The following is a 144179-nucleotide window of genomic DNA, read 5'->3' as shown; positions in this document are numbered from 1 at the left end:
AAAACCATCTGTATTTCTCATTAAAGGTAATTTAGCTGTCAAAGAAATCGCTGTTAGTTAAAAAATGAAGGTTTAGCAGAGCTTAGTATATACATGTCCAAGAAACTCAAAATACAACAGATCTGGAAAATTAATTCTGTAGTGTATCACTGAAATGGATCATAAGGACAACAGACAGTGCAGATGTGTGCATTAGGAAACAATTGGTATATAACTGAAAATAAGTAGTCCATATTTTGCAAGAGGAGGACAATATTAGTCAAATTTCAGTATTAATTTTATGAAGTACATACTTCATTTGAGTCAATTAATTAGCTGAATGATGAACACATGGATAATCAATAAGTATTTAGTCCAGTGACCTGAGTGACAATAAAACTTCATAACTGGCACATTGTTTACTGCCCAAGACTGTGATACAGTATTTTTTAAAGACAAAAGAGCATAAAAAATTGAAATGACTAATCACAAAAAAAAAAAGACATATATAAACTTTCCCATTCATAGACATCTATATATAGAAATGTCTCATTTATCTACAACCCCGTACAATTTCCAGGTGTGATGCAGTAGGAAAAGTTGCATCAACCATCTCACTCAGTGAATCCATATTTAAAACAACTTGCTTCTTAGAGCTGTAAACGTTTGACAATATTGACAAAAAATTTAAATGCACTCAACACACACACTTTATTAGAATGAAATCCACTGCACCATATAGCTCCTTGCTCAAACTCTGTGTGATTACTTTAAGATAGACGTTAGCAATGGATTTCTCTTTCTTTTTACAGGCAAGCAGTTCAGAAGTAATGAATTCCTTTGTTGGCTTAAGAATTCCTCCACTGGCTTAACATATATCAGGTTTCCATTTTTATAAAGATGGAACATTAATTCTGCAGTACAATATATTAGAATTGTCTAAAGTGAGCAGTCAATACAGCAAACTCATGGTGTTTAAAAAGGATACCTCAAAATGAGAGATTAGTTCAGAGGCAAAGAGTGCTGTGGAGTACATATAACTTAAATTTGGTCTGCTGTTTTACAGTAAAAATACAAACCCTATATATTGTGTTCTCTGCAAAGAATTTTATACTCTAAAAATATCAAGGGATCATTAATACCCCTTATTTAAAGGTTACATTTATGTTGTATTTGCATAACATAAAAGCATGGCATAGAACAACAACAAAACAGGAGCACAAACTGGCTTAACTTTAAGCAGGCTAACTATGCTTTCATCTAAATGAGGTTTCTGTAAGACTGCATTTGCCTGTAGTTGCACTTATGGTCCTGGAAAGTGTCTTAGAGGAAGAACAAAAACATCCCTGTTGATTGAAACACAGAAGACATGTCAGTATTAACTGTATGCAATAGTGGAAAAATGAGTAGCATTACAGTAAAATAAATCATGATGCCCTAAGGGACACCATACCCACTATATCAATAAATGAAAAGTAACTCTGAATTTATAAAGTTCTAGTCTAAATTTCCAGCAAAGTTCTTTTCATTAGAAACAGATATGAATTTACCAATTTTCACCTACTTAGCAAAAGTGGCTGTTATTTTTGATTTTCATTTAATCTCAGTATGCAAAATTAATCAAAATGGTTTACATAAAAATTCTTGTTCTTTCTCCAACATAACTCATTATAGCTTCTAAAACTTGGTGAATGTCATCAATAGTTCAAATCAAAATAAGCCTATTACACCGAATATAATTTAGTATTTTTTCAGTCAGACATATTTGCAGGAAATACAAATGCAGAATCAATATGACAGCAGAACTTTCTATAAAACTTCAAACTCACAGTATGTCTTTAAGCTTAAAATTAAAAAAAAAGAAAACTAATTTTTGTTTGAAGACAAAATTTGGCAGTGGGCAGTACTTGGCACAAGAAAGCAACAGTTGTATACAAGCTTAGTGTACCTTTATTCCTCTTTCTCATGCCCTAAGAGCCTGATCATCTCTAGAATGTTTTAAAGAAAGGAAATCTGCCTCTGTTGTGAAAAGTCAAAAGATGGATGAAATGAATCAGAAAATAACTGACTTTTCAATGTTTTTCTCAAATTTTTGCTACCTTCTGACTGCAGATAGTGAGAAAAGCCTTTGCTTTCATACAAAAAGCAGGAGTCTGGGCTGAGAGGGACTTGTTCTCTGCTCTAGTAGGCTGCTTTACTTGGTCTATTAGACCTATGCATGTGGGCCATGGACTACATAAGCCTGAAAGACCACTGCAGCATTGAGGACTGTACTATTTATTCCTTCTGTGGGTCTTAGCTTGTTGTTTATAGTCCTTCTGAGCATTCTCAATGCCTTGAACGTGATCATAACACTTAACAGCTCTGCCTTAGGACGCTGACTCTAATTAAATCCATTTCCCAAATGCCCAACTGGCTAAAATTTGGTCTCTGTTTAACATACCATTTCACCTGCTGCATTCTAGATAAGTGCTTTGGTTGGGTATTTGGGTCAAAATTAAAACTTAATGATTTACAGTGTCCCAAAGATCAGGCTAGAAGAGATAATGCCATCATCTGACCTAAAACTCTACAAAAATATGAACCATTTAAGTTACTTCTTACCTGAAATGAATACCTTCCTTCCTTCCCTTCCCCATATGGAAAAACAATTGAATTAGAGCAGCTTAAAGAAAGAAACAAGAAACATTCAAAAAATTCTCCACAGCCATTCAAGGAGAAAATACCTATCATGTAATCCCTAGAAAGTTTTTTGAGGGATAAGGGGGAAGGTTAATATTAGTTTCTAAGGCGAGTAAAGTACAATCCCAATAGCATTACAGTTTGTATTTATTTGTCCTGTAAGGTCACTTGTGTACATCTTTTCATACAATGCTTCTTCCAAAATATCTGCAAGTTAATTCATCCATGTCCTACTTAAATGTTTAACTACCTTGTTATCCACACTGGAAAAGAAAGAGCCTTAATAATGACCTAAAAAAACTATTAAAAAAAAAACCACAATGAGTTTAGGAAAAAAAAATTAATAGAGATAAAATATTCCTTTTTTTAAAGTTGGTTATCAGTAATATATTTAATCAATCCCTTACTAATGTTTACATTTAAACTGCCTTAACTACTCTCACAAAATAACTGTGAACCTGCCTTTTCATTATCTTGAAGAGCGTGGTCAGAATGCTGCTGATGTCATTCATCTTCTGAACTCTAATACTATTTTTTTTACATACCTCTCAAATGCACCTTCATTTATGAGATGTCATTAATTCAGCTAACTACAGCTGTACATTGATGTCAGACTTTATAACTACTTGTCTCAGAAACAGTGAAATGCAACTGAGTTATAAACAACTCAGAGAAGTGTTTTTCTAGCATCTTAAGTTTTCTGAATGTTTTTTTCTGTATGTCCCACCTCTGCATGCCAGCAAACGGGAACTGGGTTTTACAGCTCTCACCCTGCACAGAGCCCATTCAACAGTGCAAAAACCGCACTGTAATGTCAGCAATGACATGCTTACACTTTTGATGCACCGCATGTGTAAGAGTCTGGTGTTACACTGTTGTTACTTGTTGTTACACTTTTGCAAAGGGATTCAAACCTCTTGCAAATATATGACAAAATTTCCTAGTAGACTTAAGTCAGTAATAATTTGTAAATCTAGTGTAAAATTGAACATGGTCACACAGAGTAGGTAAAATTACAAATACTGGAAATAAAAACAAAGTATTAGAATAAAAGAAAAAGAAACACTACTTTTCTGTGAAAAAAAGAAAAAACTCACAAATATTTTATTTTGACTGTTCAGCCATTTCCGTAGCAAAAAATGTTGTGGCTAGAGAGAAACAGCTAAAATTGCAAAAAGAGTTAATAATCTCAAAATAATGTCATCTGTATTTTCAACAAGAAATGTAATTTAGTAGTAGAAGACATAAAATGTCCAAATTTGGGAAGCTGTTTCATGTTCTTCATATACTATATCATCTTTATCCTTAGCAACTTCATACAGCCTGCAGGATATTTACTGGGAAAATTTGTATTTATATATTGTGAAATAATATTTTTGTTATCAAATAAGCAGATAAAAAACATGTCATTAAAAAAAATAACAGACACAAGGACTGTCTGCACAGTCTGTCCCTATGCTGACTAATACATAAAATACGTGACCAAAACAAAAAACACTCATATTACTTCCCTCTTCTGCTTTTATTCACAAAGGAAGTCCCCTGTCCGTGACCTTCTGGTACACTGGCACATCACCAAGAACTTTGCATGACATTTTGTCAGTCCGTCATGCTCACATATCACAATATCAGAACCGAATGTTCTTCAAGGTTTGCTGAGTTTATTTGTTTACCATAGCCTCTTTTCTTTACCACTAGATATTGATCTTGCTTGATCACTGGATCTTGCATTTCTAGCTCCATGTTAATACAAGTCTATTTGAATCTCATTCAACTTGTATGCAAAGAGATGTTTGTGTAAGAAAAAAAAAGACGGGTTCCATGGACATGGTATTCCAGACGTGGTCTAATGAATGGTGAGTTAAGAGGAATAATCACTTCCCTTGATCTACAGTGGATGCTGATAAAATGCAGGAAATTGTTTGTCTTCATTGCTGCCAAAATGCACGTCTGAGTTGGTTTGGTCTGCTGTCCACCAGGTCTTTTCCAGTAGAGCTCCTACCTAGCCAGTCAGTTATTAGCAGCACAGAGTTTCACAGTTTCCATTTTGACACTTACATGCACATACAGACATACGTAGTGCCTGCCAGAAAGCTGCCCCAACAGTCTCGTGGTCAAACAAAAAAGAAGTGCTATATTTTATGGCCCTGACTTAGGACACTTTCTAACTAATTATTTAAGAGGAATATATTTTTTAAATTATTACTGTAGTATAATTTAATGACTATATCACAAATCATATCTGGTGTTTCTTGTCAAATTAAGATTATAAAACAGAAAGGAAAAAAAGCATTTTTTTATAAGTAAGACCACTTGTAGGAAGAGAACATTCCAACATTACATCCAAGGATGATAACTACTGGAGAAGGCTAATATGCATTTTACTGAAAACCAAAATGGGCCAGACACAGATACAATTAATACGACGGCAGGCCACGTGCAGTCATATTGGCATCAGTCTGATCAGACTGTATCTGAAGGTTGTATGTCAACATTTACAAAACTTTTAAGCAAGTCACTCCTTCTGGTTTCCCAAAATGCAAAAGTATTTGTTTTTCAGACTTTTTTGCAGAAATTGCATTTGTGTTTGTGCTTTCCTTAATTGAGCAGTTTGAGGAAAGATCAGAAATACAGAAATTTTAATAGTTTAGGATTCATTTTGATCTCAGTCCCTACTAATAAAACAGCTTCCTTGAAAGAGGGTACATGGGTGTTCCTCAGTCAGTACTTTTTTGTAGTTTTTTTAAGGATTCCTGGTATTCCAGTTCTTAATACTTTGTTGCTATTTCATTTTTGCTTTAGCTCCCCCTAACAGCTGTGCTTACTTAATTCTTTGCTTTCAGAAACAGAAACACATTGCAGATAAACTGTAAATGGAAATACAATTAACACATTCATTTATTACTTCTAAAGCATTGCCACTGAGTGCTGTTAAACTGCTGATGGATTAATGGTATACATTTTTACATCCTTATTCTCATCTGATTTCAACCTTAGTCATCTTACCTGATATATTGTGAGGAAAAAGAAATTTGGTGCACAATACAATCAATAGACAGGTAAAAGACTGATATATTCTCAAATATTGGCCAACAAGATTTCTAGAAAGTAGGTTTTACCAGGCAAATCTGATTTCATATTTTGATGGGATTACAAATTCTTGTGATAAAGATGAAGAAAGCGGATGTGAGATACATGGATTTTGTAAAGCTCTTTGACTTAATGCCACATAGTATTTGGATTAAAAATTATCACCAAAGAAACAATTAAGTAAATAATAATGAATATCCTAAATAGTTGAATAAATCTCAACAGAACCCCAAAATTAGGCAGCAAAGCGAAATGGAGAGCAAATGTAATATTTTTAGTGGGACTGGTGGAGTAGAAAATACAAATCAACGTTTTTATTCAGAGGTCACAGTGTGAGTATAAATAGTCCTCCTGGTAAACTTTCTAGATAACATAGAGTAGTAAATCAGCAAACAATGTGTGAAGCAGGTTAAATATACAAATTTTTGTTGTTGTTGACTTGATGAATCAGACTATCTAAAAAAATGTATTTTAGAGCAGCTAAATGGGAGATCTTAAAAAAAGAACGCACTTCCAACTCTATCTAAAGTTTTCTTGGCTGTCAAAAGTAAGAAAACCCATATTTAATGGTCTCTTTGGGAGGGTAGGACATTTTCAAATGTCTAAAGAAGGATCTTGTCTACACCTACAGCTGGAATGCTACCTAGACCTTACAGGAAGCATTTTCCCTTGGCCTTTAATATGAATAGGACCAATGTCCAAGTGCAAGGTCCTGCGCCTGGGTTGGGACAACCCCTGTTATCAGTACAGGCTGGGGGATGAAATGACTGAGAGCAGCCCTGCGGAGAAGGACTTGGGGGTACTGCTGGACGAAAAGCTGGACATGAGCAAGCAATGTGCACTTGCAGCCCAGAAAGCCAGCCATATGCCTGGCTGCATCAAAAGAAGTGTGGCCAGCAGGTCGAGGGAGGTGATTCTGCCCCTCTACTCCACTCTGGTGAGACATCACCTGGAGTACTGCATCCAGCTCTGGAGTCCTCAGCAGAGGAAAGACATGGGCCTGTTGGAGCGGGTCCAGAGGAGGGCCACAAAAATGATCAGAGGGATGGAACACCTCTCCTATGAGGAAAGACTGAGAGAGTTGGGGTTGTTCAGCCTGGAGAAGAGAAGGCTTCAGAGAGACCTTATTGCGGCCTTTCGTTACATAAAGTGGGCTTATAAGAAAGATGGGGACAAACTTTTTAGTAGGGCCTGTTGCATTAGGACAAGGTGTAATGGTTTTAAACTAAAAAAGGGTAGATTCAGACTAGGTATAAGGAAGAAATTTTTTACAATGAGGGTGGTGAAACACTGGAACACATTGCCCAGAGAGGTGGTAGATGCCCCATCCCTGGAAACATTCAAGGTCAGGTTGGACGGGGCTCTGAGCAACCTGATCTAGTTGAAGATGTCCCTGCTCATTGCAGTGGGGTTGGACTAGATGACCTTTAAAGGTGCCTTCCAACCCAAACTATTCTATGATTCTATGAATGTTGAGGACTTCGCTGTGTTTTTTACATACAGAAATGAATTTTACATACAGAAGGGAATAAAGAAATTAATGTTTGTTTATTTTGATTGAGGCATTTTCTTTTTCTTCTTCCAACTGCAGAGACCCATACTATAAGGGAAGTTTATAAAATCAATTTTACCAAAATCTGGCAGATGTTCTGTGTGAGTGAAAATGCAACAGGGAGTAGTCGTCATCTACTGAATGCAGATTAGAGGAAATCCTCTCCCAAGTGTGGGATAGGACTAGAACTCTTAATGTTATAACAAAGAGAAAATTGCGTCATTCAGCCCTCCCAGAGATATCAGCACTGACGCTGGCAAACAGGGAGAGATGCTGACAAAAGCTTTCCCCCGGATGGTATAAATTTACAGAACGTTGAGTTATTTTTGGAGTGTTCCCAAAAACATTGCTTAGGCATGTTGTGACTTGTCAAATGCATACCTTGTTTCTTCTCTGTTTTTCCATGGTGTTCAACGCAGCAGATGACTGCACTGGAATAAATTAGAGTTCATTAAATAATGCTTGTTGGTCTGTTTGATTGGGGAAATCATATTGTGATTTACAGTTAGGACCAGTATTCTGACCCTAAAAAAGAATGACTCAAGAACTTAGTCTCTCATTGGGATAAATATTAATACCTCTGCAATTAGCAGCAAATTGCCCAGATTTAAGTCTTGATCTGAGTTTAGAAAATGGCTGTTGCTTGCTCCTCCAGTTAATCTTTACAGACCTTTATTTCCCTACCAATGTTTTAAATTCTGTCCTTTCCTGGTTATAAATATAGTATTTTGTATATAGCACTGTGGATTTTGAGATTGGAATCTGGATTTTCTACTGCTTTATAGGATTTTTGGAAAGAGGTACTCTATAGTACATAAAATGTTTGGAAGAAAAAGACCTTCATAATAAATGTAAAAAAAGAAATAAAAAGTGCAATAAAAATTAGTTTCCCAGGAAAACTAGGCAGTACTCATCTTTATTTTCCAAAAGGCTGGTTCTTTGTTTGGATGCAAAAGCAGACATGTAGAAATTAAAAACTGGATTTGAAATATTCAGAATAGATACCTTTACCTAAAACACATTTAAAGTTTGTAATTAAGTATGGATCCTATTTATCTAAGACAGAAAGAAAAAAAGCAATGGTTGACATTTGTCTATTAAATGGTTAACATTTACCTATTATTAGACAGGTTTTGCATTTATCGTATGAGGTCAAAACAGGAGACTCTTGTCTAGTTTCATGGTATGTAAAGTGGTTGATACCTGAGGAAGATTAAGAAGGGGAAAAAACAGAACATGACAAAAAATTCTTAGTGTACCTGATCAGCAGTGTAGTTATTTTATAGATCTTGTTCTGAATAAATGGGGCATGTCATATCTAATTTACAGAACCAATTTTGGCTGGAAATTATTTTCCTCCTATGTAAACTGTCACTGACTCTATAAAGAGTAAAAGTATCAGTGTCAGTAGTATTTAATCTTATTTTTTTCTAACTTAATCTACACTGAGACTTTTCAGACTTTTTTGTGTTCTGCAGGTTTTCATTTTAGAAAAGTAGAGAGGCAAAATCTTGGATTTTTTGTAGAAAAGGAAGAAAAAAAGACACTGGAAATTCTTGTATAAAATGATCACTGCCTGCCTGACTTTTAGTTTGTTTCAAAGAATAACTGATAATATTTAAACACACAAATTGCATGAAAAAAGACAGATAATTCTTTGTTAAACACTTAGCAACTTAATTAATAATGCTAGATGAAGGATTAGCATCTTGAAGATAAAGGGTTTAATATACCAATTGCAAAAGAGACAACAAAAATAGAAATGCAAAAAGGGCAAGGAAGAGATTCAGAACTAACCAATATTACAGAAAATCTTCCCAATTTCATTATAGTTGGTCTTTAAGGGATACTTCCAAATAAATGTTCTCCAAACTTTCACTTATTTCCAATTCTATAAGACATTTAAATACGAATGATAAAATTACGCAAAGAAATAAGTGTTTGTATTCATACTGAACTTCTTTGACAAGCATGCCTGAGAGTTCATTTTCGTTTTTTAAAATAAGGAAATATGAAGTGCAAAAGGAAAATCAGTTCTATCTGTACAGTTCTGTCACTTAGCTATGATACGTGCGCAACCGTTGCTGATGCCTTGAAGTATGAACTAAAATGCATCAGCTGTAAAATGTCATTTGCACTTTCTTCTTTCAATAAATAAATAAATGACATATTTGTTCCATAGCTTGAACTATTTTTTTTTTTAGAATGGCAAGAAGAAAGCACGTTGAGAAAGTGGTTAAATAAGTAAGTTGAAATAAAGAGGTCTATTTTTAAAGCTTATCTAATAAAAGCAGGTTTGGAATAGTAAGTAATTGACAAGAAGTAATTCTCTGTGTCAACATAAAAAAATGCTAACATATAAAAAAAAAAATGCGATATAAAGTTAATCCATGACTTAAACGCACATAAAAGTAGGCACACCAGTTTGTGACACATTAAATTTGTAGAAATATAAAGCCTTACACAGCAAACATTTTCCTGTAAGGCTTATAGCCTTATGTATTCCTTATATTGAAAATGAGGAAGTGGATGGATTTAGGTTGGGCAAACCAATCTAGAAATTTTTTAAATACCTCTTCCAAAGACTGCTGATTTCTTTGAAATCAGCTTAGTCTTCTCCTTTATTTTCTAAGATAGTGACTGAAATTTCAAAATTGGGCAATGCAAAAACAATAACATAACAAAATGTAATGTCTTTTTCCTCTGTTTCTCAATATTTTGCCAATTTCTCACAATTTCATTGAAAATATTTAAATATATTAAAATGCTTTTTAAAAAAATAGACAAGGATATAAATCATAAGCTGATCGAAATCAGAATGCATAGTGGAAAAGCATAATTTACTGTCTATTGGAGAAAAAAAAGAATTATTTCATACCTTCTGTTTCACAACAAAATCAGTATTCTTTGTTTTGGTTTTATTATTATGATTCATGCAGATATTCATATGCCTACACTTATTTGTTTTCAGATATCTTGTCAGTAAGTGATTATCTCATCACTTAAATGACTTGAGAATTGAACTTTTAAAAAAAAAATCAATATGCATTTTTTTTAATCAGATTTATATCGAAAATAAAAATAGAAATTTAAAAAAGGTCTGGTTTTCGACTATTTCTTAGTCACTTTACAGTTCCTAACCCTTGAACTAATGCACATTCAATTCCAATGCAATTTCGTTTTATATGCTTTACATTTTTTTCAGAGAAAAATGTGACTATGCTATTTCTGATATTTTTTTCATTAACAAAACAATTAATCCATACTCAAGAAGAAATCCATCAATCAAATTAAATTCAATAAAAGTGAAATGCAGAATAGTTTGTGCTCTTAAATTGTACTTGCTGGAGATTCAAGAATACTGAAAAATAGAAGTGTGGATTCTAGCTGTACTCAAGGTCTTTCTTTTCAAACAACAACTGCCCATCTGGAATGTTATATACACTGTTCTTCTCAATAGAAAGTTCTGGATTTTTTTCCCATGTATGTTTTGTTACTTGCTACTATGTACCAACACTTTCTCTAGAAAGCTAATATGTAAGTGCATATTTACCTTTGATCATAGACGGAAAATTTTCTGGAACAGATACAAAGTTATGCTAGCAGTTTGTAAAACTCAGCATTATTCCATACATTGTTCTATTAGGAGAAACAAATGGGCACATTATTCTAAAAATACTATATACAAGTTAAGATTAACTCCTTACCAATATGAAAATTTTGGAAAAAGATAATTTTTTTTAGAAGAAATCAGTATGATTTCTTTCCTTCTGTCACAGTTATAATTTAGTTTAATGTCTATAAATCTGTTTTTCCAGTCCCCAGAGTGACATCTTAGAACACAATAATTTATTTTGTTTTATTGCAGTTAGCTATGACAAAATCTCTCTTCCTCCAGCTTTTATTTGAATCTCTATCTGTTTGTTATACAGGATGGGAAATTTATTAAAAAAAAAAAAGGGACAACTCGTGGTAAACACTTGGCTGGAGATTCCCCACAGGATTGTTGTTTTCATCACATTTACCCAGCTGAATTTGCTCCATGCTTTTTCTTTCTGTAAGCCCATAGAAGTCTGGAAGCCCATTGAAACTATACTTTGTTTAAACAAGTTTATTTAAAACTTAGTCCTGTACATCTTTGTTGACTTTGATTTCTCAGTGTACCTGCGTTGGAATTTTTAGGATTGAGTTCACTTTTATATGGACAACAAATCAGTTCCTGTGTTTTGAGATGAGTAGACTATTGACATGGATGATATAGTATTTGATAAACAAGATAAAATGCATTATTAGGGAAATAAGAGGCAACATGGGATTTTTTGTTATAAGAAAGATACATAAAGAAAGAATTAATGTTGAATTTGTCATCTAAACTCTTTTTCTGAGAATTCTGAGCAATTACTATGTAACTTTAAGAGTTTCTCTACATTTCAAATGTTTTGAGAGAGATGTTTTTATAGCTTGTTTTTGGTTTTGGGAGGAGGGATGAAGAAACAAGGCTCAAAGGTGGGTTTTTTTTTTCTCTCCCTGGTAATTAAACTCATATAGTTGATGGCTGTGTGATAATGATAAAACTTTAGACTAGAAAAAGAGCAACTAGTATGTTCTTCAACCAAGTCATCTTTAGTATTTTCGGTAACAATGTACTACCCAAATAATATCATAGTTGTTCCAATATCATATAAAATCAGATTTACAACACTTCAGTTTTTGAGTAAGTCTTTAAGTGAATTTTTAAAAATTTCTTTTCTTTAATTAGGGAGTATGAATTAGCCTCAATAATGGAGATATTTGTTTTGCCTTGTAATATAATCCATATAAGTAAGCATAAAAGATGTCTATTCTTTTGGCAGGATGGTCCCATAGCTAAAAGGTATAATGACTACAGGAACCTAACCACCCCCACCCCCACCCCCAAAATACCACAAACCCCCCCCAGTGGCAGCCTCAAAAAAAAATGCTTTTACACTTACTTTCAAGAACATGAGATCAGTACTCAGAAACCCAGACTTGGATTTTCAAGAGTGCACTCCATCCCTGGGAAAGACCAGATTGTCAGAGGACTTCCACTTTTCTTCCAACATTTTTATATGCACCTTGCAGAAAAGAAATTCACCAAATGCTGGCCTTTTGCAGGGAGCATAATAAGTATATGTCTATTCCCTTCAAGATTTAAAACAACTGCTTTTTAGAGGAATTCATTCATTAATATATAGCAATATTAGTCACAAAAAAATGCAAAACCCCAAAGATATCATTGAACTAACAGAACGATAAGGATCATAAAGATGAAAATCAGGAAAAAAAGATAATGTAATTCATTCGTAGTTGCTCTTGCTTCTTAAAGATATCCTCCATATGATGATGCAGAATTGCAGTACATATCCTTCATCACTTGTTGCAATGCAAACTATTGCTTATATTCTGGTATAAATAGAAGGACCGTGTGATTTTTATCCCTCCTTTTAATTTTATATTCTCAAACTGTATTTCCATGTAAGTAGGAGATATAAAATACAATACTTCTTTTTATGTTTGTTTATTATTATTATTATTACTATTAGCCTCAGAACTGATTTATGCCAATACTTTTCTTTAGGTTTTGCTAAGCTTCTACTGAAACAAATTAAATGCAGTGAAAAGACTCAGAGCAGAAAGAGCTGTCCTTGAAGGAAGGCCATTTCAAATTTACCTAACCTTGATAACTACATTTAAAATAAATTGACATCTGCTTTTTATTCTTTCTGTAAGCCTGATAACAGCTTTGGGTGATTAAAAAATAAGAGAAAGCATAGGCTTCAGTTAACTGCTAAGTATTTCTATATGAGGATTATATGTGGTTTCAGAAATTTACTGCACTCATTAAAATCATGCTTCCTGAAGTTCAAGAGGAACACAAATTGCTTTCAACACATTTTAAATTGTGATGGCCCAAACCAACTGTACCGTTTGATTTTAATAATGATACAGTTCAAGAAAGAAGTGCAGAGGTAATATCAGCTATATAAGCCTCTACTCCCTTTCCTTCATCCAAGCCCATGAATGATTAGAGCTTAGTTTCAATACTTGCTGTTAACTTCTTACTGCAGGGTCAAAGTTAGATGCATGGTTGAAGGATGTCCTTCTTGAAGACTGGAGAGTTTTGGAATGTCCCAGGGTGATCATCAATCAAAATTTCCACCAAAGGGCTCAAACAGTCTTTAACTTTAAGCACTTGCATATCTGCTCAGCTGAAAGTAATAGACATAAACATGTGTCTATTATATTCAGCATGTTTAGACAAAAATCTGATAAAATAACTAATAATAAGGTAAGTAATAAAATACTGATAATTTTAAAAATCCAGCAACTGAATCAGTATAAAAAGTACCATGTTGATACCTCTGATCATGTGTTTTGCATTTTTACACTACTGCAGCACAGAGTGTTTGATGAAATTCAATTTCAAAGAAATGAACAATCCCAAAGAAACAGACAAATGCTTATAGTATAAGGAAGAGAAGATTGTCTCTATCATACAATTCACCATGTTGTCACATGCTGTTCATATTGGCTGTATGTATGTCAGTGTGGCATGAGGAAGGATTCCTTCACTTTTTATACTGTTGCAAGTGAATTACTAATAGAATTCACAGTGTTTTCAGAGAAGGTAGAATGCAGAAAAACTGCATAAAAAACAGAATAAGAAGCTACAGTAATATTAGAAAAAGATTCATTAAATTATTATTTTAGGTCTATTTATATCACACTAGTTACCCAAGGAAACTGGAAATCGTGTTACATGCTGATTTCTGCTCTCTACATTTACCAAGCTATCTGTTCTTCAAACAGCAGAAAATTCGGCAGTAACTTAGAAAGTTTCTCATTAACATCTTAGTTTAGGATATATGCAAGTAATATTTACTGTGGTTTTAATTACAATTTACCTCTGACTTGCAAGAATAGGTAGAAAATCATCATCATAAGCATCTTTCTAAATGGATACATGTAGGATTTTCTAATTGTGTTATAAAACTGTCAGCCTCTTTTTGACTGAAAGACACAGTAATAAAAACTTCACAGCAGATTTACTAATAATATTACGTGTTTGAGGCAAATTTAGGCGAGAATGAATGGCATTTTCTGTCAGTATGAGGGCATCATAACCAATGGGGTTGAGCATGGCAGAAACTGAAAGACACTGAAAATACCCAGAGCTTACAAAAGACACTCACAGTTTTGTCTCATAGTATGTTTGCAAAGAGTTTGCAGCACTAGATCCTTTTTTAAATGTACCTTGGGATTCACCCTGTGCCCTGTAATGACCTATAAGCTTTGCCGGCTTTTCCTTATAAGAGCTGCACTGTTTAGTAATTGGCCTCTTTTCTCTGTGTAGATTTTCTGTGCTTGATGGTATAAATTATAAACATAACCTGAACTTCACTAGTCAAAAGTTCACGTTTACTTGAAAATTGTGTTAGCCTGCCAACTTTCTTGCTCAGCTTAATGTGGCATTTTTCACCATGGTTTGAAGGATCTCTCTGTGCAATTATTCTTGTTTAGCACTGCCCCTTTACAGTGGAGAAAACTGAGGTACAGAGCTTTGTAGCTGGGATGGGCTGGGGCGTGGAGGGCATCTTGACAAGAACACATCCAGCTATCTTTCTGTTTTATGTCAAAATAATTTATGTAAAAAGATGTCTGAAAATTAGGCCAGCATGCTAGAAAAAGCAAAGGACCCAAAAATTAAGGTTAAAATTCAAAAGAAGTGGAAATGAGCTGGCAAACTACATTAACTTTTTAGCTGCTGACTTATTTCTTAATTGTTGGATCTTTTTTGCAAAACCACCAAAATAATGATAAAACTGTGTCAGTAAAAATAATATTAAAGAAAAGTAATTTGACTATCAGAGAATGAACTTAAGTAGTTTCAACCTTAAGAAGGTATTTTGATTGATAAGTTCATATTTATTTTTAGTATGATAAACAAATAGTAAGCATGTTCAATATAGAAACTGCAGTTTATTGCTTTGCATCTTAAATTCATGCCACTCTATCAAATATACCAATTGCAATCAAAATAGCCCAGCCTAATTCTCAAAGTTCACAATTTCTGCAGCCATAGTATACTATCCCTCAAATTATCTACCAGCTGCTTACTAATATATAGATCTGAAGGATAATCCCCTGTGCTTTTCTGACAGGCTGATAGATTAAAACGATAAGCATACCTGAAATGTGTCTTTTGTTAGCAGAAGCTCCAAGACATACGGATTTTTGTGAAAAGTCACTCAGTGATTTCAGCTAATAAATATTTATCCTTTTTTTATGATAAAATAGAGCATATAATGAGCTAACTATCATATTCTACTTTGGGAGGCACCAAAATAGATGTTGATGGTAGAGATTGCCTGTACAGAAAAGGAGCTGATGGTGCACATCTGTGAGATGAAAAAATGCAACAATAAAAATTGGGATTCACTTTACCTAAGGTAATGAACCTAATCAAAGGTAGACATCTAAAGTGTGCTAGCCAAATCATGAGGTAATATGGTAAAGAAGTTTTGGGATGTAAAGATGAAGATTAATTTTTTTGTTCAGTGATTCCAATTTTAAAAAATTATATCATTCTACAACAGCAGGGTTAGTCTATCCTTTTGTCATCTGATACGTAAATGCTTTGGCAGAGGATATAAAATTCCATAGTTTATTTTCCCAGAATTGTGCCTAAAATAACCTATGGTACAAAGACAAGAACTGAATTCCCTTTTTGCTGGCTTTAGATCACAGCCCAATATTAAAACAGACGTAGCCCAGCAAGAGGAAAGAAGAATTAGAGAGTAAGCAATCAAAACATCTTTGAAGAAAATATATAAATTTATAATGCTACACTGGATGCCATTTCTCCTCTCTCCGAATCTCTTATTCCATCACAGTGTAATAGATTCATTACCATACTTTAAGGCATTACATACATGTTTCAATTTGCTCTCAATGCTCAGGGGAAAGCAAGTTGAAAGGAACTCCTAAGTGTGTAATATTTCTTTCAGCTATGTATATGAACCTAAAATCACGAAGATGGTATATTCCTCTTTGAAAACTTTGAAAACTAAATAACTAAATGTTTTTTTCTTCAACAGTAAAACAAGTGCACAGGGCAAGGCTTGAGTAAAAATAATTCTAAAGAAAAATAAAGCTTCCTTTGTTTAATGGTGGTTAATGGGGAAAATAAATGATTTACAAAAGCCAAGTGCAGAAAGAAACTGTGACTGGGGAACAGCCTGGAAGTATTCATCTCAGTCCTCTCCCTTAGCCAAACTGTTAGGGCTCTCTGTGTTAGGTGATACCTTTCGCAAAAGAAGGGCCAGTGGCCAGTATTTAGGTATTGTACACCTAACCATACTAAAAGGAAACCTCAAGCTTAATGTAAAATTGATAAATTATCAAAGGAATCCCTTTAGAAGATTAAAAAATGAATCCAGGTTATATGATGCTGACATTTCTAGTGAAAGAAATGCAATACCTATAGGGAAATATATTTTGACTGTTCTGTCTGGTATCTTGCCCAAAGCAACCAAGCAATTGTAGTCAGGCGATACAAACACTTTATTGAAGACTCTTAAAACTGTTAGGTAGTGTAGATTAGGAAGCCAATCCTACATCTAACTACCGGTGGAATAGAAAGAATTTCACTGAATTCATGAGTGAAGAGCAAATTAGAAAACTACCAAAAAGGCAAGCATTGCTTTATTTTAAACTCATTAATTTAGCTTAGAAAGCATAAGCCATCTTTATACATTTATTATTTTAAACCACTTTTCGAAAGCTAAGCAACAATTGAGGTATCAAGTTTTTCTAAAACTTTCCTTAAAAATATTATCTGTAACATAAGATTATTACATATTTATACAAATCCAGGAAGCTGATTATTTTGTACAATATGGCAAAACAGTGCTTTATGTAGTAATGCTCATTGTGATGAAACAGTTAATGGAATTAGGTAGTCATCATTATCATTTAGTCATTAAAATATATTATCTAGGAATTCATAGATAAATACACTAGCATCTGCACTAGAATGACACTTCTTAATGCAGACAGCACTTTATCACCAAGCGTCTATTTAGGAACATTTATTATATAGAATATTCCAGAATTATTTCAACATGAAATGGAAAAGAAAAAATTTCTCTGTATACGTATACATTATTTAAATCCCGAATAATTCTACAGCTGGGAAGACTAAGAAGTATTCTACATTTGAAGAGCTGTTTGGTGAAGAAAATTCATTGATGTATTTAGGTGAGAGTGGCATTCCCTAAAGCTCTTTGGCTCAGTGCACTGTATGTGCACTTTCTGCACAAACATAGATGTTAGGCAGGCAAAAATATAAAATGCATATTTGCATGCTTTTAAAGGAACATGTGGGTTTTCCTTTGGTTTATAATTGACATGATCTTTAAAGTGTTGAGCCAAAACCAGCTCCCACAAAAAACAATTCACAGGTATCCAGATACATATCTGGATGCCCAATAAAAGACATTACTTTTGAAAAAATTTAATCAAAGAGCCCAATGACCAACTCAAATAAAATTGGTTGTTTATATGCTATATATTCAAAAATCACTTGTGGAACTCAAGCAGCACGCATATATATTATAGAACCACATCTATATCAATAAGTCTTCAGCCTTGCAAGATATGTGAATTGAATTGCATGGCCCTCCTTTAGTTTACTTCGGTAGTTCTCTGTTATCTCTGAGTGTTTAAAAATCCCAGCTTGATCAATGAGATCAAATAAAGTTTATCTGTACAAAACTCAAAGCCTAAGCAATCAGAACTACCAACTGCAGCCATAGCCTGATTAAAAATAAATACACAAATATTTGACCTAAACCTCATTTAGGCTTATTGAATAGCTACAGCAAACAAACAAAAACAGACTTCTCTTTAAAACTGGCAACACTCTAAATCATTAAAAAATCCGGGTGAAAGTAATATTATTTTACTTTTTGCACATTCCTCAAAAGTCAGATATTGGTAAAAATATGCTTTTATTATAAAACACAAGTCTTAAGAACTCAAAAATCATGCTATTAAAAATTTATGATTAAAAATTAATTCCAAAACATTCATTATCTCAGAAAATATAGGATCTCAAAAAAAGACAATCAATTTTTTACAGCCATAGGACGGGAAAAGCACAATGGTAAAACTAGTTTGCTAAGCTTTTCTGGCTTAAAGAGAGTGAGAAAATTTACAGTCTCACTGAAAGCTCTATAATAGTAGTAAAAAAAAAAAAATTAAAAAGAAAGAAAAAGAAAAAAAAGGAGTAATCACTCAGGCAAAAGTGGAGCCTCCAACACAATTTTCCTTTGACCTGTCTCCCAGTCTTAGAGCTCTCACAGGATTTCCAGGCAGTTCTAAATCTCAGTCCCTAATTAGAAGAAACAAGATGATTTAGACCCACAATATGTAAAAGACTACCTGCTTCTCCAAAATTAAGACCAATTATACTCAGAACTGATGATCCCCTAGACAAAGTGAGTGGCAGACTAATGGAGCAACTTTTCTAGCACAGCTTTCTAGCACAAATTTTGTTTTCTATGGTGGCTAGCTGCATGAATCTATGAAAGCAAAAGAACAAACTCACTCAGTCTTTCAAGTCTCACAGGGAAGGTGTAGGTATTTTGAGTTACACACATCTTAAAAAGCTGAACATGCAAAACGTTAGAGACAAGTTCAAAATTGACATATTTTAAGAGTCAGTTTTCAGAGCACAACTGCATTCAAAGGAGAAGGAGTTAATTTTGTTCATGGGCTGTTCCATGTACTCATTTGTACCACAGGCAGCAGTTATTGCTGTTGGTGTGGCCATACCGTCCCTTGCTATTCATGCTGGTGAAATTCATTCCAGCACACAGGCTCCCCACAAGGACACATACACCATTTGAAGCACTATGTAAGACTTTAGTTTGTGGTTTAGAAGGACGAGAGAGCCTTTGTGGGCCCCATGATGAATTTCATCCTGGATGGTAAACACATTTTTGAACCGAAAGCATCTGCATTTTATACTGAGCTAGTAACAGGGTTTCTGCTAACTGCTTGGAAGGATATAACTGACATTGTCAGGCAAAATATGGAAGCCATAATGAAAACTGGGTATATTTGCAAAAGATAGAAATAATTCCAAATGCAAGTAATAGCTGTTCCACATTATCAACATCTAGCACTGATTAATAGTTACACCCCCCACCCAACCTACAGATGTTTAAATTATCTTCAAGCTAACAGAAAACTTCTCTGCATGAACGGTACATCCATCAAGGAGGAAAAAGATCCACAGTAAGTCTGCACAGATCATAGGATTTTTTTACTAAGTACATTTTTGACAGATTGAAGATACCAAGTAAATGAACTAGAGCACTTGATGATGTCATTCTTACACTGTATATTAGTTCATTTAGTGCATTCACAGAAATTAAGACAGAAAATGCATTACAAGCTAATATTTTATGCTGCAAGATATCATGACTATGCAGGAAATTACAAATGATACTGTAAGGTACAGACTCAGGGTAAACTACTGTTACAATCTTTTTCCAAAATAATTTGCTAATGCCAAGACAGTGTTTTCTTTTAGCTATGATGAAGAGAAGGGTGATTTGAAATCAGAGAACACAATGATTTTTCAGTTCTTATATGCCTTCATATCAGCAAATTAAAAAACATAGTAGGACATTCAGCTTAGAGGAAGGCAAGATTAGCCATATTGTAACACCATAGTCTCAGTAGCAGGGAGGTTGTCTGTTTGTGTTCCTCATATTTATAGCCACCAAATCATAAAAGTCAATGTTAGCAGTAAATTCTTTGTCTTAAACCATACAAATTTCCCCAAGTTTTTGGCATTTACTAGCTTTCAGTTGCACAGCATGAACTCAGGAACAATGTACCACCAGCTTACTAGGGGGACAGGCAGTTCTAATAGTGAAGCACATCATATTCCAGTTCTCATGTGAAACAATGTATTAGATTTTGTTGAGAATTTCCCGGTTTATGGAAAATGTGAATATATGGGAAAAGGGAATATTTTATGGCTTCTGTCCAAAAGAACTACAGAAATTACCTGAAATGGTTTACATTTCAGCAGAAGTCTCAAAAAGAACTTAGTTCTGAAGAAAATATTTGATGCCAAGAATTTAACAGGAGTGAAAATGGAATTGGACATTTATATAGAAGTTAGAATATACAAAGTTGTCATAAAAACAAATACTTTGCAGAAGATATTAAACTTTGAGGTTTAATTAAGCTTTAACAATTGGAAACAAAATGATAATCTACTGAGGGCAAAAGTATCTTATATCTTCCTGCTGGATGATTTTTGCATCTTCTGGTTCTGTCTACTGAGAGACACTTGTTCTGGACAGATTTTGGTGTTAATCTATGTGGCAGTTCATACATTTCTAAGAAAATAGAAATTTATTTTAAAATTTAAATGAAATGTCTTTGAAGAAATTTAAAGGCATGCAAGAAAAACATATAGAAGGTGTTTTGCTATTGTGACGCTGGAGATAAAATAATTCTGTCTTTCAGCAACATGTATTTAAAGACCATATTAATCTGAATTTAAGTTCTTAAAAAGTAACTAGGTTATCTCATATTGTTCATTCATACATTTGTTTTAAATCTGAGAACTCAGGAGAGCAAGTTTGTATTTCAAACACAACAGAAGACAAATCCTGGGTTGTAAACCCCCTCCCTTTTCACTTGTTCTGTAACCCATCAAAGCAAAACAAAACATAAGCTTTCGTAAGTTCTGTGTTAATGTACTGACTTCAGGGGAGAGAATCTTGGTCCTAAGCTTTGTGCTGAAGTGGTTCAAACATTTAATGGCCATAAACTACTAGCTGGTACAATGTATGTCGCTCACACTTATCTATTATTCCTGGGCAAGTGGTCCAAAATGAATCTTGCATCAGATGCATCACTGAACAATGTTTCCAGGAGTACGTTAAATAGTGTATCTGCAAAATAAAATCTGCCAGTTCAGTATCCAAGCATATGTTAGTAGTTCTTAGTTTGAGGATCATTTATAGATGAATAATCATGACTATCCAGTGGCTGAGTCTAAGGTGTACATCACCTCTCCACAGCAGCTGAAAACTTGACCTCAAGAACTACCCTGCTAGTCTTCTGAAAATTTCACACTCTCTATTATACAAATTGTGTACGTGTATCTATTTAGAGAGTAAAGTGATATAAAGCTGTGGAATTGTCAAATTCCACATTTGTTGCACACAATTAGCTAAACCTAGTGGAGACTCAGTGAGATAAGGCTGGTGCCCTTTTCTCGTATAAGGAACTAAACCACACTAATAGTCAGGTTGTACATGACACTTTGCTCATTTTCATGTGACAAGGAAGACTCTCCTTATCATCAGTGAGACCATTCACTGGACCTACATAAAGTCACAAGGACTGCAGTTCCCTCAGTTCCTGTATGGAGCAGGGCACCAGTCTTTAAAGAGGAAATCACAGAGCATCTCCTAATAGTTGCAACAGTAATCACTTTATAATATGTTTTGTATTTCTGTTAGCACCAGACAATTTCAGAAAAATGATGAGTCTGGAAATTATGGAAAACTAATATTTCCCAATATTTCACAATAACTTACATTCCTAGGATAAATAATTTTTTACTCATATGGGAAAAATTAAAATGTTTTGTCTTAAGTTTTTTTTTTAATTAGTTTAGAAGGAATTTTCCAAATATGAAATGTTCTAGCAGGATTTATTATGAACGAAGCACATGTACATATATAGAAAGAAAGTGGTAGGTTGACATAATCACTATTTTAAAAAACCAAAATTACTAATTTTGATACCTCCATTGTCAATTGTTTAGCTTGTGATGCCTAAATAAGGTCTCCTTATCAGATCTTAAAAAAATTTGTGCCAAAACAGACTTTTAAGCAAGCCAATTAAAATCAGTGCTATGTTTTAGACATTAGTTCATCATATCAATATTTTATTTCCAGAGATAACCCAGAAATATAAAATTGAGATTCAGAACTGCTTTCATTAGAGTTCGAAGCAAGACCTGGATTTTAATCTAACCCATTACCGACATACTGTAAGGATTAACCACAAATTTCAGACTCTATCACTCCCCTTTCAATATTGGTGTGTGTGACTCTCTTCCATTAGAATTCCATTGGAATTATCTGGTAATTTTGGTGCTGTTAAAGCTTACAGGCAAAGTCATTAACCTTGAGTTATACAATGTGTAGGGAAAGTTTAGGGATTTAGCTTCTCTCAGATCCTACAGATGAAAATGACACTATGATAGTATTTGTATGAAAAATTATAATGCTGAATAGATGCAGAGGATTTTTGGTCAAAAAAGAATAAATATGAATGAAACAAGACTAAATTATGACCAAAATGTTATATAAGGAAAGGAAAAATGAAATTATGGAATGGGGTAAAATTAGCACATGCTAAGTCTTAAATTAACATACGAATAAAGTGAAATAAATAAGGATTGTTCCAAAAATCTTCTTCTAATTCTTTACCAAAGCCTTACATTGTGTCACACTGAGGTTCTGAGAAGCACAGACACCTTTAATACTGATTCTCAATACTTCACAATAAGGCAACTTAAAACTTCTGTGAATTAACTCAAAGAATTAGGCCTTTTCAATGATCTATGTAGCTTGCAGGAGCAGTCTCAGCTCAACTTCAGGCACTCTAGTTGACAGAAATTCAGTCTCAAAACCCCTTGAATACCTTTCCAGCACTTTTAACAGAAACGTCTACAAGCCAACATTTATAAAAATGGCAAGTTGTCAGTATGTAGGTATTCCTTAAGGAACAAAGCATACAAGGTTCTTCATCTGCTGTGCTAGTATAGAGAAGTGGAGATCCAGCTTAATTGTAAACTCCACCTAAGCCACTGCTGCTGTGAAATTCATGTACCGCTGCCTTTAGCAATTCTCACTATCACTGCGATTTCTTTTCTTTTTTTAATCTTATATTCAGAGTCTCTCACTATTAAGATTTCAAACTACAATTTTCTGAGCTGGAATCAGGGCTTGGAAACAGTCAAGCAATTGGGAAAAGGCATGCTTTGCTTCCAAGTCCATAAACTATGTTTTGCCTATTTCGCTTTCCTTTAAATTTGGCATAACACTCAAAATTCACTGCATGTTTTCTGACTAAAAAATATTAGCGGTAAAATTAGTACATATACTGATGATTTTGGAACCAAGTGAGAAAGACTAAGAAATAATTTTTCAGTAAAAAATGACATTTTATAACCTCTTCTTTTTTTTTTTTTTATATCACAAGATCAGGAAATACTGCTTTGCTTTTCCTGATTGAAAGAGAGGGAGAGATACCACCAAAAGCTATAAGGATTGCAGGGTTCAACCATTTCTAAGGTGAATGGTTGCCTTTTAAGGCATTGTCAGATCAACAAATATCTCAGCTTACCCTCTGAGACTGGATGTTATATAAACTAAAAAGAGATTCTGTGCCTAATATATCTGAATGTACCACAGATACATGAATATATCACAAGAGTGAAGGCCTGAGAATGCAGTATGTTGAATAAAATCATACTAACTCCACAAAGGAAGAATTAACAGCTTGAATGTAAGACCCTATATCTCAGTTAATCCATGCAAAGTACAGTACCATGTGTATAGGAACTTGAAATATTGTCCTTCTCTTTTTACAAATCGTGAAACCAACTGCATGGAGCTGGCAAATGGCAGCATTTACAAGTCTGATACTAAGAAGTTAGACAATGAAAAACCTAAATTACCATGGATGAAGAGCTTCCTAACATCACCTTGAATAAACTTGCCTATTGTTCCCCATTCTTTCTCCTTCACATGTATACACCCTTCCCCGAACCCTATTTGAAACCTTAGTCATCTGATTTCATATCAATCTATATGATCTGTATGAGCTTAAACTTCAGGCTCCTTATGTAACAATTCAACCTAGCTACCCATGGATATGACTTTTGCTTAAGTAGCTCTTGAAAAAATCCACAGAAAAGCCTTGCAATAATGGAAGAACAGTTCTCGGTCTTCTTGATTTTCTCCAAACAAACATGAGTTAGGGCAATGCCTCACATGAACAGGCATTAAAATACAGTTGTTCAGGAAAGCAGAATTCCTTTATGATGTACATAGACAGTACTTACTAGTAAGTGGTTTGTAGTCCTCCTTGTTCTAACCTCTGCACAGACATAAATTTCTATGAGAACACTAATAACTGTGAACAGTGACTAAGATTTGAGAATCACATCATTATAGGTATGGCAAGTGATACATGGCAAGAAATTGCTACCAAGACCCAGGCAACATGTGCTGATAGTTTTATTTGCTGATTTTTAAATAACTGTTCTAGTTACAAGTGTCCAATAATTTGCCCATCTGTCTTGAAATTAGGACTATAAATATTACAAAAAAGAAGGGGGAAGGAAAAAGGTAATTCTGTCTTGCTTCATAACCTTCTGTAAACCTCTGCTTGTAAATGGCACTATTTGTAATTTACACTAAAATCACAGAACTTGGAAATTACTATGTTCTCAGCTACTGATTCTGAGGCTTATCCTTGAACAATAGTGTTCCACATAACAAATCACTCTCAACATCTCATCAACATGCTGCTACCTTCAGAAAAGTATGGCGAATATTGGAGCCTTGGGCACCCACTCCCACCTTTACACTTACACGTGCATACACACATACATTCCTCCTCTACTGAGCCCCACCTGAAACCAAGGGGATCTCATCTACAAGTCAATTTCTACATGGTAGTCCATGACCTTCAACAATGCATAGACCAAAGCTTCTATTTGAAATCTGTTCAGGTCACAAAACTATTTTTAAAATGCTATAAAATGTACAGCCCAATAGAAAGCCATTTCATCAAGTGTATAGGTTCTAGTAAGCTACAATAATTGACTAAATGGATCCAAATCTAACTGCTGACTTCATCTTAGATTTATATTTCCAGACTTTGGGGTTTGTTACTTTCAGAGTGTGTGCTGATTTAGAACAGATGTATTTGTAGACAGTGTGAAGACAGTTCATTATGAATGGCAGAAAGGTAAAAAGTGTACTCTAAAACTCAGATAGACACTAATTTTTTTGTGTGTTGTTTATATTCAGAGAGGCTAAAGACATATGGAGTTAATTGTCACCAACAATAACTGAGTTTAATCGGTGTATGGCACTTGCACTATTTTAAAATTTCATGTAACTTCTGCAGAATATTCTTTCTTTCAGTCAGATTTTGGTAGATGAAACCTCCCACCAGTCTTAATTTAATTCTTTTAAGGCCACAAAGGTGACAAAATATATTTTCTCATTAAACCACAATGGTCTTTCATAGCAAAATAACTTGGCAGTTATTTAAAGAATCCAGAAAGGATTTTTTGACAGATTTTTCAGTTCCATTCAGAAGTTATAGCTTTTGTCTTTCTCCACTGATAACAGCATAGAAATAGTTGTCTCTTTTCTCAGTAATGTTATGACTTACCTTTTCAATAACAAATTATGCTTTCAACATATGGCCCATATGAAGGTGCCATTTAAGGATGTACTAGGCCAACTGAGGCTTTTCAGCAATATACGGACAAGGAAATACTATCTGATTAGTTCTGCTAATTGGCACTTCAAGGTTACTTTTTCTTCCCTAAGCCATCAATAGATTTGTTTTCTGTCCCTCCATAGCTCAGACAGGAGGCACATTTGCCAGCACTCACATGAACCCAAATAGCAGTGTTGTGACAGTGGCTCTGATCAGGGCTCACTCTTAAACAAAGTACAGAGGTGATGAAACCATCCTTCCTGCCTTCTTGAATTGCTGTAAGCAAAAGCACATTTTGCACATAAAAAATTGTAAAATATCTACTTTACATTTCAGTGCAATACAAACTAGCAAGCTTTTCCTCTTTTTAACACAGTGTACATATAATTAAACATAAAAACATCTGTCCCACCTCAGACTCAGGTCCACTTAGCATGATAATGTCTAATTGCTGAAGAAGATCCCACAGCTCTAGCTCTAGACCCAGGCTCCTGTGATTTGTGGCTCTGACTTTTCCCAAACTAGAGATGATGTGTTTGTAATTAATAATTGGAATAAATATCCCTCCAACTCTATTTGTTTGAAAGTTTTCTGAATCTCTGGCAACTTCTGGCATTTAAAACAGTCTGGCAAAGAATTCCACAACTTAAATATGCATTTCTTCTGTTTCGAGGATGCCACCTGCTGCTTTGATTGAAGAGTCTCTAGTTCTTGTACAAGAAGAGAAAATGAACAGCTGTCCCTATTACCTTCTCTACGTTTCTCTTTATTTTATAGACCTTTAGCATAGCCCCAGTCAGCTGTCTGTTGTTATAGACTGAAAAACTTCAGGCTATTTCTTTTTTCATTTCTTGTAAAGGACACATTCCATGGCTTTGATTTTCCTTGATGTCTTTTTCTGTACTGTTTCCACAGATGGAAAGATGGAGACCAGAAGTATTCCTGCAGTATTCAAAGAGCAAATGCAGCATGAATTTATACTATGGCATACTACTGCATTTCTATTTTGTTCTTTTCTAGCAATTACTATCAGTTGATTGGGGGGGGAGTCAGAGTTAATGGAAATAGGGCTGTCATATAAGCTTCAGCCTCAAAGTTTCTATCACAAATCATAACAGCCAACTCATACTGCATCCTTGGAGTAAGTTCAAAACTGAGATAACCTTAGTTTACGTTTGTCCATATTAAACTTTTCTCTATTTTATGATGCAATTGCTAAACATTGTGTTATCTTTCTGTAATGGTTGTTAAGTGCCTTTTGGAATGCCAGTTAGACTCTTAATGGGATGTTCTCTGCCCATGAGCGCATAGCGCGCTTTGAAATAACACATTATTTGTGAGATACTGCTTCCTTTGCTGATTTTTCTGACTAATGTAATATTCCTGGTTTTTTTTAATTAACAATAAATCACATACTAGTATAAACTTCAGCTTCCTTTAGAAGAGTTTCTAATGCTGCCTGGATGTCAGACTTACGGATTTGCAACTTCCAACACTTTCCTTCACCACCCTTTAAAAACTGTCATTACATTTTGCTACATTCTACTCCTTTGGTACTGAGGATATTTTTGTTTCAGCTCTTGCTTGCCTCGTTTCCCTTTACAACTCTTGAGTCTCCTCTTCATTTGTAATTTTGTTCTATAAACGCCTCTGCCTCACTTGTGATTTGAATCTGATCTCCAATATATCCCATATTAAGATTAGATCCAATGATGGAATCTTCCAAGCTTCTTTATAAAGAACATAGATACAAAATAGTTATTTACTTTTTTCGTCCCTGATGGTTTCCTGTTATTCTGTAGGTCCTGTCAACTTTTCTCTTCCTAATATGTTTGAAAAGAATGTATTGTTTGTTTTTCCTGCCTGTTGCAAGTACAAGGATTTAAATTCAATAAAGTGTAGTTTGGGATAGATTTCTTTTCGAAATTCCTCCCATTTGGCGCATACGGAAATATTAACTGTCTTACTTCAAATTTTTCAGTTTTGTAAGGAGAAACTCCATTGCATGAGAAAAACTATGTTTCTGTTCTCACCTAGGCATGATTTAAGTAATATCTATGTTTTCATTGTTTTGCCATAATTGTAATCTGTGCCTGTTTTTAAAAGGGGAACAAAGATATTATCAGACCCAGAAATAGCCATGATGATCAGCTAGATTCTGGATTCTAAGGTATGTCTTTCAAACAATACACTGTATGGTTTTAGAAGTGTTTTAAAGGCAAACCAAAATGCTTTTGTGTTAGTTTGACAGCCAAATATAGACACTTCAGGTAGCTGCCCAAACTTGTTAACTTGTCTTCTTCTACATCTGGCAGAAAGGAAAAGATGATTGGCATTTTACAAGGCAACAGTAGACACAACATTATAAAAACAATCATGTCATACACAAGCATGTATCAACACGTACTCATTCAACAAGGTGTGACCTAAATATTCCTTTCTTTGGGCTTTAGGCTCCATTTGCTGTTTTCTTGAGTACACACTTGAGTACATCTACCTGTGAGTACTATTTGTCTGACAGGAATGGGCAAAAAGGAGAACTCAGACCATCAAAACTGGTATCCCTCAGAAGAGATCCTGCTGGCTGACAGGCTCAGAGTAAGAACCTTTCAGTGGATTGTCCCAATAGGTCACAAATGTTTTGAAGAATATGAAACAATAAGATTTGTTTTCTTCCAGAAACTTTACTTTCTTCTTTCCTGATTTAATTTTCCCTAAATAAAAAAATTAAGAACAATCTCTACTTGTAAGTGGATTTTAGTAATGCATCAGGTAGAATAGCTTTAACTATGTGACATATTATTGAATGACAGTAAATTTATTAAGAAGTCTTACCTTAAATTTCTGTTCATAACTGTGATCTAAGTAGTTCAGACTCTGTTTAAGTATTCCCTTTTCTTCTTAGTCCACCTGTTTTTCATTTCAGGTATAATAATTATTCATTTCAGGTATGAATAATTTCAAAACATGTCCCTTGCAGACAACATGAAATCAATAAAACACTGGTCTCAAAGATCCATTTCTATGCCAAATATGGCTTTATCAAATTTTACACCGAGTATCTAAAATTTCTATAAGTGAAAATTTCTTTAAAATCTTCTCTTTGGTTTTACTCACCACAAAAATTCCTAATAACACTTTATATTAGTTTTATCCATTATACTGTTTCCAAAGAGTGTTTTTGATAACTTCTTTATAATCTCCTTTTTTTCAATACTGCAACAGAAAACATGGAAAAGGTTATAAAAATGGATTTCTTATTATTCCATCAAAATTAAGTTACTGTAGTTTGGGTTTTCTAACATCTATAGTTCATACAGTTAGATCTTTTCTATGTAAGACTGTAAGCTCCTTTGAGCAAAACCTATCCCTTTTGCATTTCTGGAAATTGTTCAGACACATCTGTAAATAAAAGAGCAATATTTTGTGGTTTAGTTCAAGCATGGCATTGTAATGGCATGATAAATACTCTCTTTAATGATTTTGTGCATTCTGTCAGTTAAAAATAATCTCTTCCACACAGATAGTGAAACAAACTCCATATATTCCACAAATATTCACTCAAAATACAAGGAGCAACACGTCCATCTGAAACTGAAACACAAAATAAAGAAAAGAAAAACTCTTTCAGGAGAAGTAAACCACTCAGAAATGGTCTTTTCTTCTGGATTTCATCACATTTTGCACTAAACTTCACGAGGCTTGGTCCTTTTGCTGAACTTTTTCTGTTTGTTTCTGGGTTGTTGTGGTTTTTTTCTTTATTTTGACACAATGTTATTTATGAAAAGTTCAGTAGCTGGAAACAGAACTAATGAGCAATTTTCAATGCAACTCCTGACTTGAAATTTTTGAATAAGTATACTCTGTGCAATAAAATATCATAAAACTGTTTCAAACAATTTTGATTATTAAGAAATTTTATTAACATTTTGTTAATGTAATGTTAAGATATTTAAAAGGGGCAAAGATCATTTTAACAGAAAATGCATATTTTGAAATTATCATAATGAAATGGTGGCTTACCTAGAATGTTTTTTGACCCTTGATACTAACCTGTGAAAATGGGACATTTCTACTTTTTGTTTCCAGTTACAATGGGAAAATAGCTGATATTCAGAATACGGCCACAGAACTAAACCTTCATTCCTTTCAGCTCTGCCATTGTACTATTTGAGGCATACGTAATCTCACTCATTTTTATCTAAGAAAATGATGTCACATACTTTGACAGAAGATTTTCACAGGCCTATTGCAACAAGATTGTGTGTTTTTTCTGGGCCATCTGCTAAGAATTGAATGTTGGAAAGTGCTAAGTAAAACAGTTTGCTACAGAGGCTGCCCTTTGAATAATACCTGATACTGACAGCATAAGATCATGTCTTATATATCTCATTAGTCTTAATTTTAGTGTTGTGGAGAGAATTGAGTGGATACTCAATACTGTTCTTTTAAGTTTAAAAAGTCTTATTTGGGTTGTACTACTAAGAACATTTCATTTGAGATATAACATCCACAGTGTAAGCAAAATGTTTTTCATACAGCATGCAATAGATATCAGAGTGGTCTGAGCTTCCCATGGAGAGACAGGTGCTTTTAAAGTCCTTTGAAATCATTCTGGATGAAAACAGCTCTATTTAATTTGAGATGTTTATCATTATTATTATGCCTTTTTGCACTATTTTATCAACAGAATCATCACAGTTAAATGCTTGTTAAACTGCACATTGGAATGATGAAAATCCAGTTATTGGAGACAGTATCACTCTGCCCTTGAAAAGTTATCATTTACTCCTTGAAGAGCAATCATTTATTAAGAATCGTGGAGCGAGCATAAAAGGATATATATTGCATTTCAGATTTGAGAGCCCTATAGAAACTAGGCCCTTTTTAGTAACGAAATTCTACCAATGTTTTTTCTGTGTGAAATATTTCCTGATAATATTCTGTAACGTGTTCATACTATGGGTGTACTTATGTCTGACTATATTCAGACATCTAAACTTATGTCTGAAGTTACCTTGCTGTCTGCTGTGCTTTTGGTTTGGATTGATGCCTATGCCCTTTTCCATCACAGTTGGATTCATTATAGGATAAGATCAGAATGCTGTTAATCTTCACTTTATGATCAGAATTCTAAATGCTTACACTTCAAGCAGCATACTTGGGTCTCTTTCCTCCTTTTCTTTTGGTAAAACTTTGGAAAAGCAGTTGTTTGCCAAGTAGGAAAATAACAAAATAACTATACTTCCGCTACAGTCCCTATACACACACAAACCTCCCTGGAAAAAGTGACAATCCATTTTTAAAAACAGAATTACATCCAACTTCAGAAATTGTGATTGTTGTTTGTGTTACTGTAGATTTTGTCACAACTAGCCAGAAGACATTAATATCAGATTGTGATAAGCAATTATAGCCCGTTCACATCGCTTCCTTAACTCATGAGCATTATACCTCATGAGCATTGTTCCTCATTTGAAGAACAAAAGTTGTCCAGTGTAAAACTTGTTACTGAATGATTCTGGCCTAAACATTAGTCCTGAGAGAAAAGTCCCAGGCAAATATTTTTATTCAGGTGCAAAGCATCTAAGGCATACAGTTTTCCTTGCAGCCTGCATTTAAGATTTTAGGATGATGAAAAATTGGCTATCATCATTTAAGTCAGGTTGAGAATCACAGAATCACAGAATCACAGAATGGCTGAGGTCGGAAGGGACCTCTGGACGTCATCTGGTCCAACCAGGTGGACTTAGACCAACAATGTAAGTTTTGTTGTTTGTGGTGTTTATGTTGTTCCAAGCAGGTTTCAAGTTTCAGGAAAACTCTTGGCAAACAATCTGCTCAGACCATCCACAAATTCACTTATCAGAGGATTTAAGGAAAAAAAAATGGCCAGTTTTCTACATGTCAAATAACTGTTGTATATTGGTCATTTACAAAAAAAAAAAAAACACAACAGGAAAAAGTAATCAAATCTACCTAACATTCTATTCCTACTCCTTCTAACTACAATTTAATTGTCAACTAGGGCTAGTTAAATATTGCTGATGAAATTGTTTTCTGCTGCAGTTAATGGTTTTCTTAGAAAACAGTGCTCTAAAGAATTTTTGGCAGAAATGCTTCATTTTCATTTGCATTTTAATTAGTTTCATTTAACTGCACGCTGAATAAATTATATTAAATAATGTATATAAAGATATTATATGTATGTGTACACTATATACATGTAAACATATATAAGGTTTCCAAATTAAAGCACGCTGATGTTTCTTAATGAAAAAATATTGGAATTTTTCATTATGGTAAAAGAAAATGGGGAGAGTGGGGAGAATGTTCCAACCTGGAGCAGAAATATATTTAAAAATTTCTCAGGAACCAAGCAACTGAATTTTATTTGAATATCTTGACAAATGGCACATTCCAATATTTGGGACGTGAGCTCTCGGTGATACTTCAGGGATTCTTTAACTTGTAAATAGAGCCTGCAGATTAGTCAGTGGAAACATAAAAAACTGAATACCTGAAACACTCCTAGAGCAGTCGAAAACTCATTAAACTATTTTATATAATTGTAGATCAGCAATATTACAAGACAGAATGTTTCCTTTAGTTACCTTTTGTTCCTAACCTTTTCATCATCTTGATATAAGTTGATCGGTGTGCTGAATTGTCTGCCAGGCTTGTAGTATCTTAAGACCTTCATGAAAACTGCAGAAATTATAAAGAATTTGCTGCCTTGAGTTGCCAGAAATCATCACTTTATCACATATACATCACAGGTTATTTTAAAAATATGGCATCTTTCAAGCTGGTTATTGCTACTTTCACTTCACTTTTCTTCAGGGTGGCCAGCCCTGTCATCCAATCTTTTTCAAAGGCCTGATTCCTCCTCACGCTTTACAAACCTATGCTCTATCTGGATTTAGGACTGCGTGCATTGTCATTAGAAAGATCATCATCAAAGTGTACAATATTGTCTCAAAACGTTTTTTAATAATGTGCCTGTAATGAAAGTGTTTGACCACAAACATAATTCTGCACTGCTGAAAGAGCATACCTCGTAGCTTTGTAGATATTTGTTTCCACAAGTCCAAGAGCGTTCCCCTCTGTGTTTTGAGATTAGACTGTCCTTCAAAATTGTGTTGCACATAACTACCAGTTATTTTCTTCCCCTTGGCAAACAGAATAACCAGCATTTTTTTTTATGTTTGGGCTTTGTTTTATTTGGTGTTTTTCAGAACTCATGATTCATTTGAAATCTTACAGCATTCAACTCTAAACCATATTAGGTATGCTTCCAAAGCAGTGACTAGCAAAACCAGATATGCTCCAAAGCACTGCCTGTATTTATCACAGCTCACTTTCACAATGCCTTGATTATTGCCAGGCTGCAGCTTCACATAACAAGTCTCTCACTGAAACACTCAGCCATGGAGTATCTTGTACAAGGAATGAGCTTCATGATCCTCTGTAACTTTTTTCATTACTCTTATTCCTGCGGGAGTTTCACATAGCCTATAGTTTCCACTTCGTAGTCTTCCATCGTTAACCTTACCAAGGCAGAAGCCTTATTTGATAATAATATGCACACTTTCCATATAAGATAGAATTCATACTTTTAAAAAAAAAAAAAAAAAGAGTTAAGGAAAAGACAATGTGGCCTACAGAGTGGGGCAGATATGTGCAACTTCTTTTACTAGTGGCATTAAAATCAGATAGCAATATATTTTACCTAAAGAACATTGCATGTATCTGTAACTAGTGACATTATAGTAGTGGTGTATTTCAGACTAAAGAGAACCACAAATTGTTAGCAAGAATTCAAGCATAAAACATCAAGATCAACTTGTATTTGACCTTTTCTCAGCATGAACTTTATGCATGAATGTGTTCCTCTGTTCCAAATCTGCGTGGGCAGGAGAGGAGATTGCAAGGTTAGTTCTTCCCTCAGCTCTCGTTAACATGAGGTCCAGAGCTCTTCTAGTGTTCTGAGGGAAAGCCAGCTGGTTGGCCTTTCCAAGATCTTTGAGCATCAGCAACTATTTTGGTAGCAACATGGAGAAAATACAGCTGTTTGTTTGTTTGTTCATTTTTTAAACAGCACAAAATGTAATAAAATATGGAGCTGCCACTTTCCTCTTCTCATGTCTTTCAGAAGAACAAGTCCTACATGTTCCTCTTTATGCATCCTAACTTTTAGGGACTTTATGTTCATGTTATGATGCTGCAACACATCAGGCTAATACAAAGTTTATTCCTAACAATGGCACCAAGCACTATTCCATTTCCATCACTTTGTAATGCCTAGCATACACAAAAGCAAAATTTTGCTGTTTGGTGTAAAATGTATATAAATTCTACCAAAAGAACTTAAATATTTTAAGGACTCTGCTTTCATGTTGTCGCAGAGGCAACTGAAGGGACAACTCAATACTCAGGAATTTGGATGGGATCCTTAGCTTTACAGATTTCATAATGTTCTTCACAAAACTTTGCTACCTTAACAAGAAGTCCAGAAGCAAGAGGCATGTTTAACTGAGGTACTATGAAAGATGCTAGAGATTTGATGTAAGTAGCATCAAAATATACTGCTTTAATGGATTGGAAACATTGGTTCGGACAAGGAAATCTCATTGCTATCAGTATTTATATAATTTTCAAGGAAACAGGGAAAGAAAATGACACTCTTAAATCTGACAAATAAAATGCACAAGTGGTACAGAAAAAAATCTGTCTCAGGGTTTTATTTATAGGTAATTATAAATTCTGGATCTTCCATTAAGGCATTGAAAGCATACATTGTTGGGAATGGTAGTCAGAGTTCCATCTAGTGCAATTCAAAAGAGAAATGCAAGGTAAAATAAGTTTATAAAGGAAATACCAGTGAAAACAGCACTTTCAACCTATGCAATAGCCTTTGTAGCTACTATGAACTTTTCTAAATATCTTTTAATGGACTTGCGATCTCTATACAAACAATTACCTGTGCTTTAAATTATACATTGTTTAATGTCTCTCCGTTGAAATGTCACTTTAATCTGAAGGCTGGTCTTAATGGACAGTTTGAAGGCAAGGTTCACAAATGACAAATGTGGCTAGCTGCTATTTCTAGGTTACCAGCCTAAACATAATTTATAACAAGTCAGTAACAATTCTGATTTTTCTGGTACAAATTTGTAAGCAGCTATGATTATTGTAATCAACACGGTTTCAGTAAACTTAAAGTAGCACAATTTTATATGCAGAAAACTTGTTCTAGCTTGTGGGGCATGCCTTGCATATGTCCAGAAGAGCAGCTAGTTTCATAAGCAGCAAAATAAACAAAGTCTGGATTCCTAGGGATTTTTTCCTACTGTATCTCCTTAGATTTCATGTCCCTTGCAATATTGTCAAATCTAACCAAAGTCCATATAGACTTTCTTCCTTCCCAGTACATCATCCAATCTACCAGGACTAACCTCGTCTTCTCCTCACCCTTCATACACACAAAATACCCTCTTTACAGAAGACAGTCTGAAAATCGGCTGACCTCACAACTGTATACCAGCCAGCTCTACCAACCAGGCACCATGTTATAAAACTGGACTAGAGTATCTTCAATGTAGTTTTAATATTTGCCTTTATTTTGTCCTGCGTGGACACATATTCAATGCCTAGAGCAAAGCTTACACTGGAATTGATTTAGCTGTAACTATTGCAAGAGTTCTTTCCCCAGATCATACAGCATGTTTACATTCTCTCCCATCTTGATTCAGTGAAGCTAATGATTAAACTTTTTTGGAGGTTGTTCGAGCCAGGTTAGACCTAACATTATGCTTTGCATTATTTAATTATTTCATCCATAAAAGCACAGGACAAGGTTTAACATTGACAGGACTTTCAGTTTTAATCATCTCTTGCTCTCTGTCCAGATATTTATATGGTGTCTCTAATCCCTAGTAATTATAGAGTTAAACAGATTAAGACAATCTAATGATTCTTTCCAGATTTACTCTGCTATGGGGACCACCCACAGGAAAGAAAAAGTAAAAAGAAAATAGTAGAGGTTTTAAACTGATAAAGACCTCCACATGTGTGTGAATGAGCTGAAATTATCTTAAGAGTAGAGCAAAGAACCACAGCTGTGTTAGAATGATATTGCAATACAAATTAGACTCAGTTCTGATCTTGGAAGACTTTCAGCACACATATGAAAAGGAAAAAAAAAAGAAAAAAGTCTCAATTGAATTCTACTGTAGAAGTATTGACAGTTGGAGAGAGGCTCATGGACATCTTTGAGATTGACGCACTTTGTCACTAATACACATATAAATTATATGTATGTGTGAGCGTGTGGATGTTTGTTTATATATATATAGGTAGACATACGTAATCAACACATAAATAATAGAATCATAGAATATCTCCAGTTGGAAGGGACCCATAAGGATCATTGAGTCCAACTCCCTGCTCCTCAAAGGACTACCTAAAACTAAACCATATGACTAAGAGTGTCATTCAGATGCTTCTTGAACTCTGACAGGCTTGATGCCATGATCACTTCCCAGGGGAGCTTGTTCCAGTGACTAACCACCCTCTCAGAGAAGAATCTTTTCCTAATGTCCAGTCTGAACTTTCCCTGATGCAGCTTCTTTCCATTTCCTCGTGTCCTATCGCTGGTCACCAGAGAGAGGAGATCAGCACCTCCCCCTCCACTGCCCCCCTTGAGGAAGTTGTAGGCTGCGATGAGGTCACCCCTCAGCCTTCTCTTCTCTAAGTTGAACAGACCAAGTGACCTCAGCCACTCCTCATAAGTCTTGCCCTCAAGACCTTTCACCATCTTGGTCATCCCCCTCTGGACACACTGTAGTAGTTTGATGTCCTTCTTATATTGAGGCACCCAAAACTGCATACCGTACTCGAGGTGGGGCTGCATCAGTGCGGTGTAGAGTGGGACAATCACCTCCCTCAACCAGCTAGCTATGCTATGCTTGATGCACCCCAGGACATGGTTGGCCCTTTTGGCTGCCAAGTAACATTGTTGACTCATATTCAACTTGCCATCAACCCAAACCCCCAGATCTCTTTCTGCAGGGCTGCTCTCCAGCCTCTCGTCCCCCAGTTTGTATGTATAACCAGGATTACGCCATCCCAGGTGGAGAATCCGGCACTTGCTCTTGTTAAATTTCATATGGTTGGTGATTGATTGCCCAGCTCTCTAGTCTATCTGGATCTCTCTGTAAGGCCTCCCTACCATTGAGGGAATCCACAGCTCCTCCTAGTTTAGTATCATCGGCAGACTTACTTAATGTACATTTGATTCCTGCGTCCAGATCATTTATAGAAACATTAAAGAGCACTGGCCCTAAAATTGAGCCCTGGGGAACCCCACTGGTGACTGGCCGCCATCCTGATGTAGCCCCACTTACTATAACTCTTTAAGCCTGACCTGTCAGCCAATTGCTCACCCAACGTATTATGGATTTGTCTAGCTGTATGCTGGACATTTTTTCCAGAAGGATACTGTGAGAGACAGTATCAAAACCTTTGCTAAAATCCAAACCCACCACGTCTACTGGCTTCCCCTGGTCAACTAGATGGGTGACCTTGTCATAAAAGGAAATTAAGATGGTTAAGCAGGACTTTCCCCTTGTGAACCCATGCTGGCTATGACCAATGACTGCGCTGTCTCTCAGGCGTTTTTCAATAACTCCCAGAACAACCTTCTCCATAATTTTACCTGGCACTGAAGTGAGACTGACAGGCCTGTAATTACCAGGGTCTTCCTTCTTACCCTTCTTGAAAATTGGGACACCATTAGCCAGCTTCCAGTCTACTGGGACCTCTCCAGACTCCCAAAAGCATTGAAAAATAATGGAGAGAGGTCCTGCGATGACATTGGCCAGCTCTTTTAGTACCCCGGATTAATTCCATCAGGCCCCATAGACTCATATGCATCCAGCTGAAGCAGCAAGTCTTGAACAAGTTCAGATTCAGCTGGGAGTTTATCATCCCCCCTGTTATGGTCTTCCAACACAGGGCTCTGGGGGTCCCAGGGCCCATCATCAGTATTGAAGACAAAGAAGGCATAAATGTGTCCACTTTGTCTACATCCCTATTTGTGAGGGGACTGACCTTGTCAAGCAATGGACCAATGTTATCTCTGATCCTTCTTTTGCTGTTAAGATATTTAGAAAAGCCCTTTTTTTGTCCTTCACTCTGCTGGCCAGCTGGAAATCTAAACGAGCTTTGGCTGCACAAATTTTCTCCCTACAGTGGTGAACAGCATCTCTGTAGTCCTCCCATGTTGCCTGTCTTTGATTCCGATGTCCATAAAATTTTCTTTTCCACCTAAGTTCTAGAAGAAGATCCCTGCTCAGCCAAGCCAGCCTTCTGTCCCGCTTGCTTGACTTCTGACACTTTGGAATTGCCTACTCCTGTGCTCTTAAGAGATGGCTCTTAAAAAGGGACCAGCATTCATGGACCTCAATACCTTCAAAAGCAGATTCCTGGGGGACCTGAATAACTAACTCCTTCAGCAGCCCGAAATCTGCTCTCCCCATATCCAGGGTTGAAGTTTTGCTGGCAGTTTTTATCCTGTTACCAATGATTTGAAACTCAACTACTTTGTGGTCACTGTGACCAAGACAAGGTGCAGGTACCATATGCACATAAATATATGTATATATGCAGATATACAGACATATGCAACACAAACTATTTAATTTACATTAAAGAAATTACTAATTCTTGTTCTGAAGTACAACTACTCTCAGGAAGACATGCTTCCTTTTAAAATGGGTGAGGTGTTTGGGCTGAACAAAATGGGAAATCTACTTTGACAGATGCTATGTCTTATAGATAAGACAGGGCTGCACTTCATAGCACCCTTAGTATGTCATTCAATTAATTCACCCATAGATTTCTGTAGTTATTCCTTTGAATAAGTTCTTACACATTTCAGGCTAGCTGCAAGAACTTCAACAGAATTGAGAAGTCAAAATATTAAAAAAAAAAATCTAAAACCTACTTTAGTGAGCAGTCATATTTATTGTGTATGTCCTTATATGGTTTTAGAATATTCTAGACATCTGCCTAATCTTAACTAGAAGCTTTTTTTGCTTCTGCCAAGACGGCAGACTATGTCACGCTTACTGAGGTGCTGCTCTCAATAAGTCCCATGAGAGCACACTGAACCAATACTACAGGCCATTGTTGTTATTTGTAGGAAGCCACTTGCTTTTAAAATGTTCTGCAGAAGAGGAGGAGAAGGTAGTACTTCTCTTTTCCACTGTAGATATGAATACATACCTGTACTTCTCCAGAACGCTCCAGCCAACAAGTACTTAATTAAATTCCTTAGTTGTGTATATATTTGTGTAGAGCATTATGACTAGATTTCTGGAGTGTTATTACTACCTTAACCTTTGGAGAAAAAAACACCACTAAGCAGAATAAAGCAAGCAAACTCCCCCTCCTCCTAAAATTCCATTCTATTACTTGGACTTTTTAAAAAGAACTTCAGAAAAAAGTCAGAGTGGCTCTCTGCCTTATCACTGTGACCAAAGACAACTGTTTTGTTTTTCAAGGACAGGCAGTGATGTTAGGTGGGAATTCTTGGAAAAGAGATTGAATCCACTGTTGTTCAATGACTAGTGAATTGTAGCATAAATAAAATGAGTCACCCTTAACACCCTGACTATTTCTTCTGCAACAGAATATCGACTTGCAAGACTCTAACATATAGTGCCTTTGGTCAGAGAGGCAGGAAAGATTGCAAACTGATCCCTGTTCCTCTGTATTTATACACACAGCAGCCCAAATTTGTGGGCAAAGAAATTTCAACCTACATATTAGTAAGCAGTTGCTTGCTTAAATTATTTGTGATACGTCTCTGGTTATTTATGCACTACAATATAGTGAAATTTTGCCAACAACAGAACTGCAAACAGGAAAGAGTAAATAACAAAAAGAAAATAAGTAGCAAATTTCATGCAGGAATCCACGTATTAGTTTTCCAGGAAGAAGAGTAAAACGTCTAGAAAAACAAAAGCAAGTTTGCATGAAAGTTCATCAAAAGAGAATTTGGGAAGACATGAACAAGGTCAGAAGTGGATTACCTGGAAAATTTATAAATGGTTGTAAAGTATTTTTCCAGTATTCAGAACAGTAGTCATATTTTAATGTTGGTAATTTTCCTGGAGGCTGAAATATCTTGTAGCTTTTCATCAGAAAGCAGCCTAGTTGTCTTAACCAAGAACACATACAACCACAAACAATACGATAGATTATGCATAAATAAGGGAGAGAATAAACCAGTTCTGCAAGCTAGAGAAAATAGTACAGAATAGTCATTTATAACACTGCAGTGAAGCAGACACTTGTAATAAACCTCTTCAAACCAAAATGTCTCTTTGGAAAAATCCTACAATTTTGACCAAAAATGAACTAAAAGCTTTCCTAATTTTCACTTACTTAGGAGTCCCAAAAGGAACTGAATATCAAAGAGAAAATAAATAAAACTAAAATTAATGGGACAAATTTTGATACTGTTTTCCAATGGTAATTCTACAGATTTTAAACTGTGGGTTACACAGCAAATACTTGACCCTTAATAAGGATACTATTGTATTGAACTAAAGGGAATATTAAGAGAACATTTTAATTATATCCACGTATGAAAACTTTATCGTTTACTGACCATTTATAGTAATAAATAGAAATCATGAAACAATATGACACAATAAAAAGCTAAACATCACTAAGTTGGATTTATATTGGGTTTTTGTTTTCTCCTTTTCACTCTTTTGTTACCAATAGTGATTTTTATTACTAGAAGGCTGTGAATAATATACGAAGTCAGCATAGACATGGTATAATAATATCATGTGTTGTTTTAAAAGAATAAAAATATGTTTGACGTATTGGCTCTGTGAAAATGAATACAAATCTGTTGTGTATCTAAGAATAGTGAACTTTGAAGAATTAGTGTATTTACAATCTTGGAAGCAGAAGGGGAAGAAAAATACAGATTCACAGGGCTTAGAAGCTTTTTTCCAGTTGGCAGTTCTCTCTTTCACATTTTTTCTGTTCAAAAGCAATCTTGTTATATTTTTTATTATTATTTTAACTGCAGTCTCTGTTCCAGATTAACTGAATCACAACAAACCCTAAGAATTAGGCTCTAGGGTCACAGTAGAGAAGCTGATAAAATTTTGACTTAAGCAGCTTTTTTTTTATAATCTCAAGTCCATCAATGCAAAATTCTGCAGTAAGAATCAAGAGAGAGCTACAGTAGAAAAATCCACCTGAAGTTTTTATTCTTTAATAGTTTTTTCTGTGAAAATTTTCAGACTACTATGCCTATGTGGATCTTTCACTTAATGTCCCTGAAAAGGTGTATTCATCTTATCATTTACACACTGGTGTATGTGCCTCCGTACGTTTCCTGGGTCTTTTAATACACTATTTACTTTCAAAGTTTCAAAGAATTCATTCCTATGGCACTGTTTAGACTCTAAACTGCTACACCAAGACCATCAAGATATAAATATATGCTGACTGCAGTGTCCATGTTCCTCATAGATTGAAGACTATTGGTGATAGTGGTGAGGCAATCTTTAAAGCCACAGCAAGGTCTTTGCACACATTTATCATCCTTTACTCGGTTAGAAGATATTTAGATTCTAAGTCAACTATCTAGACTCTTCCAAAGGATCAAGAAGGATGCTCAACAGCAGGAAAAAAAAGGTAATCTAAAATCAGATTGTCTGAATACTTTTACTTCCTTGAAAACAAGGAGTCCAATGTGTACCGTGTGCAAAGAATTACTCATCTTTACAGTTAACTGTTAGACTAAAAGGTTAATTCACTTTCATAAATTCTACCCTTCAGAACTCTCCCCCATTTTTCCTTTGTAATTCCTAGCAGTTCAGTGAGCACTGAAATATTTTAACAGATGAAAGAAGAGCAGGTATTGTGACAAACAAGACTATTGTCAAGTACTTTCTTTCTTGTATATGTCTGTGTTTTACTTGAATTATTTGTGATAGTGTACACACAAACCCAAAATGCACATATATGTACACACACACACAATTTTCTTCTATTCACTCAACACTTTTTCAAAATACATTGTACTTCTCATAGCTGTAATGCTAGACAAATAATTTTTTATATGAAGAATCTGTTTGCAAAGGGAACAGGAGATCTTTCGTATACAGGAATGGCAAAGGAGAAGTATTAGACACTATATAACAAAAAAATAGGTCTTGGTTTTGATACTTAAAGTGGCATAAACTAAAAATAATTGCTTAAAGACATTTATAAGATATTTCTGAGAACAGAAGAATGTTCTGGAGTACTGCTGTAATGTAGAGACGTACCAAAAAAAAGAAGCAAATTGACAAGATCCTTCACATTTCTTAGCTGTCCCATGGGATTTTAAGCTGAGAGAAAGTATTAAGATGTGCCTTCAAAAAAATTTCAGATTAATTTTAACTTTCAGATTTCGGATAAGTCTTCACTTGAATATTTTAAAGCAAGTATAAAAATAGACTATTATAGCACTAGTGAATGAAGTATGAATTATAAGTTATAATTTAAGGGTGAAAACATAATTAGAAACTGTTTGGAAGAAATCTGCAAGACCTTGCAGATCTACCAAGCCAGGGCTAGGGAAACAACAGCTCTTTTTCTACCTCTTCTATCTTAGATACACTATAATTAGATGTGATTGTTACAGAATAATTTAGCTCAGTCATATTTGCAATTAAGTTAAAGTACAATATAGGAATGTTAAGACTGTTTAATTATATTTAATCCATTTTAACCATACTGTATGTCAGCTACTAACCTCTCATTTCTGAGACTTTGGAGGTCTGAGACTGGTCTGAATGGCCAACCTTGAATCAGTGAGACTAATTCTACAAGAGTTTCCATTGTGGGGCCCTATATTTGTCTTTATAATACAATAGAGAACTACAATAGCAATCCCAAACTATGTAAATAATATTTCAAATACCACTTCTGTGAATAAAGTTCCTTATGTTTTTAAGTGCAATCTGGGGCCTTACTTTTAGATCTGCAGTAAGGTACAGGGCTAAAATAACAAGCACATAATAATCAAATGGTAACCTAAAGTTTCATAAGAAGTCAAAAGTATTTCTGTAAATAACAAGACAGCTAAACAAAGATTTGGTAATTGTTGCATTGGGAATTAACAAATATGTTCAAACATCAGAGCATTCAGGTTTTTCTAAAATGTTAACTTATAATGTTTGCCTCTGGATATTCACATCCTTTTTGGCATGGAAAGGCCAAATTGGTATGCAGATAAATTGCAAAACCAAAACATAGCTTCTTCTCCAGTCAACTCATAGTGAAAATTTTGCAAAACCCAGTACATTTCTGTTGATTCAAATCTGAATTGAAAGTAAAGTATTTAGATCCTTTCTCTTCAAGGATGCTAAACATGTATAGCTTCAACATACTACACTGTTTACCATAAGAATACTGTATAAAAGTTTATGGATTGAAACTTGACCACTTCATTAAGTGAAGACTACAAATCTTTACAATCAGTTTATTACCACCGTTTCTTTCAAGGGGTTGAAAACTGATTTGTATGTCAAAATAGTGTCACTAACCTATCACGGCCGGTTCTTAAATACATTGAGCGATACTTTGTTACTAACACCTTATATTTCATTTTTTCTCCACTCTGAACACCAGTGTTCTCTTACACCATACTCAGAGGAAAAGAGTCTGAAGCATAATGTTTAAACTGCATGGCAGATAGGTTACTGCCATTATTATGTCAGCAGATTGGACACGACTCCTATCATAGACACAAACTCGTTACGTGTTTCTGTTTAATAACACATTAATTTTTCCACATCAAAGTAAAAGGCAGACTAAAAGGCCTAAGTATGAGGCAGTACAACATTTTTGCAGAAACTTTTTCCAGGGAGTGAATTTGCATGATTCCTGACTTCTTAAAATAAACCGTTTATTCTATAATGTGTCATGACAGAGAAAGTAACCAAGCGTATTTTCAAAGACAAAAAGGAGAAAACATACTACCACTGACAATAGTTACAGGAGTTGAGGACCCAGTATTTTGAATAAGTCTCTCAGATTTGGGGTTGTGGGTTTTTTTAAATCTCATGTGAAAATACCTCTGTCAGCAATCACCAGCTGATTCTGTTAGGCTTGGTTTTATGTATTGCTATTAACACATAAAATAGAGAAATGTTTTGGTTTTGTGATGTAATTTTTTTTTTAAAGAAGCTGCAGCAGACAGACTAGAATTTGTTGCTTACCTTTGTCATCTTCATATGGAAAGAAGTTCTGAAGCCTCAAATCAAAGCAGGTATTTCTAAGAAAAGGAAGTCATTCTCTGCCTGCTATTTATCAACACTAATGTTCAAAGTTTAAGGGATATAACACAAAATAAACAAATTGCAGTAAGGAAAGATAGAAAAAACTTGCCTCCCCAGTCTCTCTCTCTTTCTTATTAGGGAAATAATCTGCATAACTCAATAAGTTGCCATCATTCCAAAAAAGGTGACAATTGTGAGCCCATGAGACATGATGCCCATTCTTTAAACATCTACAGAAAAAGAGACATTAAAAGAAGCACTGTAGCATAAGTAAACTACATATTTTATGTAATTGTTTTTTATACAGCCAAGACCTTCTCTGAGGATAGAGATTTATAAAAATAACTAAAATGGTCTGCATTTGCAAGTGAGTGCCCTTAAGTTAAACAGCCCTGAATGTCAGATGCTAGAACGTGGATCTCTTTGGTTTGTGAAGAAGAGGAGTTGTGAAATCAATGTAAAGGTTAAAAAAAACCCCCAAACTCAAGAAACTCAGAGCTTTGGCATGCATAATAAAGAGTAAGGCCCATACTTTATTATAAAACCAGAGATTGTATTTGTACTTACTAGCAGATTTAAACATATATAAGGGGTGGTTTGGGGATGAAGTGTTTGATCGGTGACTCATTACAAGTCTAAAAGTCATCTATAATATGCTGGCATGTAGAGTAGTCTGGTGCACTGTTCTGGATGATTCCTGAAGACATCAGTCATGCTTCTTGTACAGGTGGGCCTGCTTCTACCCGGGCAAAGTCAGCAGGATTTGTTACTGTTTCAGTAGAAGCATAACTGTACCCTTCCTCTGGTATAATGCAGTTTTTCCCATGGGGACTCCAGCAGCTTACAGATTCCTCCTACAGCTTCTTATACTCAAGGTAATTTGAAGAAAAAAATAGTTTGGCAGTACTTTTTGCATTTCTACTTCCACAAAAAACCCACACTGTAGAAAAATCAATGCATTTCTGAACATCAAGAAAGCTATAATTCCAGATTTATGAAAATATTCAGAAAAAATTTCCTGTGCCATCTTATACTATGCATGCCCAAAGTGCTGGGGTTTTTTATATGGCATTACACCTCCCAGACAATAGAAAATTTTAAGATGAGAACAAAATACTTTGATAGTAACTTTGATAGCTCTTGATGTGTTAATCGCATAATCGGTGTTCCAAGCTCATGTGCATCGATGTTCCCTGTGTCACTCTGCTCCTTTGTTGGTTTTCAGAGAACAGACTGGAACTAGAGCAGTTCTTGGCCTGGCTATGGCTCAGGCCTTTACCCCCTTTGGATCCTGTATCAAACTACCGCTAATTTGGTGAAGGGGTTGAGTGCATCCATCACACTCCACTCTGTGACTACAGTCAATCCACTTTATCGACTCATAAAGTGATAGCACAGTTACCTCTTGCCTCTACGTCATAAATATGTGGCGTATTGCAGATGAGTGGTAAGAGTCCAATTATTTGATAAGCTGTTTAGTTTGTCACAATTAATGCTAGTTATATAGCATTTCACATACAGAATCCTTTGATTGTGTACATTTTACATGTTGGATTAACATAATTTGTTTCATCTTTTGCCAAACTTTGATATACAGAATGATTATAAGCAGTAAACATAATAAGGTTAAAACTAACAAAACTACAATTGGATGCAGGATCAAATTCAAAATTCCAGTTGCTGTTGGTGACCATCCAAAAAGAGTTTCCCACCAGTGATGTTCTTCGTCTTTCTTCACTCTTTCTAGGACATGGTGTATCTTCTCTGCATCATGATGGATGGTAATCAGAGTTCTTTTTGTGTTGTTCCAAATTCATTTTAGCAATTGACTCAGGTCATCATGTTGCAAGTTTTCTTACCAATGTGAGATTCATTCCAACAGGGGTTAGATTGTAGCAATTGGTGGGTTGTGACAGGAGCTGAACAGTTAAAGTCGCATCCCATAATTTTGGTAAAATTACAAATACAGATATTTGAGTGATTATTTGTCTCTACAGTGGTGTTGTCTATAAATACAGAATCACAAAGGGTTCTTATACAAACACTCCCATTTCCAACATATACAAGTACAGTTTCAGGGGTTTCATCAGGATTATTTCAAAATGACAATCATTTTGTTCAGTGTTAAGACAAATGTCTTGGGCTTTAACAGTATTACTTTCACAAATAAATCCCTGTTGTTCCCATACCACACATTCATCAACATGAATAGTTTGCCATTTGTTCCCATTTTGTTGGGCCCATACATACTCTATGTTCTAATGGATAGAGGACAGTCCCATTGTAATTTAATCCCAGTACAATGATTTGGGTATATGGTGTATATCAAAGCATCGCATATCATCAAAACAAAAGCTGTGGCTTTACTGTTGGTGGGGTCATAAGTGAAATTAACTAAATACCACCAAGATTTGAAATATTTTTTGAATTGAGTCACATTATCCCAAATTACCTTTCAAATCTCAGTGGGCAAGGTGCCTTCATTGCCTTCCCTTATAATTGCTGTTATAGTAGATTGCACCCACAACTAAGAAACATGTATGCTGCAGAATGTACTACAATTACGATGTTGATTAGCATAAATAAAAGAAGTGAGGGTCTCCACCCTGTGGGTCAGGCTTGTCGATGTGTGAACCAAATTTGGTTCATGCTGGCGATGATTACTCCCACGAGAAGGATAAGCAATTCTCTGATGGTTAATCCCATCTCCAGGGGAGGTGTGCTGGTATCATTCCCGGTATTGTTTCTGGGAAGAGAAAACAATACAAGTCTTGGCAGGGTTTTTCTGGACGGGTTACTCCTTAGTGGCTCAACTTGTTTAACTGCTCAGCCTAAAGACAAAAGTCTCTTTTCCCACTCGGAATATCTCTGTTGTGTCTCTTTAAATGCAGTTGAGCTAAACATTAAAGGCCTTTTTGGCCTGCTTGGTCCAGTCTGGAATAGATTGCAATAAGTACCATGTTCTGCAAAACCCCATTCCACTATAATAGGGTCGTGGGGGTGTACTGGGCCTTGTGACTGATATGTCTTTAATTCCTGTATTAGAGTTTTGACTGCCTCTTCATGTTCTGGCTTCCATTTCCATGGTTTTCCCTTTTGTAAAACTGAGTACTGTGGGTAAGCAATGATAGAAAATCCAGGTACATGTTTCCTTCAGTATCCTAAAGTACCCATAAGTTGTTGTAATTCTTTCCTAGATTGAGGCATCTGCAATTGTTCCATTTCACTTAGGGTCTCCGGTGGAATTGCTGCACTACCTGCAATCCATCAAGTACCTAAAAATTTTACTTCTCTACCTGGTCCCTAACATTTCTCAGGTGGAATCTCAACTTCTGCTTTATAGAGTGCTTGCCACACTGCTGCAAGTGATTTATAACTTATGATTCATAATATATAAGAAGGAAGAAAGCTATAACTAAAGCAAAGAGCTTAACATTTTTGAAAAGAGAAAGCCAAACAAAAATAATTTTGAGAGCGGCAGGCTGTTAGCTGGAGTTTTTACCATTCATGTAGTACCTCTCAAGTACTACAGCAAATTATTTGCTTCCTCTTGGATCCTTCCTATTTAACTCAGGTGCTTTTCTTCACTGTTTTTGTGTTGTTTGGGTTTTTTTAACATTTCCTACTTACATTATATGATTACTAGACATAATCCTTGAATAAATATAACAATATGGATCACCTTTCACAAAATATGGGATGACAGTTGGGCAGAATTTTCCCAAAGCAATCTTTAGACTCTGTTTTCATTCGCATAGAAAAAAGAAAATTTTACTTTTATCTCAGTACACATTCTCTCCAAATAAGGAAGAAGAACACAAAATCCCTTTTTACCTTATGTAGGAATGAGCTGGATAGAGGAATGGAGCCCTGAGCATTTTTACCCATGATTTCTAATTTACAGATCAGGTACCTGAAGATCCTGCAAAGGCAAAAGTTTAGCCTAGTCAGCACATGATCCATGCATGGAATGAAACAGGCACTGTAAAACTCCTCTGCCAGTTCTTGCTCCTGCCTTCTGCAACCTTGTGTGAAAGATGGCCCTAGTGCAACAACATCATTTGTATGCTCCGTAATTATGCCATTTTCCAGTGAGTACCTCCAACAAAGTCCCTTCTTTATTGCTACCCCTGAGACCTGAGCTGGGCAATACCTCTTTGGAAGAAACAAGCTTTTCATCCATTTGTTCTTCTCCACTGTTCTTATATTTCTCAAATCACTGTACCCAACAGTTTATAAAACTGAATATTCACCTTTAGATCCATAAGCCCACTTTGTTCTAAGGACTTTAAACTTCTTCTAACTTCTGAAATGATACACCTGGACAAGAAAGATGAGCCAACTTATGTATAAACAAACATGCGAAAACTGCAAAAGGCTTCCTTTTAAACCAAGAATTTTAGAATAGTCAACAGTAAGCAGTGCTGATGCGGTACTTCTAAAGTTATAGTGGCCCAAATGCAGGGCTCATCCTAGAACAAAAACCTAGACTGAAGGAAAAAGAAAAATCTGTACAGCAACATAAAAATTGGCAAGATATTTTCAGAAAAGTTACTTTCTTTCTAAAGAAAGTTTTCTGTAGCCTAGTGTTGCAACTCTTACTTTGATGTTGTAATTTTTAAAAACTGAAGTTGAAGGACAGAAACATTTGTGTGAAACAGGATATCTTGAAATTGTAATGAATGGTTCTCACTGAAAATAAGCAATATTTGAGTGAAAGCCACATTTCCCATAACCCAAGGTTGTAATAAAAGATGTCATTTGATGAAATGTTATTTCCTTTACTCTCAGGATGGTTTTCATAATGATGCCAAATTTCAAAATTTGGATGGTTTTTGCTGAAAGGATGATTTTTGATTCAGTAACGCATTATCATGTCCTCTGCCACTTAATGCAGATCATTGACAGCTTATTTCCTTTTACGTTCAAGGGAGAGTAGTATAACCATCGCACTTTTCTCTGTCTTTCACCTTCTCTGAGAAACTTGGTGCCACATTCAGGCATTTAATAGTGTGATTTCTAGCTTACCTGTAAGTTTGACATAGGGAAAAGAAGTATCCTCAACCTGATATCAGAAACAATTTGAAACCTCTGCCTTGCCAACCTCCTGCTGACTTCAGTTTCCTCAGCCAACTGAGACTCCATTGGCCTTACTTTTACTTTTCCCACAGAGCTGAGCTGCTGTGAGGCTGGCACTTGATGAAAAGAAAGGTCTTAAATACAGGATGGGTACATACTGTTTAAAATATTATACTTGTCTTTTAATAGAGCTCACTAGCATTAGCATGCAGTGTTTCAATACTAGCTTCCACTTGCACTTGAGTTACCAAGAATATGAAATCTGTCAATTTGGCTGCTTTGGCTAATGGAAGTTCTACGCCCCTGTGGTGGGCTGCAAATCCTTAAAACAGTACCTTCTTGGTGTTTTGCATGACCAGGCATTCATCCACCACACTCAGTAGCTACTTATTCAGGGTATAGCAGAGAAACTCAGCCAGCTGCTCCAGACACCAGTTGGGCTGACAAAAATGGAATGCTGCAACTGCAGATGAAAATAGTGCTTAATATAAGCTCTTCCCTGGCTGACAGGCAGACAAAAAACTTTGCATTACATAAAGTATTCGCAAACCTAAAGCAAGTTGCATTGGCTAAGCTCAAAACTCAACAGGGAAGAAATCAAGGTTCAGATTCTTCACATTGAAGACAAAAAAGAGCATTTTACTGTAATATGCCTGGACACTAAACAAATTCTATCTCTTCTCTAAGAAAATTTTTGATGTCTCAAAGTTTCAGAAATGTGACTTATAATGAAAAAAAACCAAAACCCCAACAGCTGAAGCAGAAGAGTCTTGTATATAAATTTGTGTTGTTTCCATGGAAAATCTGAATGAAATTCTCAGGAACTACTGTGCTTTAATGCATTAAATCCCAGGCATCTTTGTTTACTTGTAATTTTTCATGGAATTTTTGCCAGTCTATGAAGTTCTTTGTTTTTCACACCCAATACTAAGAAACTGAACTTTGGTGCTAATTCTGTGTACTTTGAAATATCTGGCATCCTTAAGAAATACATTATTCCCTATGTGAATCATAGCTAGTGTGTACAAGCAAATGATATTTTAAACAAATATGGTGTCCATAGAAATTTCCAGTCCCAAGACTAGAATGTGGGACTTACTTAGAAAGCTCATAAATTAAAAATGACAGGATGAGAGACAGTCCCCACTGTGCAAGACACCTAGACAATGCAGTAATGCTGGTTCAGAAGAGTTCAATATGCCCAAGGCTCTTATTGACCTGTTCTATATTTCTTGAGCTCAGTCTTTGAAGTTGTAACATTTAAAGGAAAATGACTTTTTCATTTCAGTGAGGGTTATAGCTTTAGACTAACCTGATGTCAACATTAATAAACATGCCCTGGGATCAGAAAGTTGTATTTAATTTCAAGCACATATTAGCCACTGATTTCAAATCAGGTACTTGGCTAATTGTTGAAATAGGTTGGAATTTAAGCACGGACATGCATTCTTTCCTGAACTTTTCTTCTAGTTCCACTTCATTTGATTTTACTCTTCTTCAGTTCTGATTAACTGTTGCTTTAAAATCTGAATACTAGTGGTAGTTGAAATGAACCCTTGATTTTATGACATGGGAGTGTTGTAAAGCTGAATTTGTAATGAATTTTGGCAGCCTTTGATAAACAGCCTAGGTTTAATTATTATTAGTGGAGATACAACATAGTATTTCATTTGTACATATAAATACACGCAAATACCTCTTTCTTTTAGTAGCAACTGACCTTCTAACAGTCATGGAGAAACTTAGGAGGACTAGCAATTCAGTGAGACTATCAAAACCACCAAAATCTTTTTTAACAAGTTAAAATAAATCTTCCCAGAGATTTCCAAGGCTTAATGGTTGTTTCTCTATAATTTTTATGTCATGTTAGCTCACTATCAGTCAGTGCAGAGTGATGTAGAACAACCCTCATGATATCAGCTATGCTCTGACTAATGTCATAAAAATGGAAGAAATACAAGACCTTGCCATTTAAATACAAGTTTACAACACCTTAAAAAAAAGGAATCAGAGGGGAGAAGAAGGTTTGGGGCTTTTTTTCTGTAAGAAAATTTAGACTTTCTTTAAATCACAGCCTCTGACCTCAAAAATCACCAAGCCATAGTCCATTAGAAGCTGAGAGAATACACAGCAAGAACTCGGTTCATCAGTTTCTCCTGTTCTTTAACGCAGATCAAAATCTGTCTTTAGCCATTGATGGAGGTAGAGCACTGAGATATAGGACCCTCATCCTACCATGCCTTTGTTTAATCTGATATCTTATTTGAGAAGCAATGTTGCAACTCATATGAAGTAATGAGCTTTAGAAGTATTTTAGTTTGGGGGAAGTGGGCATAGAGGTCTCTGTGTTTTCTGTTTATTATTTTAGGTAGCTTACCTCTTTTATCATCTTACAATAGAATCTAAGAATGGGAGTTTCTACAATACTAAGAAGTGTTCTAGAGAAAGAGCTTACCAAACTTGTAGTGAAAGTCACTAAGATAGCCTGGGTCATAGTAATGTAAACCTATAGTATTGGCTGAAGCAGGTATGATGTTGTGCCAATGTCAGATTTTGCTGTATAGACTGATGACACCAATGGTGATAATGCTGATTTTGGTAGATAAATGTTTACCTTGAGTGATTGCACAGAAAATCTGCATTGTATTGAAAAAAAGCTGGCTTACTGAGTGAGGATGGAGCTACAGATCTTAATAGATGATCTTAGGAAGAGAATTAAATGTTTCTGAAGAGAGAACAAAGAATGAGGCTGTGCATTTTTTTAGAATTTTTGAAAAAAAAATTTTGATAAGTTCTTGATTCGCAGGTAAGGATGGGTATTGTTGGAGGTTTTGTGCGTTGGTTTTTTTTTTAGTTCCTTGTAGTACATGGGATCAGAGAGTTTCCTCTTAGCCACATACAGTAGTTCCCAGTGTCCAAGACTACTTACAGTGGTTGATTAGATGTTAGGCAGCAGTCAGCCTTGTTCTCTGAGGGAAAAAGTTTTGGTGATTGTTCTCATAGTTCTACTGATTCTTATCCTGAAAAAGATTAGATGTGTTGTAATCTGTCTAGTCTGACATTTTTTCATTGTTTTTTGAGGTTGCCATAGGGGACAGGATCACTATGAACAATTTATTGGATAGAACCAATCAAAATATTCTTCTAATTTTACATATTAATACATGAAAATACAGTGCATAGTTCCTCTGGGCAGAAGCTTGACCTTTGGAGAAGAAAAAACAGTGCACACTGGGCCAGCTGTAGTTTAGATACTCATCCCAATGAAAAGCTGGGCTTTGAACAAACCATCTGCAAAAACCTACAAAAAGAACATACAATTCTTCTTGCCACTAGTCACTTAATGGTGAAACATGTATGTGAAATCATTCAATAACTCCAGCCTACAGTAGAAGAAAAATTTTCCCAGACCTTACCATCTCTGAATGTTCTTGTATTCTTGCAAGACTTATCACCAAAAGCACCCAACCTTTTAATAGACCAAATGGTACCGAAACATGTTGCAACAACAAATGTAAAATAATTATCTCTGTTATCACCATGAAAAATGTACCCCATTGCCCCCCACAACAAAACCCTGGAGATTTTTGAAGACTGTGAAGACACAGCTTTTTTCAAAACACAACAGACTTCTACAGTCATGAAACATAAACCATATCCTACTTATTGGACACCAGTATATACATCCTAGAATGCAACATTATCATCAGTGCCCTCATGGAAACTGTGTGTATGAAATCATGTTACCACCACTGGAATTATCCCAATCCATTATGAGGGGGAACACATTTTTCAACAGAATACTTCCATCTCTGTTTCAGTTCTAATACTCGAGGGGAAATAGAATTCCATAGATACTAACAATTATGGACACAATAGAAACAATGCTAACAGACCTGATGAAAGCTGATTTAAATAAAGATATTACACCCTACCTACAAAACCTATTCTCTCTCAAATTGAGACATCTGTTAGAGTCACAGCCACAATATTATTACTGTTTTAAGTAGCGAAGCGACAGATTTGAATCCTGTACATTATCCATACCAAAAAAAGACTGTTCAAACTAGTGAGTTTTACTGACTGAATGACAAGTTGACTGCAGGCCACTAGGTTTGAATATGCTTTCCCTTTTCAACAGTCTGTCTCCCTGTTCATTTTAGTTGACTTCTGCTTCCTGCTGGCTGACAAACTGTCCTTCTTTGCCTTCATGAATTTGGTGAGGTGGGAAAATAAGACCCAGCACAGTCCCTTGCTGGCTTTCCTACAGACATGAATAAAAACAAGCGTGTTTCTGTAGCAGCTGGCTACAGAATAATTCCTCCTTTCCTCATTTCACCTGTTATTGTCTAATAGCCCAGGATCACGCTCACAGAATGCCCTTATCCAGGATTTCCTAATGTGCTAATCCCATTCACAGAGAACCGCAGAGACTAAAAAGGAATATTTCCCAGTCTTGCTACAAACACAGTGGAAGCTTTCAACACCTCACCAATACTAGGACCACAACATTTTCAGAGTTTTAAGACAGGTATATGAAAGAGCTGATCCTGATAGACCCTTAGAGATGAGAAGTAGTAGAACAGCACTATGTAAGAAAGAAATGATGCTGTAAAGAATGTAAATTCATCTTAATGGCTTGAACCTTTGAGAACAATTCACAGACCAAAACAAAAAGTCAAACAAGTTTTTCTTAAATTCCGTATTTACTCAGAAGATTCAAAGAACTTTCATAGCCATTTTAAAAGATTTGCTTTTCCAGGAAGGCTCTGGGTTTGCATTCTCATCTTCAGCTGGTATAGAGGAGAAGAACTGACAGAGACTTCCACCTGTGCAACAACTGGAGGTATGACTGGCTGATGTAGAGACATACTCAATTTGACTTTAGTTTGACTGTCTCAGATAACATCAACAATGAAGCCTCATTGTTGAATGAAGCTAACATGAGATGCTCAGAATAACAACAAAAGCCTGCCAGAGAGCTGAAACGCTTTCAGCTCTGGCTAACCTACACTGAAATCCTTGGCAAAACATCTTCTCTGGCTGTGCTGTATGTTTACCTATAACACTCAATTCTCTGACGGATGCTAGTCACTAAAACACTCTATGTATCTGAAATATTCTAAGGCATCTTATTTTTCCCCTTCTCCTGTAAGAATATTTATCTTTATTACTATTGAAAAAAAGCTGAGAGAAACAAATTTTCCTTTCATTTTGATCTTTGCTCAACAAGAGGTCCATAACTGTCAAGAAAGACTTAAACCATCAGCTAGAATTGTAGAATCATAGAACAGTTTGGGTTGGAAAGGACTTTTAAAGATCATCTAGTCCAACTCCCCTGCCATGGACAGGGACATCCTTCACTAGATCAGGTTGCTCTAAGCCCCATCCAACCTGACTTTGAACCTTTCCCATGATGGAGCATCCACAACTTTTCTGGGCAACATGTTCGGTGTCTCACCACAAAAAATTTCATCCTTATATCCAATCTAAATCTACTCTCTTTCAATTTAAAGCCATTGCCCCTTGTCCTGTCACTACAGGCCTTGGTAAGAAGTCTTTCCCTGTCTTTCTTATAAGCCCCCTTTATATACCGAAAGGCCGCAATAAGGTCTCTCTAGAGCCTTCTCTTCTCCAGGCTGAACAACCCCAGCTCTCTCAGCCTTTCTTCATCGGAGAGGTGTTCCAGCCCTCTGACCATTTTCATGGTCCTCCTCTGGACCTGCTGTAACAGGTCTGTCTTTCTTGTGTGGGGGTCCCAGAGCTGGATGCAGTACTCCAGGTGGGGTTTCACAAGAACAGAGTAGGGAGGGAGAATCACCTCCCTTGACCTGCTGGCCAAGCTTCTTTTTATGCATCCTGGGATGGGATAGGCTTTCTGGGCTGCAAGCACACATTGCTGGCTCATGTCCAATTTGTCACCCACCAGTATCCCCAAGTCCTCTTCCGCAGGGCTGCTATGAATCCATTCATCCCCCAGTCTGTATTGATGTTGGAGATTGCCCCAACCCGGGTGCAGGACCTTGTACTTTGCCTTGTTGAACTTTATGAGGTTCACACGGGCCCACTTCTCAAGCCTGTCAAGGTCCCTCTGGACGGTATCCCTTCTCTCAAACAAATCAACTACACCACTTAGCATGATGTGATCCACAAACTTGCTGAGTGTGCGTTCAATCCCACTACCTATGTCATTGATGAAGATATTAAATACTATTTGTCCGAGTACAGACCCTTGCGGGACACCACTTGTTGCTGGTTTCCACTTGGACCTTGAGCTGTTGACTGTAACTCTCTGGATGCAGTCATCCACCCAATTCCTTATCCATCTAACAGTCCATCCATCAAACCCACATCTCTCCAATTTAGAGGTAAGAATAAACAAATTCCTTCTTCCCTTTCTAATACCTGTATTACAGAACAGGAAGTCAGAAGGAAGAAATTCCTTAAATTCATTGCCTTCATTTTTCAAACCACTGCAAATGCATGCTTGATTTTCACCATTTCCATGAGATTATTTTTGAATGTCTGTATAAATTAGAACCCATGTGGATAAACTGATTTGTGCAATACAATTCATAAATCAGATCTACATGGCAGTCTATAACCAACATGAAAATTAGGTTGTTTTGTGCTACAGAAAAAAGAACAAACAGAAATCCTCTTTCACCGTCCTGTGGTTCATGAACATATTTTGCAGTAAAATAAGGCATAACACTAATCCAGATGGAAGGTCAGGCTAAATCATATTACTTTAAGAAGGGAGACTTGACCAATCCAGGAAGTCCAGGTTATGACTACTTGAATGTAACACCACATTTCCAAGCAATGAGGGACCTCTGTAAGCTAACAAGAAATGCCTGCTGACTTTATTCATAGAGAGGTTAACCTGCCTATAACAACGTATACAAGGGGAAAGAAAAGTCACTGTTTCATCAGTCATTGATATCTCCTTTTCTTTTCCACGGTCTTTGTAAACTAGGTGAGTCTCCCTATTGTACTTATTTTTTTCCCCTTTTCAGGGAAACGGAGGAAGAGGAGAGTTTAGGAAGAAGGCCAAGGCAGAGGATTAAATTGCTTGCTGCCATCATCTTGTTCTTAGTGCTTCACCGCTGTACCCAGCAAACTGGAGTGAAGTATTCTCGTATGAGGGGCTATCGCTCTGTTCCTCTCTTTAGATCCCGTCAAGCTACTGCCATCATGTCTTCCATATGCCACTGCTTTGGACCTACAGATCTTCTTTGTGTGTGACACCAACACCTGCTAACTTGGCACTATCACATTTGCCTTCAGCTTGGTATTTCTGTTAGATGGACAACCACCACCAATGTGTCTTATCCCCATGTTTGGGAGAGCTCAGCTTCTCCATACTTGAATCAGTTCTGTCTAGAATTCCAAGATTGTTGGGGCTGATACCATTTATTACTTAGGGTAGGGTAATACCTCATGTGATGATATGTCATTAAGCTACACTGAAACAAATATAACCACTAACAAATCATATTTTTCACACAGAATTTAAATTGTTTTAATGAAAATTTTGTGCAGGTGGGTTTCTTTGCAAACAGGTCAGAACCAAAGACTTTTCTATTTGCTGGGATTTGTCTGTCTTAAAGTAAAAAGGGAGGAGGGAGGATCACCATAATCCTTCCTAAGCTTGGCTTCTTGTAAGGCTTCTTCCCCAGGACTTTGATAATCACACCCTAATTCTCCAGAGAGCTATTCATCCACCCCTTCTGGTTTTCTTTGATCACAACTAGACATTTTGGTATATTAAAGCACATCAGTGAGGTTTGCAGGATCAAACACATAGTTTATATCTCTTTTCCATCAGTTCAAGATCTGATGATTGAAGTAGACCATTACATTTGTAACAAAGCCAAAAGCAAAAGCATTTTGCTTTTATGAGAGGATAAAAGTATTAATTCTCTGTTGTTGACAGAGAAAGGTATGAAGTACACTTTTAAAGCCATTATGAAATATTCTGCACTTCATTGCTTCTAGATTCTCTTTTATCAATTTCCTCACAGTGCCTTGTCTTTCATACTCTATGAAAATGACGGTCTACCCAAACCCAGATAAATAATAAAAACAGGAAGAGGTAAATATTATATTATACTAGGTAAAAGTATGGTCTTCAAGCAGAGAGAAAACAAGATGAAAAATGTTTACCAAATGGCTTCTTTAAATAAAATTTGATCAAGAGAAACCCAGAGAAGAAATACAGGCTTACTCTAAGACAGCAGACTAAGACGTGTCTTTTGTTTCATATTTTCCCAACAACTTTTGATTTTTATTGCAGTTTTCAGCCTGGAAAATATAAAGAATGATTATTCTCTCAACTGTCCTTTGATTACCTTGTATATAACTCTTACTATCAGCACCTGTAGGTCCTACTACTGGGGAGACATATATTGATTTGGGTCCCAGGCGCTAACAAGATGTAACTGAAATGTTATCAATTTTGCAATATCGTGCTTATTGTAGGCAGTACTTAACTAAATATACAAGAAATAGATGTTCAAAACTAACCATCAGATTATTCAAGTAGTCTTATTATTATTAAAGTAGTAAAAACATATAAATCAGTATAATGAATTTGCATCATATCCAATTAAGATATTCAGACTGGAGGAACAATGAGCATTCAGAATTCTTCGCTTTATCTTTATTGGGTAAAAGGATTACAACTCAGTGTTAGATCTCTGCATTGCTTTTGAAACACAAATTTGCTGTTGACTGCAAACATGCATAAGTGCCCAACTAAAGTCTTCCTCAAATCCAGTGGTAATTTATCCCATCAGGAAACAATCAGCTATTGAAAAATTGTAGTGTAATCACTGTAATCACTAGTTTTATATATTTTTATCCTGTAGCCGCAAATGTTAATGATAAAGTTTTAATTTGTCTATATGTACTAAAACAGGCTGATGAAATAAAGCTTCTGGTTCCCTTTTAATGATAGGACCACAAAAAAAGAGTATCTTAAAATTTACAAACTAACAGTCTCTTGTCCTAATCTTGGGGAGGGGTGGTGGTGGAATTATCCTTGTTGCTAGTAATCCAGAGAAAGTCTCACATTAAAAGCTAGTTTCCTATGTAAACAATTATGAAAATACTAAAGTGTGATTAACACTACCACAATTTCACCCTAAAAGCCCAATCTTTTTGCTATCTCTATTCCATCTACAACCTCATTTTTTCCATGATGCACATAAGCCATATAAACAAAAATAAATGGGTTAATTCAGTCACAAGGGAGAAAATGCAAACCATCTGATGAGACAAGAACTTTAACAAAGCTGAAATGTTTTTTGGGTATACAACCTCCAAAACAAACCTACATTGTTAAAATGTGCATTGAGGAAATATTGGAAATTTCCATGTAGAACATGGAGAGATAAACTCTGAGAGAGTTTGAACAAGTCAGCCTGGGTACAAAAAACGGATTTTAATACTTCACTTACCATAATGCTCTGTCCAGACCTGTCAGCCCTCCTGAGAAGGCAGAATTCCACACTAAGATGGTTTGAGTCTTCTGGTTTTGCATAATGCTGCCTGATTCACATACAGAGTGTATGTGAAAGCACTGCAAAGCACTATACGCTTTAGTACACAGGAAAAATACACGTCTTTCTAAAGAGGAAGCTTTACAAAAAACGGCTCCAGAAAAAGAAGGGGAAAAATATCCCCTCAAAGTTTCCTGAAGGAAAAACTTCTCCCCATCAGTTCTACCAAATATTTCATACAGCCCTTCATGGTGGTTAAACATGATAATTGTTTTACAGAATTATTAATGAGTGCCTTGTTCAAAACTTATTTGTTCTCTTTCTCAGACTTTTATGGATATTATACTAGCAATTGGGCATTATTTACATCTGATTCTGAAGTACTTTGCGGGGGTCCATCTCTATCAAAGAGGTATAATCCTAGTAAGAATATCATAAGCATAATAGGTAAATTGAAATAAGAAAAATATTATCATAACATAAGAACAATCTGCTTTAAGTGAGAAATACCATGTGAATATAAATGTATGACTTCTTAAAGTACCAAAACCAGATAAACACATCTGTATTTTTATGTTACTTTCCACTAGGTACCATTTGTTTGCATCATTCATTCACACCTTAACTTAGGAGCATACTATACTTAATTGCTATGAGATTATTTTCTTCATCTGTTTCAATAATTAGGTCTCCAAGTCACAAGATGCAATTGCAAAAGTTTTAAAATTGCTGCAGGGAACTAGAATAGAAATATCTGTCATTAAAGTATGGGTAAATGTGAATGTTACGTAGTAGCTGGAAGTACAGTGGATTTTTTTTTCTGTAAACATTTAATTTCTTGTTAGCTTTCTTCTGTGGCGGGTTGACCCTGGCTGGATGCCAGGTGCCCACCAAAGCCGCTCTATCACTCCCCCTCCTCAGCTGGACAGGGGGAGAAAATAAAATGAAAGGCTCATGGGTCGAGATAAGGACAGGGAGATCACTCACCAATTACCGTCACGGGCAAAACAGACTTGACTTGGGGAAAAATTAGTTTAATTTATTGCTAGTCAAATCAGAGCAGGATAATGAGAAATAAAACCAAATCTTAAAACACCTTCCCCCCACCCCTCCCTTCTTCCCAGGCTTAACTTTACTCCTGATTTTCTCTACCTCCTCCCCCCCGAGCGGCGCAGGGGGACGGGGAAGGGGGGTTTGGGTCAGTTCATCACATGTTGTTTCTGCCGCTCCTTCCTCCTCACAGGGAGGACTCCTCACACTCTTCCCCTGCTCCAGCGTGGGGTCCCTTCCACGGGAGACAGTCCTTCACGAACTTCTCCAACGTGAGTCCTTCCCATGGGCTACAGTTCTTCACGAACTGCTCCAGTGTGGGTCCCATCCACAGGGTGCAGTCCTTCAGGAACAGACTGCTCCAGCGTGGGTCCCCCACAGGGTCACTAGTCCTGCCAGCAAACCTGCTCCAGCCTGGGCTCCTCTCTCCATGGGGCCACGGGTCCGTAGGTCCTGCCAGGAGCCTGCTCCAGCATGGGCTTCCCACGGGGTCACAGCATCCTTCAGGCATCCACCTGCTCCGGCGTGGGGTCCTCCACGGGCTGCAGGTGGATATCTGCTCCACCATGGACCTCCATGGACTGCAGGGGGACAGCCTGCCTCACCATGGTCTTCACCATGGGCTGCAGGGGAATCTCTCTCTCTGCTCCGGCGCCTGGAGCACCTCCTCCCCCTCCTTCTTCACTGACCTTGGTGTCTGCGGAGTTGTTTCTCTCACATCTTCTCACTCCACTCTCTCTGGCTGCAACTGCTACTCCCCTGTAACTTTTTTTGCTTTTCTTAAATATGTTATCACAGAGGCGCTACCACTGTTGCTGATTGGCTCGGCCTTGGCAAGCGGCGGGTCCGTCTTGGAACCCGCTAGCATTAACTTTATCAGACATAGGGGAAGCTTCTAGCAGCTTCTCACAGAAGCCACCCCTATAGGCCCCCCCTGCTACCAAAACCTTGCCATGCAAACCCAATACACTTATAAAAAAGTAAACTGCTAGTCTCTGCAAAGGAAAAACTTGTATGAAAGCTTCTGTCCAAAACATGGCCTAAATGTACATATGAAATATCTGCATTAATAATCAAATTTTGTTCTCACATTTCGTCAGCTTATGTTAACTTCCCTATTAGTCACACATCAAGGAAGGGAATATCAAGACACAATAGCCTTGCAGCACAATTATATTGCTGTTTATTTATTCTGACTTTTAAACACCCACAGAAAAGAAGGAACTGTAACCCTTTGCTCTGATTACTCCTTGGTGACCATGAAACTGGTGATTCTTATAATCACATCCTCCAAGGCAGCCAACAACAGTTTGCAGCAAAGCAAATATTTGAAACATCCTTGCTTTTCTATTCTCCTGTAGCTGGGGAAAAAAGTGAGTTTTCCACCATGCTTTGAAGACCCTTACTCTGTCCCTGTAAGAGTCAGCAAATTCCTAAAGCAGCAAGTCTTGCAAGAGAAGTTTGGACTAGCTTTGGAACCCCCTCCCAAAACTGGTCCATAGATCTGAGTCCAAAGGGAGGTGGTTAACCGGAACCCTGCTCCTCAGTGTTTCCAACTAGATAGTGTAAGTGACTGTCTGTGCAGCAAGCTGAGTTGAGTGCTTCCCTTTCCCCTGGTTCTGTGTAGGGAAACTCAGAATGGGAAAGTTTGATGGTTTCTACTACGGATTAGGCATTGCAACATCAAGGTTAAGCTCCTATATGGATCCAGTTTCAACACATGATTGACTTCTCCCTTCCAATTCTGAAGAAATACATTTAAAATAAGTAAACTTTGACATGTAGGAAAACAATATAATATGAATAAGCAATAATTTCCAGAGTAACGCAAGTGTAATTGCCAGAGAAATGACACCTGACACTGGAGGGAGCTACAGTATTTAAACCTGCATGATAACTTTTGATATATAATAAGCCATCTAAAATGGCATAAATCCCTAATAAAACAGGAATTGTTCTCTTTTATTCCAATTGTCAATTTGCTTTTTCGTAATTGTCTTTGCAAATCACAGAATCACAGCATCACAGAATGGCTGAGGTTGGATGGGATGTCTGGCAGTCGGTCCAGCCCCCCTGCTCAAGCAGGACCACCTAGAGCCGATGGCCCAGGACCTTATCCAAATGGCTTTTGAAGATCTCCAAGGAGGGAGACTCCACAACCTCCCTGGGCAATCTGTGACAGTGCTCGGTCACCCTCGCAGTTAAAAAGTGTTTCCTGATGTTCAGAGGGAATCTCCTGTGTTTCAGTTGGTGCCCACTGCCTCTGGTCCTGTCACTGGGCATAACTGAAAAAAGCCTGACTCTGTCTTCTTTGCACCCTCCCTTCAGGTATTTGTAGATCCCTCCTGAGCCTTCTCTTCTCCAGGCTTAACAGTCCCAGCTCTCTCAGCCTTTCCTCAATGGAGAGATGCTCCAGTCCCTTAATCATATACGTGGCCCTTCACTGGACTCTCTCCAGTATGTCCACGTCTCTTTTCTATGGGGGAGCCCAGTACTGGACACAATACTCCAGGCTGTGGCCTCACCAGTACTGAGTAGAGGGGAAGGATCACCTCTCTCAAACTGCTGGCAATACTTTGCCTAATGCAGCTCAGGATACCAATAGCCGCCTTTGCCACATGGGCACATTGCTGGCTCACGTTCAGCTTGGTGTCCCATGGGACCCCAGGTCCTTTTCTGCCAAGCTGCTTTCTAGCTGGGTGGCCCCCAGCATATATGGGTGCATGAAGTTGTTCCTCCCCACGTTGAAGGACTTCACACTTCCCCTTGTTGAACTTATGGCATTTCTTAACTTTTTAATTGTGGGAATCCCAAATCCCTAAAATTTTTTTCAAATATATTTTTTAAAGGATAACATTTCACCAAATTATTTTATTCTGGGAAAACAGAGTAAAAGATAAGCCAAAATCTGAAACTGTTGAGCTGGCTAGGCGGTGGAATATCCTCCTTCATAGAAACTCAGGGTGTTGCTCTGTCTAATGTGGGATGCTTGACTCACAGGATATGTAGTTTGCTCATTAAATAAGGGATTTTGTCATTCTTACCTTCACCGGATACTTTATCCTTAAAACTGGCATACAAGATAGATCTCCAGTCATTGCAAATGAACTTACATACCCTCAGTTAATAAGAGACAGAGCAGCAAATCAGTTTTGTTCCTCAAGGAACAATCATCACAGGGAAATTCCAGGAATATCCTCACTCTCTGTATTGTCATATTTTGTGTAGCAAATGAATAGTTTGGCCAACCCATGACATCTCATTGAAAGCAGGGCTTGGAAGGACTGAACATTTTTTCCTACATTAATACTGACTGCAGTAAAAGAATGCTTTGAGATCCCCTGCATTTAATCAGAATTCTTTGAATAATAAAAAAGTCTGCATGTTACTAAATGTTACTGCAAGTACCAGGGCTTCCTATTAAGTGCTAATTTTAATAATGTCTACAAGATACATCAGTCTTCAAGAACGATCCTTCTAGACTTTGGAAAAAAAAGTTATTTTTAAAGGCTACCATTGTTAACAATTAAATCCACTTGTAAAATGGAATTTTTTTAACACTCATATTATGGTTAAATGGTAAGCCAAAGTTTACCATAACACTCAAAGAGAAAATTTCACATCTTTGTTTAATTCCATACTAGTGAATAGTGTCATTTGCACCAGCTGGAGACCTGGCTCAAGCACACTGCTACTAAGTTGTGAAGTTGATTTCCCACTTTTGACCCCAACCTCCACTGCAGGGTCATTTCAAATTAACGTCACAACTTTATTTTGTATAAATATATGAGTAAATAGAGAAAAGCATTCTTTTTCTTTTTTTTTGCCTTTAAAAGCCTTTCAGTAAAAGAACAGTGGTGGAAAACCTGAGTTCTATCAATAGAAGAAGATATCTTTCATGCTAAAGAATAGAAATTGGGGAAAAAAAAAAGACCATCAATTTATCAACAAAGGTGTATTGTCTGTGCATAAATCCAACAATGGGTCAATATCTTGACAGCTGTATGCATTTCTGTCCCTACTGGCTTGAAAAATGGTAGGGAAAATTGGCACACAGTCACCTATAGAGTGCCTTCCCTAACAAGCAAAAATAAACAGACTGGGACATTCAGACTGGAAAAGAAATGACAGAGAGGAGGTGTGATAGAAGTCTATAAAATCACAACTATAGGAGACAATATTTTGGTATTTCACAATACAAGAGTTCAGACAGATCTCATTACTTTTCTGAGCAGGCAGGATCATCAGCAGCTGTACAAACAAAAGCAAGACAAAAATTCAAATACAAGAGTCAGCTGAAGGAGAATGGAGAAAAAGAAGGATCTGTGTATATTTAGTTGATGGTCAAATTTCCATGGTTTAAGGAGAGCTTGAACAAATTCATGGAAGAAAAATCTTGAACTGGATGGTGGATTTATTTATTCCATAGCCTTCAGAACATGTCCCTGACATGAAAAACACTATGGGCTGGGACAGTGCTAGCAGGAAGCATCATCAGTCTGACCTTATGATACCATTCTTACTCTGTAAACTAATCCAAAAATTTTGAAATTTTGTCTTTCTTTAGATCATAAAGTCTCGATCTCTGACCAAACTGCTGCTGTCTTGATTGTTTAAACTGGTGCACTTTGTTTCTGAAGCATAATGTTGAAAGATGAAACTATTTTCCCAAATGAGATTTAAACAGTGCTCAAGAAACCATATGTTTTTCAGGCTATTTTCCTTTCTGTGCAAGCCAGGATGCTCTTTTTGCCATAGCATAAAACTATTGATTCAGGTTAGCTTTCCATAGCTTTTCTGCAGAACTGCAACTCATGCATTTGTGAAGTGGTTAATTCCAGTTTAAGTTCAGTACTTGCAATTGTCCTTATTGATCTGCATCCTTTTCCTCCACTTCCATACAAATACTCATGATTAATAGCTCCTGAAATCAACAGCATAAATTGCAGTGGTCTGTGAAAACTATCTTTTTATTATTTTTTTCAGGTGAATGTTTGAAACCAGATGCATTTCTTCCTCCAGGAGCATTTCTTCCTCTTCCTGTGGGCATGAGCAGTACTAAAAATAAAATTCAAGTTGTTAAATTTTCTTCCAAAATTTAGGCTTAGCAGGGAATATAAATGGATCCTGTAAATTTCCCATCCTTCTCAAGGGTCCTGCAGATTGTCATGTTTTCAAACTTTTAGTCTACATATCAAACAAGCAACTGCTTAAAATGTACTACACTTTGGAAAAAAAACCCTCTCTTGTGACAACCTGGCAGCTTAGACAACCAATAGAAAATAAGGCACAGAGAGTCAAACCAAGAGGTTACAGAGGAATAAAAACAAGCTAACTGGTTTCAAAAGAAAGGGGCTAATTTCAGGACAGAGTATACAAGTAAATTTCCTGTATGTGGTTCAGCAGCACAAGTAAATCTTAAAATAACAAAGTGAATAAATAAATGATAACAACCACACATGAGAGAGATATGTAAGAATATGGGAATTCCTGGATGTCTGGAAAGTTACTAAGATTATCATCCAGCTTGCTATTTCTTCTTGATGGCCTGTACAGGGAAGCTGGGGCAAGAAGGAAGAAACACATGGAGGAAAAAACTGTAGACTCTTAAAAACACTACCAAAACATCTAAAAAGTTAATGAAGACTTCAGAGGTGTGTAAAAAAAATAGGTTGATGGAGTTCAGGAAGCTGAGAATCTTTGAACCAATGGTCTTCATACAATGACCATTGGCTATCAATCTGAATCACTTGTAGAACTTCATACCATTTCAGAAGTATCTGTGAAAATCAGGTAGTTCATTTTTGAATCTTAATATTATCTGGATAAAGAAATTGTTAATGGCCTCCTGTTTGCACTGTCCAGAAAGAATATAGGAAGCTATGAACCACTGTTCTCAAGTACAGAGAATCTTTTAACAGTACATAGAGTTAACTCCAATACAATCTGTCAGAACATTAATCTATCATCAATGTGCTGCATCATTAACTAATTTTCATTAGATAAAATTTATAAATAAAATCCAGAAAAATTAAAAAGCAATCACAGCTAACCAAAATGACTGTGTTGCAGTTTGCTTCCAGCAATATGTGATTCACCATGAATAAGCCATTACAGTATGCTGAGGTATGTCTTGTAGGTTTTACATTGAGCTACAACCAAATCTGAAAATCACCACATGAAGGAAGAGGGTTTAAGTGCTCTAAATAAGTATTTATTGCCTCTAAATCCTGGCAATAGTTGAGCCATAGTTTACTTATCTGGGTCGGTATAGTTTTATTGTTCTAAGAAGTTAGGGTATAAAGTGAAATAAAGAACCCATGGATGAAAAGCCCTTTTTGAAGTTATTATTTTACTCCTCCTACACAGGGTTAGGACAAGAAGCGAGCTAATCTGCAAGGAGGTTAGTATGTAGAAAATGGAAAAGTTAATTGAGACTGTCATATATCAGCAAAATGAAATTAGTTTCAATAAATCATACTGACTTCAGTTAGTGAAGGAACTTTAATGTTGATATTTTTACTGTGATTTTTAACATACATATGGTTTTTGTCATTTCTTTTTTATTCTCTCTGTCTTTATACAGCTCAATAAAACCCCTGGGTTTGATAGGTTTTTTGTGCTTTAACCCCACAAATTCCTGTTCATAAGTCACATTTTCTGTGGAGTTATTGACATAAAACATATCTCCCAAGTTAACTAGAAGTGTCCTTGCTTCCCCTCCCCAAGATATGCATCTGAAAATAAGCCTGAGGGTAAATCTTATCCTCTGTAACTTATTGTCTATAATTAAAAGCCTAAAGATAAAAATGAATTTTAGTAGTGTAAGAAAAATATTCTTTATTTTAAACTCAAATAGATTAATATAGATATACTTGTTTTAAATAATCAAAAACTTGTTTCTGTAACATTCCTGAAACATTACGAATTTATAGTTCCTCATCCAAAATCCACAAAACTCTTTTTCCACAGACATCGATATTTTTTATAATAGGACAATACAAACCTTATATTTTGCTTAGTAATAGATTCTCCGGGTTTGCAGTTTAATGGTTAAGTTTAATTGTTTGATTTCAGAGAAATTAATTGGTCCCTGTGTACTGAAATGAATTTCTGGGAGAAACTGTTATGTGGTCTATTTGTTTGGTGTTGTTTTTAAGCTGTATAGATTCTCAGGTGATATTCTGGCACTTTAAAAATGTGTGGTATTTATTTACAGTGGCTGCAAATTCATGGAGAGTCATAGTAGTATCACAGTACCTTGTCACTAAATTCCAAACATGATTTTGAGGGGAAATTGCTTTTTTAATTTTGTCTTTCTTTTGTGTATCATTTTCTAAGCCACAGTACTGATTCAGAGTATTTTTTACTATGCCACAAATAACTCCAATACCAAGGTAAGGTTATGACTATCTGTTAATGTAAAAACATTATAACTATATGAAGATATGCAGAACCTTCCAAACTGACTCTTGACTACGTCTTCATTTGAGAAGGCAGCAGCAGAGACAATGGGTAGTTCAATGGTTAAAGCAGTGGAAACATGCTTTCATATACTTGCTCTCACACATGCTTTCTGCCACACAGATTTTTGCTTAATCTCTTTCTGGTTCAACTCCCCAGCAGGGACAGTACTTCCTCTCATTTTTTTTTCACATGAACTGTTCTGAGGCTTTCCTTGTATGCATAAGGAGGCCATGTCAGAAGCATAAACAAACAGGTATATAGCATAGTCATATAAAAGATTAACTCTATGGGCAGACAATGCAAGTGAGTTTTCCTGTGCACAGTGTCTGCATATTGTCTAGTCCTTGTAATTGTTAAATGTATTGTTTGAGTAAAAGACTTAAATATTAATGCACACCTCCAGCTGTGTCTTTTATATCAGTTAACCTCAAAGCTGAAGAACAGTACTGGGAAGAAAAACATCAAGTTTATGGATACTAAAAAGAAGCATACCTGTTTGGCTTCTAAGAACATGCTGAATATACTTATAGATTTTTTTCCAGTTAGATGGTAAGATGATTGTTACAGCTTCTGTTCGCTTACCACAGAGGGATCCATATGGCACCTACAGCCACAAGTTCTTAAATGAATTAATACTTCTTGACTGATTTTCAATTTCCTACAGATGCAGAACAAGGTAATAAAAAAAAATAAATCACAGAAATAAACATACAAATAAACATTCCTAGTATGCTCTAATCCAATTATATGTACATGGCAATTGCTGCCAAAAGCAGTCTAAGATTTCTCTCCCTCTCACTAAAAAAGTCACAGAGAGTGGTATTTAATAAAGATGCAGAAAATGTACTGAAGGAATGGTGCTGATGAGACATAATTTATGCAGGAAACTGTAAGATTATCCGAAAAAAATTCTTGTAAGAAGGCCCTTTATCACTCTGACATCAGAAAATTCTCTATGCTATCTCACAATCTAGTGAAAGAGACATACCAGTGAAAGACACAATCCAATCTCGTTCCTCCTAAACCAAGCAAGGTGTCATCACGAAATCAGAAGTGCTATGTTTCCACAACAGAATTGGTGCACAAACCTAAACAACACCTGTTTGCAATAGGGTAACACGAGTAAAATTGCCCTTTCCTGTTCCATTACTATTAGTCAGCTAAAAAAGTCTGGGAATGGACTATACTCAAAGCGGAGAAGCAGCTGGCCATCTTAATCGAGAACATGTGACAAGCAGAAAGTATGGTCAAATAAGGCAAAAGCCTGTTATAAGCTAGCTTTCCCTTTTTAAGATCAGTTTTCCAATAGGGAAATAACTTCCAGACAAGCATTTCTACCCATTTGCACTATGTTACTAATCCAAAACACTGTACAAAACATAAACACTACTATCTCTTAATTTAGCTTTGAGGTAAGGTGGAAAAATAAGGGCAGCATCTCTGAAGTTAGCTTCAAAAAGTTCATGTACTCACATCAGCACTCTATAAAGAAAAAAACCGAACAAATCAAACCAAAACAAAACAAAAAAACATCCAAACAAACAAAAAAAAAACCCACCAAAAAGTGCAATAAACCTCACTTAACAGTTCTTACTGTGGAGATTTTGGATGGTGAGTCTGAGTGCCTTCACCACTATAATGTTTGAAAATGGAATAAAAAGAAATATTCAGAGGGATTATCTAAGGCAAAATCTTATTGCTTAGACAGGCCCACTATGCAGAGCATGTTTCACAACTAGAAGAAGGCTGCAATTTGAGACCAGATTCTGGCAGTAAAGAAACACAACCACAGGGGCCTAAAGAGGTGTTAGAAAAGGTGGAGGAATAAATTCAAAAGATGGAAATAACTATTTACAGTGGTTTGTATGTGAAAAGCACATGGGAAAGAAATTTTTGAAAACATGTAATTTAGTGAAAGTGAAAGGCAAGATGCTAACTTCCTTCACTCAGTATAAACTTATCTATGGAACTAAATGCCACAAAGTAACATAGCAATACAAGCAGCACATGAAAGACATAGAAAGTACAGTCCACTGTGTGAGCGGTGTACCTGTAGGTATTCCCTGAGGCAATCACGTAGACATGATTATATACTTGCAGCTGTAATTTTTCTCTTCCTCATCCATGCAATTTATGATTTATTCTTCTAAGCTTTTGTAATCCTGGTGTCTTTTCAAGTCTTTCCCACTTATTCTTCATACTTTCACCAACAATAACACCAGGTTCATAAAAACAAAACTAGAGAACTGATAATACATATGCAAAAAACTTTTAGTATTCATTCTTTTATATATTTACTGAATCTTTATTCTGATTGTGAAAATGAGAAAACTGTCAGAGGACTGAAATTGGTAGAACATCCTGTTCCCCAAGAACTTTAGCCTACAATTCATTTCCTGATGTAATAATCAGTTTTCATTTAATTACTGTGTGGTTCCCAGGAAAACAACGCAGTAAAATGCAGCATCAGGGGGGTCTCATTTATTGCCTAGAAAAGACATCTATATCCAACTTGTTTCACTTACAAACAAAATGATGTTTGTTCCAAAAGATGATGTGCATACTCAAGCACTGAGTTTAATGGCAAATTACAAAGTGAAAGGTTGGATTTTTTTGGGTTTTGGCTTATACACCATCATCAAGAATACAAATGCTGCAGCAAAAAATGTAGACCACAGACTCCTACTTCATATAGTAGGGTTACATGAGACCTGCTGACCAGGCTAAGGAAAATTTGAGATGTTTTGATATGATCATAGAATCATAGAATCATAGAATCATAGAAAGGTTTGGGTTGGAAGGGACCTTTAAAGGTCATTTAGTCCAACCCCTTTTGCAATGAGCAGGGTCATCTTCAACTAGATCAGATTGCTCAGAGCCCCGTCCAACCTGACCTTGAATGTTTCCAGGGATGGGGCATCTTCCACCTCTCTGGGCAACCTGTTCCAGTGTTTCACCACCCTCATTGTAAAAAATTTCTTCTTTATATCTAGTCTGAATCTACCCTCTTTTCGTTTAAAACCATGACCCCTTGTCCTATCGCAACAGGCCCTACTAAAAAGTCTGCCCCAATCTTTCTTATAAGCCCCCTTTAAGTATTCACGCACTAAGCTTGTAAGCAGGTCTCTCAGGACAGGGAAAGGTGAGACAACTTCTCCTTCTGCAATGTCCTAACATGAAATCTTCCCTTTTTACTTCACCAGTTCATCCCTCACTTTTTTTCAGGAAAAAAAAAATTCCCAAAGGGAATGATGAATTATCAAAGACAGATAATGAGATCTGTTCAAAGGGATTTATATTGCATGCACCGGTTCAGACGGGGATGTTCTGTTTAGTGGGAAGTTCTGATCTTTCAACAAAAGTTCCATCCAAACTTCTTCCAGTGGAAATTTTTTTTTTTTTTAATGTTGACTTGGGGGTGAGGAGAGAAGATTTTTACCAAAACAAAAGAGACCAATCACTTGCCCTTACAACAGATAGGCAGCCTTGGGAGTCTCTGGGAGAATCAAAGCCAGTTGGGGTGCAGTGACTTCTCAACCCATCAATGGTCTTGGCTCAAGCAACAGGACTGCAGTGGTTTCTGTGGTGGAGTCAGAAGCTCAGACTCTGTCACTACATCTATGCTGCAATGAAAATGGAGTAAGCTTGAGCACAAGACTGCTGAAAATCCATAGGCCCATCAGTGCACTCCTGGGCACAGTTTTGACCATGTCGAATAGTCGTTCCCAGGGCAGGGCCTAGTCACAATTCATAGCACATACCAACAACCACTCCCCTTAGGCAATATGGACAAGACACAGCAATCCTGCAGTCTCTCCAGTGCCAGTCCAAGAAGTTTTTACAACTATAAATAGCCCTCATTCCACATCCTAGAGTATGCAAAAAACCCCACTCAGTTTCATGCTATGAAAATACCACTCTGTTAGACTAGGTCACAGTCCTTACATTATTTCAGACACCTAGAAGGGCAAAATAAATTTCCCCCATCTCTCACACTCAGATATGCTTTCACTGAGACCACTGAGAAGTAACACAGGTTTAAGGCCAAGTGCCACGCAATACAGATGTACCACTCTGTCGCTGTTCTCAGAACCCAAAACTGTTCCTGAGTTGTTTTTGTTTAGCAGATTAGACATAGTCTGGAGACCATACTGAGTCAAGGATGTTCATCCTAACATAATGGGGCTGCCCCAGAGCTGCACTCTGGAGACCTGGCCTCCTGCAGACTCCCACCAACCATCCTGGTGGTAACAGAGCACACTTCCACATATTTTTTCTTTGTTTCAAACAGAAAGAACAGGATTCAGTTGTCTAAATAGAAATATCTCTCTTTGACAGCCAAAGGACTTTCCTAGGTTATCAGAAACATACAAATAGAGCTAAAACAGACATTACACAGACCTACAGGAGACTATGCTCTTCTGGAACTAGAGCTCAAGCCCAAGCAGGATCATATAACTCATTCTACATGATTCCCAACCTTCACTGTTAAGCAGATGGAAAAGCCCTAAGGTTCCATGCAATATTTTGATTTTGAAAAACTAGTGGTTGTTTTGTGGTTGAGTTTTTTTCAAACAGAAAACAGTTAATAAGAAAATTTCCAACCTGAGAACGCTTCTTTGAAATGCAATGTGAGAAATATCACGTTTTCATATTACTTCTATTTAGGTCTCACCTTCAAAAGGTGTTATTTATTCCTGGAATAAATAACCCCACAGTGTTTTTGCTAATAATAAGTATACTGAAGGTTATGAACATGAAAAATTCTTCCAAGTAAAACAAGTGGTAGACTTTGACACCATCAAAATCTATTTGTGCCAGATTGTCAGAATATGTTGTGAAATACAGTAACATGTGTACCATATAAAAATGAACTCACCTAATTTGAAAACATATACTGAAAATCGTGTGCCAAAGAGATATATTTGTATGAATACTCTTAATTCTTCCTACCCTTCAACAAAGATTTTGTTGAAGATTTTCTCCTGCACTATACATATTCTCTAACCACTGCAGACCTCCAGCTGGTGATGTATATGACCACAAATCCAGACTAATTGGTTAATTTAGGCATGCATGTTATCACTAGAGTTATCACTAGAGTTAAAGGATCCATGGAATGCTTACAGCTGTGGTTTTTTGTCATACATACCAGTGTGTCTACAACACTTTGCCATGATGTGGCAACCATACCATAGAAAGTGATTCCAGTTGTACCTCTGATCTTACACTCTGAAATAATAAAAGCCAGTTTACTTTTTCTATGAAAGCTGTAGAAGGATGATGACAAACGCTTGCATAAGGTTAAGAGAAAACATTCTGTAACTGTAGGAAGACAATACAGTTTCACACAGAAGTCTCTTTATCCTTTTAGACATGAATCTGACAGTATTCTCAGATTTTTTCAGTTACTTCTATATATTCAATTCTAAAGTTTTTAGATCTTTCAGATCCTATCAACTCTGGGTGATACATTCAAAGCAAACAAGTTTAATAGTAAGGGAAAACTGTTTTCTTTCTGATATTTGTTTCTTACCCTACCCTGAGCAGAATTTCTTTTCATATCTTATCACGTAGGCTGTATTTGCATAAAAACTGATACTCGCACTGATATTCACACAGCAGTGAATAAGACAAACAGGCATTAAAACCCAGCCTCATTTAGAGGTAAATCTTCCTTTGAAGAGAAAAAAGGAAGACATAATTAAGATACTTCCAATAATTTGGTTGACTCGTAATTAAATTACCCTATGAACTGTTTTGAGTTACTTTACTTTTGTAGGTGTTCATTGGCTTTTTTAACTGAACATGCCAGTACTTGAACAGTGATGCTTGCAGAATTTGTTTCTCGTATTTCTTTGACAATAAAAGCTACACTGAAAGGTATGATAACCTCATTTCACACTGATTAAGAACACACAGAATGTCCCACTGTGGTATTTCACACTCTAAACAAACAAGAAAGCACAGGGAGTACACACAGAACCTTACTATGAACTTAAATAACAGGCAGTTTTACAGGAACACCATCACAGTGATCATGAACAGAAGTATAAAAATATTTCAAACATAATTCTCTGTTCAATGTTTCATAGGGAAAGGCCAGAAGGAAGCTAGATCCAGGCCACAGACCTTTGTTGATCTGTTTGTAGCAATAGAGCAGAAAATACAAAGAACAAAGATCATTGGTTAAACAAAAAAAGAAAAAAATAAGATGTCCAGATTTATAAAAACAGTAGGATGCAATTTCAGAATGCCAACCTTGTAATAATGCACCATATAAATAACATACTTTGGGTTAGTACTGAGTAACTGAGCAACTTTTACTCATTTACGTGTGAACAGTTGGATACTCAACATTTTACTATAAAACAAAAAAGACCAAAAAATCAACAGGAGTTTCAAAAGTTATTACTGATTGTGGGCACATCTTTAAACAGCTCTACCGGATTTTCAGAGAGCAGGTGCCTTCTGTAGGAAAAAGGAGAAAAGGGGAGGAAAAGATAAGCAATCTGAATATACCTACTTGAATTCCCAAATGTTAAAGTGCCTTTATTCTTGGTTGTTTTCCAACCTAAGGATGACTTCCTGGCATTTTTATTCTTTTTAAAGGCTGTTGAAGGAAACTTTCTTAATTTTTATATTGGAATAGAAACAAATTGGGTTTTGGCTGGTAAAGTAACACATAACTAGAAGTTCCCAGGAGAGAAATGTTCAGATTCTGTGGGTCCATACTAATTCAAGTCTTCTTACAAGACTACACCTAAATGGCAATGAATAACAAATAACTAATTTAATAGTATAGCTTCCCAGCTACAAGTCAGGGACCTGGTTTCACAGCACAAGTGAATTGCAATAATTTGAGGCAAACATCAATCTCTTACCAGCAAGACAACTTTAGGCTGTAGGAATAAAATGGTTGTAAGATGTGGACTTAAGGACATTATCTAGTTTAATCAAGTTAGCTAAGCTTTATTCTCATGCTACATTGCAATCCAAAGGGATAAGAACATCCTTTTATCCCAGATATCAGTCTAAGTAACAATACTCTCAATTAACAAAGTTTAGAGAATCTGAAAAATGTATATAAAGTAGTGCGTGTACATACATGAACACTATTTAATTTCAGTTTACAAAGCTGTACTCTGCATAGATGAGGATACTCTGTTTTCCTCAATTTTTTGTCTCACTTAAATAGGTATCCAACAGCTGAAGTCAGGAAAAGGGTTTGTTTGAAAAGTGTGTCAGTAGGAAGGAATGCAAATGTACAAGTCATCTGAATACACCTAATTTTAACAGCTGAGCATGTCAAAATAATATCTTTATGAGACACAGCAATTCTACAGGTGATATCACACTATTAAATGCTACATTTCAATTGATGTAGTGATTTTCTGTCTAGTGATACAACTGTACGTCAAATGGTATCTAGTTGGGAATGCTGGAATGATTCCCTCTGTTAATGATAATTTAAAAAAAAAGAAAAAGGAAACTAAATTTAAGTCAGCCAATGATTGCAGCATCAGAATTATTTTCAGAATCATACCTAGGACCGAGTGACAGCTTTTAGTTCATGGCTATAGTGAAATGTTTGGATGTGGAGTAGCTGTGATTGAGTCATATGGCAGCAAAAGTCACTAGAAAAATTATGATTGAAGAAGAGAAACCAGCTTAGACTTCTACCAGAAATAATCTTTTTCTTATTAATGTAATCCTGGATTCTCAAAAAAGTTTCTAAGAGTTATGGGCTCAAATACCTACTGAATAGGAACTGAATACCTAACTGCCATCTGCAATGGATCCTTAAAAAGAAAAGAAAAAAAGATTTTGAAAACTTCATTAATTTCCTCCCCCTGCCCCACCAAAGACTCAGGAATTACTGTCCTAAATCCCAGACACTTGAACGTGTGTATGTCTCCTCTTCCAACTTCCTCCCTCCAACCCATCCCTGTAAGGACCACAAGTGAAGTTGGCCTAGATTTCCTCTGAATGTCTGAACAGTGTTTCTCCTCCAAGGGCAGTCAGTACTATTATTATATTTAGTACCACAGACTGATCAAAATGACTCGCAGAATTCTTGGTCATGCACTGAGCTCCTTCAGACTCCAGTGGGGAGAGTTCAAACTCAGTGCCAGATTGCTGCATTTTCATGTGTGGTGCACTGGTCCAAATAAACATTCGTTCCTATTTTTCTTACTAAAAACTCAACAACATGTATCTGGGGTGCACTTTGTTTTCAGTAACCTATCATGACCGAAAAACAGAGATAACTTCTGTTGGAAACATACATTACTGGAAACGCTAACTTTTTAGCCTTAAGAAACAGCAAAGATTCTTTTGTAAAGTCTTCATAGTTTGAAATTCTTTCTAATGAAAACTCCCGGCTTTTAACCTCTACATATTTGAAATTTAATCTGGATACACTTCTTCAGGTAAAGTGTGAAACTCAGTTGCCATGACAAGAAGAAAATACTCTTCTACTGATAACATCTATTTCTATCTTTCCAGTGCTAGGAAATGAAGGTGTACATTTAGGGGCAGAATTCTAAACCTAGTGAGAATCATGGAAGAAAAGCCTTACAGAAGTATAAAGTCTAATTAATAGCATTTTAAAAAATACTGATTATTAATTACTTTGCAAATATTTCATGTAGTTTTTCAACTGAAGTACACAGCATTTAAACACATAAAACTTATTTTCTGTTACAGACAAGTCAATTATTCTGTCTTCGACCTCATATTTGCTTTATTAATTTATAATATAAATGCAGGGAGTAAGTAACTGTTCAGTACACAAAAAAAAAAAGTTCTTAAAATCTGCAAGTTTAGTATAAACCACTTAATATTTTTTTAAGGCATTTTGTAATAAAACAGACCACTCACACTTCCAATGCCACTTCAGAGAGCATATTTTTAGAGCGTATTTTTGTTGCTATTGCACAATAGTAGCAGTTACTAGTTCCACTTTGCTATACAGTGATTCTGTATAGCTTCCTTACAGACTGCTTGTGGAACAGTACAAACTATATACAATTTTTCAGCTACATCTTTTGTTAGAAGCTCCTAACAAGCGTCTAAAATCTACTCTTCATCATGCAAATGATGCCTTAGAAAAATAAAAGCAATAAAACTGCTGACATTTTTTAACATTTGATTTGTGCATGCCCTGAATTAGTATTGTAAATTCATGAGATCAACACTTCTGTGGGCTGATCTTCACACATAATTTTCAAAATGTGGACACTTACGCATGAAATATAGATATAGGTATATTGCAAAATTAAACCTCTTGAAGTAATTCTGGTCTCCAACAAATATTTATTGTTATTTTGATGATGATGATGATGATAGCATTACAGGACTTTTGTGAACTTTCTAATCAGAAGAAATTCACTGTACATCAACACATAAGTCAATAGTATATTTCCTCTTGACCTCAGAAAGAGCTTTTTTTATAGAGAATGTTAGAGCAACTAGCTCATTTACATCTGTCACAGAAAAAAGAAAACAATTGCAAATTACAAAATTAAAGAAAGATTTATTTGACACCAAGGAAAAATAAACCTTTTCTTGGATGAGCTTAAAAACAACTTCAGGTGCATGTGTAGCTCTGCCTCTTCTTTGGAGAAGAATGGCTTCCGTAGAGTGCTGGGAAGAACTGGGATCCCACGAGTGCTGGGAAGAACTACATCCCTAGAATGCTGTACAGACTTGTACAATTGGCAGCCATCCTTCTAAGCATGAAAATGAAGTGGCATTTAGCAATTGAATGAAATATCAATGTTAGATTTTTTTGCAGATACACGTCTAATTGAACCAATTCAGCTTATTTGAACAAAACGGTTACCATCTTGGACATAGCTGACACCCATTCTTGCTGAAGTATTTAACTACATGTATTTATACTAAATACCAGCAAGAAGCAGCCTCGAGCTCTGAGGATAGCTACACCCAGATATGGAGGGTGATTTTTCTACTCTAAAACTACATTTCTTAAAAAAAGAATGATCATTTTGGTTCTTCTTCCAATACTTTTGAAATACATTTGTCTAAATCTTGTCTTCACCATTATGTTGTCTAAATGCTTTGTTGCCTATGAACTTTCAATTAATTTTTTTTCTGAAAGGGGTAATACAAACTATATTTTATAGACAGTTTTCAAGTACCACCATCACACAAAATACTCAAATACAGACAACACATCCTACTACTTTATTATTAGTTTTGTTACTATGAAGTCTGAAAGAATGAAAATCCATTGATCTTGAAGCAGTACACAACAGTTTATATCCTGGAGGAAAAGAGAAATATACTGATCTTTTAGAGATGTAGATCAGTGGTAGAGAATCTCAGACTGTAGTTTCAGGAGACTTTTTTGAAAAACAGTGATGCCATTCACTTTGGCCCTCTGCCATTCCTCCCTTGAGCAGAAAAACAGTTTTCATGTTTGTGCAATTAACCACATTGGAAAACCAACGGGAAGGAGATAATCTGCAAAAACAAAACAAAACAAAACAAAATTAAATTTAAAAAAAGAATAAATGTGGAAGGACTAATAGAGACATATCTTCAGTCAATTTTCAAAAGCCATTAAGGAAATCTGTCACCAGGAATTAAGGAGTAGATTTCCATTATTTCGTGACAGTGTTTTAAACTTTAAATGCAGTTTTCCTTTTAAAAACTTCAACCCTAAAACAAGCACTATTTCTGTGCAAAGCAGTCAGCTAAAATGAATTCATCCTGATCTTTCACACTCATTCAAAAGACAGAGAATCCTAAGCTGGTGATCATCAAAAACAAACAAACAAACAAAAAAATTGTTTTCTATTTCAGCATGGGAAAAGGTACTCTATACTCTTAGCAAAGTGTTAGCAGTCTAGTGTCAATTCTTAGTAGTTTATACATTTCAGCGATCTCTGATATCATAAACTGATTCAGAAACTACGTTTTCTTTAATTTTACTTTCCAAGGCTTGCATTGTACTTTGACAAATATCAAAGCAAACACTCTTCTTATATAGATAAGACAGACATACTGAGGAATATCTGGTGATATCTTTGTGATTCTAGATTCTAGAACACATCAGTATGTTTTGGTTTTTTTCTTTTGTGTTTCTTTCAAGGAGGAAAAGTATTACAGTAGTGCCTAAAAACATTCTCATGTTTTTATCATGTTTGGGGTTTGGTTTTTTTTTTTCTTCTTCTTTTTTTTCTCATTCATAAAATGAATAAATGAAACTAGGACACTTCAGTTAAACATGAGAGCAATGTGAAATCGGGGGCCAGAATACAGTTCTTTTTATTCAAAGTTGATATGATGTATTCTTAATCACTATGCTGTGTTCTGGATACTGTACTTCAAGAAAAGTTAATTTGGCACAAGATCTAGAAAAAGCCAGGTCTAACATAGAAGTATATTGCAATCTTGGCCTAAAATATTACAGCCTTAACCACTTCAAGCCAAACTGTAGTTGAACTACAAACTCTTCTGTGATTGAAATCAGCCTATCTGAACACTATTTTTAGATGTCTTTCCTAAAAGTGGTTTGACATACAAAGCTAATTTGATGTGAGTGACATTTCCTCATTCCTTTTGCTTAGATACACAAATTATGTTAGATTGATAATACTAGGAAGACATTTGCTAAACATGTGGCAATGATATGCAAGTATCACACTAGGAAGGTCTGCAGACGTATCTTATCAGCCCTGAAGAAGCCACTTTCTCTTGCAAGGAATCAAAGATTTCCAGCTAATGCATGTTAGAGACTTCCTGCATTCATTCCATGATGCTGCAATGTGTCAGCTGAAATTGCATTTTGTCATTGTCTTTTTAGGAAAGAGGGAGAAATAAATTATTACCTTGTCTCCTCAGTCTTAATATTCTGATAACCACCCAATTGAAAAAGCAGGCATGTCTGACTTACATTTGAAAAAATAAGAATTATATCTATTGGAGAAAATGCATTGTTTTGCTGAGCTTAATCTGAAATAAATCTTTATACTATTTGTTGCTGTTCTGTATGGAGACCACACTTAAAAGGATCTAATCTGCAAAGAAGACCAATTGTAACCACATTAGAGTGAAGGGCTTTTTTTGTTGTACTTTATTATTTTTCCATAGGGGACCACAACAGAAAACATGACTGGAAAGAACCACAAAATTGAAGAAAGACACAGCTGCCATTCTCACAGTCTTGGTTCTGCAGCTTGTGCAAAAGAAGAGAGACAGAATGCTCAGCTTCCCTGTAATATACATTTCCTTTTCTTGTAAATAGAAACAAGAATTAAGTCACAAATGAAAGCTGCTAAGGCATTCTCCCAGCAAAGCCTTTTTAGCATTTAAAAACGTGTTTGGCAAAACCCATCCTCTCTGGAAAGTACTGGGATTTCTCTTGACAAATCTTTTTTAGATCCAAGGTGAGGTTTCAGGCTTAAAAATAAACGAGATGGGCAGAAGGCACAGAAAATGCTAGGGAGAGCAAGTGCATGCTAAAGACCCTAGGGATCTCACATACGTGGGATGGTGAAGCAACCAGACTTGAACCCAGCAGTCTCACATCCCTGAGATTTAGCTTGCCCACTGTCCTCAAGAGGAAACTATCTCTCTTGTATGCTGTCCAAATTGAAACAACCAAAAATAAATGGTAAAGGTTTATCCGTATTGTCCTGGTTTCAGCTGGGACAGAGTTAACTCTCTTCTTAGTAGCTGGTACAGTGCTGTGTTTTGGATTTAGTGTGAGAATGATGTTGATGATAACACTGTGATGTTTTAGTTGTTGCTAAGTAGCGCTTATCTTAAGCCAAGGACTTTTCAGTTTCCCATGCTCTGCCAGCAAGCAGGTGTGCAAGAAGCTGGGAGGGAGCAGAGCCGGGGCAGCTGACCTGAACTAGCCAAAGGGGTATTCCATACCATGGAACATCATGCCCAGTATATAAACAGGGGGGAGCTGGCCGGGAGGCACGGATTGCGGCTCGGGAACTAACTGGGCATTGGTCAGCGGGTGGTGAGAAATTGCATTGTGCATCACTGGTTTTTTTTTCTTCCCCCCCCTTCCTTTTTTTTGTTGTATTCCTTTTCATTACTATTATTATTGTATTTCATTATTACTATTGTTAGTATTATATTTTACTTTAGTTATTAAACTGTTCTTATCTCAACCCACGAGTTTTACTTTTTTTTTCTTTCCTTTCCTCCTCCTCATCCCACTGGGAGGGGGAGGGGGAAACGGCTGCGTGGTGCTTAGTTGCTGACTGGGGTTAAACCACGACACATATGCAATCAATAGCCCAGATTTGTGCTGAATATGGAAAATAAAGAAGTTTCAAGTCTCTGCTCCCAGTCAGAGTGTTTGACACTTTTCCCTTTGTAACTTCAAGTGTAAATTTTGTAGACTAGACAGGTCTTTATCAGCAAGGGACCCAAAAATGATGAAAAAGAGAATGGAGGATCTTTAAGGGTTATAATAAAACGTACATATTATAGCCCTGGAGGATTAAAAAAAGTATTTTTTTATAGTTCAGGGTTTTTAAGTCTGGTTACTTCAAAGGCATCTCTTCTATATCTTCCTACAAATCTCCCATCTGAAACATAATATATTTAAGTGAACACTTGAGCCTATCTTTACCATGCTGATACCTATTGAGATGTAAGCTTTCACAGAAAAACAACAGAAAACTTTGCTTAAATAAAAACACACTCAGGTTGATAACTTAGAATTATCAAAGAAAAAGTTCTGAAAAAGAGAGAAGAGAAACAGGAACTGGCTTAATTATAATATCAAAGGCTTTAAAAAAAATAATTGCAAACAGAGTTGCTGATCTATTTTTGTTTTCTTGCAAGAGAAGAACAGAGGGACTGACAATCAAATTACAAACAAAAATATATATAAATAAAAGGAATTGCTTCCTCCCTGTAAAAAGAATATTTCACTTATGAATGGTGAATTTTGTAAAAGAAATATTTTGCTTTGGTTTTCAACAACATTGTAACTTTGCAAGGTAGACAATACACTTAGTGACTTAATTAAGCCTGAAGCAGAATGTCAATCATTAATTTTAAGGGGCAAGGTGGGGATTTTCTCCTCCTCCTCATCAGCATGCAAATGTGCTGGCATTTTGTAAGTGCTGATCGTGATACTTTCCCCAAGTCTTTCACACTGATGACTCAACACCTGGCATGATTTTTCTGTGTATTTCTCCATCTCAATATTAGCATATTACTACTGTAAATTTTGCCTTCCACCTAACAAGAAACTAGCAAATTTCTTTTACTATGTCTCATAATAGCTGCCTCTACTTTTGCCTCAGGGGAAGCACAGAATAAAGCAGAGGTAATGCCACCATCTAACAAAGGCCACCAAAACCATCTTCCATACCAGAAAGCCATTGTAATCACTGAGAAAGCAGGGGAAAGATAAGCTAGAGAAACATCACACAGAAAAATAGGGAAAGAAACCAAATGAATATGACTTTCAAAAGCCCACCACAGCCTGGCTGGAGACTGTTCTATATTGCAGTGCACATACCATGCAGCTAATAATCCTGGAACAGAGAGAGATCAAAGCTTCAGCTGATAGCTGAAGGAAGGCAGGACCACACACTACATAACTGTAGTTGTCTGCTCCAGAATCACTTACATTAATTAACAGCTTACTAATGTAATTATCTTTTTACATATTGTGGAAACAGATGCTATACTATAGTTATCTTAAAATAACAGCGAAGCCCCAGATTCATGTAGTTAAATGGTTGTAAATACTATGGTTTTCTCACTGTCCAGAAAGTTAGGTATATGAAAATGATCCTATTGAGTTCATTGGTAAGTGTCATCTTCTTTTGCTTCAGGTATAGCAGGCTACAGAATTAAATCCTCTGATGCCATATGTAGGATTGGATATTTTCTACAAGACGGCCTTCAATGGTTTCTTACTAAATTTTTTTCTGCTTGTCATTAAGAAAAATGCCGCCACTTTATCCAGAAGTTGGTGGTCCCAGACTGGTAGAAAAGGCTCCCAAGAACACATGTGTAGGACGATAATTAAGACCAGGATAACACTGACACATGCTGATATCAAAGGCCCTGGCAGTGTAAGTACAAATCATAAATGGCCAATTACAGAGCACTAAAGGGATGCAACTTTGAGAGCTGACTGTAAGTGGTTATCAAGGGAACAAAGAACATGTATTCAACACATGCAAAACATTCTGTATATGGTGAAAATACAGAGGAAACTACAAGAAGACTGTTTCAGTCTCTACAAGAACAAGAGGAAAGAAAGAACACAGAGGGAGAACTGCTCCAGTATCTCCTCCCCAGCTAAGGATGCTGTACCTTAGCAGTGCTGCTACTTATATGCAGCAGGTTCTCCCTTACCTTGGGGAAAGAGAAAAAGCAGGTTTTTTTAATTTTGCCATTCACCACATTTTGGTACTGATGACTTAGAAATCATATGTGAAGTTTTATATTCTACTACAAAACTGGTTTAAGTAAATCAGAACTTTAGAGAGCAGTGTGTGGGTGTGTCCTGTGTATAGGTCAGCACCGATACTGCAGCACAGAGCTAGAGTAAACACAGATGAAACAGGAAGAAGTGTAGGGGGAGATGTCCCATTGAGATCACTTGGAGCACTATACTATTTGAGCTGAATTTTTTATTCATATCTGCTTGGTTCCCTGCTTCTCAAACTCTTCCTCCAAAGCCTGTTGTTTCCTAGGAAACCAGTAAACACACATTTTATTGTAAACAGACACTTCTGCCCAGTCACAGACATGGCAACACCCCAAAAATGTGCAGGATGTTCCTATCTTAAGGTTCACAAGCAAAATTCCTATTCTAAGGAAGAAGTAAAAAATCTTTACTGATGCAAACTGACAGTTCACTTAAGTTCAAATGCTGACATACCAGTTCATACCAGAAGGGTACCTGTTGTTATATTTTAACATGTTGTTATATTTTAATCATCTTCTAAATCAAGAAAATAATTTTACTACTACATCACTAGCTACCTTATTGGTAGCTTAGGTCAATGGACAATAAGGATATTTTATCATATTCACAATTGTTGGAAATTCATTAGGTACCTCCAATAGCAGAAGTGAGAAGAGGATCAATTTCTTCAGTGTTCAAGCACCTAAGTGATCTAAAATAAACAGATCACAGCTGACCCTTACTTTTAAACTCAAAGTGAATTATTCTTTACTTTTGCACTAAAAATATACTCCTCTGCAAACTAGTTACACCTTTTATTGTGGTATGACTGATAGATTTGCCAAGTAGAAGGAATCTAGTGCCATCACTCAGTGATGAGTACTGTAAGGGGCTAGCTTTAGCTTTCCTAGATTAGATCTCTCTTTTTTTAACCTGCTTTTCTCCACCCTCTATCCAGGAGCTAAAGTGATATTTGCTTGCTACTTGTTTAAAGTATGAATAGTAAGTCCTATATCACTTTCAGGACTGAGGTCATCTCAAAGGAGAATGATCTCAAAGGGAAGTAACTGCCTAAGTATTTCAAAAATCTTGGTCTAAGTCTTGATAGGGACCAAACGCATTTCTCCCTCCCATCTGTATGTGAAGTGTCATCATCGTGCTGGTAAAGGGAAACAGAAAATAGATCCTGTTTTTCCACATTCCATCATGTCAGGCATGATCTTTTGTCACTGGTCGCATCTCTTAGAGAACTATGGGAACCTTTCTGCACACACTGCAGGAGGAGGAGAGCCAAGATAATTAGTAGCCACAGCTGCAAGTGTTAGTGAAAAAGCTTTTCTTAGAACCATAATTAATAGAGCTGTTCTGCCTTTTATGCATTTAATGAAGCACTAGATGTTGAAGCTTGCATTTTGGCTAACATCAGTGGACACAAATGTGTTAATTAAGTATGCTAAGTTTACCCTTGATGCTGTAATTTTGTTCTTTGCAAAATTTGAATTCAAAATAATAAACAAGTAAGACAAAAATTACAGCTTCTGACATCCACTGAGTTTTTTTTCCTCTAATCATGAATATGACAATTATTGATCTGCATATACACACAAACACATATACACACAAACACATATACACACACACAATTTGACAATTCTTTAGACTAGCAAGGAATAACAGTAAAACATCAACAAAAGTTATTTTGGGTCACTATACCTAGAGCTGTCCAACATTATAGAGGAGTACTAGCTGAGTACTACATGGAAAAGGGCTTTCTATCCCCTTTATCCTATCCTTGAGCCACACTGTTCAGTCTGGCCTCAATTTCTTTTATGGATTCAGATCAAAATTCAGAATTTGAAAAAAAATCTTTTCTTCATCTTCTTATGCCCAGTCAGGACAAAAAAAAAAAAAGAAAAAATCACTAGGAGACTACTACTAGGTTCTTTTTCAGTGCTCACTAAAATACGATAATGGAGGACTACAGAAATCATCCATGTGCAAAAATACTTCTGAAAGTTCCTCTTCAGTGTCCCATCTTTATTTTTCTAATCCAACTTTAACTTTAAAACTCATTGACCTGAATACTAATTTAGGTCATCGTTTTCATTAAGCAACATAAATACACATTTGTAATAATGCCCCTCCAGAAATAAGTCTATCTAACATTCAATGGAATAGGTATTTCACACTCATTGGTAAATGAGAATAGATAAATCAAGTAAAAATATTTATGGGCACTTAATAAGAGTCATGAAACAAGTATAGAGCGTGATAAAATGCACGCAATCACTGTTTGCAGAAGTCAAAAGCGCCTCAGGCAGAGTTCTCAAACTCATAAAGCTTCCTCAGAGGTTTGCCTGGGTGACTCTAAGACAAAAGATTTGTGGTGCCTGCAACTGCCGACATTATGTGATGTTATTAGATGTGGTGTTTTGAACAATTTCTTTTTTTGAGGAACACAGCTTACCCTTATAATGAGAAGAGAAGTATAAACGTGCCTCAAAGTAGAGAAATGGGTTAAGAGTAATGGGAAATCACTGACTCTGAATTAAAAGGCTTAAAGTATGATCTGAAAACAGAAGAGCAGAAGGACTCCTTTCTCTCCCTTCTGTTTGTTAGCCATTTTCCATCTTGAATTCCTTCCCAGTGTAGCAACAGCTTTTTGAATGAAGCATGCTGGAGTTGTAGTTAAGATATTATAAATATTGTGTATGTAACATGCAGCAAAAAAGATGTCCCTAACAAAAGCTTCCAAATTAGATTGAATGGAAAAATGCATTATCCCAGGCAAAAAAGAAAAAAGCCTAACACTAGATCTTACAAAAACAAGAAGAAACACAGACAATTATTAGCTTTTAACAGGCAAACTCTACAGTATGAGCACATTTGGCATAATTCTGAATGACATTACTGAAGAATGCACACCTTGGTATTGAAGCTGTCTTGAAGCTAATGAAGAGAGATCAGCATCTACTCTGTGCATGAAAATAAGAGAGTCAGCTTACTCAGTTGGCTATCATGAAGTGACCTTGCCACAAAGGAAACTTCTAAAGGAGAGATTATGGAATGAGAATGTGTAGGAGGTAGGAAAAGGAGAGTCTGCCTGATGAAAGGAAGTTCAAAAAGTCTGTGCAATCATGTAGCTGGCTGTTACCATTCTTTTTAAATTAATAGTTTTCCTGCTTTTTGATGTTCTCACTACCAAAAAAACCCCAAACCACTAGACATTTCCTGGTAAAATATTTATTATTGCTGGTGTTATTACTTCTGCCAAACTTTCCATTATTTGTTTTTAATTTTCCTGTTCTATCACATGCCAATACACGCAGAGAATTCACATCATACCTCCCAACAACTCTCTCCAGTAGTTAATATGGAAAATACACCTCTCTACACCTTTAATAGGAGCAAATTGCTCTTTTAAATTGAAGCTACACTGTGCTGCCTGGCAGGCTAGCATACATTATGATGTGACATCCAGAAGGAAAAGACAGGTTGTGCCTCATGTCTCTTCCTCTCCTGCTGTTCTGTTTTTGCAAGCTGTGTTTCCTTGCTAGACTGCATGAAAAAAACAAAGCATCTGTATGAAGTTACAGCCACTGAGCAAGAGACCTGTACAAAACACTGTACAAAACACTGTAAAAGAAAAGAGCAAAATTATGAGAAGATTGAGCATAGAAAGGGAATTGTTGCTAGGTGAAGAACAACATTGTTGTCTTACAAGCACTCTTTTCACTTGGGCCATTCCACATCTCCAAAGATTGCTAGAAGTCAGCAAAGAGAAACTGCTTGTGATACAGCTAAATTGTTTTCAATGACTTCTCAGAAACACTAAAATGATTCTTCCTTCCTTGCTTCCTCCTTTTATGTCCCCTCAAATATATTCCTTAGCTAAACTAATGTAACTGGGAGATGCTTTCTTTGGCCTCAACACTAGGCAAAAATTTATTCCTTATTTTATGCTCTAGGAATGGTTTTGTTGACCTCAGTGAATAAACTGTCTTCATGATTAAAACTATAGTCAGCTAACACAGATTAATGGATACATCCACAATCATCAGACTAGCAAGACCTTTTACCTTATAGGATGCTTACTGAAGAAGATGAGAGTGGCTCTGCCCACACAAGAAATTCTAATTTGAGGATGATTCAGGATTCAAGCTAAAGTCAATACAATGTTTCCTAGGATAGTCATGTTGTCACTCTGGTCTTTCTCTGTCAAACCTGTATTTATTGCCCTACAAACACAGGGCAATTCCTTTTCTGGTATCTCTGAGGATATAATTTCAGCTACAAGGCCTTACTCTTTCACCCATTAGGAACTTTTTCAATGCTCCTACATTTTGACCAAGGTCCTGGTATAAACACTCACCTATGGAAAAAACTTATTATTTCCTTATTTCACAAGAAGAAATTGGCATAGCACAACCACAGAAAGAGAGACTGAAGAAATACTTAAAACAGCTATCAAAAGAAGAAACAACCCCATAGATGTATCAGTATCTCAGAGAAGATGTTACAATTAACCCATATCACTCTCTTTTCTATAGCAGGAACTACTGTCCTGTCTAGGTAACAAAACTCCCTATCTGTCAGACAACTGTTAAGGATCGCAAAACTCACCCGGGTCTGATTAAGGGTGTGGCTAGATGACTGGGACACAAAAAGAAAAAACAAAACAAAACAGAACTTCAAACCTACTCTGGGAAAACTGCCAGGAGAGAGAATTCAGTGTACGGCATAGCTCCAAGTGAGAAGACTGAAAAACCCTAATTCTAAAAGAGCATGGGGGCAGGGATGGAGGGGACTGATTAATATGAACAGTTTAGACTGCACAAGAAGGGGAGTATTTGGTTTAACAATTTCTCAATGCTTAAAAAAAGAAGAAATTAGATAGGTACCATGTCTTTTAAAGTTGCATCAGTCATTCATTATACCCCTTAGAAGTAAGAGCTGATGTTAATCCTAGTTGAGAGCTAATGAATCAACAAACACAAATTCAAGAGATACCATCTTAAGATATATTTTTCTTTGTTATAAAAAGAACCATGAGAAAGCTTTTTTTGAAAAATCTAGGTTTAGCCACACTATTTAATGCATCACTTGTCTTGTATTAGTATTGCTATTGATTCAATTCTGTAGTGCTTCTTGGAAAAACAGAGTGAAAAAGCAATCTATGTTTATGGAGACAAACTTTCCTACAGCTGTACTGCAAGTTTTGCCTAAGAGTAAGGCGATAATTCATTTTCTGTTCTCTGTTCTTTAAGTAATTTAAATTTGTTAGTGGTTTTTTTTCATTTTCATTTTGTCCGCAGTTGGTTATTTTGCAGTTTTGCATTTATTTTATTTGAACTATTAGGCTCCAAAAAAAAGTTTGAGCTGTTGTCAGTTGTCATTCTTTGTTTTATTCTAGTCGTATTCATGTCAATTCACTTCATATGTTATGAGAATTTTCTACCCAGAACAGCAACTTTCACACACGTCTTTGGAAGACACTTCAATTTAACAGTTAATTTAGTTCCTTTGCATTTCAAATTGCAAAGGGAACTTAATACATCTAGAACCTACTAAATTGACCAGTAATTATTATGGTGAAAGAAGAAGAGCCAGGGCTTTAGAAAACATGGGTGTGCTTTGTAAGCAAATGGGCTAAGTAATAACATTAGTTTTCCAGAAACAGAGGTATCTCTTTGATAGACACTCAAGTAGCTGAAGCAATAATCAAGTGTTCTTTATACTCTTCTAAGAGCCACTGCCATCTGTGGTCACCACAACCAATGGCTGAAATAGTCAGACTGACTGTAAGCATTGGATTTACAGGTTAAATAGAGAAATTTTGAAAATAAAACACGTGGTGATGTTCATAACTGCAGCCTTTCAACAGCAAGAGAACTCAGCTGTCAAGATCTGGTACATTAATACAAAGGCCTCTAGGTTGGATCGACATAAATTCAGATGATGGAACCAAGTAAATAATACTTCATTCTTAGGAAATGTCAAAGCAGCACAGACTTATAAATTAAACAAAACAAAAAAAACCCAAACAAACACCTAGATACAATTGATTATATCGTCCCAAAACTTTTATAGTATACTTGATGAAAGCATTTTCCTCAAGTGTAACTAGTAATAGGTATCCCCAGGCACAGGATGATGTGAAATGATCAGTTCAAATAGTAAAACTCTATGTATCCTAAAAAACTAGCTAAATTCTCTATTTAAAATAAAATTTTATGAATGTGAGTTTTCATCAAATGATTACAAATTGCAAGAAATAATAATAGTTGAAGATGGATAAAACAAAAGTCAGATCAAGGATCCATGCCCATAAATATTTATAGCAGGAAAAGGATAAAAACTACCTTCTTTTTAAAAGCAAGTGAGAGAAATTACATACTTCCTTATTCAGTATCCAAGTTTTCCTCCAATGCTGTAGTTTTCAAACTCTGAATTCTGGTCAGATCCAATTAGAGAAGTCAGACTGCACTGAACAGTGTGCATCAAGGATCAAGAGCACAGTAAGGAGGATGCAGTCTCATTTTCTATATAATACCTGGAATAATGTCCCATATAACATCAGACAGCTCTGAGGATGGGTATGAATGTGCTTCTTCTGCCACTCCCACTCCCTTTTTGTCATAAAAAATAGATATAATTCAAGAATGGTGTCAGAAAGGAAGTATTCTTTTTTACACCTGGTTTAATATTTTTTCAGTTTTTTTCTTCAGCTGTATTATTGGAACACTACCAAGAACATTTTCTATAATATTCTGCAAACTGTTCTTCTTACTTTTCAATACTTTTTTAAAAGTTCTCTTTTTTTAACAGATTTTATCAGAAAAATAGTCTATCAACATGATTATTTCCTCTCGATTATTCATTTCAGCTAAGATTTAATTTCAACAATGTCCTGGTTTCGGCTAGGACAGAGTTAATTTTCTTCCTAGTAGCTGGTATAGTGCTGTGTTTTGGATTTAGTAGGAAAAGAATGTTGATAACACACTGATGTTTTTAGTTGTTGCTAAGTAGTGTTTATACTAAGTCAAGGATTTTTCAGCTTCTCGTGCCCAGCCAGCAAGAAGGCTGGAGGGGCACAAGAAGCTGGGAGGGGACACCATCAGGACAGCTGACCCAAACTGGCCAAAGAGCTATTCCATACCATATGACATCATGCCCAGTATATAAACTGGGGGGAGTTAACTGGGAGGGGGGATCGCGGCTCGGGAACTAACTGGGCATCGGTCAACGAGTGGTGAGCAATTGCATTGTGCACCACTTGCTTTGTATAGTTTAATTCTTTTAGTATTGCTATTGTCATATTATTATTATTATCATTATCATTGTTTTTCATTCCTTTCTGTCCTATTAAACTGTCTTTATCTCAACTCACGAGTTTTTTTTCCTGATTCTCTCCCCCATCCCAGGGGTGGGGGGCAGTGAGCAAGCGGCTGCGTGGTGCTTAGCTGCCGGCTGGGGTTAAACCACGACAGTCCTTTTTGGCGCCCAGCGTGGGGCACAACGGGTTGAGATAACGACAAATCTGACTGGAATGTGTTAGAACAAATTTGTTATAAACATACATTATATTAGTTCAATAGTTGCTGGTCACAATGTTGATGTATTTGCTCTCAAAGTTGGTGCACTTGTTCTTAAAGGTGCGTTATGTAATACCTTACTTGCAGTATATGCTCCCTGTTGTGCTGTTTATCACCCGTGGGAACTGGGCCAGAGTTATCATGTTGTTGTACTTTGTAACACTGGCTTATGATATGATAGAATTGCTGGTTGTGGAATTAATCTGGTATTTGTACTCAGCATTGCCATCACCTCCGTACTTCGGGAGCCGTCTATCAGAAACTATTAATAATTACACCTTGTACCTTTTCTCATCGGAGAGCCAAGCCACAGGGGAGACACATTTCTTCACCTTCCCCTTCTCCTCCAGGCAAATTACAGTGGCTCTTGAGAATTTTGAATATCCTTGGGATGTTCAAACTAGCATGTTCCTATTGTTATGTCTCCTGAATGTGTTCCAGGCCTTGTTTAAGGTTAAACAACTGTTTAAGAATACCTTTCGGAAATCTGCCCCGAGGCTTAATAACCATGGGTGGCATGGCATGTGGGAGAAAATGGGCAGGTATCTAGAGAACTTCTCACCTCCAATGGTTTGGAACTTCACTCCTGAACAACTACAGGACCCTGATAAAATTATAGATTATCTGAAAGGAAAATGCTGTGGCTATTCCAAAGAGGCACAACCTATCGCACTGTGCTGGGCCCTGGCTAGTATCTACCAAACACTGCTCAATACTATGCAGCACCCTCAGGGGGAAGGGAGGGAAAACAGACCGACAGATACTGCGGCTACTCCAACCCCTGCAACAGACACAGCAGCTACTGCAACCCTGGCAACAGGCAAGGCGGCTACTCCAGCCCCCACAACAGACACTGCAGCTACTGCAACCCTAGCGACAGGCAAGGCGGCTACTCCAGCCCCGACAACAGACACTGCGGCTACTCCAACCCCTGCGACAGGCGCTGCGGCTACTCCGACCCCTGCGACAGGCGCTGCGGCTACTCCGACCCCTGCGACAGGCGCTGCGGCTGAACCAGAGAACCAATCTGTGCCAGTATCAGTCGCCCCTATACAGAAGAAGAAATATACAAAAAAATCAGCTCGTTTAGCGAAGGATGAAGACGAACCAGGGCCATCACAAGAACAGGAGGAAGAGGCAGAACCAGAAGTAATCACCCGATCTCTATCCCTGAGTGAGCTGCGGGATATGCGAAAAGATTTCAGCCGTCGTCCAGGTGAGCACATTATCACCTGGCTGCTCCGATGCTGGGACAATGGGGCTAGTAGCCTGGAATTAGAGGGTAAGGAAGCCAAGCAGCTAGGATCACTTGCTAGGGAAGGTGGCATTGATAAGGCGATTGGAAAAGGGACACAAGCCCTCAGCCTCTGGAGGCGACTCCTGTCAAGTGTGAAGGAAAGGTATCCCTTCAAGGAAGATGTTATATGTCAACCAGGCAAGTGGAGTACCATGGAAAGAGGTATTCAGTACCTGAGGGAATTAGCCGTGCTAGAGATGATTTATTATGACCCGGACAGTTTACAATTACCCAAAGATCCAGATGAAGTTCAATGCACACGACCCATGTGGCGGAAGTTTGTACGGAGCGCACCATCATCATATGCCAACCCATTGGCAGTACTAACTTGGAAAGACGAAGAGGCACCGACAGTGGATGAAATGGCTCGCCAGCTCCGGCAATATGAAGAAAATCTCTCTTCATCCCTACGAGCCTGTGTCTCGGCTGTGGAAAAATTGTCCGAGAAGTCCGAAAAACTGATTGAACTGATCGAAAAGTCCTACTCCCCACCTGTACAGACCAATATCTCAGCTATTAGGAGTGAGCATTCCTCTGATCAAGAGAGAGAATATAGGAGGTATACACCACGGGGTACCCTGTGGTTTTACCTGCGTGACCACGGAGAGGACATGAGGAAGTGGGATAGAAAACCTACCTCAGTCCTAGATGCACGGGTACGTGAATTGAAAGGAAAAACAACCAGAAAAGGGGATTCTTCCAGGAAAGATGCCGCTCCGGTTGCCAGACAAAGTAGAAGGGCTTCTGACCCTCTTGAAGGGACCTCTAAGTCATTTTTACAAGAAGTGAGTAACAAATACTCTGACCAGGATTAGAGGGGCCCTGCCTCCAGCCAGGTGGAGGAAAGGGACAACCGGGTTTATTGGACTGTGTGGATTCGATGGCCTGGCACATCACACCCACAGGAGTATAAGGCTCTAGTGGATACTGGTGCACAGTGTACTCTAATGCCATCAAGTTATGAAGGGGCAGAACCCATCTGTATCTCTGGTGTGACAGGGGGATCTCAACAGCTAACTCTATTGGAGGCTGAAATAAGCCTAACTGGGAATGAGTGGCAGAAACACCCCATTGTGACTGGCCCAGAGGCCCCATGCATCCTTGGCATAGACTATCTCAGGAGAGGGTATTTTAAAGATCCAAAGGGGTATCGGTGGGCTTTTGGTATAGCTGCCTTGGAGACAGAGGGAATTGAACAGTTGTCCACCTTACCTGGTCTCTCTGAGGACCCTTCGGTTGTGGGGTTGCTGAGGGTTGAAGAACAACAGGTGCCGATCGCTACCACAACGGTGCACCGGCGGCAATATCGCACCAACCGAGACTCCCTGATTCCCATCCATAACCTGATTCATCGACTGGAGAGCCAAGGAGTAATCAGCAGGACTCGCTCACCCTTTAACAGCCCCATATGGCCAGTGCGAAAGTCTAATGGAGAATGGAGACTAACAGTAGACTATCGTGGCCTGAATGAAGTCACGCCACCTCTGAGTGCTGCTGTACCAGACATGCTAGAACTTCAATATGAACTGGAGTCAAAGGCAGCCAAGTGGTACGCCACAATTGATATTGCCAATGCATTTTTCTCAATCCCTTTGGCAGCAGAATGCCGGCCACAGTTTGCTTTCACTTGGAGGGGCGTCCAGTACACCTGGAATCGACTGCCCCAGGGGTGGAAACACAGCCCCACCATTTGCCATGGACTGATCCAAAATGCACTAGAAAAAGGTGGAGCTCCAGAACACCTGCAGTACATTGATGACATCATCGTATGGGGCAACACAGCAGAAGAAGTTTTTGAGAAAGGGGAGAAAATAATCCAAATTCTTCTGAAAGCCGGTTTTGCCATAAAACAAAGTAAGGTGAAGGGACCCGCACAGGAGATTCAGTTTTTAGGAATAAAATGGCAAGACGGACGTCGTCATATCCCAATGGATGTGATCAACAAAATAGCAGCTATGTCCCCACCGACTAGTAAACAGGAAACACAAGCTTTCTTAGGTGTTGTAGGTTTTTGGAGAATGCACATTCCAAATTATAGTCTGATTGTAAGCCCTCTCTATCAAGTGACCCGGAAGAAGAATGATTTTAAATGGGGCCCTGAACAACAAGCCTTTGAACAGATTAAACGGGAGATAGTTCATGCAGTAGCCCTTGGGCTGGTCCGGGCAGGACCAGATATTAAAAATGTGCTCTACACCGCAGCCGGGGAGAATGGCCCTACCTGGAGCCTCTGGCAGAAAGCACCTGGGGAGACCCGAGGTCGACCTCTAGGGTTTTGGAGTCGGGATATCGAGGATCTGAGGCCCACTATACTCTAACTGAAAAGGAGATATTAGCAGCATATGAAGGAGTTCGAGCTGCTTCAGAAGTGGTTGGTACTGAAACACAGCTCCTGTTGGCACCCCGACTGCCAGTGCTAGGCTGGATGTTCAAAGGGAAGGTCCCTTCTACACATCATGCAACTGATGCTACGTGGAGTAAGTGGGTTACACTGATCACACAACGAAGTCGAATAGGAAACCTTAGTCGCCCAGGAATTCTGGAAGTGATCACAGACTGGCCAGAAGGCAAAGATTTTGGAATATCACCAGAGGAGGAGGTAACGCGTGCTGAAGAGGCCCCACTGTATAATAAACTGCCAGAAAATGAGAGGCAATATGCCCTGTTCACTGATGGGTCCTGTCGCATTGTAGGAAAGCATCGGAGGTGGAAGGCGGCTGTATGGAGTCCTATACGACAAGTTGCAGAAACTGCAGAAGGAGAAGGTGAATCGAGTCAGTTTGCAGAGGTGAAAGCCATCCAGCTGGCTTTAGACATGGCTGAACGAGAAAAATGGCCAATACTTTATCTCTATACCGATTCATGGATGGTGGCAAATGCTCTGTGGGGGTGGTTGCAGCAATGGAAGCGGAGTAACTGGCAACGCAGAGGTAAACCCATCTGGGCTGCCCCATTGTGGCAAGATATTGCTGCCCGGCTAGAGAACTTGGTTGTGAAAGTACGTCATGTAGATGCCCACGTACCCAAGAGCCGGGCCACTGAAGAACATCAAAACAATCAACAGGTAGACAAGGCTGCTAGGATTGAAGTAGCTCAGGTGGATTTGGATTGGCAACATAAGGGTGAATTATTTTTAGCTCGGTGGGCCCATGACACTTCAGGTCATCAGGGAAGAGATGCAACATATAGATGGGCTCGTGATCGAGGGGTGGATTTGACCATGGACACTATCGCACAGGTCATCCATGAATGTGAAACATGCGCTGCAATTAAGCAAGCCAAGCGGTTAAAACCTCTTTGGTATGGGGGACGATGGCTGAAATATAAATATGGAGAGGCCTGGCAGATTGACTACATCACACTCCCACAAACCCGCCAAGGCAAGCGCTATGTGCTTACAATGGTGGAAGCAACCACCGGCTGGCTGGAAACATATCCCGTGCCCCATGCCACCGCCCGGAACACTATCCTGGGCCTTGAGAAGCAAATCTTATGGCGACATGGTACCCCAGAAAGAATTGAGTCAGACAACGGGACACATTTCAGAAACAATCTCATAGACACCTGGGCCAAAGAGCACGGCATTGAGTGGGTGTATCACATCCCCTATCATGCACCAGCCTCCGGGAAAATCGAGCGATACAATGGATTGTTAAAGACTACATTGAAAGCAATGGGTGGTGGGACCTTTAAACATTGGGATACACATTTAGCAAAGGCCACCTGGTTAGTCAACACTAGAGGATCTGCCAATCGGGCTGGCCCTGCCCAGTCAGAATTTTTACGTACTGTAGAAGGGGATAAGGTCCCTGTAGTGCACATAAAAAATATGCTAGGGAAGACAGTCTGGGTTACTCCTGCCTCAGGCAAAGGAAAACCCATTCGTGGGATTGCTTTTGCTCAAGGACCTGGGTGCACTTGGTGGGTGATGCGGAAGGACGGGGAAGTCCGATGTGTGCCTCAAGGGGATTTGATTTTAGGTGAGAATAGCCAGTGAATTAAATTGTATTATGTTAATTGCTATATAACCCTGCCATTGTATGTCATCATTACTATAGTTGTTATATGCTATATCAACAGTATTACAGTATGAATTATCTAGATTAATAAAGAATGAACTTTGATAAAACCGAGCGAAGTGCAGTAGTGATGGAACCAGGACTGACTGCAGCATGCAACAATCCAACACTACACACCATCCTCCTGCTGCGCCCAATGTCATCTGCCCGCTGCACTGCACCAAAGCCGGATCCTGCTCTGCCGACTGAGCGGACTTCACACCATCCCTCCTGCCCAGACAGACTGTTATGATAGATGGAGTCCAAAGTCATGGACTGAATTAACTCAACGAACATTTTAAATGGACATTGTAAAGGCTTATACATTAAGGGAATGATATCTGTGTGTATATGTATTAAAAGGCAGCAAAAGTGGTGGTGATTAATTGAAAATGCATTGGGAAGTGTGGGACCTGGACGTGATGTAGATGGTATAGAATAAGGGGTGGATACTGTCCTGGTTTCGGCTAGGACAGAGTTAATTTTCTTCCTAGTAGCTGGTATAGTGCTGTGTTTTGGATTTAGTAGGAAAAGAATGTTGATAACACACTGATGTTTTTAGTTGTTGCTAAGTAGTGTTTATACTAAGTCAAGGATTTTTCAGCTTCTCGTGCCCAGCCAGCAAGAAGGCTGGAGGGGCACAAGAAGCTGGGAGGGGACACCATCAGGACAGCTGACCCAAACTGGCCAAAGAGCTATTCCATACCATATGACATCATGCCCAGTATATAAACTGGGGGGAGTTAACTGGGAGGGGGGATCGCGGCTCGGGAACTAACTGGGCATCGGTCAACGAGTGGTGAGCAATTGCATTGTGCACCACTTGCTTTGTATAGTTTAATTCTTTTAGTATTGCTATTGTCATATTATTATTATTATCATTATCATTGTTTTTCATTCCTTTCTGTCCTATTAAACTGTCTTTATCTCAACTCACGAGTTTTTTTTCCTGATTCTCTCCCCCATCCCAGGGGTGGGGGGGCAGTGAGCAAGCGGCTGCGTGGTGCTTAGCTGCCGGCTGGGGTTAAACCACGACAAACAACTCAGCAAATTCAAGACAAAAAAAAAATCTACTCAATTTTAATTGTAAAAATATGTGGTTAATTGTTAAAAGATGTTACAAAACTTCACTTGCTCATCAGTCATCCTTATGCAGTTAAGAGTCAGAATCTGCAGATTTTTCACATATTAGATTTTCACTGTTTTCTGTAGCATATAGGACACTTAAAGATTAAATACCAACTACAAAAGAAATATAAATTACTAACTTTTCAAAAGTACCACTGAATACAGTTTATTAAAAACAAAGAAAAAAAATCCATATGGCATATTTTATTTTTTATGACTGGGGAAGAGGGAGGGAAAGCTACTTGAAGCTAATTGTCCAGACCAAGAACTAGAATTAAGTGTTGCCAAGGCGAGTCTCCCAAGCCCTTATGCAATACATGGGGAAGAACAGAGCGTTCCTAGAATAAGATTCATTACAGCCAGCATACTGAGTACTCAATATAAAATGCGGAAGCACAATGTAGATATTAAGTCCTGATGTTCTTCTCTCTCAGATTCAAGTTAAAGCCTCGCTGTATCTCCTGGAGTCAGTTGCTTAAAACTATAAGCTAGCCATCTACATCCGATCTTATAAAGGAGTGGCAGAGGTATAACAATTGAGGATACTCAATTCACTCTACTCACTCACTCACTCTTAGTCTCTCTCTCTCTCTTCTCCAATTACCACAAAATACAAATTGCATAAACAACCTCGGAAAAAGGGACCAGAATCTATTTCCCATACATGAAGACCAGAATCTATTTCCCAGTGTATAAAGGGGGCTTATAACAAGACAGGAAAAGACTTTGTACCAAGGCCTGTAGTGACAGGACAATGCGCAACAGTTTTAAAATGAAAGAGAGGACGTAAAGAAGAAATTTTTTATTATAAGGGTGGTGAGACACTGGAACATGTTGCCAAGAGATGTTGTGTATATGCCACCATTGGAAGGGTTCAAGGTCAGGTTCAATGGGGCTTTAAGCAATGTGATCTAGGGAAAGGTGTCCCTACCCAGGCAGGAGGGTTGAGCTAGACGATCTTTGAAGGTCCCTTCCAACCCAAACCATTCTATGGTTCTATACCAGCTGAATGACCTAACTATGGGGCTCCAAGATATCATCTTGTGCATGAAAACTCTTAGTAGACTAAGAAAACATAAACCCTTATCTTTATGATATTGTTTTCAAAGGACTGCAAAATTTACCTGCTGCTTGGGACAGGTGTTCTGGAACAGAATTACATATTTTTTTTCCTATTTGTTTACTCTAACCAAACATATATTATCAAAAATGCATGCAGCACCTATGTCCTGCAACTGTGTTTCTAAATCATAGTGAATAAAGCTGTCATGCTTTGTGCTGATCCCAGGGTTAATATGACTTGAGAGACTGAGAACACAGTTGCCATATTAGACCTTCAATGAATCTAAGTGGAAAATTCTGTGTCTCCTCTGAGGTCTTAAAAACAATGCATGTGCTCAGTCCTGCCCAGGTGGCAGTCCTGCATACATCCAGACATAGGACTGTAGGCCCACCAAGAACTTTAACAGGAAAAGCTTATGTGTCTATGGACCTCAGAATGCCTTAGTTCTGCAGGCGGTTTAAATAGAACATTAAACAACAAACATTAAATTATGAACATGAACACCAACATTACATTATACCTGAGATTCACATTATGGGCAAGTTCCTTTACAGATTTGAACCCTGAGAATCAAATTCTTCTTATTGCCCAGTTGCTATTTTATTTCTGTATCTGAGGCTCATGGATAAGGCAACACTTCCTTTTTCTTCTTAGTAGACTATTCATTTCATTCTGTGTGTTTCTCTTATCTCCTGACTGCACTCCTCCTCTCCCCTCTCTAGGAAAAAATAAATGCTACAGATTTCCTAACTAACTCTTCCAAAAATACTGTTAAGCAAAATTCTAACCTCTGAACTAGTTATGAAATGCCCAGAACTCTTCACAGAGATTGTATTAACTTACTTCTAATTAGCTGTTAAACTTTAAATATTAGTTATAAAACTGTGTACTGACTGAAAAGAAACAGGAAAAAACACAAATTTATAGAAACTATTTTCAAAGTTCTGTAACTTTGTCAAATAATGTGCTTATTTTACAGCAGAAATATGACTAACATGGTTAGCAAACAGCATAAGCAGTATAGATTTAACTTTTAATCATCTTGAAGACCAAAACTTTTTTAATTGAAAAAAGTATGCAATTAACAGATTAACACTGTATTAAACAAAAAGAATGCTAACATACCTTAAATTTGTCATGTAAATCCATCCCTTTCACCTAGATCACCTTGTCAACTAGATCCTTCCTTTTCCCCATCCTTGGTTCCTCACCTAAACTTCCCATAATAAGTTCTGTGCAATCCCAAAATGTTCTTCCCCTGCATCCCATAATGTGCCCCACACCTCTAGACAATGACCCCCCTCAGTCCAAGAGGTGCTACAGCATTGGCTCATCAAGATGGGTGTCACACCTGGACCTGGGGATGAAAGTCTCCTGGTCCAGCCCTGGGAGGGATGGGACATGGTGTCAGTTCCTTCCTCTGAGTCTGCAGTTTGGGTTTCCACCTGCCTTTGTGCCCCTGTGCTCCTCTGGGCTTGTGGTGATGGGCCTTTTATGGGCTGATGGCTCCTGTGATGGGCCTGGGAGCAGCAGGGACAGGGTATTATTTAGGCTTCCCTCGCTTGCCATTGTCTCTCTGCCCCTTTAAGGGTGTGCAGATGAGCTTCTATCACATAACCTGACGTTTGCCTCCTATGGTGAGATTCTGCACCTGGACTCGTAACCAAAGATAACCTTGACCTTTAGTTTTGTTGTTTCCACAATTTCTAGGAGTTAATTGCTTTGAGAATAACAAAGCTATTTTACTACCATGGGTAACCATATTTCATCCCAACCAAAAACCGTCTCTACCAGTGCCTCAGTGATCATCCAGTACCACCCTGGAAAAGAATTAGTCACTTCTTAATTTACACATATGAGTTGTATTATCATTCTATTCATACACTTCTCTCCCAGCTCTTTCTGCTATGAAATTATTTCCAGATGTCACTGCCATCAGCACTTGGTTTGAAATACTACCTGCAGAAACATGTAACTTGCAGGCCATAACATTTTAACAGTCTCTAATCACCACTAACCTTGTTCACTGTATTTGTCCTGAACGTTCATGTTAATTTTTCTCCTCTCTCAGAGGATATCACAACAAGCTGAGCTTTGCTGCAATTTTTTGCCCTTGGCAGAACTCCAGCTTCCACCACAGGCATCCTCCATCCTTACCCTGCTTCTTCCTTTGGCACAGCCAACTGCAGTTGACTACACATTATGTCAGCAGAGTCTAGGAGTCATTTATCCTGCCTATAATCAGATTCAAGTGTTTCATTTTCTACTAGGTAGCAAAGAAAGCAATCTTCTTTTCAGTCAGTGCAGAACAATGAACAATGTGGTGATTTGAAATGAAAATTCATAGTCCTGAAAACTGTAGTTTTCCTTTACAAACAAAATCAGCCTATATTTACAGCTACTGCAGCCCGCTGATTTAGAAGAACTTCAGTAGAGAGATTTAAATGCCACCTTCTCTTTATGACCCTCCTTACTATATGCCAACACGGGCATTCTGCAAATCATTCTTCCCTGCTTTTGTATTTTTTGCTGGATACAGTCTAGAAAGAAACACAAACTTTATATTGGGAGAAGTCATCATGGGAATTATGCTATGGGTAAGAAGTTGGGAATTACTATTATGGGAATAGTTGTTAGATAGATTAGGAGGGAAAAAAAAGCTGTAAGATTAAAAACTGCCATATTTTTCTTTTAAAGTGAAAACACAGTTTTAGTCTCCCTGACCTAGTACATATAACTTGCTTTAGGAATTACCTGAAATGCAGGCCTTTTAAAATAAAGTCTCTTACGAATTGTGATATCTAAGACTAAATTTAAAGAACTTCAGTTCTTGGAGTATTGTACTCACATCATATGAGGGATGGCTGTACATGTCCATTTATACAAAAATTCAACACTAGCAACCTCTACTGGGTTTCCGAGGTGATACAATGTTCACATGTAAGCTTATTCAGGATGAACATACGCCAGACTCAATATAGGATGGCAGGGCAGCTAGTGCCTTAAGCTACTTTTATCTTACATACTGACAAGCAGCTGCAATTAATAATAGCTTTACTCTTCTTGTGTGCATATCCATGTGCAGGCGAGACTGGCTTAATTTGTTGTATAGACAGGAGGTTACTGAAAACCAAAAATGCATGCACAGTAGAATAGAAGATTTTGTTTCCTCTCCTGAGCCTAAAACTATATTAAATGAACCAAACATTTTTTAGTGTGTAAATCTCAAACCTTCTTTAACCTTTGTTGTTCTGTGGTGTTGTTGTTATTGTCTCTACCATTGCCTCCAGCCAATTTTTTAAAAGCTGGTTAATAAGAATCTGTATTCAGAAAGCCTATTGAAACAACATGAACAATTAAGTCTTTTTCATGCATTACAAAGCAAACATTGCAAGCACTGTTGGCCCTCACCATATGTATGGTAACAATACCATTCAACAAAGCTGAGAGCTTAGGTAAAGCAGAATGACATCACTGAGACAGAAAGCAGTGAGGGATAAGTAAAATAGATATGTTCCTAAAGGCTGATTAGCCATTAAAAGGGCTTGAGAAAATATGGCTAGGAAGAAATGCTGAGCAGTCAGGTTTATGCATTCAGCTTCTTTTCATCAGCCTTTCTACAGAAGAGAAAAAAATATGAGCTACTGAAGGAGGAGGGACTGCATTCATTTTCAGACTAATTAAAAGTCATGAGTGACTGTTGACTAAGGCTTAACCATGGAAGAAGATACAGGGAATAGATTGAGGCATTGTCTTCAGCGATTATAAATTTCTATGGCCTTTGAGCAGCAGGTTCAGTTTCCTTTCAGGAGGAAAGAACTATGGAAACATCCTGTGAAGCTTGTACATACGGCTTATGGTTCTACCCCCCATTCAGTAAGGCCCAAGTAGATACTTTAAAGGTGCTTTCACTTAGTACAAACTGGCAGAAAACAGAGATCTGTGAATTCTTTTGTAAAAAGTAAAGAAGCAGTAAAGAGTCTGTTGCAATTTTAACCCAGAAATGCCAGTGCTTTTGAATAGCTCTAGCTATTCTATAGCTTAAGCTGTTTTTTTCTTTGCTTGTTTCTCTCCTTCCACTGTGGCCTACACCCTCGAAGGGATGGCTTTCAGCAGATTAACATGAACTATAGCAGGAGCTTGAAAAGTTTGAATGAAAGCTGCAAAACCCTAATTCCACTAGCATGCATCATATCTAAGGTTATGATCAAATTTATTTTCAAATACAATATGCACTTCTTCCAACAATGGGAGATGGGTATTTTTTAGTCAATTTTGTAAAGTACTACTCCAGACAAAGGCCCTGAAACCCTTATAGTTGAAGTTTGTGCAAGAAGTTATGAAAAATGAAAACCACAGGCTGAGGCAGATAAAGTGATCCTGGAATGAACAATGAAAAAGACACTATGAAGGACAGAGCTGAGAAACAAGCAATTTAGCCATCTGCAGCAGATCAAAATGGTGCATCAAAAATGGGACTAAATTATCCTAAACTGAAAGGAAGAAAAGAGCCTTCTGAAAATTCTAAAAAAGAGATTAAAAGAAGTTAAATTGAATCTCAGGAGTGAGAACTTTATTTTTAAATATCTAATAAGGAATTAAACTTACGGTTCCTAATAATGTATTAAATTTCTTGATTAGTCACTTAACCATTCATAAGAAAACAGATAAAAACACAGCACAATAGATACCCAAGCTACTGATAAGCTGCAGTTTATTCTCAGCATAGTGCTGCACATTGCAGTACATGCTATTAGCTTGATAACAAATCCACATGCTTACCTGTGGTCATCTTACTGCTGGTTTTGGATTTGTTAGTTTTGGTGTCTTCACATCTCAGATTAATGTGTGATGTCCACATACTTGCAGGCCCATTCTCCAAGAAAAGCCTGAAGAGAGCGGTTAAAAGGAGGCAAACTCAGCACTCAAATGTATTCCAGTCACAGTCCTGCAGAGCCGTGATCAGGGCATCTTTAGTAGTGGCTGCCCCAAGGGACATGACAGCATCTGTGTGCACTGCCATGCATCTCTGGCTTTGGTGTCCCCTTTCCCTCCTGAAATTATGAATTGCCTAAGCCAACATGATCTTCAGTGCACATATATAAAAGAGAAATTTAAGGTTTGGCATATATGAGGCAGTGAAAATGATAAACTTCCGGAACATATCACTCAGAGGGAAAGAGAGAGGCTTTTTCACGGCTTGACAGGGTGTTTCTAGACCTTTTGTTTTAATCAAACAAACTGCTAGACCAGGTTTACTTACTGTATGTATGAGACAGGAATTCATGTTACTCCTTCGTCCTTTAAAAAACATGTCTGCGATACGAGCAGAAGAGTTACCAAACAAAGATAAGAAGAGCTTTGTAGTATGAATCCAAGGTAACAAATTGTTGAAGAGTTGATATATCTAATCCTTAGATAGGAACAAAGAAAAATTCTTGGCAGAGGAGCATATAGTAGGAGTTAGTCTTGTGAAATTCAAAACTGTTAACAGTGATTGGTTTCTAATTAGTCTATCATTGTTTGGAAGCTGAACATGAAATGAATTATTGCTGTGATTTAGAATAAATTCTATTACACTTCAACTCAGTGCTGGATTTATTCCAGGAAGAAATGCATATAAAGCAGATATCATCTAAAGATCCACAGAATAAGGTCAACACGTACAAACAAGAAAACTGGGAGGACACAAAGTGTTTTAAGATTTGTGGGATGGGGTATATCATAGAGAGGTAATAGCTGCTACTAAGATACATCAGTTCTTTATTGATTTTGAAACATGGCAGGGAAAGTTGTTCAGTCAAAACAGCCTGTCTTTTACATTAAAATACTACAAAAGAGAACATAACCTATGACAGAATTCATATCTCAAAAACAAAGATCATATATACCTTGTAATAGTAGTATTATCTTTGATGGACTACAAGTCTTAGAACTTGGTTTAAAAATGTGTTGGAGAATCAAGAAATAACAAAACTATGAATAAGCAGACAACTAATAGGAGATTATTTCATTTATCTTAAACAGAAGAGTACCATAGAGTACTCAGAAATCTTTGTGGACAACTTTTAGTTGAAATCCTTTCCTGAATGTGAAAAGATATGGGTCATGATTTTGAAAGCCAGAGAATGGTAGAATTTATTCAGGTTAAGCTACAATAGTTTTAACCATTGTGTTCAAGCAACCTACAACTGGATAAATTGCAAATGATTCTGTATGTGTGTGTGCATGCCCACACACACATGTGTATTTTACAGCCATTTATGTTTCAAGGACTTGAGAACGACACTTTAGTCAATGTAAGTAAAAAGTCTAACAAAGCAGCAGTACAGAGGAATCACTAAAAGGCTCTTCAAGAACCTCTCTCTATTAGAGTTAATATCCTGGCTATGGAAAAGAAGTAAAGTACTCTTTGAAAAGTTTATTCTTAACTAGCTATAAAGTTAACAGGTACACAGCAGAATTTCTAGGTAAAAATAAATGCATGTATATATGTTGGTGTATATATGGATACACACACGCAAACACACGTGCTGGGTTGTACCTGTTCCAAGTCGAAGTTGCCAGCACTCATTACTATTCCTAACTGCACTGTAATATTATATTCCTGTCTGAAGGGTTATAAATGGGAAAAATAGCCTGAAGAGGAGATTGAGCTTCTTGTTCCCATATATTCTTCCTCTCTACCTATACGCGTACTTTTCTGCTACTCTCTTATCCTCTCTGTATTTAGTGTTGAGCATTCTCAGACCAGAATGGGTAGCACTGTGCCCAGTAATCACTTTTTTCCCATTTGGTTTCTAAAGAACCACTACATCTGACAGCTAAAATTACTGTAAGAGCCCTGTCTCAGCCAAGGCCAAAGCATTCACTCCAGTAGAGAGGAAATTTTGGGAAGATTTAGCTGAACTATTCCATTAAGGGTCCAAGGATGGGCAACGTAAGATGTTTTCAAAGTCTATTGCTCAGCCATTGTTAAGTGATTTCCAACAGAAAGACAAAATTTCTATAAAGACTTCTATCTAATCAAATTTGCCCTTTATGCAATTTAACACAGACATGATATCTTCTTACAATGTGGTTTTAAACCTGTAGATGGCTTGAGTCAAGGCATTGAATAAAAATAATTTGCAGTGCCCTAGAGCATTACTGCAACTAAAAGGAAGAAGATTTCCCAGGGAAGACAATTTTTGACTAAGTAGAGGAAAAGTTTAATCTCATTGAGATGTCCTGGCAAGGCCTGAAAGCAATTCTGAATCTGTACCTATATGTTATTACCAACTTTGCTGGCAAGCAGTTGGCTTCAGTCTGAAGTGCTGTCAATCCTTTACCTTTACTACCACTAAAAAAAAAAGATTACTGTTTCCCACAGCTTCATTATTCTGGTCTCCATCTCCCCCAGAAGACATCCTAGTTATAAACAAATATATCTGTATCTATCTGAAGCACACAAAAGCATCCTGATATGTTTTTTCTATTAGAAAAGAAGGTTAACCTTGATGTTTGGTTCAAATGGGTGAGTTACTGGTTTTTCTCCTTTTGGGTAAAAGTATAATTTTAATTCACGAGACTATTTTTGAAAAAGAAAATAAAAGAGCAAAACAGGGAATATCAAATCATTACTTCACAAGTTGGATTTCCTTTATGAGTGATTCACTGAGGAACCAAAGCCAATATGGCAAGAAGCCATGTGTTCTTCTGGGAAAAAGTATAAATACAAGCCATAACTGGTTTATGAAATTTGCACTGTAACAAAATAGGCATTTTCCCAGCCATTTTCTCAGTTATTTAATGAGAATCATCTAGATAGCACCAAGGATGATGATAACGATGATAGAATAACATCTGTTTAGAGCTACAATAAAACTTTATCCCAAAGTTAATATTAAGAAAAGTAGGTTTCAGAAACAGACGCTTCAAATTGTGAGGATTAGGAAACTTCAGAGACATGGTTTTTAAAGGTTTCCTTCCATTCTACTACTTCTAAAGTAACGCTGCATCCAGTAAAAAGACATGAAAGAGACGAATTCTGAAATTTTAAGTCTATTTTTTTCCAGTGCATGTTATAATGAAGACTACACAGAGCAACATAGGAAAATTTTCATCAAGTTGGCCACTTGATAGGCCACTATACAAAGGCCACCATTCAAAGCTCCTGTTTGTGGAACTTCCTTAAAAAAAAAGGTTCTTTCTGAGGTAAAATATTATGAACAATATTTTTCTTTCTGTTACTAAAACTTTTAAAATCACTCAATTCAGATATGCACCTGAAACTTTCCAGAATACACTGACCACCTGCCACTGACTCAACAGTATCTTAGTTCCCCCCACCTGCTCAAAACATCCTCAGAGGTTTTCCAAAGACGATCCAGCACCAATTGCAACCTCCTTCTGCTTATACTGGTTGTAGTCAAAATTGGACACAGACCTCATTAAACTACTCTCTGCTACTCTGTGCCTTAGAGGGACTTCATGAGAACAAGGGGTTAGTCTTGCACCATAATCACCTAGTTCTTTTCATCTCTTTCAGTACTTTAATTAAAATAGACAACTTTTGTAATACTTGTCTACTAAACAGACATTTGGTTTACATCACAGGCTATTGCTGACACAGGATGCACATATGACTTGGTACTGAAGAACTGTACACAATCCAGTAGACATTATACAGTTACATAGGCAAATACTTCTTAAAGAATTTGAGAATACAAAAACTCAAAAGTGTATCACATATATCTGTACATATACACAATCACATACACACAAATTCTTTGATAATGCACAAAAAATTTGGATGTGTATTTACAGTCAGTTCTTACAAAGATACTCTATTAAAATGCCTTCATTCATGCAGTTTTTACATTACTCCTTTATCTCTACTACCACTGATTATTACAGCTGCTAAACAGATGTCAAAACACTAGTACCGCTTAAGTCAATAAAATTCTTACTTTTTAAGATCATTGATCATTAATTATACCAACTGCTATCTCCAGCTCAAAAAAAAGGTTTGAAAAAATACAGTTAGGTACAAAAGATTTCTAAAAGTGTGAACCAAAGGCTAGGCAACATTCTGGGAAGCTGCATGCCTATGCAATTTCTATGAGTTTATAGGAGAAGTTAAATACTAGGTTTATTGATCTGTCATTCATGTCTTTCAAACGCTGTGGTTTGCATTTATCTGTGGAGAGCGCTTGCTTTGTTTTTTAAGAATTCCACTATTTAGGACAAGCTAAATAAGATTCAATATCTATTTGATTCTGGCTCACTGGTTCTGAACAACTATTAATGCTAATAATTCATAACAACATTTTGATGCACAAGTTATCAAGCAATGATTGTGTCAAATGTGATGAGGTCTCGTTATGTGGATCAGTAATGAATTGTACTAAAAGACTAGTTGTAAAGCACAAATAATCCCATGTGGTAGACTTAGTTGTGAAAACAAAAGGGTGATTGCACAAGCAGGTGTATGTGTCTGTAACAACATGTTTGTGTGAGAGAAAAGAAAATCTGGTTGGATTGGTTGTATTTCTGTGCTGTCTGTTCACATGACCTACTCCTCAAATAGATTAATCCCTTTCGTAAGAGTTTTTCTATAATAAAACATTTTGTACCAGTAAATACAAAAAATGTACTACCATCTGCGAAGACTTTTGACTTCTCTAACTTCTAAATTTATTTTATGGGAACATATAACTCTTCAACACTCTTAAAAAGAAATATTTGAAAGAAGCTCTTAGGAAAAATAAATAGTTGGAATATGCTCATCACATGATTCAAGAACTAAAAAGGTAGACAGAAAAAAGACAGAGGAACTAATAATAATGTACCTCCTGTAGTGGTTATAGCACATTCAATTCAGATTCTCTTTCAAAGGCCTACTGTTGGAAATTCAGTCCTATTTTCATTTAAGTCTGTGACTAATCTTTAATTGACTTCAGATGCAAACAAGGCTGAGCCTACAGTAAAAACATTAATTTAAGAGGAATAAAATGAGATGAAAAATCTGTTTCCACAGAGCATCTCTCACCAAAGAAGGCCTTTCCTCTTAGCGGATACAGACGTTGTTTTTAAAAGAGACATATGGTCATATCAAACAAACATTCTAAATATAATGTTAAAGGGCAAAAGAAACAGGAATGTATGACCATTATGTACTTGTAATATTTTGTTTTGTTGTATTCTTTTCCTCTTTGTGGAGGAGATTCTAAGAAGAAGAACAACATTTCCTGTAATTTCTTTGCAAGTGGTATGTGTTGTCTTCAGTTGCACGTAACTTTGTCATCTGCAGCTGCAGTGTTAAGGAAAAGGCAACAGTCACCCAGGCAAACACACATAGCCTTGGAAGCAACATCTACTTAGAACAGCTGTTTTATAAATAACAACAATGCTAACTTCAAAAACTTAGTCGCTCACTTTGAGAAAAAATACACCTGAACACAGCACAGCCTTTTCTTCTTCCCATATACTTCAGTACTACATGCCATACCACTGCTAGCCCCATGCATTCTGCAAAGCATCAGCCTCCTGACATGAGCTTTGCTCCTTTCTTTTTCCTTCCTATAAAGGCTTCATGGGACTTATGCATCTATAATTGGTGGAAATGTAAATAGTTTGAAAGGCTGCAATTAGACACGAGCCTGGGTCACATCATCTGGATATGAATTTTCCCTTTACTCAGGGAACGGGGAGAAATTAGATCCAAGGCTTTGGTTTTGGCTTGCCCTGGAGTTAATGATAACATTCAGATCAGGGGATGAGTTTCCTCACAGTTCAGGTGTGATGACATTCAGGAATTTAGTTTAGTTAGGAACTGCAAAGTAGGACACACCAGAACATAACAGTTACGGCCTATCAAATCTGGATTCCTGACCTCCATCTGCCCTAGCAAACAGCTTACAAATTATCACAAATTACATTTGAGAATGCCTTCAAGTGGCAAAGCAAACTTGATGCTCCTCTGTTCCAGGTGAGCATTCTAGCAGCCCGGCTGCCATGGGAAACTCCAGATTTTTGGACTGAAACATGCTGTCACCATATTAGCATGAAGTCTGACGATGGATGTAAGGATGACCACCACACCAAGACTCTCTAAGCAGACTGACAGAGCAATGAGGCTTGAATGCATGTAAGCATAAGATAAACACAATGCTGGTCAGCAACACTGAGAAAAAAACATTTCTAGTACAATCTTGCATGCCTGAGGAGCTCTGAGGTAAACAACAGTTGTGTGAACATCAGAATAAATAAAGGCTGACTTTCAATAAAGTTGTTGAATGACTTTTTAACAGCACTGTACTAAGTGTGACCTCACCCCTTGTTATAGATCAAAGAATCCATGTGGGGAAGAAACGTTGCAAAGTCCCATCCACATGAAAAGCTGTTCCATGTGAATTCTCCCATGTCTAATAAGGGGAAAGCTTCTAATGGAGCCTTTCCTTCAGAAGAGGAATTGCCTCCTACTTTCACAAACATCCTGAATTTGTTCATGCAGGGAGGAGAGTACAGGAAGAAAAGACTAGGAAAAGAATATATCATGTAAACTTTGTTCCCATAGGAAAACAAAGTAAAAACTGAAGGCCTAATGGAGATTAGACTCCTCCAGAGTTAGGTGGTACTGGAGCAGGCCTATGCCATGAAACTTAACTCCAGACACATTTTCAAGTACAAAAGACACTCCTTCCTCAGAATTTTAGCAGGGAAAAATGGTGCTATAGTTAATAAAAGTGATGCTACTAGACCATCTGATTCCTAACGGATCTTAGAATTCCTTGATTAGTTAAAAGAATCAAAAATACATTAATAAAAGAACTGTAAACAGAAAGACAACAAAAATCACCATAGAAAAGTAGAGCTGTCAAGAAGCTTCCATTTAAACTCTGTGAAGCAAAACACACTACAACCCATCGGATGCTGCCAAAAAGCTCATTATAGGAACGAACAAAATAGACATCAGATTTCATCTGAATATTTTTGAAAAAAATGACAAAAAAATTATTTCAGTTTTCTCTAAGAGCTCTATAATAAAATGAGGTACTGATTATGTTCAAAGCAATTCCACAACATTGCAATTTCATTTATATAGCTACATTTTCATAGTATACCCACCAAAGTTAGACGATTGTAAGTCCTGTGATCTTCTTCCCAGTTGAGTCAATAGAAATTTTCCTAACCCTGAAAAAAAAGCAGTATCATTTAGTTTAATCTTAGCATGTGATATAGCATGTGGCTCCATGGATGTATTCAGCTTTACTACCTAGGAATGAAAAAATGCAGCTCATATCTAGAAAAGAAGATTAATTACAGTAGCAAAATTACCACACATATAATTTACATGCATGATAATTCTTTGCAAATACCCAGTTGTGTCAGACTGCATACCTGTGTCACTCCTTTCAGGTACCAAAACCAAACCATTGACCAAATTCATTCATTTTTACCCCAAATGACTACCTGCATTCTGTCAGACCAAATCACAACTGTCACCTAGGCAAAGGCATTCTTAACATATTAAACATATCAGCAGCATCACATACATTTTTCTAAACAAAGAATGCTACTTTATTACATTTATAGATTAATATGCTATCTGCTTATGTAGATGAATTAATAAAAGAAACCTTATTCCCTTAAAAAATAAAACCTTTCATTGACTTGCTCTTTCAGTCAAGGTTCTCTCGTCATTTTGCAGCTGTGGTATGTTATATCTTTCACTTACTAGGAAATTGTTACTGTTATGTCAATATGCTGGGACCAAAAAGACTTATATTCCAACACAGTTCTGTCATAGGCTTCCTATGTGAGCTGAGCCGTAAGCTAACATTTCTTAAGGTAGTATCTATTCCCTATCTTGAATGTCAACCACTAGAACCCAAAATAATCCACATATTTTGTAGTTACCACTGCACAGCAAAACATAATAGTTCAATCAACTAAGCAAAATGGCTGGGATCTTCTTTTAACAATTATTTGTCTTTTTTGATACAAATTGTTTTCACCAGATCTGAGGGAAGCAACAAATTGAATGTGATACAAACGCACTTGGATTTTAATAAAAAGAAGATTACGATTATCAAAAAGTCTAAAATGTACATAGTTTATTCTACACTGAGGCTCAGGTAATCTCCACCTTAGGTCACATTTTGTATTATAGTATTGTTGGTCACATTTTGTATTATAGTATTGTTATACTGTGATTCGTTTTATACCTCTCTAGTTCAGTAAACTATATCAGGGAAGAAATAAGAAGAGACTGAGTAGTAAACTGTAGTCTTGAATACAAATTGCAACCCTCAGCCCCCAATTTTAATTTGATTTCCTTGTACTCTCTTTCTTTCCCTTTCTCCATTGCACAAGTGAAACTGTCTTTCACTGCAGAAATGCACAAAACAAAAAGTAGTTTACATAAAGCCAATGAAAGTACATAGAGCTGCTTAGTTTGGCCTCTCTGTTGATAACGAAAAGCACGAACTGCTTGATTCTATCCACAGGCATAGGTATATCACTTCCATCCATCTGGTAAAGCATTTGACAAAATCTGCATGTCTACAGTAAATGGGCTCTGGTGACAGCAGTTCATCAGATAGCTACTCTGTGGGTAACAAACAGGGCTCCCATGGCACAGCAGAAACTTCAACAGGCTATTTTACAGTATCTGAATGCGGGGAAAAAAACCAAACAAAACATTTCTTACTGCATGCACAACACAAAAGTTTTGTAAAAACTGAAACATTCTATTCCCCCACAAGTTTCACAATCATTCCATGAAATTTCACAATTTAATAACAGTAAACTGTCTGTTCTTCCTGCAAATTACAATCAAATATTGTCCCATGTACCCAACTGAATGTACTGTCTTGAGATGAACAGACCACCTTTTCCCACTCAACACTATTAAGCATGTAAAGGTATTTCTGTTATCTGAACACAGTGACAAAAAGCCACACACAGTTTCTCACATCCTAAACCATAATCCTAGGCCTGAAGAAAACCACTTTAGACAACTCAATAAAGCCAAAAGTAGCTCCGTAAGTCAAATTTACAAAGTAGAAAAACAACTTTTTCCTTGTGAACTAATGTACTTAAGTTGTACATTGATCTAAGCTGCTCTCTACTGCCTACCAAAGACACTCAGCACTATTGTCATTCAATGTCTTCTTCCCGTCTGCCACAGAAAAGCCCTAATTCTCATAACACTTTGTTCTTGAATACTTTGTTCAGTTTTGGGCCCCTCACTACAAGAAAGACATTGAGGTGCTGGAGCATGTCCAAAGAAGGGCAATGAACCTGGTGAAGAGTCTAGAGAATAAGTCTTATGAGGAGCAGCTGAGGGAACTGGGGTTGTTTAGTCTGGAGAAAAGGAGGTTCAGGGGAGACCTTATCGCTTTCTACAACTACCTGAAAAAAGGGTGTAGCAAGGTGGGTGTCGGTCTCTTTTCCCAAGTAACAAGTGATAGGACGAGAGGAAACGGCCTCAAGTTGCACCAGGGGAGGTTTAGATTGGATATTAGGAAAAATTTCTTCACCGAAAGGGTTATCAAGCATTGGAACAGGCTGCCCAGGGAAGTGGTTGAGTCACTATCCCTGGAGGTATTTAAAAGATGTGTAGATGTGGCACTTAGGGACATGGTTTAGTGACTTGGCAGTGTTGGGTTTACGGTTGGACTCAATGATCTTAAAGATCTTTTCCAACCTAAATGATTCTATGATTCTGTGATTCTATGATTCTATAAAACAGTGCAATGATCTTCAAACTAGGCAGGTCAAGACCTTGTGGCAGTGTCTAAGAGTTAACATAAATAAATGAGTGGTGCCTGTCTCTGCCAGGAAAAAGGAAAGAGGGAGAAGTCAGTATGGTGGGGTCCACATTGTTTATTCCACCCACAAGAATCCCATTAACTGCTTTCTGTGAATGACAAGCATAATTTTGGACCAAGGGGTTTGATGCTCGTTAAAGGACCATAAACTCATCCATGACATTTTTTATATCCTAGTATCAATTTCCCAAGGAACTAAAAATGATAAAAACCCAAGCAAACACCACCTCCTTTTTATGACACAACAGAGATGAACTCTTAAAAAAAAAAATTATCTGTACAGATCAGTGTACAACTTAAGCAATTAGTTCATATGCAGACAGTCTGCTCTGGAAATTTGATTTATGGGACCAGTCCTGGCTTTACTGAGTTGTCTGAAGTGGTTTTACCTCAGGCCAAGGATTACGTATTGGGATGTGAAAAATGGAGTTTCTGAGAGAGGTTCACTTCCTGGCTTACTTCGTCAAGTATTATGAGTAAACATAAACAAGGGCTGTGATGCTTCAACTTCCAAAGCACAGCCAAGCCAAGAATTGTATTACCTATTCAGCAGCCACAGTTGAACAAACAAAACATTTTCATCTCCTTGCAAATGAAAAAATTCTTCAGTCATTACCAAAAGACAAGACACTTTTGTTAGTCTCATTCCTGTTTGATATAATATCATCAGGCGATTATGTTCACCTCACTTTTCTCACTCAGTATTATCTACTCTTGTCCCTTACATACTCTTTTTACAGAACAGTGTATGAAGCAGTTAAACTTTCTTTTATTACTTTTCACAATACACTTTTTTTAAGAGTCACATACAATATTGGATTAAAAGAACATAGGGGCAAGGAATTGATAGCAGCTGCAAACCTTGCCCAGGCAGATTAATTGTGCTTGTGACTACATTGCCACAGGTGAAGAGACCTTTCCACATGACAGCTGCATGGAAGATCCTAAGAAAGAGATTGTTCACGGGTGTTTCACCATGGGGTCTCTCATACCTCTTTATAGAAACACCTCTGTGGTAGGATGCAAAGATGCCCTTGGTGCTTGGGGTGGTAAGAGAAATAAAGCCATCACTAGTTCTACTACAAAAGCTTCCTATAGTGGACACTGAACAGAGCATAAGAAATAATTTTTCTATGGTACTTTTCCTCTTTCTCCATGGGTTTTGTGGCTTAACCTCTATGCAGACCTCACAGTAGTTCTTAGAGCAGTTGTTTAGTGCCAGCAAATTCTGCACTACTTGTCAGAAATTTTTTACTCTTGCTGTCCTGAAACATTGTAATTTGAATATGGCAAGCAGGGAGTAAACTTGTCTGAAGACTGTGTTTACAGGCCCCTCACTGTCACTTGTTAACTAAGAACCAGGCTCTGAGGATTTAGTGATTAATATTTAAAACAACAACAACAACAAACATAATTTGTGAAGTATTTGTTCTGGATAACCATGATCCACCAGCCCTATGAGAACAGCTCCTTTCCATGCTTCACTGTGGGATTCAACATCTACAGTTTCCAACACTGTACTCATATGTCAGCAGGTAACTGAAGCTTTCAAACTATTTGGGTTATTTTTATCTAATACATATCAAAATGTAAAGTTTAATTCCTCCATGATTACCGTGTTAGGAACATATTGCAACCATTTACAATTCTGTCAACGAGCAGCCAAGCAGCACCGGGACTGATCAACGAAGTGTCCTGCTGCAGATCTCTGACTGAGTCTTTGAGCCTCCATGCCTTTACTGGCAGTACAGAATATTTCGAAGTGTTATTCCAGACTTTTTAAGGAGCATCTTTTTGGGATGTGTGATGGCCTGTTATAAGTTGGTCTACTTTGTGACTCACTCCAATGTATTTCTATTTCATTAGTATTAAACTACTTAGGAGAAATCACGTCACTTATTTTTGTTTTAAAATAATCTCTATCCATATTCAGAATGTAAGAAACACAGGCAGAACTTATCTTTTGTATTTACAGTTTCAGAAAGAAAAAGAAAAAACGTCAAATGAAATCAGTTTTGTCTTTGTATTAAGTCTTGTCTTGCAAAGCAAATAAGATTGTTTTCTGCCTTAGAGAAGACATCCAGAACTCTTAAGCAGCAGGTATTCTATGTGCATATCAGAAGGCATTAGAACTGTGCCATATAAAAAGAGATATCAATGTAGAAAACAGTTTAGATGTATTTGAAATCTACATCCAAATCTCTCTTCAGTCTGTAATCTGAACCTAAGACTCAGCTGGAAATGATGCTGCCTTTACTCAAAACTGGTCGAAGGTGGATAATGAAAAGACTAATTCCTCTCTCTCCAAGAGAGCAGTAGCAGCTGAGGAGTGGCTTTAGGCCACTCAGTCTCACTTGCATCCCAGCTAACAGCTGTGCAAACCACAGAATTTTTACTTCCCAGGGGTTTATTAAAATGTTTTTTCTCTTTTGATGTCTTGTTTATATAAACTCATATGACTTTTGCTTTGAATGAATCTCAAAACTGAAGAATATCCTCTGCTGATTTTACCTATATGGTGAAAAATATGCTTTGTACAAGTTTCATCTCAAAAGAAATAAAAAGGATTATCCCTGACAAGCTATTTTAAGAGATAATATAGTTGATTGCTCTGTAAGTCTGAACGTATTAGAACTTGCCAGAAACAACCATGTTATTGCTCGTCACTGACGTTCATCGGTTAGAAGCACAAGACTACTCCCCACAAAACCAGAATAATTTCTTGAACTGACGTCCTAAAGACCGGCAATTTTAGAAATATCAAACCACCTTTGGCATGATAACATTTTTTAAGATCTGAATACTTAGGAAATAACCAAGAACTAATAAATTCTCTTCACATTTTACATACATCCACCAGAGTTTAAACCATATTTTTTGAGTTATAAAGGCATAAAACAGTGAATAAATGAAGATTTGTCTGCTGAAAGAATTCATATGCTTTACCAATGTTTTCAGCATAAGCTTGCAAACCAAACTGGAATAGCACTCTTCCAATTTGATCTTCAGTGCATTAATCAGGAACAAGAAACATGCTTTCATATGTGCTCATGCGGCATCTAACACAGTCAACTACAGTTCAGTCCAAGATACTAACATACAAACAGACGTCTTAGTAAGAGTGAGTGCAGGTCCAACTTGTATGATCCAAAGATCTCGCATTTGAATATCCTCCGAGATAACAATGAGTAAGCCTTTAAAACCCATTTGACCTGGCTGGCTGTTACTGCACTCTGTTCCAAACACCACAGTAAGTCCTAAGTCCAGGGTCTGGTCCAGAAAACCTACTGACCTTTGCCTCTGAAGTAATACTTGGGCTAAATTTCTCTCCCCTATTTAGCAGCTGAAACAGCAGCCCACCATTGGATGCTATTCCTCCTTGGAGCCCAGGCTTCTCCAGGCCACTCATTCAGGATGTCAGGGAGGTAGTTGCTTCACAACCCTCTGTCTGTGGAGCCTTGTTTACAGTTGAAATTAGCTGCAAATGAAAGACAGCCAGTGCAACTCTTGTCCAGCCCTACAGTGTCAACTAGGGGGTGTTGTGGTTTGAATGGAAGATAAATTCCCAGTCAAGTCTGGACTCTGATCCAGGCTTAAAGTATAAAAGAGGAATGTGCTCAGCCTTCTTGCTTTGCAGCTTATTGCCAGCAGGTGGTGGACATGTTAACAGAGTGATTTAAATCATAATGAATAGAAAAAGGAAGGACACCACAGATGAATGGTTGTGAAGGCAAGAGGACATACAGGATAAAATTATGAATGTTTAGCTCACGTGCAGTGCATGAGAATGAATGCAGAAAAGTCAATGAACGCTGAGCAAACATGCAGAATTAAGGCAAAGAAACGTGATTCTAGGCAGACAAGCTGCGAACAAAAATAAATGAAGAAAGATGACAAATGGCAAGTAGATACATGGCAAACAATGACGCAGGAAGGAAGGCTCTGAATGCCATGTTGACTGTCAGAAGCAAGGGAAAAAAAAAAGAGAACTGAGCAGATATGCCAAGGAAGAAGACAAATAATGGAACGTGCTGAAAAGCTCAAGCAACGTGTACTGAATTGGGACAATAGAAACATGGTGATCCACTCCCAACCTTTGTTTCAAACAAACAGCTTCTCAGAGTAAAAGAAATAGAACTGAATATGCTTTTTGTATGTTTTTTCCGAAACTGAAAATTTAACTATTGCCAAACATACAGCAAAGTCCATTTTCACTGGTTTTTATCTACTTGTTTACAGAACCTGAAATTTTCATAAAAGTAATTCTAACAATGTAAAGACTCTTGTGGATTAAGCTGTCTGATTCAGAAAGTTCTTGTTATTGTCTGTATATATAGAGAAAGATGCTGGCTTTTTCTTTACCCTAGAAAGGAAAAATAATAACAATATTAAAAGATATTATTAAACACTACCCTAAAGTATCTCTATGTGCCACAAGTGCCTATAATTCTACCTGTATTCTTTATAGTGCTAGTATGTCTAGACTTCAAACTGTTTTGCAAAGCAATAAATTCACTCTTATTTTTCTAACCCATGATCAACCTAAATGCCAAGGAGAATCTTATTTTTCATTTCATCATTTTCCATTTTCATCATGGAAAAAAAGGTGGATTGTGTTAAAATTCTAAAGACCATATCTGTCACTACGACGATCTGACTATCTGTCACTTTCATAAGACAAAATAGAAAAGTAAATACTATCTGGATTTTCTACTACAAAAAAAAAAATTGCAAATTGCAAATTTCATTTTATTTAACTAAAAAAATTTTTTTCAAAGCATTTTTGTTTTTTAAGAAACTTAATTTAATCAAAGATGAATTTTCAGTCTTTCCCTGTAAATTAGATGTGTTAAACATGACTGTAAGAAGTGAGAATGAATAAGAATATAATAACACTATGAGAGAAAGCAGTTTGTTGACCAATACAGTACATTTCAGAAGCACTAGACTGTAGAAATGTAGAAGTACACATAATTATTTATACATTATATATAAAAAAAAAAGCCTCTGAAGTGGAAACGCTAGAGGAAAAAAATGTTAGCCCAGTTGTCCAGAATCTAGTTACATTGTCAGTACTCCCATTACAGCAGTTATATCAGGTTTATAATTATGGCCTTCACAATGATTTTTTTTTCCTCCAGTTTCAAGTCTATGAGCACACCATAATGGTTTTTCATATTTGCTTACACGACTGAAACTAGAGCGTCAAATCTAAAGTCAAGGACTTGCCTTGCTGCTGAGCAGCACTGCTCTCTATTGAATGCAGTTTGCACACACTGTAGTTCTTCTGTTTTGGCATCAGGCTGGAATTACTAAGGGCTTTCATTGTCTTGAGATCAACAGGTGCAGAACGTCTCTTGGATTTGAATGCTGTAGTTATCAGACTAGCAATCAATGGTCTTATATTATAGCATTCATATTAAAATGCTAATTGCTGTTAATGCCTTCCACTAATGCATTCAATTCAATTGTGTTCTCTTAGTCCCCAAAATGTTGATATGTGAGACTGTCCCATTAATTTCAATAGAGCACAGACATATACCATCCACAGGAGCACTGAAGCGGTTAAACAAAACCTTATAAACTGATTAGATTTTGCTTGCACTGATATCTGCCTTCATTTATGAAATTGCATTGAACTCTAAAGAATATATTAAGATTGCTACTATACATGAAGAGATTTAATGCATTTCAACCTTACAGTAATTCACAATTGTAGTAAATAATCACAGTCACCTCTACTCATATCAGCTCTAAGACTACATGACAGCAAGGCTGCATGGAGCATTGGAAACATTTCTGTTAACTAGCAAAGGGCCGTGTTGTCACAGATTGTTGGACCACAGGTTTGGGGGTGTTTTTGGAGGGGAGGGAATTATTCAAAACAGAAGCCAAACTCCAGTGTTTAGGTCTAGCTTGCAGAGTTTTAAAAGCTTGGATGTGAAGCTTTATTTCAGAGCCATCTCCAATAAAAATCTTTAGTTCTACTGTATCCACCAGACTTTTCTGGATTTAAGAGAATTAAGAGAATACTTCTACTTGTAACCCTTATTTAAGGTCTTAAGCTGGCATTGAAACAGGAGTTAAGAAGTGAAATGCATAATTGCTGGTGGGATTTAATCATTTGAATTTACTTTAGAGATTCTGCTCACCTCTGGGGTCTCTGGCTAGTGTTGCATACTAAACCCACCCCGAACTGGGTCACGTACCACTAGCTCTCTGCATTGTTGTTTGGCAACTGTCCCTTTAAGTCCCCACCAAAAGGCATAGCACTTTTCCTTCACATCCAAAATTTCTATTAGCTCTTCAACTCCAATGAGTCTCCAAAAAGATTTGATGTCTTACTCGGGCAGCTGCTTGCATCACATCCACCAAACTCTCAGGGCTTCCCATGAGCCCAGGCTCCAGACAGGAGCAAAGGCTGCATGGCAAGCTTTTGACCTTGGGAAATCCCTCTGGTGGGAAAGATTTAGAAGCAGCTGCCCATCCAGCACAGACCTGCTAAAACGCCAAACTATGGCTTCTAAGATATCAGCATGGCAGGCAAGCTATAGCAGCTTGGGAGTGAAGTACAGATCACTTAGTACGAAAGCTTAGAATCAGTTTCAGCTAATTAACATCTAGCAGATGTAGGTAGATTTCAAATACCACAAGTCTGCTCACAACAAGTTCTTATCTTATTGTTACTCTTTTAACAATGTTCCTTTTTGTGATAAAATAATTAGCATTCAAGTGTTCATATTTGTGCCATGTTGTAAGGACGGTATGCCTTATTTCTACTGAATCTCCCGTGCCTCACTTTTGGAAGTTGTACTCCTAATCGAATTCAAACTTTACCTCTAAATCTTTACCTCTGAATCTTAACTTTACCTCTAAAGAAAACTCATTTATTTGTAGAAGGCTTGAAGACAGACTCCAGGAAAGTACCCAGATAAGCAGTGAAAGTGCTAAATCAGCTTCATGGTAGGGCTAGACCAATGTCAGCATGGTCTAGCCTAATACGTGAGAACCTCTATTTGTTCAGGATTAGCATACCCTGTTTGCATAGGAGCCTCAGAAAACATTGATACTCAACATTTTGTGGTTCCCTTATTTGTTTGTGCCATTTTCTATAATCAAATGATAGAAGTTTCACAAAGAACAAACTCATAAGCTTTTCAGCTGAATATGGAAAATGTGATTTTATACATTTGAATGCAATCATTTGTGTTCACAACTGATCTAACTTCAACACTCAAACTCAGAATAACTGAATTTGGGAGCTAAACTTGAGTTTAGGTAAATTTTTGGTACCCAGTCATGTGTAGGAAAAAAAAAAAACAGGCTGTACTGGTTTTCAGTACAGTCAAGCAAAGCCAATATGCTCAGAATTTATCTAAATGCTTTAGTACAGAAACTGGCATCTGACTTTGATAGCCACTCTGGAAGCAAAATGGAAGAAAGCAGGAGAAAGTACTCTTCAAAGAATGGTTGATCAAACAGAATTTTCTATTTCAAAGGATTTCATTATTTACAAACTATATATATGAATGTTTCTAATACTATCCATAACAGGGTACACTTATTAAGGATGCTGAATACAGTATAATTGAAAAAGAAACCCATATTTTCCATGAAAAAAAACATAGCTAAGTATAAAATGTTCATAACTTCTCAGAGGCAGGGAGCTAAGAAGAGAAATTCTACCAGAAGTGTTCACTATGTAGGTTGGTCATAGTTTTTGCCAGTCTTCTTTTTTATTCAGGTTTTCCTCTCATTTTTGGTTTTGCTAGGAAAGAAAAAGAAAAAGAAAATAATGTTTTAAGCGGGGCGGGGGGGGGGGGGAGCAAACCCTGTATTTTGGATACCAGTCCTGAAAGCAAGGATTGTTTTTGCACCCAAAATTAGGATGTTGTATGTTATTGCATGTCTTGGTGTAACAGTTACAGGAAGCCCAGCAAGTGAATAAGTGTAATCCCCTTAGTCATTTCCAATGACGCTCTGCGTGATGCAACAAGAAGGGTTTTGCAGAATGGGTTAAAACAAGTATCTGCAGTGAAGAAAATCAATGTACACAGAATCTCTAGGTCCCAAAAGCATACAAAAATTCATACAGAGTTTTTCCTTCTCTTCTATTTCTGGAAATCATAGCTGTCTACGCACTGAGAAAATGAGTACGCACAAATCCCATAAGGCACTGTATAAAACCAGACTCTTCTTCCTGCTCACTAATGACTAATTCAGATCAAACAAAATGAATAAATATTCCCATTGACTCCCTCAGGAAATGAGGCCAAAGAATTCACCTCTCATAGGAACATCCCCAGTAAAAAGCATACAATGGTTTCAATCTGACAGTAAGTAGCACACAGATTATTGCACTTTTATAGAGATTTATTTAAGATATTTTATTAGACTACTTTATAATGCTTTGTAGCGCAGAATAAAAGTATGTTCTAACTTCTGTTATAGTCACTACCAATATTCCCTTCCCCCCAACACCAGTCAAAACATGAGCTGGAAAACATGTCCTCTATTATCATTGTTGTGTGCTAGATATGTGTATCATCACTGCTCCTTGCAATTCCAGTTAGCAAAGAGAATATTTTTACCAATGAGTTATAAAAACAGAGAAGTAAAGGCATGGTCCTAAACTCGTAAATGGCCTTTCGCACCATAAAGTGATTGATTTTTTTTTCCAACTTTTCTCCTGGCATGGTTCACTTCTTGTTAAATCCATCTGCTGCTTTCGTTTATTTACTATGTAATTAAGCAAGTCCCTGTCTCCCATGTGATCTAAGTTTTGTATTTTGTGGAAATGAATTCTTCGTGATGATAAAAAGTCATAATGATAACTCTTTCATAATTGGTATTCACACACACACACATGTGAATAAAAATACCATGAAGCAAGAAACACCAGAATTAAGAAAGTACATTTTTTACTCTGCTGAAATTTGAAGTTTACACAAGATGTAATGGGTTTCCCCATCCCCTGCTTTGCTCTTCAACTCCTCCTTCTTCCTTCTCACACACAGTGTTCTTCCTATTCTTCACAGTTTCAATGGCAACAATGGACAAAGATGTCTTGAGAAAGCCAAGAATAATACGCTGTTGTTGATCTGTACTCATAAGTCCCACTTGATGATTTTTTTTTTCTTTTGCTTACTCAAAAAGTTGAAAACTCATGCTTCACTAGGGCCATCTGTGGAGTTCTTTGTTTGGGGATTTGAGAAGAAGCCAAAGCTTTGCATACCCTGTCTTTGAGACTCAAATCCCAGAGGTATTGCAGAAGTTCAGCTAGGGCTCAGACTAGCATAAAGTCACTTTTCACAAGAGACCCATCTCTATTTGAAAAATAAATGGCTAACAATGCTTAGCTGAGAGACACTGTATAACCTACTGTATACCTGCAAACTGAATCTGGCAAGTTAATTAACACAAATAGTTATAGATATTCAGATATTTCTCTGTCAAAGAGTTTGAAAGGCTGGCTCCAGAGCCTGAAGCTATAAAGTCTGTGGTAGCAATGATGTCACCCTTGTGACAGGCTTTAACTGGAGCAATGAAAGGAGCTGTTATGTTTCTCCTAGCTCAGCAGGTGTGAAGGCAACACAAAGGACATTCGCAGAGGAATTCCCTTACATGAAACTTAATCAGAGTCATTCTGAGTGTTGCACACCACTGATTCCACTGCCTGAGGAATGAATGGCAAACAAATGCTGATTCATTATATTTTGCAAATGCTTCTGAAGAAAAATATGTAATTTTGAAAAGTTACCAATTCTTACTGTCACTTCTATTTCATCTAAATTTCATCGTTACTTTTCTTTCTCCTTCTGCTTGTTTTCTGATTCATTTGCTGGCCCTTCCTTCAGCAAAGTCCTAAAGTCCAATTCATTTAAATATGTTTAAGCCTGAATGTCAATTGAGCATTTTTGCATTCCTTTTTGTTTACTGTAGCTAACTTCATAGAAAGAAAATTCAGAGGAGGTGGCAACACAGGCCCAAAGCTGTAAATTCAGATTCAGATAAAGACCTTCAGTGTTGATGAATATTTTGATGCAGCTCAACAGTAGTCATCTCTATTTAAAAACTGCTGCTGCAGCTGGCATGAACTGTAGTTTCTGCTCCCTTTCGCTTGTCTAAGTTAACCTTGTTAATTAGGGTATGCAATATAAAAATGAATTAATTAAAAAATCAAATTAAACAAATACTTTTTATTACAATTTTTTTATGTAGAACTATAATTTTCATTTGAGGAAATACTTGAACAGATACCCAGATTAAAATAAATGGTATAGCATCCTTTTTAATAGACAAAACAGAAAACACTTTTGCTATTCTAACTTAAAAGCAGCTGCACTTTCCAGTTTGAGATTGCTAGGATGACTATTATATGCTGCAGGACATCGTTTGGTATTTCATTCAATCAGATTCATAGGCCTAGCCAGCAGATTTCAAAGTGCATCACTTTGAGAAAAACATAGCCACTCTGTAAATATCACAAGAACCACAGCACAAAGCTTTCGTCAGGATATATGTTCAGTATGGTTTTATTTGCAATTCCAATAATTCAGTTAAAGTCCTAGTCTGCAAGTATGAATTTTTACATTGTGAGTAAAAGACTTCCTTTAAAAAAATGGATCTCAAACAAAATTCCTTTCTTTGCTCTAAGTCTTTTTATATTCTTTATTTAATATGTGTTATACTAAAAACCCCCAAAATATCACAAAAGAAATCAAGCATCTGTCATACAGAATCAAAAAAATCCCCTAAAAAGCAACCCACCTCCACCTTTTTATTTCTAAAAATAAATTTTGATGCACCTTTTTTTATGTGCGCTATTCTAAAGCCATCTTCAGTTTCTGGTACTTCCAAGATTGCTATTTCTTTGAACAGTAACTAGTAAAAAGGAAAATGAGTATGTATTTCAGGTATTTGAATACATAATTTCTGCCCATCTGGACTCTAGAGCACTGAAACTGGGTTTTATGTTCAACATCAGAAAGGCAGTGAGCAGAAATGCACAGTACTACTCCATTTTGTGACATGGCCAATACATGGGTGATCTTGAGAAGGGTAACAGCATGAGACCCCGCCCCAGCACAGCAGCCTTTCTTTAAAAACACAGAATGGGAAGAAGGCAGTCCATGTCCTAAAAGACAGAAACTCCATATACTGTTATTTCTATTATATGACATTTTCAGACAAGGTCATGTTTGCTAGCACAGCAATGATTTTAGAAGTGCACAGCCTCACAAGATTAAATGTTGATATCTATTTCTAGGAGTTATTATTTCTGCCTTCGCAGTCAAAGACATGACCACACATGAGTTTGGCTACACTTTCAAGATTTTCTTTGCAACCATGAGCACTAGAAGTGTTTTCTAATTAAGTGCTGACAGTTTCATAGAATCATGTATAACTGTGATGATAGTAAGAAAGCCAGACGTAGTGAATGGTTTTGCTTGTCTTCTTACAAAATCGCAATTGGAAATCGACAGCTAATGCAATGTAAAGTTAGTGACTTCACAGTAAGATCTCAAACAAGAATAGGAAAAAATATTTACATTTTCCAAGTCATCTACATATTCCCTAATTTACCACATAAAATTTAGTAAACTGGACTAAAGCAATGTCAGACTTAGCAGTTCTTTTCTAGAACTCATCAAAGAGGAAAGGAAGTAATTATGCAGCACTAATCTTTGAACTGGGAAAGAAGAAGGTAATTTCAACCCTCAGGAAGAACACCGAGGCAAAGAAACAGATACTTTGTAAGACCTAAAAAAACCCAAGGAGACATGCAAAGAGCCAACTGTATTTTGTGAAGAACAGGGAATGTGAAATTAATCTACTATCCCAGTAACGCATGTTATCAAGCTGTATGAATAGAGAAGAGGCAACTACAGTTAGAAGCCTTAATTTTTGTAAGACTTATTGATATTATTTTTCATTACATGCTCATGAGCAAGTTGAGAAAAGCACAGTGTAGATGAATCTATTGTAAATGGTTAATATCTGTATTCAGAGTAATAACTAAGTATTACTTCCCAACAAAAGGGCTTCTTCAGGATTTACTTTAGGTACTTTACTATTCTCATTAATGAACCAAATAATAAAATGCTGAGTGTGTGCTTAATATTAGTACCCTCAGGGTTGGAGGAAGTGCAAGTAAGCTGAAGAACAGAATAGAATTCAAAATTACTTGGGCTAATTTGAGACATGGTCTGAAAAACAGTAGAATACAATTCAGAGGAGAGATAAAAGGCACAGAAATCAGAAATTTTGAGGTATAAGGAAAGGAAAAATTGTAAGATAGAAAGGGCTGGTTTTATAATGCTCACAGGCAGAAAGAAAGCATGAGAAACATCATCTTAGATACATGGATGGATAGAAAGGCCTTACTTTGAGCAGCATGTCTAGTTTTGTGTAACATGCTTAAAGAAAGATGCAGATGATATTAAGAGTCCAAAGCTGAGCAAGAAGCAAAGGTGAGAGCTTTACAAAAATATGACCTACAAGAAAAGACTGAGAGAAGTTTAGAGGAGAGAAGTTTAGAGGAGACTGAGTAGATGCATGACAACAATTTTCAAATCTAGAAAAGGCTGCTACAAAAAGTAAGAAATACTATCTTTTTTTATTTCTGTTGTAGAAAGTGTAAGCAGTAATGGGTTTAAATTGCAGAAAGAAAGATTTAGGTTAAACTTAGGGTGTAAAAAGCCTTAAGAAAGGTGAAGCACTGGAGCATATTGGCTTGAGTAGCTGTGCTGTTCAACACTTGGGACCTTTAAGAATACATTAAGATAAACTTTATTCATTTGGACTACATCATCCTGCAAAATAAATGCTTTTACAGTAAATGAGAAGTAATCCACAAATGTCAGTTCTATACAGACTGTGAGCATAAAGTAGACATTTTCCTTCGTCTTTTATATAGTACATATGATAGTTCTGAATTCCAAAGCTCAATTTCTGCAAGTTTATTCTGATAAAAAGGAGCAGGATGTACACACCAAATCATCAGAATATTTCCAGTTAGAAAGGTTTTACACTGTGGAAAATGGCATATTTTTCCATAGTCTCAGTATCATGCTTAAAATAGCACCATGACATCTTCTTCTATCCCTTATAACTAAAGTACACACACATAAAAATACATCACACACAGATATGATCATTTCACATCTTTCATCATTGCCATTCAAATCTGCTGATAGTTTGCTGATAATATTTAAAAGATCCTGGATTTATAGTTTGCATATTGATAAAGAAAGCTCATCTACAGCAGGGATTATAGAGAGAAGAAAGGTTGATAGACATGAATCTGACTTCAGATACAGTAATATAAATCACTGAGCCTTGACAGCTCCCTCTCTGCCCCTCTTTCTCTTCAGATAGGTAAATTAGAACAATAAAAGTGAAATCATACACATTAGCTTAATCAAAGCCTCTCCATCCAAATGTTTTTCAGAAGTCCTCAGAAACACCTTGTTGTATCCCTGTGCTATGAACCAGACTTTAGATCAAATTAGTATGGTCACAGAGTTGAAATAAGTCATTTTATCCCATAGATGATAATTTTTTTCCTAATATAGTCAGGAAAAAAGTCCTACATAAGTCAAAATAGCTTTAAGCATAGTTTATACTGTCCCACTGTACTGCTGTCTTTATTGTATAAACTCAAGCCTGTGCTGGGTATTAAAGAAGGTATTTTAAACTGCACAGGGTGGAAAGAATGTTTGCTTCTGCGTAGTTACAAGGGAGTAGGGTATGGTTTGAAAGATTTTCATCACTACAGGAGGGTCCTCTTTATACACTTATGTCTTGCAAAATATTCCTCTCTGAATTAACTGTCTCCTTTCCTATACATTTCCTGCAGCAAACAAAAAAGAGCTGCCAAATTTCATTCTCTGTTGTTTGACACAACACCCAGCGGAGCCAGAGAAAAAGTCTGAAAATGACTCAGCTGCCAGCTTGAAAATCGCAAGAGCTCTGACATTTCTGCACTCTGACGTTTTAGACAGCAAGGTTGAGAAATCTGAAGTGGTCAAATCTGATGAACTGAAAACATTAGGATTGTTTTTTGTTTTACTAGCAAATTAAGGGATAGGTTAAAAAGATTAAAAGGGTAAAACTTTCCCAGATGTGGACTTTACATGTGAGTACAAAGAAGCACAAATGAAAATATACAGAACACCGTATCATTTTAAGCAACCAGTAGTCTTTCTGAAAGAGACAATACCATCTGTTCATTTTATTCCAGTTTCTGATAAGTGCATTAGACCCTGACAGATGATGTCAGGCTATGTGATAAAAGGTGATAGCAGGTGGGGGGAACCCAAATAATACCATCACAGGAGCCATTAGCCCATCAAAGGCCCATCTGCACAAGGCCAGAGGAACGCAGGACACAAAAGCAGGCAGGAACCCAAACTGTTAACTCAGTGGAAGGGACACTCTGTCCAGTCCTTCCCAAGGCTGTCCCAGGAGACTGTCTTCCCCCGTGTCCAGGTGTGACACCCATCACCATGAGTCAGCCCTGGAGCATCTTCTGGACCTTGGGTCTTAGGGGACCGTGTGTCCATGGTGCCAGCAACTAGAGTGAGCATTTGTCTGGGTGCCAGCTACTGGATGGGGATCAGGGGCCAAAGGGCTCATGTGCCTGGGTGCCATGAAATGGAGAGACTGGGGTGAGTGAAACCAAGTGCCAGAGACCTCTGTGCCCATGGTGCAGCACCTGGAGCGGGTGCCGGTGTGAGCACTAGTGAACATCCAGCCAGACTAGCCAGGGAGTAGGTGAAGTGCCCTGGGAGCCGGCGTGGGAGTGTATCTAGGGGTGAGACCACGAGAGGAGCTGGCCACCAGCGGGACCAGCAGAGTCCCAGCTGGAGAGACCATAGAGTCTGGGGATCTCTAAGGGTGAGACCTGCACATGGGTGTGTTTCTATGTGGAGACCATGGGTAGGGAGCTTGGCTACTAGGGAACCAGGAGCGTCCAGACCAGCGCTGTGTGTGTGCGCATGTGTGGGTACCCTGCGGTACAGTCTCTACCAGCAACTGGAGGGGGGCTGCAGTCTTGGGGGCTCCTATGTCCATGTGCCAGCAGCCAGGGAGCCTGGGATCCAGGGGCAGCTAATGGGCAGACTGAGTGTCTGAGCCCAGCTGCTGGAGGAATCCACCTTGTACATATGTATATATATGTTCTCAGCAGTGGACCTCCATCCTGCTCAGCCAGAGAGGGAAGCAGGATGAGGCCGTTGGTGTTGTCTTTGTTTATGTGGGTGTTTCTCTGTGTCTGTCCGTGCTGATCTGTGTAGCCAGCTGTGTATATATGCGGTGTATATATGTCTGTGTGTGTGTGCCTACTGGGAATACATGCTCAGCCTCACCACTGGTTAGACCTGGGGGCGTGGAGCAGCAGCAGCCTTGCCTGTCTTGGGCTGTTGGGTCCAGCCCAAATTTCCCCTAACAGATATTGCCATTTTATTTTCCATCTCTAACAAAGGAAAGAAGATACAATTTTGAAAATAAGCAAATACATATTTTTAAAAAAAAAAAAAATGTGTTCTGTACAATGAATGCCTCGAAGGGCAGAAAACCAAACCAAACCAAAAAATCAAAAACCATGAATATTTCTGAACCCCAAGTCTAGTTTTCTCTCCAAAACATTTAGAGAAATACTGGTTCAACCTTTGTGTGTCTGGTTCTCCTCCACTGTTTCCTCCCATTGAAACAGACAAAGCTCACATCCCTTGTAGATCTGTGCTTCCACACTGATGTTAATTTGATTTGTTTTCAACAAAACTTTAGTCCCAGTTTCAGTATCTATCCACTAAATAAACATAGGAGACTACAAATCAAAAGTTTGAATGGGAGATATTCCTTGCACAGGCAGTAAGCATCTTGGATATGTAAAGCAGCTAACTTTGGGTGTGGTTCAGAGTATTTAATGTTGGATCAGAAAAGCATAATTCCATGACATGTCCTATTGGGCAGCAAAGCTGGCTAAAGTGGTTATGTCTCTAGATGTTCTCCTCCTTCTCCCAGGCTTTCAACGGGAGTATTGACATGTCTGGGTTAAAATCAGGTAAGAACAGTGGAACAAAAAAAATAAAGTTGTTCTTCATCAACAGGCAGTGGACTTGTGGAATTTTTTGCCACTGAATACTGTGGTTTTGAAAGAGCTTTCATGGGTTGCAGAAGAGATCGGACAAGTACTTAGAGAGGAACTCCAGTGAGAGCTACCAAACCAAAACAGGGTCAGGAAACCCCAAGAACTGAAAATAGTCAGAGGCTGGAAGAGTACTTGGGGAAAATGTCTTCTGTACTGGCCCGGTTGTTGCTGTTCCTTGACACAGAGGAGTGGCCCTAAGCAGGCACATTTTGTGTAGGGGGAGATGACACGTGACTGAAGGGGTTAATTTCTGAGACCTCACTCAGCAAAGCTAAGTCAAAAACCTATGTCAAAATGTACATGGAAGTCTCTGGAAGACAGGAAAGATGAGCTAGTATAGTCTTCAATGAGAAAATCCAACCCAAAATTCTAAGAAGACAAATTTAGTTGCTATGAGTTACCAAAAGGGATGTGCTTACATCAGATGGTTCATCCCATAGTTACAGAAAGCACACTTCAGGTTTATCCAACTGAAAAACTTCTATCCTCCTGCTCTGGATGGAAAATACCCCACAAAACAAGTTCTTCATGTAGCATTTTAGCTATTGTAGATAGTAAAGTAGCCATTTCTGTAACTCATACCAAATAAAAGACATTTTGTTGGCTGTAGACAGAATGTGACCAGAAATGAACAAAAAGCCTGTACATATACACCTAAATGCCTGTACATTTGCACCTAAACTGATGTTTCAGTGTGAGGCACTATTAGCAAATTTCTACCAAAATGGCTGAAGCATAACTTTCCATCAAAGTAAATATTAATTTGTGTACTTTTCCATTTTATTCAAGATAATTCTGAAGTGTTTTACACATGACTATGTGATGCTTTACACTATATATATATACACACAAATATATGTATATATGTGTGTATTTAATCAAGTCTGATGTGCCTCAGATCGTCATAGTGAATGCAGAGTCACAAAAAGTGAGAACAGATCCTGGATCAGATATTTCTGTCTGCAAATGAGAATTCTCTCCTCCACCTACCTGCCTGCTCCCCCCTCTCAAAAAAGCCTTTACCAGAGGTAATATGTTCCCCAAACTTCTAGTTTCTAGGAATCAGCATTTTCCCAGTGAAAATAAATTTTAATTAAACATTTCTCAACCATACGTTTGTACCTACATCTGGAAAGGTGTACACACACAATATACCTCTTAATTTCTACTGGTAAAACATTGAGATGAAAGCCATGAAATACTGTTACAGAAATGGTAAATGTATTCATGCATTTCAACTAACAGAAGATGAAACTTGGCTTTTAGAATATAATCACAGAATTGAATTTGACCTGTGCTACGTAATTTTGCAACATACTAAAATATAGCTAACTATTGAAAACAGTCAGACTGATTATTTAGTGAAAACAGTAGTTGTGCAGGTTTCCCTTCTCTTGCTCCCTCACGAAAAAAATCACTACCAGCATCACAGTGCTTGTCAGCCCTATCTGCTTGCTCTCCACACAACTTTGATTCTTGCTTGTGTTTGTTCATCTGATCCCTATCCTGGAATCACCTCCCTTGACTGTGAGACATTTCACAGTCACATTTCACACTGCATGTGTGATGAGGATGATTCATAATTCATTACTCCCATAGTGTGCTCCTACCCAAACTAAGTCAGTCCCTATATCTGTTTCCTATTCTCAGCAGAGCAAGATATTCAGGATACATTTCCTGTAAGCACTTATTGAGGAGGAAGGGCTCTTCCTTTCTGTACAACTATAAGTATAAAGCATGTTTCAGCTCCCAAAACTTAAAACAAAGACTGGAAATTAGTCATCATGCAAATAGGCTCTAGCTGCATTGTTTTTCAAGTCCTATGTCACTAGAATAATTGAATCCTCTCAAATCCCAGAAATGTGGTAATAATTAGTCTGGAAGGAGGAGAGAGATGAACGAGGAGTGAAAAAAAAAGTCAAAACAAAGACTAAGTAGCTGTGACTAACAAAACTGAGCAAAAGGAGAAATAATGGACACATTTTCTTTTAGTACCTAACGAAACTGGCAGTAGTAGTAGAACAAAGATATCATTGTTAATTCTGCACTCCTAAAATGTGATGACAAACTCAGTTCTGGATTAGGTTCAAAGTGTCACCAGAAATCTTGAAAACAAGCAAGGCAAGGATAACATCAGTTTATTGTGCCAAAACTCCAAATCATCACATGAAGAAAAAAACTCCTTGCTCGACACACAAAAAAAAATTATCGAAACTACATGGAAAGAGTGAAGTGGTGTATTGTGTGATCTTTTAATGTTTATAACAAACAATGGTATCATTATTGCAGATATACCATGGTATAAACACAGCACACAGCCACACAATCAAGAGAGTATGCACAGATTTGGAGGGCATGCTGGGGCGGGGTAATGAGTCTGAGGTGGAACTACTGGTCATGAGCTGCAGGCACAGATATGCAAAGCATAGCCAAACTATTTATTCTACTAACTATTTCTATGATGGGAAGGGTTTAAATTTATACTGTTTGGATACTGTGATCTGTGTCTCTGTGAAGCTGAGTTGCCTACTTCTCATAAAATTAAACTGTGCAAGATTCTGTACAGTTACCAATCCTGCTTTAAGAAAATATCGTAAAATAAACAGCTAGACAAGCCAGAAGATTCCCAAGGACTTTATGATCTGTAAACAGTGAAGCTCATTTCATACAGGGAAGAAGATACGCCCAGTCCTGATGGACAAAAATCTATGTTTCCAGATTAATGGAGACTCAAAATTATGAGCCTGAAGTCCATTAGTTTTGTTTCTAATAGTATCTTTTAGATGAGGTGCTTCCCACATTACTACTTAAGTTTTACTTGCTGGATTGTGATCAGGGCAAGTCTTTTTTGGCAAAGGGCAGTTCCACTTCTGAAAAATAAAGAACATAGCAGTAGTGTAAAATGTTATTTGTTTAAGAAATGCGCAGCAGCTGAATGTGCCACAAAGCAGAAGCCAAAGCAGCAGAAGAAAAGACTTGATAGAAGAAACTCAGTAGCTTCTACTTCTCTTCCTTCCTGCTTTTTTCTTCCTGGCCATATTTCAAAAATCCAAACTTGAAGATTAAAACATTCCACCATGGCAAAAAACAACACACAAGAAAATTCACTGGCATGTCTAGATTATAGCTGTCAAGGGTGCATAGAGTACCAGGCTGAAAAGCACACCAGAGGGTATGCAGTGTTCAGCTTATCTACTTTCTCCTTATTTCAATTTTGATTTTCCAGTGGCACAAATGTGACAGGGCAGCAGATAGGGCATTTACGCGCACTGCTCTTGTGGGCTCAAATCAGTACTGAGGCCTATCATGGAAATATCTGCAACCACTCTAGCAGTGACTCACTGAGTTTTAAAGGTTAAAATCCTTCCAATATAATAACAACAACAACAAACTGCATATGCCACTGGTTAAAGGGATACATTGTTCTCACCAGACTGTTCTTAATACATCAATGATCTTTTCTCAGAGAGAACATGTGGAGCACCAGCTTCAATGAACGAAGTTAGAGGCTAGAACTGGGCAGGAAATGGTTTTACCAGTCTACAAAAATGGGAACATTTCAACATTATTCCACTCAGCATCAGAACTGGACCAACATTATTAAGAGTAAGCAAGAGAAGTCCCAGAAGGCCAAAGAAAGGAGAGCTGAAGTTCTTTCCTACAACTCTGAAAACATAACTTAAAAGCCCTGTTCTGCATGGAAAATGGGTTTCTCAGTCCTAGGATGACGTATAACATACAGTGGTTGGTTACCATAGTCTCTATTTTCTCTTTGCTTTTTAAAAATGTATAAAAATTAAAATCCCTTCATTGTTGCCCTGAAAAACTTTATAGACAAGAGTGTGAATAAAACAGGCATTTTCCTTACTAAAAAAAAAAAAAAAATAATCAGAGAACCTATCAAACATATTGACATCCCCTACAGAAATCATACCCAGCTCCACGCCTAATGGCCATGTGGGAGATGTATATTCACAGTAGCTGTACTCACAATACCACAGAAATACAAATAAAACCCAACCGATTACAAGTTAGTCTATGCAATAACTCAGTCTGTTTTCAATAAAAAATATTTTCAAGTATAATTTGTTCCTCGTGGTAGTTATTGTTCCTTATAGCTTTTCTTCATGGATAAATGAGGACTTAAAAAGACCAGCACCATAATGCTCTCTAACATAAAAGAAACTCTCATTTTTAGTTTCCACTGAGGCAGCTGGAGTATGAAAAGTTACCTAAACTCATCTGTGTATTTCATTTTAAAACAGCTATTAAAACTATATTTGACTCCTATGAACTTCAGCATTCATGCCTAATTGTACAGGCCTAGTGTCTGCTTATGGATGAAATTTTACAAAGCTTAGCCATAAAAAGGTCAGTCTCTTGGGTCGGACTCTGAAACATTACTCCCTTTCAAATATTCAGTTTACGATACACCTGCCACTATTCATTTCAGTAGTACTATTGTCAAGTAAAGTATTACCCAGCTTGATTTGAAGTACAAAACTAAATCTATTGGATAAAAAGGCAGTGGGAGAAAATGAACATTATGAGAAACGTTTGCAACTTTCTGTTTAAATAGCTAATGCTTCTGCAGAAGAGGACAGAAGGCTGAAATCTTGCAATAGACAGAGTTCTTTGGAAGTTCATTGTGATCCCACAAAAAGATTTTCCATTTAGAAAATGTTTTGAAGCCTGTGTTAACAAGCTTATAGAAACATATACTTTAGTAGGAGCATGTAATACTAACCTCCTACATGGTACTATATATGCATGTGTCTATATAATAACAGTTAGTGAATATTTAGCTTGTTAAATCAATTTTGAAAGATTTTTTCTCATGTATTGAATTAGGAAATAAAAATAAAACAAATAATAAGAAATAACTATGACTGTAAGCAATTATTTTGGAACTTTTTTTTCCTTAAATTTTTCAGATGCCAATTACTTATTACATCTCCTCGTATATTTTCAATTGAGCCGATACCCTGGTGATACACCATTGGATTTGAAACTAAATTTAAATATACAGTATATGAAGAAATCAAAATGACACTCTAATTGAAAAGAAGGAAGGCAATTTTTGTTTATTTATATTGAGGGTAGAGCTAATGAAACAGAAGTATCTTCCCTAGAAACATCAGAAAAGAGTAACAAATTGGTCTGAAAACTGATAGTTAGAATTAACATCTGTTATCTTGGGTACAAAGACATGCTATATCCCCTTTCCAAAATGTTAGTCTAAAAATTTTTTTACAAATTATAAAAATCTGTAAGGCAATTTCTCTTTACTGAAAGACTGTTTCCCCCCTCGAAGACTAAATACATCATCATAAATTGCTCTGATAATCAGTATATTTCTTTATTCTTAAAATTATTGCTAATACTCTTAGTAAACATTTCAAAATAAAATTAAATGACAAATGGAATAGGAAGCAAGCAAGCAAGGGGAACAGTGACCTAACAGCCACAACTGGGACACTCGTAGGAGATGGGTTCAAAGAAGAAACTTGAATCTGACCCAAAACCAGATTATAGCTATGATCTCGCAATAGCAATACCAATAAAACTAAAGAACCCACGGGTAAATGAGCATTTAAACAGAGTAGAAGTGGAGCAATATTAAGGGAGGAGTTTTGAGAACCTTCTCTCCTATGTGCATTGTAGAACAGCAAGTAGACCATTTTCTATGATGAGAAACGTATGCTGACATTTCAACATGTTGAAAAATTATTTGAATTGTGGTCTCACAGCTGGGATAAACAGGATAGCCCTGATCACTGGACTGATACATTGAAGATATCCTGATGCTGGCATGTCCATGGTGTCCTCTGACCATTTTGTGAATTTTATGTTATCCTTTCCTTGTTTATTATGGAAAAACATTCAAAATAAAAATATAACAGCAACGCTGAAGTAGAAGGTGCTTTTTCTATATGTAGAAAGGGCTTAACCTGCTCAAAAAATTGAAATGAAACTCATTTTTGGAACCCTAGGATTACTCAGCTGTGTATGTGTGACTATGTCACTGAAAAAAACTCAGTGTATTCTCTTTCCCTTTTATCTGCCAGAGAGAATTGTCAATAATGACAATTCAAGCTCAGCATAAAGTTTGCTTCTGAATGAAACATATACTTTAAACTGTTGTATGGGCCTTTTCAGTTTCGTTTCAAAGATATAAAATTCATTTCTATGATTCTTGAAAGAATTGACAGTAAAAGCCTATATAAATACATTTTAGTAGATACCAGACTCAGCCACAAAGACCCACCATTAACCACACGGTCTCTGTTAGGCTCATTAGCTCTGAGTCTTGTTTGAAATTCTCTTTGAGAAAGCTTAGCCACAAAGCAAGCAGACTTTTCTTTGCAGATGCATTTTAAGGCAAAAATTACTTGATCTAAATCTTTTCCGTTGTACAACATGTGTTAAGCCTGCAAATTTTACTAAACCAGGTAAGAACAAGATGACTCCAAAGTGTTTAAAATGGATTTATGTGTTGTGCGTGTGTATATGTATATATGTAAACAGTTATCAACTGCAATGACGTATACACTTAAAGTTTATAAGTGGTAATAAAGAAACAGAACAAGTCTGCTAATGGCTAAATTTTATCGAAGAGTTATTTCATACTCATTTTTAATTTCTGAATTTTCAAATATTGTGGGTTTTTCAATCACAAAACTGCAAAATTGACTGAAATGTAAAGTCAAGATATTCATGATCCTACTTTATGCCAAATTATTAAGAATACAAAGCAACCAGCTTCCCCCTCAAGGTACCTCAGCTTTGTTGTGAACTAGTTGAATTTAGAGTGGTTGACAAACCCATTACATGCATTCATATAATCACTGAATGGAAATATATGTTACTTTTGTGAAAATAATAATTTTATTAGCATAGAAAGAATAGAAAGTCATTCAACACCCCACCTCCCTAAAAAAAACCCCTGTTGATACTAAATTTACACAGATAAGTAGTCCAGCATAAGGAACTGTAAAAGTTAAGTCTCAGATGTATTCTTATCTGTTATAGATTCTGCTATAACTGGAAAAAATAAAAGATACCTGTTTACAAATAGAAACTTCTAACATCAAAGTGAAATATAAGTTGAAAAGAATTTCTCTATGATACATTGCTTGATTGGATCATTTGAAAGGAAAGGAGGTTGAGATCTGCCAAACAGAGGGCAACTATTAGTAATGAGAAGCATGACAAGCAGCTTATCTCCTCTGGGACAAGAGTCATTTGTTGTTGGAGGAACATAGTGGGGCCAGCGTGAGGGCAGATTTATATGGCTCTCTCACCAGGGAGACAGGCTACATCAGTATCTATTAAAAAGACAACGCCTCAACTCATTTTGCTATACCACAATACCTAGAAGAATACTGTAGGTTTGAATGCATATTGCTAAATATGGCATTTCCCATCCTGGTCTAAACTTTGTACTAAATTCATTACATGCAGTAAGTAGCTGCATAATCAAGAAAGATAAAAGTTAAAAGGCAGCAGAGATTATCTGAATTTGCAAGCCACATCTGTGGATCTCGTGGGGAAAGCTACAGATCCTTAGATGCAAAGGAAAAAGTGAAGGCAGCTAGAATAACTGTATCCAGTACAGCGCCCACTTTAATTATCAGCGATAGATTTCTATTCATGTAGTTGGGAAGAAACACAACACAGATGCCACTCACAAGTTACCTATGTGGGCGTGATCCACACCAATCAACATCAACTTTGCTGAGGTCTTCTTCAGGCTTACAGTCTATGTGTGGTTTACTTTAGAGTCCTGTCCTGTTTCTTCTCTGAGTGCTATTAAGAAATTCTAATGCTCTTACAGAAATCCAAGTTCCTGAAGATCATAACTGACTAGCAGATACTGTTAATGACACCATGGTAGCACTGCAGCCCTTTGACTTCGCTTCCAAGAGTCTAACAGACCCTTTCACAAGGCATGGATATCCATAGTGTGACACCTCCTGCTTCACAATGTACATTCATACCAACAGTGTTCTGGATAATTATCTAATTATATTGTGGAGTTAGTGCACATGGTTTCACTTTATATCTTCCTTCCCTGTGCTGGCTGCATGGCTTTTGGCAGGCTCATAAAAGATATGACTCAGCCGCTTGTCAGCACAATTTTTATGAGCTAAGAATAATTGAGTAGGAAGCAAGCCTGTCTCTAAAGTAAAATCTTAATTGATTACTAATTTTTGAAACATTGTGCTCGAAGTGGGGTTAGCAGGAGACAGTACAGTAAGTTTCCCAATAATTAGGACGCATGTCTGCTAATCCTCCAGGGTTTTGTGAAATCATCTATACATCTGAAAAATTAAAACAAGTTTCCCTTGCTTCACGGGTGACTAAATTTTTCAACATCCTACTACAAAAATGATGATTTCTTTTTCTTACTTAACTTAAGATCACTATAGATTTACAATAAAATGCCCAAAAGCTAACATGAAAAGCAATACTCCACTGGACTTGGTGCTCCATAAACACAAAAGAAAGCTAACTTTACCTTTGGGCTCCATTCCTTCATGAACGGTTATCCTGAAGTCACTGAGTAACTCAGATTTGCTTAGGATTGAGTACATAAATACCTGTTTAGAGCACTGGCCATTTTCAGCATTTGAATGCAATAGACACATTTAACATGGAGAGGATTACAGTCAGGTATCTACTACTTGTATATATTTGCAGTGAAGTACAGCAAATCCATTCTCATGCGCTCCCAAACTGTCGTTACCTGGCTAACTTATTTGAGAAAACACTTTTAGGTTCGTGTAAGAGCTTTACCTTAATCAAACTGATGAAAAATTTGTGATGACATCTCTATCCTGTTTCCCAGAACAACATTTTTTTACTCCATATTCTCTCGTGCTTTGCCCACCTTAAGGCTGACCACCTTCAATATTAATGTTACCTGCAAAAAAAACCTCAATTAAATTACACAGCACTAATCAGTAGAACAATTCTTTCGTGACAGTATAATTCTGATACAGATGTTCTACAGCACCGATAAGTGCTATAAAGTTAGATGAATCTCAAAATCCTGTTTGTGTAACTTGCACTAAGTAGATCATTCTATGGTTTGTTTATAGCTGGATAAGGGATTCTTTCCAGCTCTATTCAAGCTTTTTATTATTATTATTCATTTCTTACAGAGGGAAAAGAAGTCCATAAAGTCTCTGCCTATTCTTGGTTCACTATTACCTCTTCTAATAGCTTCTTTGGCACAAACATCTTTTGGATGCTCAAAGAAACTTTACTACTTTCTCAAGACATATTCTCTGTTCCATGAATGCTCTCTGTAATTCTACATGAACCACTGTCTGATAGCTAAAAATTCCTCTTTCCACAGAGCATTCCCTTCCAACTAGCATATCACAAAATCTGGTTTACATTAATTGTCTCAGTCCAGCTGCAGTATAAATGAATCACCTATCTTTACTGTTCCTTCTGTTGCCTCATTTTTGCCATTTGCTCCAAGTCAGGATCTAACCCAACTCCAAAATGTGGCAGTGCTCCACTCTGTAGTCATATATTAGAAATTATTTTCTTACCCCAAAACGGCAATAGTTAGTTCTACCACAGACTAATGATTACTTAAGGACTCAAGTGTACCACAATCATTACAAGAATAGCTATATCAGCTGAAAAATATATATTATATAAAGATTTACACACTCCCTTTTCTAATATACCACTGCCTACCGATATGGCTCTAAATCTGATCTATTCGGTATCTTGTAAAATTATGTTAAGACACATTTTTCATGAAGATAAATGGTAATACATTCCATATGCTTCTGTATGTGGCAGAGATATCTCAAAATAAGTCATGTATATGTATTTGCTGTAAGAAAGGAAAATGCTAATATGGTATTCATCAGAAAACAAACAAATGTTGCCATGTTTTTGTTACATGCAATTCCAATTAATGAAAGTACAATGGTTTCACTAGGTAGAGAGCTTTTGGGTTGGTTTTTTTTAAACTTAAATTTAAATTTTATTTAAATAGGCTTCTCTCTTTTTTGGTCTTTTTTGTTGTGGTTTGTTTTTGGTTTTTTCTCAACAAACTGTCTTCCCCACAACTATTGTAGTTTCTAGGACTGTATGTTTCTAGCTGGGATAGAAAAACCAATTCAAATACGTAAAAATTAAGGAATGTTGCATGAGGAAAAAAACCCGCTCAGCACTAGTCTAAACAAGACAAGTCCTGCACTTCATAAACAAACATTTCTATCCACCTCTCCTTTGCTATTTTGCTTTCTAATATGGAACATATATAACTAGCTTTGAGACAATTGGAAGTAAAAGTATGTTTGTGATCATATTATCCACTACCTTTCAAGCATGCAAGAAAAACAAAGCTATTACTTTTACAGCTCAAATTAATCTTTTATGATAAAATAAAATGTCTTTTTAATTAATAAAATTTATTTCTGCTGGCAAAGTCATTTTGGAATCACATGATGGTGAATGTATTCATTCTTTTCTTTGCTTCCTCTGATTTGTTGTGAAGCCTCAAAGCTGCCTGTCACTACCTATTCTGATTCATTAACCTCATTATTGCAAATCAATAAATTTCATCATGCTACTTAAATAAATCAAAATGTAATGCAAGACATAATTTGTGAAATATTTTAGAAAAGATATAACTAATCCTGATGCATGGATTTACATTATGCAGAAATGTTATTCTGTTCTTAATTGGAAGGTTACTTTGTATTAAGAAAATGCTTTTTCCTTCTTCATTTCTCCTGTCCCATCAGCCTTATTGAGGGGACCTAAAAACCAAGGTTATTATTTTAATATTTCAGTTATATATTAATATAACTGACATCGGTAAGTTCAAAATAAATTGAACATGTGATTTGAGAAAGAAAGAATTTCACAATTTCCTAAATTTTGGAGTTATGACATTACTTGGATCTGAAACTTCACATTTGATTTACATTACTAAGTGTTGTGGGAGTTTTGTGCCAGTTTATGGCAAGCTACAAAGGGAAATGATGAATTGACACTGCCATACTCACTGCCTTGTGAAATACCTCAGCATGACCAGATAGGAAGTGAACCACGCCAAACACCAGGTGCCCCTCTTTTTGCTTCTTTTGGCTACTTCCACTACTTCCTTATCCCACAGACCCACAAGTCTTTTTCTGGCCAACAGCAGTAGTGAGGCAGAAATTAGAATATCTGTCCCCACTTTGCACTGAACTAGTCTTTTGTTCCAGGCTTGTATTCTGGTATCTGACAAATCAATAATAAGACCACACAATGCAAATAATAAAAAATTCAATAGAAAACTGCCTAGGGGAAAAAAAAAATTAAAGGTCTTGGCTATAGTTGCTGAACGGAAAATTTGCTCTTACTTTTCTCCCTAGCAGCATATTGGGTTTTTTTAAGCAGAACTAGGAAAAAGATACAGGAATAACAACTTCATTTTAGCCAAAGCCAACTCAAAATAACGTGGTTTGAAAAGATGACAATGTTTCTTGAGATTTGTTTCTGATCACTCTGTTCATACAACATATATAGTGAGCAAGTACATAAACCATGGATTTAAACACAAAGATATTAGAATTTTGTAATACCATGCTAAGCATTATAATGTCTATATGCTTTTTCTGTTTGAAACTCTGGATAATATTTCCATAACTTAGAGGGATCATATGGATAGAAACATGGAAGATTGAAGGGTGCTTTAATTCTGTGAGAACATGGTCCAGCAAGAATCTAAAAACTAGCTGATGAATATCAGTCGTTTCAATTTTATCTGTTTCAGACTGTGATTACTTTTCTTTTGCCCCTTCATATGTTTCAATATTTAGGGTCGTCCAGGTGCACTCCAGTTTTTAATTTCCTAGCTTTCAGATTATGAATGATTTTACTCTGTTGTTTTTTTTAAAGAAAAATATCTGTGTAACAAAGAAAGCCTCTAATATGACAAGATACTATGCGTCAGTAACCAGTGACAGCACACAAATGCAAGATTTTTCTATCATTGTAACACAAACACCCACAGTAAAGAACTTTTAGCTTTGATTTTAGTGCTTGATAAATGAGAAGGAAAAAAGAGTTCATTCACTCAAATATGATAGCGCTGCATGGGTTTTAGTTAACACAAAGAAATAATTACTAATTATTGCATCATTGCAGAAAAAAGATATGATTCTAGATAGCGCTGAAAGAAACCATTCCATTGAATATACTGGCATGTACATGATATGTACACTTACGGGGGTTTAGTGTAGGGATTAACTGAAGGGTTATGTGAAATTTGATGGTTTAGATTTTATAAGGATCTATGGCTGTGAAATCAAGGGAAGTATATGTATTCTTTTTCTTTCTGGTTATCCTGAAACATCTAAATTATACATTTAATCAAGGCCACAATAAAAGGATATTAAAGCATAAATCCTGCATTAAGATTTGCGTATGTAATTACAGTGTTTCACTCGGAAGTCTGTGGCCTTCTCAAAATTTGATACAGAAAATTGGTAACAGTCAATGGGTAGCTAGATGATTTTGGAACACCAAAAAGTACGATCACATATAGAATTTTTCCCCATTTCCACCAAGTGCTGAGCAAAAAAGAAAAAAATAAAAGAAAGAAAGAAAATAAGAGCCCATGAAGATCTGATTCTTAAAGAAAATATGGCAGCCTTAGGCCATCAAAGGTTTTAGCACATATACACAGGTAAAAATCAACTGAAAATACAAAAATATAACTTTATTAAAAGAATGAATAAATTCCTAATTAATAGACTGACATCCATAACATTTATTGAGGCTGTTCATATTTGAACATTTACTGAGGCTGTTCATATTTGTTTCCTTACAGGTAACTATTTAACAACATTGGCAGGCTGTGGAAAGACTGTCTTGCCAAGAAATCATTAGTTGCTGTATAATGAATATTTTACACATATTGTTTATTCTTATATTACTTGACTAACTCAGGCTTAATCCCACCTTTAATTCTATTCTTCACATGTGCCAACTTGCTGCGACTAACAGCTCTACATCTTTGTTAGTGTGAAATCACTAAAGGTGACTTTTAATAAAGCTTGATTCCCCTGTAGGTATCAATGTAAATCAGACAAATGGTGAGGAGAATTTCAAGGAGCAATTTGTCAACACTGATCCACCTCCTTCTTCCCTTACCCCCTGACCGTTCCCTCTCCCTTTCCTTACACGAACACACATACTCTGCCACCCAGGGCAGGCACTTTATCCACAGGAAAGGACTGCAATGAATCACAAAAGATGCAGGATGCACAATTCACCTACTAGTGGAACAAAGCAGAGATATGGGTCAGGAAAATGCAGTGATTAATGACAACCCAGTCAAAGATAAACACAAAACTTTTGATTTCAAATTTCCCAAATGTCAGTTCTACCAAGTATTGTTTTCCACATAATAACTCAACATAGATGAAAATTCAGTTTCTGTCCTGGAAAATAGTGTGTTTGATACTTTCTGAACTAACTTGTCTTCCAGATACTAAACAGAAGGAAAGATCTTTTGACTGGTCTTAAACAGAGGTAGAGGTTAGCTTTCCTTTCTTCCATAAATCACAGAAAAAAGAGGTTTTAATGGTTTTGCCAATCACTCAGCCAAGCTTATGTTATAACCACTTCACCAACATCTAATCTGTCCATCTGCTTGTCCACATAGCCAACCAAATATTCAAAAGAAAGTTTTTGAAATTCAAAGCTTTTTTTTTCATTTTTTTATTTGCAAAAGTGTATTTGTTGCCTTTCTTGAAATGCGTTCCCTGAGCCTCCATTTTAAAAATGCCATGTTTAAATTTTAGCAATTAGGCTTAATTCTATTACACCATATGCATTTTTTATTGTTGTATAAGCATCTGAAAAAAGAGTAAAGTTTAATTCTTCAAATCTGAATAAATCTCAACTATAGAGGTTTTATGGGAGTTACTCCCAACTGAAAAAGAAAAAAGTATCATGTCTTCAGTTGTCAGTAGAAGAGATTAACTTTAGGAAGTTCCTATGTTTATCAGTACAGACATGAAAGGCATCTTACATGAAAGAAAAAGCATCCTTTTTCTGAAATGTTTCAGAATCCAAAAATGAAAAGCCTCCTACTTAGAGCTAGGTAACTACAGATTGACACACTGTTCATTTTAATATAAAACCCCAAACATTCCAATATTTGATAATAAAATATTGTTATATTTCAGTTAATGAAGCTAGTTTAATTTACAGCTCCCTATAATTAAAATTCTACTTGCCTTATAATACCCATCCTAAATGCAGAACTTTGCTTTTCCCTGTAACTCAGCTATCACAATACTTGTCAGTACCTAATATATTCCTTAACCCTTGCTTCCCTTGTCACCGCTGAAGTATTTGCAGATTTCCAAAACATCCATCTTTTTGACAGGACAAGAGGTGGTACACATTTTGTCTGATTTGTCAGCTGGCACACATGAGCCCACAGTGCTTCTTGGAATGATAAAGCCTGATGAATATCACTCATTGCAATTTCATCTGCATTTCAGTGAGGGAACTTACGAGAGTCTCTCTCCTTTAACAGCTGCTGTGCCTATAAGCTCACTCTCCTCTACAACTGATAGAAGTTAGCCAGTGGTTTCAAAAGTTACTGAGGAGACGAAGAATAGCTACCAAAGAAAAGAACAATATTCTGCATCTTTTTTCTACCAGATGTTGGACTAAGCAACTGGGCAAAAATGGGCATTGCAAGTGTGGGAAATGATAAAAATGTCACATCAAACCGCCATTCCTTGATGTTTTAAGGTAGGATGAAGTACACAAAGCTGATGTATTAGAACTCTAACAACAGTACATACGGCATCCCCCAGTCAGCATCTTTAAATGCAGGATACAGCTGTCTGTCTGAAAGCCAGTATGTCCGCAACATTTGGCTCTGAATAACAGCCTAGAATGCATATCCTGCCAGGACAGGTAAGCAGAACTAATGCAGAGAACATACTGTAACGTTAAAAAGTACTTCATTTTTTCTATACAAGCTGGCTTTTGAGCTTGTGCATAAAATAGCCCCCTGAGACTTGGAAATAAAATAATATTGACATTGTGTGCATGGAGCTGTACTTTGAATGAATCAGTGATGTTCATCAATATGGGGAACCCTTACAGTTTAGCACGTATGAACTGAGTATTTCTGAACTCCTTTCATGATTCCTATTCCAGTAAAAGCACAGGATCCAAAGCTATTACAGGAAGGGGTTTATGGTCACTCTCTGGGAGTCAGTCCAATTATG

Source organism: Gymnogyps californianus, chromosome 2 (genome assembly GCF_018139145.2).
Source record: "Gymnogyps californianus isolate 813 chromosome 2, ASM1813914v2, whole genome shotgun sequence".
Classification (NCBI taxonomy): Eukaryota; Metazoa; Chordata; class Aves; order Accipitriformes; family Cathartidae; genus Gymnogyps; species Gymnogyps californianus.
This window is presented reverse-complemented; position numbering follows the sequence as displayed.